This window comes from Aptenodytes patagonicus, chromosome 2 (assembly GCF_965638725.1).
Source record: "Aptenodytes patagonicus chromosome 2, bAptPat1.pri.cur, whole genome shotgun sequence".
In the NCBI taxonomy this organism is placed as follows: Eukaryota; Metazoa; Chordata; class Aves; order Sphenisciformes; family Spheniscidae; genus Aptenodytes; species Aptenodytes patagonicus.
The window spans coordinates 62,583,095-62,704,990 of record NC_134950.1 but is presented as its reverse complement, the minus strand read 5'-3'; the positions used below and the strand labels follow the sequence as shown (position 1 = coordinate 62,704,990).

Genomic DNA, 121,896 nt, shown 5'->3' with positions numbered 1-121,896 from the left:
GTAAACTTTAAAAAAAAAAGAAAAAAAAAAAGAGACTGCATTAATTAGCCCTTAAAGACTGTCAAATGACATCATGGGCACAGGTCTGATAACTGCCAAATGAAAAAAAAACAAACAAAAACAACCCACAAAGATAATTTCCAATAAAAATAACTGCAATGCCAATTTTGTTTCACTAAGGTAAAAGCTGTAAAACCACATTCTAAATTTGTATAAGAATGTTCCTATTTTACTTGTATTCCTTGAAGTGAATAATGTCCATTTCAGCTGCAAAAACTCAGTTTGACTCCCACCCACCCCCACCCTGAGTAAAATATAGATACCTGGCATTTAAAACTTACTTTGCAGTACATGCCCATGTAGAAAGAGTGGGTAGGGACTTTTTTACCTAAAAGCCAAACCTAGCTGGTGGTTAAGAAGGCTGTGGCTGGATGACAGCGCCTGTCCATCTGCTTGCAGCTGCTAACGGCCGTGCTTATGGCCCAGCTGCCTTACGAGGAGGTCATGAATCCGCTGGAGCTGTGCCAACAGGTCTCTGCTGTGGGTGGGTGTCAAGAGCTGCTGCGGCAGGATGACTACAGGGATGGAAACTGGAGGAAGCTGCTGTAACACCAGAGGCGTTGCTCCAGGATCCGATTGACTCTGCCTGACAGTCTGGGCATGGTGTGAGAAGAGATCTAATGTTAGTATCCTGTGTAATTACCTATTATGCTGTGTGATTACCTGTAACTGCCTATTATTTATAAAATGCCATCTGCATTGAGTATTATTAAAACTTTTCTATGGTAGCATAGTCCTGTTCTTGTCAGTGTTTCTAGTGTAGAAAGCACTTCCTTTATGTACTAACACGTCAATCTGGACAGTAAACTGGTTCTGACATATCTTTTTGGTCATCATTTCAATCTCTTAAAACAGAGAACTCAGAAACAAAACACTTAAACTGAAAGCTGAAAACATGAAAACCAAATATGGATTATTCTAACATTAAATTTTGCAAGAAATATATTTTTACTTCACTTAGCCTAAAATATGCTCAAGTGTCTCCTCCATATAGCTCTCTGACTGATAGGGAAGATGCAAGAAAAATACCCATGATAACCATGAGAATCAATATCCAGTACATACTGGATAATAAGTAAATGTTCTCAATTTAATTTTCAAATGATGTAGTATCATAATGTAGGAGGTTCTAAATATAAATGATAAATTATAAATGATAAAGCAAACTTTAAAATAAACCCAGAAAAAAAAAAAGATATTTTTGTAAATACACCCAAAGACCACCAGGTGTCTCTGTAATAAAAGGAATGTAAAAACGTAATGTTTTTTAAAAAAAAAATTCAACCTCCAACCCACAAAAAAACCCCAAACAACCCTAACGGTCAGTTCAAGCTGTTCTAAAAACTAAAGTTATATGTAAAGGTGAAATGTTAATACAAGGTCTGCCAAATTCTGCCGCCAGTGTCAACAGTATTAATGCCATCACAATTATGTTTTTAATTCAATTCTACTTCATGTTGCGCCTTGCAAAAACCGCAAGTATTCTCATGCAAAGCATGTAAAAGTCCCCAAAGTGTACCAGAACATGTGCAATTACCTGTTCTTCTAATCAGACACGAAATTATTTCACTACAAGTTTATCACTACTTTGAATTTAACTATGATTAATGAGAACCGTATTACTGGTTTAGTTAATTTTATGAAACAGACTTAGGCTGTATCTATAGGAAGGTACTGACAGAGTTAAAGTGGTACAAACCCCCTATCGTAGACGCAGTCACTATGGGAAGGTACTACACATCAGTACAGCTTATTCCTGTAATGGAAGAGAAATAAACAGCACTAATATAAACTATTTATAGCAGCATAACTTTGCATATTGTCTATTACAAAATTCAATACTGAATGATACGGTTACTGATATTTTTGATGTAGTAGTACTTTGTATTACACATGAAGACAAACACTTCTGTAGCTGGCATGTAGTTATAAGAGTGCACGGATGTGTTTCGTAAAAATGTAACAACACAAGAAGTGTTTGTTCACAAATGTGCACTTATCACACCCAAAGTACATGTCCTCCCTTCCCCTTCATTGCTACAGTCTGTCTGGTTTATGTGAAAAGCTACTTGAATAGTATTTATTCAGATTTTTGTTTTGCTTAACGTGTCTTTGACAGCAATTCTTAATTGTGAGCACTGTAATCTTAACTGTTTAACAAAAGGTAAATACCAAGGAGGTGAATATTCTCAAAGTATGGAACACCTGTACCTTATTAAGTAATAAGAAACATATTTTTCTACACTTTCAAAAAGAAATCTTTTTAATTTTTAAATTACTAAGTTAATTCTGGGACTACTTCTAATAAAATTAAAATATATATTTTTCCACACATTCTCAGATTTCATGTAACAGCAAGGAAAACATGAATAGCTGGAACACGTTTTGTATAAAATCTTTGTGTAAATGTTCAGAAATAGCATTTTGTAAACTTCATTTTGATGTTTACACATTTCATGTTCTATAATAGCAAATATATTTAGTAAACAATATACAATGAAGTGAAAATATACAGAATTTATATAAAACAAATAGTAAAATATACCCCAAAATAGTATCATCATCGAGAGATACTACTGGTGGCAAAACTAGAAGGCATGTGAATTTCTTGGTTTGCCTTTTTCATTAGATAGAACCTGTTCTCTCTTCAGCATCTCGGCTTCTTGGCTTTTCGTAACTTGTAACTTCTTCCCTCCCTACCACAAGCTCTTGATATAGGTTGCATTATCATCTCACCACTAAATCTACCTCCAAAACCTTGTCCATCTCAGAATGCTCTTCCACCTTCTTCTGTGACTCTTCTTCTTGTTCAAGCTCTCATTTTGTCTTCTTTCCTCTTCCCCCCCCCCCATCTTTCTTCTTTTCTTTCTTTCCACTCTTCCATCCCCTCTCTACACTTTCAGTCTGATCCTTCCCTAGGACCTTTCACGCCTGGCTGGGCAGTGCTGGCAAGTCTCCTTCAGCATGGTGTCACAGATACACTGTTCACTGTATAATAATAACAATAAAGATGTGCACAAAGAGCTTTAATATTCTAACTATTTTATTTATGCCTATGTGTATTGAAACCGACCTTGGTATTCTGTTTACAATGTTAATGAATCTTAGACAGGAAATTATTTGAAAGAGATTATTTCTGTTAAGGCAAAAATTCCACACATTCCAGTGAAAATAAGTCCACATTGTATAATTTAGAGAGAGTTACAGATAAGTCCTTTTCCCTACCCTTCATACAGGGCAATAAGAGTGGACAACCTGCACAAACAAAATGAGAATCTTGCAACAGCAAAAAAGCTCTGAAAAGCAGCCTTCAGCAGGCCACGAGGAAAAGCTTGTATCTTGCCTTTGTTGAACCTCGCCTTCTATCAGATTCAAAAGAAGAACCATCTGGGACAGGAGGACCATTAAATCTTCCTACACAGTATGGATTGGAAGGGGCCTTTGAAACCTTGTGTGTGAACTCATCTGTTCAATTTCCAGTGTTTCACTGATCGCTGATGTCCCTATAATTCCCACTTTTTCCTGCAGTACCTCCCAGGATTCCAACAGTATTCTCTGTGCTTTTTGCTTCTTATCCTTCTCGTCTTTTTTTTCATACCTCTTGCTCAGTTCACGTACCAAAGTCATCCCTTTTCTTCTCTAATTATCTTTCTTACACTAAACTCCAGTGAGTTTAGTAATCTATTAATAGTAATCTATTAATGCCGTATTTTTTTCAAATGCAATGTTCATAGTAGAAAAAATACAAACACAAAAAACCCTTGAGATTTCTCTAGACCTCATCCATCATTATCCTATTTATTTCTTTTGCATGTCACGTGCTTTTCCCACGATACTTTGTTACTTGGCTTCAGTGCAAGAACTCTCTTTTATATGCATATCACATTTTAGGCAGTAAAGCCACACTATGAATTGTATAAATAAATATAGCATAGTGTTGTATATGTGGGTGTACATAAATTTAGTTACAAAGAAGTAAATATACAGTGACCCCTTCAATTTCAAAATAATATAGTTCAAGAACAGCGTACAGGCTTGTAGAAGACGACTTTGGCTCGCAAAATGCAAAAGTTAGAAAAATCATATTCCATTATTTGCAAAGAGAATAAACTTCAAAGCTGACAGAAAGGACTTAAAGGATGTGAAAATAGCTTTATTCAAATCTACAGAAAACTATATAAACTGTTCCTTTCACTTTAAAAGTTATTTAAAGCCAACAGTGAACTGTCTGAGTAAGACAACAGGATTATACTAATTTAACAGTTACTCGGCTATTCCCATTTTCTTCCATATGGATTTTCCACTAAAGGATTGATGGGGTAAATTGTTTTCATTGTCTCAGTCTAGACAGCAGCTAGATTAGGATCAAAACAGATGCCAGCTCTCATTTGGTCAGGCATACAGACATCGCTTAGCTAAATGTGGTATACAGAAAGTGAAATGCCGTGGAACAGAAATTCTATGTATTCAGTGAATAATTCTCGTAATTTATCCAATACAGCTGTTAGCAACTTACTAGTTCTCCTATTGATAGGGGGGGGGGGGGGGGAAGAGGAGAGGGGGGAAAAAAAGTGAGTCTTGATAATAATGCTGCATAATCTTTCAGTCAAATGCGGGTAAGGAAAAGATATGTCAACCATAGGCCAGAGTCAGATACTTCTGAATTCTAACGTGAGCTATGACATACACTCGCAGATCTTGACCTATTTCTCAGCCAATAAACCTATGATATGGTAGTTGGCTTTTCCAAAGGGCTGGACAACTCTGGGGATCGTTTGATGAATCCAACATGCTATGCCCACAAAGCATTAAGTGAAGGGGAGGTCCTCAACAGGCCAGGTATGGCCCAGTGAGGAAGGTAATGAACAGCCAGTTCATTTTTATTGCTAGAGAAGGAGAGCATGTATCTACATGTGTAGATACACGCATGCATGCACACACACACAGAGCAGCCCAAAAGTGAGGCAACTGCAATGTTTGCTGCTTGTAGACCCTATCATTAGAAGAAAAGACTTGAACACTGAAGTCAGAGGAACTGAATTGTCACTGGAAAGAATCTATCCTTCTCCAACAGACCTCAAACATTTGCATGTACAGCTGAGGCAAGTAACTCCAGTACAGGGGAGAAAGGCGTAGGTAAGAACTTATGCTGAAGGAGTCAAAACTGAAAAGGAACAGATCATGGAACCACAGAATGGCTGAGGTTGGAAGGGACCTCTGGAGGTCATCTGGTCCAATCCCCCTGCTCAAGCAGGGTCACCTGGTTGTTCAGGACCATGTCCAAGCAGCTTTTGAGTATCTCCAAGGTGGGAGACTGGTGGACAGTGCTCGGTCACCCTCACAGTGAAAAAGTGTTTCCTGATGTTCAGAGGGAACCTCCTATGTTTCACTATGGGCCCGTTGCCTCTTGTCCTGCCACTCGGCACCACTGGAAAGAGCCTGGCTCCATCCTTTTTGTACCCTCTCTTCAGATACTTACACACATTAGTAAGATCCCCCCGAGCCTTCTCTTCTCCAGGCTGAATAGTCCCAGAACTGCTTTAACTGAACTTTTTTAAAAAAGGTTTCTCAGTTGGATTACTTGCCCTTCCAGGACCTGCAGATCTGTACTGAAAGACAGACAAGCTAGTTGAAGATAGGAAAGACTGTAACAGGTTTGAAAGAATGAGGAAAGCTGAAGTGCATGATACGGACATTAAGCAGCAGCGACCAAGCAGTGTTTTTCATAAACCTGCTGAAGGAGGGCTGCTGACATAGCAGTATCAGTAAGCGGTACGGGATGAGCTCTACCCATGGAGGACAGCTGGCAACGTGACAGGTGGTACACGTTTTTCTGCTGAACTCACCTTCCAAAGAACCAGAGCACTGATTTTACCGAATGAGAGAGTCTGGCGGGCCCCAACCCTGGAAACCACTGGGGAGATGACAACGTCCACCCACGCCGCGTCCCGTCACCGCGTCAGGGTTTCACAATTGCCCCTCCAGCCCCCCCGCCTCCAAGAGGGCCTTTCGGCGGCGCGGAGACCCGGGAGTCGGCGGGGGGCACGCCGCCCCCGGGCCGGGCCGCAGCCGGCCTTACTCTCCTCAAGCAGAACCGCCCTCCGCCTGCCCACGCGCACTCCGCCTCAGCTCGTGCCGAAACCGGCCCGCAACTGCCGCTGACCGCCCCCCGCCCGCGGCCTCCGCGCCTGCGCAGTGGGGAAAGGTCGACGCCGCCGCTGGCCGCTTCCCCTTCCGGCCGTGCCGGGGCTCCTGTCAACATGGCAGCGGCGGGCGGGCGGCGGCTCCTCTGGGCGGCAGGTAACGGCCGGGAGGCTGCCAGCCGTTCCGGGCTGGGGGCTGTGGCCTGGCGGGCGGAGGGGGGAAAAGCGGTGGGCTTCGGAGGCGGGAGAAGGGCTGAGGGGAGCAGCGGGCAGCCCTGCGGCGGCCGGGAGGGAGGTGCGGGGAAGGCTGGGGCTGTGGGAAAGCGTTGGAGGCGTGAGGGGAGAAGGGGAAGGGCGCGCTGGCGGTGAGCCTGTCAGCTGGCGTGGGTGAGCACCCCCGGTTTGGTTGGGAGGTCACTCACGGTACGCTTTTCCTTACCTCGCAGTGGTTGCACATGTGGTGGCATCAGGTGCGGGTTTTGTGGAGGATCTAGATGAGTCGTAAGTACTGGGGTGTCTTGCCTTATTACTTAATTATTGTTTGTCTTTTTGTGGGGGGGGGTGACCCCAGACCGACAGCTTTGTGCAGAGTGTCGTTGTCAAGAAAGCAACACTGGAAAAGTTTGTCTTTTTCTTAGAAGGAATGGCAGAAAGATTATGGCCTGTGTTAAGTAGGTGCAATTAATGAAGCTGAGGAACACTTTAATTTTGCAATTTGTTTAAAGTTATTACGAGTGCTGTTGCCAAAAACATTCTCAGGCTTCCTTGCTCTTTCTTTCTTTTTGGTAGAGTAAATATATTGGTGGATTGATGCCTGCCCCAAATAAAAGCTGAATGTGATTAACCAAATTCTTCATTAGAATTTGCTGCGTAGCTGCCACAAGGAGTTGGGAGAATGAGTATAAATGCATTCATGCATGGCCAGAAACGGAAGAGAGAAGGAGGCCTTTAGGATTAGTTCATGGCTGCTTGAAGTGCCAGTTATATTCCAGTGTAAAAATGTGCTTGTACAAAAGATTTAACCGTGAGACTGTGGAGGTGTTGAAATGGGTAGTCCTGTCCTTGGTTGTGTGGTGTCATTGTTCGTGTACTGCCTTGCTTTAGCAGTTTCATGGCTACGTACTTGATGTTCCCAATAAAAACTAACTTCCCAAAAATGAATTTTTTTTTTTGTCAGATCAGCAGGTTCATCTAAAGTGCTACAAAGCAGTACGATTATTAGAATTGAAATAGAAGGTATAGAAAATACTAGCTGGTAGGGGAGGAGAAGGTGGCATTAGATGGCCGCTTTATCATAAATTTAAGCCAGTCAAAGGTGATGTTTTCATGAGGGTTCAATCCGTGATAAATTGCATCATATAGCTAAACAGTCAGAAAACCATTCACTTTTTTACTGTATTCCTTATTCAGCAAGAGCAGATAATCATAGGATCAAATGAGGTGCAGTAGAATTATGGGGCAGGGAATGGGTATGTATGGAAGGGGTACTGAAGAGAGATACATCAGCATCTCTGACGTGTTTAAAGTGTTGTGAAAAAGCAACTGAAGCACAGGAACTGCTTGGACTTGATTTTCAAAGCTTGTTTTTGAAACATGCCTCATATTTTCAAGGACTGAAGATAAAGAGTCTAAGTGAATAAAATATCGTGTATCTTTGCTCCCACATCGTGTTCCCATATCATGTTTCCACAGGTGTAAATTTAAAAGTAATTGCTGTTTTGGAGTGAAGAAGCATAATTCTGTAGTCACATATCTTTTTTGAAATAACTGATAAAAGAAAATCCTATTTTAGAACACTTGGATTTTTCAACTACAAAATTATACAGATGCCTGTATTTGTAATTGGGAATAAGAATTAAATGGTGAGTTGTTCAGGATAAGTTGTTTTTGTTTTTCTTTTTTTCTTTTTAGCTAATTGGCAAACGGTGAAAAAGGTCAGGAAAACAATTTAAAAAAAAAATAAATTGCGAGCAGTGACTGGTGAAAGTTTCAAGTTTTCCATTTTATAGATACCTAAACATTATGGAGTTTTTGCTGTTGCTGAAAACTTTGGGGTTTATTTGAATTTTGGTAGTTGCAAACAATGCCTACTAGCACAAGGTGCAGTTCCCTTTCCCAAGTTTACAAGGTATAGGAAAACAAGTAGCAGAGGAGAACTAACAGAGGTGCAAGTTACCCAGCATCACTCAACTGGGCTGTGGAAGGGATGGAAAATAAGAGCTATGGTTCCTATCAGCTTATGCTGATCGAACTGCTAGCTGCCTCAGATCAGTACTCATCTTGCGATATTTGCTGACTTGTTCTGGTGTGATAATGAAGCAAATAAGTAACCTGACTAAAAAAGGAAATATTTTTCTGTCTGTGAGGATGCATTGGTGGCTCAACCCAGGATCAGAAGCATCAGAAACGGTGCGAGGGGGGTGAGAAGGGAGACAGGGAGGAATAGAAAGAGCAGCTGGTTTGGTTTAAGGCCCTTGGAATTGTGACCTTGGTCTTCAGTTTTGCTTTATGCTGGTTTCTTTTAACCATTAATGATTAAGTGGAGTGCGTGGATTAAGTGGAGGTTGAGGCAACATTTGATAATGTAGTGCCAAGTGTTGGGAAGTTGTATGTATTTGAGGCAAATAATTTTGATTCCAGGATATGCAACACCTATGTCATCTTTCCACCAGTATGATTGTGCCTATGTCAGCTGACAGAGAGGGTTGCATAGGACAGTTAAATAGAGACACTGAAATTTTATGCTCCTAAATGTATTTACAGGGCCTAGAAACAGCACCTTCAGAAAATGCTTAAATACACATTTATATAGAGATTTCAGTTTTTCTTCAACAGTATGTTGAACTTTCTTATTATTGTCTAATAATTTAATCATTGACATTACCAAAACTAGAATGAGTTTAGATAGTTGGTTTTTGTCACACTACAGATTTTAGTTTCTGTGGAAGTTGATTAAATAGGTGCTTGTAAATGAGTGGTACAACTTGAAATTTATTATTGTAAAAACTACAGTATTCTTTATAATATCTTAGGCCAAAGTTATTAAATTCCATTGGAATGTTCTGCCTCCAGATGTTTCCTTTCTTTCCCTCTTTTCCTTGCTGTCTACTGGTTTTGTAAGATTTCAGTCTACTTTTCTCAGTGCTTTAATGCTCTTTGCAATCTCCCGTAACAGTCATACTGTGGCAGGGGGAGGAGAACATTTCATTGTAATTTCTTCTTTTATAAACCAAAGGTGATACTCTAAATTGAAGCACGGCCCAGGATCTGATGATTCAGTAGCTGCTTTCAGCCTCTTGCATCATTTGACATTGTAATTGGAAGTTAGCTGGAGCTTCATTAGAGTTCTCAAGAGATGCTAGATTCTACTTCTTTCATTAGCTCTGTGGCACTTAAGGTGGTGAAGTAAATTTTTAGTGAGGTGGTCGACTAAGCAATTTTGTGACTTAAAAATGTTGCTTTCCTGTAGCAGTTTTATGTTAGTCCCCTGCAAATACCTTTTCTGCTGTACAAGCATTGCAACATTGGTATGCCATCAATAAAACAAAAAAGGCTTGAATTTACCAGTGAAATGCTGCAATTCTAAGTTTCAAATACTCAGTGCTGTAATTAGATTATATTCATGATTTCTGAATTATTTCTTTCAAACAGTAGGCCGGCATCAGCATTAGTAGTTCTTCAAGACCATTATGGACCATTACAAATGTATTCAATTTTAAATAAAATATAATAAGTGTTCTCTGATTCTGCTTACTGCCTATGAGCCATTTATAGGCATGCTGCATATTGGGAATGGATGAGTTGGGCTATAACTTCTATTAATTGGATGTTAATTTAGAGTGTAGATCACACACTTACTGTGTAATTTTATATATATATTCATCTCCTTTCATGATAAGAGTGTTTGTCCTGGTTTCGGCTGGGATAAAGTTAATTTTTTTCCTAGTAGCTGGTACAGTGCTGTGTTTTGGATTTAGGACAAGAACAATGTTGATAACACACTGATGTTTTAGTTGTCGCTAAGTAATGCTTACACTAGTCAAGGACTTTGCAGCTTGTCATGCCCTGCCAGCGAGAAGCTGGGAGGGGGCACAGCCAGGACAGCTGACCCAAACTGGCCAAAGGGATATTCCATACCATGTGATGTCATGCTCAGTATATAAACTGGGGGGAGTTAGCCGGGGGAGGGGTGACTGCTGCTTAGGACCTGTCGGGGCATCGGTTGGCAGATGGTGAGCAATTGCATTGTGCATCACTTACTTTGTATATTCTTTTATCATTATTATTATTATTCCTTCCTTTTCTGTCCTATTAAACTGTCTTTATCTCAACCCATGAATTTCTCTCTTTTTTTTTTCCCATTTCTCTCCCCCATCCGACTGGGGCGGGGCGGGGAGTGAGCGAATGGCTGTGTGGTGTTTAGCTGCCTGCTGGGTTAAACCACAACAGTGTTACAGTAAGACTGTTGTATAATGTATTTTATAGCATGTGACATTACTCCCAGTTCTAGTCACTTTGACAAAGCTCACCTTTGACAAAAATAAACCTTATGTTAAAATTCTGTCCTATTTAACTCTCAACATAGAAATAGTTAAGTAATGCGATAATTTCTATGATCTTGTAGTGACAACAGTTCAGTGAAGTGTGTAAGCAACACTTCAAGAGGTACCAAGGAACTTTGATTTATCATGTTCTATTTTTGGTTTAGAGGTTTTAGCATTTAGTGACAGATTCACAGTTAATAAAGCTAGTCAGTTCATTAAGATGTCATTTGTCTAGCATTAAGAGTATTCAGTAGTACCTGTGTATCTCTGGTTTTTATGAATAACTTGAACATTTTTATTCCAATAAGTTGGTTTCTTGTATGCACCTTTGATAAAAACATAAACTGACACACCTGTAGTAGAATGTTGAAGGAGGTTGAACTAAAATTGCTTTGCATGTTAACATTAAAGATAATTTAGTCTACATTCAGTAAAGCTAAGATTAACAGTGTAAACCAATGTTTGAAGATCTGTAAAAATGCAACAGTTTCTAAGCAGTCAACAATAGTATTTATTATAACTAGAACAGCTGCAAAATACTTCTTCCCCTTAGATAACATATCCTAATCAAATGTCTTTTGTGTGTTTTGGTGTGTTTTCTGATTTCTTACTGTTTTTCTGTGGGGTTTTTTGTCTTAGGAAATAGTTATAGAAACCTAATTTGTACAACTGTGTATGTAGTATCATGTGCAGGGGCAACCTTAATACTGAAAAATAACTATTTCTTCCTTCCCCCCACCCCCAAAGAAAGAAACAAAACAGAATTCTTGTATCTATAGTTTTATACCAACTTACTTGTAGACTTTGCCTGTTTCACACATGCACTTCACTGATTTATTTTCAGATATATCATATATTGATTTCATTTTTTTCCCCTCCTAGGTTTAAAGAAAACCGTAAAGATGATATTTGGCTTGTAGATGTGAGTATACGAGAAAAATGGGAAGACCTGCTAGTGGAAATCAAAACACAAAATGTACAATGCTACACACTGTAGTAAGGCGGCTTCATCGTTTGGAAAATCGTTTGTACATGGTGCAGAAAAATTACGTGACAGTAATTCTTCTGACAGGATGGATAGGCAATCTGTATTGTTCAGGATGAACCAGGAATTAGACTGAGTACTGGATGCAGACAGGCTTCATCCTATATTTTACAGTCCTTAAAGAAGGAAAGCAGATTACCTAACGCTTACAGTCAGGAAGTAATAACCTCTGTTCAGAATTTTTACAGTTCCATCCTCTAGTTATACCAGCTAATTTGTGTTCTAGACATTTAGCGCTACAACATCAAATATATGAGAGGCTTCTTTTACTTTTCTAACATATTTGGAAAGATTCAGTGCTCCTTATTTCAGAGGCAAGGAATTATTAAAAAGATTGAGCTTCTTTGGGAGTGAGATAAAATTTTTCTTAGCTCACCCAAATATGAACCGTAATTCCCAAATTGTAAAATTCAGATTTGTGATTTTTCAGTGGGGAAAACTATATATGCTGATTCAGAATTGATCAGTAATGTATAGGAAAACAAAATCCAACTTTGTCAATTTGTGACCTGATGTTGTTATACCAAAACATTGATATCTTCCCTATTAATTTCACTGAGGTGTTGCAGCAAGACATAGGCAGAAAGATGAAATGAAGTCTCTCAGCTCTGCTTGGCCCTGAGAAAACAGGATCAGTTTTACAGTGTGCTTGTGTAAAAGTAGTTGCTGAAGAACTGAAATCCAGAGGGCAGCTTGGGGAAGTATACATATATATCTCTTTCTATATATATCCCTTCCTTTCAAAGAGTAGTGTTCCCCTATTGGTGAATAAATTCATATTCCCGGACAGATTGATTACATGATCTTTTAACTTTCCAAAAAAGAGGAAAATATTCCAAAAGAGATTTAAAAAAAAATATTACCACACAGTCTATTTTTAAATAAGAAATCAATAGTACAGCAGTTGAATGTATTCTTTTCAAACTTGTGCTTTCATATTAAAAGTAGCACCAAATCATAAAAACTCTGTCTGTCATTCCAGCTTTGTAATTAACTTGCAGTATTATTAAGACTTGAAGAACACCACAACTGGAAAATAAGCCTTGCTAATGTATTTTAGGGTTAATCATAGAATCAACTTCTCTTAATTATTCCTCTTCATTAACTTTTTTTTTTTAAATCAAATGTATTTGCTTCTCAGTTTTATGCGCCTTGGTGTGGCCACTGCAAGAAACTGGAACCTGTGTGGAATGAAGTGGGTATAGAAATGAAAAACATGGGCTCTCCCGTAAAAGTTGGGAAGATGGATGCAACTTCCTTTTCTAGTAAGTATGGTTTGGTTAGGGGTAATTTCATGACAGCCTCTGTTTTGAAACGGTTCTTAATTTTTTTTCATTAAGGCATTCTTCTGTTCTGTGTCATAGCAAATGTACGCAAACAGTCATTGGAGAACAATTTCCTGAACTTTTTTTCTTTCTGAAAGTGACAACATGCTGTAGTATGTGTTTTTATCACACTTGTTTCTGCTTGTGTAGGGAATTCTTCCTGACAAATGGAAGGTAAAAGCTTTTCAAAGATCCGCTTTTGATACGCTTCTTAGAGTACCATTATACAAGCATCTTTATGTGGTGCGTCTCTTGACAGCACCAATTTTAGGTTCCTTGTATTACTGTTGGACAAGTGCTTGTGTTCTTGCTGTTATTCTTTTCGAGTAATCAGTCCTTAAGGTGTTACACCAAAAGCCTGTAGAAATCACTGAAGTCATTACATCAGTGTTGAGCCAATTTCTCCCCATGTTTCTCTGTAAATGCCTTCTTGCAGAACCAATTTCAGCTATTCTAACGCTTTCTTTTTTGATGATGCCTTTCATATGTACTGGCCTTTTCAGAGAAAACCCAAAACTTTAGGTATTCAGAGAAGTAGTTTGGGTCGAAATGAGAGGATTGTTGCATGCTTAACAGTATTTTCTTAATTTTAGTGTGCTTGTTTATTGTCATTTCACTTAAATCTATGTTGAACCATGAGGATATTTAAGAGGGAAGGCATAGGTAGCAGTGGAGCCCAAGTGAGATCTGAATGTAATAAAACTCTAATACATGTAATGTTTTTAGTTAATACCCTTTAAACCTGATTATTCAGGATTGTTATATTTACATGAAATATTGTGCAGAATACTTTTTGCAGTGATATTCCAGTTTTTCTGTGCTTACATATAGCCGAGTTTGGTCTTTTGAGATAAAAATGATCTTGTCTCAAACACCAATTTATTGTATGTAGCTCTTTCTGTAAAACCACATAAATTTGACCTCATGTTTCATCTTAAAGATACTTATTTGCTAAAGAAAAATAAGTCTGGAGAATTAAAAATTTCAAGATCATGCAACCAGATAGCTTCAAAATTGGGAATAAATTTGATGGATCTGTAACATTCCACTCGTATATAAAATTCTGAATCATATAAATTGTATAAACTCTTACCCTGAAATATTTGCATCTGTCATCCTGATACTAAATTTTTGTATTTGATACCTGGAACAGAATTGGCACTTTGTTTTTGTTCTAAATTCAGTTTTGCATATTTCAAAAGTACTAAAAACTGCAAGGGTTCCTTTGTGCCCTGGAAGTGTTTTTTTTTCTCAGATTTGTTACCAGTTTTATGAATAACAGAGTCCGATAAATCTTTTGAAATAGTTTCATGCTTTTATTTTGAAAGTGGAAATTTTACAACATCTGGATATGAAAAGCTCAGTCAACTCTGCTTAATGTATTCCCGATCTAAAGATTCTCCGAAATCAAAGTAATTCAATCTTGAGAATATCAGAAGGAAGTGCAGCTGGGCACACACGTGTAACTAGGAAGGAACATGAATGGTTGGCTCTGCATAGTTTGTGTTCCTAATAAGAATGTGAAGTAGTGTGAAAAACCTGAACTTTGGGTAGCTTGTCATCAGAGAGTTGAGATCACGGATGAACATATAAAGCATCCAATGTGTTGCCTCTGGTAGCTGTGTGGAATGAGGATACAGCAGTTATCAACAGAAGAGTGACCTGGTGTGGTAACAGTTGAATTTTCATGGGGATTAGCCTCAGAAGTCCACTGAATGTGATCAAAGTAGAAATACGTCACACCTGGGCTGGCACAATTGCTGCTGTTTGCCTATACTGCATTCTTCATATGACAAGTGGAGATGATGGTGTAAATAAGTCAGTCACTTCCATGATGTTGAGAGGATTTTAGTGATCTCCACGGCTGGGATGTTTTAAAAAATATAGTAAAAAAAAGTCTATTTTGTAGTTCTCCTGACTGTGCTCAAGAGCTGTACAAGGAGAAACTAACTGCCTGTCGACAGCTGTTGTGATTGAGTGTTGTAATACACGTTTTAATTCATTTTAGTTCTATGTAGTACAGCTATGAGAGAAAAGGATCAGAATCAAATTGATCTTAGTACGCATAGTTTTTAGATCAGTCTCCTTTGACTAAGATGCTGGTAGGTGAGCTGCTAGTTTTAGTTGTAGTTCTGTGCGATTAGGATTTTATGCAGGCAAACAACCTTAGGGTCACAATTTCTACACTGTTATTCAGAGCCCTGCACACAAATCCTCCCACATCTGCTGCTCTGGCATGTGGTTGGTAGCTTTAGAATGTTTATGTTAAAAGTATTGAATCTTGGTGCATTGTGAGCGCAGGGGTTGTTTTTCAGTAGGGAATTGCACAAGCATTGTCAGAATTTTAGCCTTTTTTGAAGACAACTTAGTTTAACTTTTGGAAAACACTGAATTGACTGGAAAGTGTAGTTTAAGGTGGCAGTTACTATGTTCGCAACTGGAAGGGGGGTTGCAAATTTTACTCCTCTGACTGATGGGAGCAAGATACAAGGTTTTAAGCAAATATGAGGTGTGGGAAAAAGTTCTGCAATTGTCTTACTTTTTACCACTTTAGTAAGCAGCAGCTAAGTAACTGCATAGGAAGTGTCTATTTCTGGTGAAGTTGATGACTGTAGACATTTACCTCTGCAGAATATGCTTTAAAAACTGACTTTTTTGTAACTGCTACAGTATGATACTGCACTTTTGTTGTTACCCAGTACTGTAGCACATGAGTAGTTAATTGTCTTTTATATCTCTCTTAAGCATTAGTATTTACAACCCTACATCCATGATGCTTAATTCTTGTCTCTGGTATTTTCAGCCAATTATATGTGCATATTAAATGCATACTACCTTTTGGTGAAAACTGACGAAGCATGTCTATTTAGAGGATTCTCATGCCATTTGACTTGTGGCATATGAATTGAGAGCCTATGCTGGGACCCTGCAGTACCTCTGAAAGAGGTCCAAAATTTAATGATGCAGCTTCATAACAGCAGCTTCTTGAAAGCAAGTAAAATAATTCATACTGAACTAGGTGGTAGGTTTTTCATTTATTTATGTGGCTTGAATAGTAAACTATGTTTAAAGATTAAGGTAGGAGAGCAAGAAAGCCTTGGTTCACTTTGGCATTAACACATTTCTTTCAGGTATTGCATCTGAATTTGGAGTGCGAGGCTATCCAACAATTAAGCTGTAAGTTGATGCTTCTCATTGAATTTCTAACAGTTACCTATCCTGCCACTGATTTCATGACAACAAAAAAAATAGTCCTCTCTGCTTAAAAATACCAAACGAACAAACCACAAAAAAGTCCCAAAACCCAAACGAAAAACAAACAAACAAAAATACTCCACCATCTCATTTTGACATTATCTTTGATTTCTGTTGGACTGTTTTGCTTTGAAATTCAGTAATATCAAGCATCTTATTTAGAAACAGAATTCTTAAAGGCAGGTTAGTAAATTTGGAATTCATTTAACTGCTGTTTTCTATGCAACTTCATAAAAGTGTGTGCGTATAAATATTTCAAATACATATATATTAAATTGTTATTATTAAAAGGAATTTCATGCACCAATTGATTTGACACCTTTAGAGTGATTCAGGCAGTAAGTGCATACCTGAGTCTTACTGTTAATTTTTTGTGAGTTGCTGATTGCATTTTCTTATTTTTAATTACCTCTCTCTTCTCTTCAGTGTACCCGAAAATCTTACGTAAATGACAGTAGTGGTTACTATATAGGGTGAAGTGTGAGAGCAGTTGTTTGACAAGAGAAGTATATGTAGATTTTTTTTCTTCACGTAATTTAAAAAAAAAAAAAAAAATCAACAGAGGACAAATTTTATAGGAAAATACCAGTCCATAAGGATATTATATGTACTTGCTTGTAACACATATAGTGTATAGTCCAGTACAAGGTCATGTTAAATAAAGACTTAACAATTTAAAGTAGTTTTTACTATGAACATACTGGGTTTATTAGCAGGTTATTGTTTAAGCAAATAGTATTCATTATATATTATAAATCTTGTCAAGTTAGTTTCTCAAAAAGGCGGCAGAGATGTTTAGCTTATTAATCTTTAAGGATGAAAAACTTTATTGGCATATAGAGGCATAGAAAATTTGGTTTATGATTACTTTTTTCCTGTGAGTTTCCTAAACCTATATGGATTCAAAGAAAGCCTGTTAGAATTAGTAAAACTCACTTGAATATTCTTACAATGCAAGCGTGCTACATCCCCTGTCAGCAGAGTACAGTAAACTGACCAACACTTCATGGAATCTTAATTTAATACATAAATTCAGAAGGTTTTGCAGGTCATTTGATACTTTTCAATTACAAAAAAGCATTAGAGAAGTTTATATGTTTGTCTTATACTGCTTCGGGATTAGTCCTTGTAAAAATGCTGAATGTTTGGGATTTGGTTTGGGTGGGTGGGGTTTTTTGTGTGGTCATAAGCAAATGTTCCAAATGATCTGTGTGTTTACAAGGTAAATGACTGCTGTGCACTAGAAAAAAATAATTGTAAAAGAATGTTAATTATTTTTAAAAGTCAGTAAATCAGATATTGTGTAAATAAGTTTTTACTCCATAATTGTGTTGTATTGCATTATTGAGTTTTAGATTTTGTTCACCACTTCTTTTATCTGACTATTTGAAAAATTACCTTGCTTATTGCTTGCTAAAAGGTGACTGTAATAAACATGTGAAGATTGAGTAATTTTACACGTGCAGATAGAGTTTATTGATTTCAATTCTGTTCTTCTTTTGTCTTTCCTATTTATCTAGCTTAAAAGGTGACTTGGCATACAACTATAGAGGACCTAGAACCAAAGATGATATAATTGAATTTGCTAATAGAGTGGCAGGGTAAGTATACTCTTCTGTGAGACTGGTTCTGGTGACTTAAAACTTCTGTAGGATTTTGAGGTGGGCCAAAAATTATCTCTCTTTAAAAAAGAACAAGACACTGACATGAAGTTAAAAACTATATGTACTATACATGTGGTTACATGTGAGACTGGTGGCGAGTGGCATGGAGGAAGTAGGTAGAGACTGGCTAGTCACAATCCCTTCTTTACAGTGCAAGAACTAAGGGCTTTTCAAAATAGTGGAAACTATGAACAAATGAAACTCATGGAAGCCAGAAACAAGAATACTGACTTAAATGTTGTCTGATAGATAGACATCATTACTAAGGCAGAAGCTGTTTAATACTCAAAAGTTATCTTAGAAATACCAGTTTAATATATGCTTATGCATCTGAAATGTTGCGGCAATTGGCAACATAAGGAAATTGCTTTTACAGAATTGTTCATAACAATTTCTGTTGGCTTTTTCCTCCTTCCTTGCAGTAGCCTGTGGCCTCAAAATGTTATAGACAGTAATCTTTGGGGAGCAAAAAGAATCACATTTCTTTACTTCATTCTTAGATATAATTAAGAAGCATTCATATAGGTACATAATTATTGTTCAGAATTCTGTAGTTTAGGAATATCAGTGATCTCTAATAATTTACCAAAATTTTGTAAGATTATTTATTTCGAAGACCACGTTTTCTAACTGCTGTGCTTACATTCAGAATTTTATCTCTCAAATGACTGAGAACTTATTAGAATCATAGAATCATTGAGGTTGGAAAAGACCTCTAAGATCATCGAGTCCAATCATTGAGGTTGGAAAAGACCTCTAAGATCATCGAGTCCAATCATCGACCCAACACCACCACCCACTAAACCATGTCCCTAAGCGCCTCATCTACTCGTCTTTTAAATACCTCCAGGGATGGTGACTCAGCCACTTCCCTGGACAGCCTGTTCCAATGTTTCACCACTCTTTCGGTGAAGAAATTTTTCCTTACGTCCAATCTAAACCTCCCCTGGCGCAACTTGAGGCCATTTCCTCTCGTCCTATCGCTAGTTACTTGGGAGAAGAGACCGACACCCACCTCGCTACAACCTCCTTTCAGGTAGTTGTAGAGAGCGATGAGGTCTCCCCTCAGCCTCCTCTTCTCCAGGCTAAACAGTCCCAGTTCCCTCAGCCGCTCCTCATCAGACTTGTTCTCCAGACCCCTCACCAGCCTCGTTGCCCTTCTCTGGACACGCTCCAGCACCTCAACGTCCTTCTTGTAGTGAGGGGCCCAAAACTGAACACAGTAGTCGAGGTGCGGCCTCACCAGTGCCGAGTACAGGGGCACGATCACTTCCTTACTCCTGCTGGCCACACTATTTCTGATACAGGCCAGGATGCCATTGGCCTTCTTGGCCGCCTGGGCACACTGCCGGCTCATGTTCAGCCGGCTGTCAACCAACACCCCCAGGTCCTTCTCTGCTGGGCAGCTTTCCAGCCACTCTTCCCCAAGCCTGTAGCGCTGCATGGGGTTGTTGTGGCCGAAATGCAGGACCCGGCACTTGGCCTTGTTGAACCTCATACAGTTGGCCTGGGCCCATCGATCCAGCCTGTCCAGGTCCCTCTGCAGAGCCTTCCTACCCTCCAGCAGATCAACACTCCTGCCCAACTTGGTGTCATCTGCAAACTTACTGAGGGTGCCCTCGATCCCCTCATCCAGATCATTGATAAAGATACTGAAGAAGACCGGCCCCAAAACTGAGCCCTGGGGAACACCGCTCGTGACTGGCCGCCAACTGGTTGTAACTCCATTCACTACAGCTCTCTGGGCCCGGCTGTCCAGCCAGTTTTTTTACGCAGCACAGAGTACACCTGTCTAAGCCACGTTATTGTGGCTGGGAAGACCTTATTGTGGTATTTCACTGTGTAAAGAGGGCTTAGAAGAAAGATTGGAGAGAGACTTTTTATCAGGGCCTGCACTGACAGGGTAAGGGGCAACGGTTTTAAACTGAAAGAGGGTAGATTCAGATTGGACGTAAGGAGGACATTTTTTGCTATAAGGGTGGTAAGACACTGAAACAGGTTGCCCAGAGAATCTGTGGGCACCCCATCCCTGGAAGTGTTCAAGGTCAGGTTGGATGGGGCTTTGAGCAACCTGGTCTAGTGAAAGATGTCCCTGCTCATGGCAGGTGGGTTGGACTAGATGATCTTTAAGGCCCCTTCCAACCCAATCCAGTCTATGATTCTGTGGCCAGTAAATGGCATGCTTGTTTACATCATAGCAGCATTTTGTACTAAGATATTAATTTCAAATTTAAGTGTGCTATTTGAGGAACATGAGTTTATTTTGGGGGGATTTTTAGGTTTTTTGCTTTTAGTTGAAACTGAAATAGTAAATTGAAAAATTAAATTAATTTGCATTGGGGAATTCAGTTTTTTAAAAAAACAACACAAAAAACTTTATGGCATTTTCTTGGGTTTTTTTATTTATTTGGGTTTTGCAGCTTGCAGAAACTGAGATTTTTTTCTTTCTCTTTTTTCCCTCCTCCCAGACCTCTTATCAGGGCACTTCCTAGCCACCATATGTTCGAGCACGTGCAAAAAAGACATCGTGTACTTTTTGTGTATGTTGGTGGGGAATCTCCTTTAAAGGTTTGAAGCTTGATTAAATAAAGTTACTTCTTTTGGCTATTCACAGATGTATTTTAAAATATCTTCTAAAAGACTGAAGTGCATGATTGTAATATTCTCATCCTTTTTTACTTTTATTGAAGTGTTTTTACAATCTTGTCATAACCATATTTTCTAATTACTCTTTGAAGATAAGTTATGTCACAAACCTTTCATTTGAAGCATACTAACAGTTCAGAAATAAAAAACATTGTTTGTATTTTTGCAGGAAAAATACATTGAAGTTGCTTCAGAACTAATAGTTTATACATACTTTTTTTCTGCCTCAGAAGATGTGCTGCCTGAGGTAAACTGTTTTGGTTCCTACTACTTCCACAGAAATGGTATAGTTCATCTCATATATGTAATTTTGCTGTTTTGATGACACAGAGATGACTTCTTATAATGTATTTGGCTTTGGTAAATTTCAAACTAATTACACTGAAACATTTAAATTTTGAGTCTATATGGGGAAAGAATACAAACCAAGTTTCAGTCTGTCATTGCTTTGTATTGGCCAAATTACTTGTTCACTCATATTAATAAAATTAAACAGTAGATATGCAGAACTCAATGTGGACTATACAACCTCCTCAAGAAGGTAGATACTTTGATTTTTAGCCAATGCAAAGCTCTTGTTGCTCCTGACAGCCCTTTCACCAACCACTTTTATAGCTAGTTTGGGGGTCTACGGCATGGAGTACGACTGGTACCCTAATAATCAGAGAAGTAAGTGAAAAGGTGAGTTATTTTTCACCTTGTGCAGTACGGCTGATCAAAACATTAGTCTGCCCAGGGATCAACTGATCCAGTCTACTGGCTGCAGAATTCTCATGTGGCTCTGGAGGATTCCGTAACAAGGAAATTATTTACAGTTAGTCACAAGGGTGGAAAAAATTGTTACTACTGTTGTTAGTCTAACCATTGTTGCTTATGTGTTGAAGCAAAATCGAGAGACTTTTTCATTTATTGTTATCTCCAAGTGGGAACTAAGTCTACTCCATGCCTGATAACGCATGACTTTGAAATTAGTTTGGGATTAGCAGGGTGAGAACTAGTGTAAGTTATATTTTTTTTTTAGGCGCCTGCATTTTCCAACATCATAAATAGAACAGGCCTCATTATAAATAGTGCATTGTTAGATTTCCAGAAGCCTTGTATCAAAATCTACCTCAATTTGAATATTGCTATTTGCAGTTCAGTCCCAGCTGAGCAAGAAAAGTACTGTTCGCTCATGCAGTGGAAAGAGTGTAAAAGGCTGGAACTCTTTGAGATTCTGTGATCACAGTGATATAAGCAGCGAGCTGTTTTTCCCACCGAATGTAATTTCCCACAAATGTCATTTAAACTGAAGTAGTGATGGTATGCAATATTGTATGGAGAGAAGCAAAAATGTTATGAAATCAGTGGTCGCTAGTTGTAACAAGGCTTTGCATGACAATATTCACTGTTAGGCTTTGTTTTGTCACCTTATGTAATCTTGTTCCAAGCTTCAGGCATCTTTTGCAAGCCATAAGCTGTACATAGACTGATTTGCCCTTTAAAGATGCTAAACTATGTTTTGGGCAAATAAGAGAATAAAGCATCGTCTAGAATTACCACCTTCTTGCTCATTCATGTGAGCTGTTACATTATAAACCTACTGCTTTAACATTTATTTCCAAGAAAGATAATGCAGAATGATTGTAGAAGGCATGTCATCTGGAAAAGCACTCATGATACTGTTCTTACGTTTCCCAAACATACCGGTAAATTAGACAATTCAGCCAACATCATCATCAAAACTAAGCTCATGATACAGTCCTTTCTTAACCACAAATGCTATTAGAATTCTAACTTAGAGTGGTAGCAAGCAGTACGGAGTAGATGCAGTATTTCTTCTGTGGCAGTTTACTGAAAACATGAGCTGAATAAGATTCTTTTAAGTTCCACGGAAAAGGTTTCTACACCGTGTATTTTTTTGAGTATGTTGCTGACCATCCTAAATATCATGTTTAGAATGATAATGCAGGCATTCATTGTTTTGTTTGCCTAAATAGGGCTATTTGTAGCTTTGTCTGCTGGAGCTATGTCTTTGTATTCCTATCAGCCTGAACCACAGGAAGTAGCCCAGATTTAGTGAGACGTGTTATCAATGTTATTATTTTGCTCTATGATATTGACTGTCCATTTAGTAGAAGTAATGGTATGACAGGTATGCTGACAACAGCACGAACTGGGAACAGAGAGCATGACTGATAAAACCCTCAAGTTATGATCGCTTATCTAAAGTTCAGGTCCAACCAATATTCTTCATGCTACTGCAGATACTAGTAAAAATCCTGCTTCATTTACACTTTGTGAGACCTACCTCTCAAAAATGTGTTTATGTTGTGTTACTTTTTAATATGCAGAAGCTGATAAATTTATTTTAGTAAATGTAGACAGAAAACATTTAAATGTACTTGATATTTTCCCCATGGACTACATTTCCTCATTTTAAGATTGTTTGTTTGTTTGTTTGTTTGTTTAAAAATCTTTTAATCTTCCATGGATTAATTGAAAACAACCTCTTTCAGTATGTGACATTGCCTGAATTGCCTGCTGTTGTGGTCTTCAAAGATGGAACTTACTTTGTTTATGATGGTAAGTAAAAGTGGACATTACCTTAAGACAAGATATTTAAAGTATATATGGAGAAACTGGAACAGTTGGATTTTTTTGAAGGTTGTGTTGGTGTTGGGAAATTCCCCAATTTTATGATAAATAACAGCTCCTTCATGAAGGAAAAGAGAAAAGACTAATTAGTTCTTATGGAACAAAATGCATTTGAGAAGGAATTGGTTTTAGCAATACTGAAGTAGAAGTCATTTGCTTTGCGTTATCAGTAAGATGCAGCTTCTAATGTTATTGCTTTGCTGGCATTAATGCACTTATGAAAGTTATCCCTTCACTCACTGTCCAAATTCTTCGTATACAAAATAGAAGAAAACTCTTGCTGAAGAGGAGTCACGCATAAGATGAATTTACAGTTCCAAACAGTTAATCAGATTTTCTCTAAGTGCTCTTCCTGACAGTCAGATCTCTCTCTCGAAGTTAACTTGATTTTTTTCAAATGTGTACTCTGCTGAGAGATCGCACAAAAGAGTCCAGTTTGAGCTTTTTGTGTCTTGGCAATACAATACTTTCTTAGTACAGCAAGTCTTCCTTCAACAACTGTGAAGGAAGAGGAAACTGATTCTGCCTTTATTCCCAATATTAAAATTTGGAGGGCCTTAACTGATAGCTTTGAGCATATGTAACTTTCACATTTGTGTTACTTGGATATTGGTAGTAGGAAAGGATCAGACAGCATAACCTCTCCCTGTATAACTGACGGAGTGTACTATGCATACATAGAATGGTTGACCATTCAGTCTGTTTTTCCCTTCCTGAAAGTGTCCCTCACAAAAAGAGGTTACGGAGATGTGGACTGTTGTCACTGGAGCAGTTGATATGCAGTTTTCAGCTGGATAAACTGCTTTAACTGGGTTGTTCAGCGTGTAGATTGTAGAATGGCCACCTGAGACTAGTAGTGTTTCATAACACCACTGACAGCAGTACACCTGCCATTTATATAAAAAGTGTATATCCATATGTATGGATATCCATTTATAAGTGCTAGATTATACTCAGACTATACTGTAAAGCCTGTGCTTTATAGTCTGTTAGGTGCACGTACACATGCGTACTTATATTGTATATCATGGGTTGGCTTATAGTACACCACTTATTTACAAAAACATCTACTCTTGATTTAGATTGTTTTAAATGCAAGTTTTTATTTTAAATTGAAAACATATGACTCAGAAGATTATTCTGCTGTTTTAATTTCTGAGGATCAGTAGTACCACAGCAAAATACTCCAGATGGGCTGTCAAGGATATTCTTTGTGATTTCATAGAATGGCTGTACTTGTCTTCCTCTTCAGTCTGTTGCCTTACCAATCGTCCTCCAGATAAAAATTGACTCTATAGCCTCCTTGATTTGCAGTTGATTATTTTTTTTTTAACGGGTCTGGAGAAGGAAAGCTTTTCAAAGAGCAACACTTCTGAATTGCTTTTTGCTGTGTGGCCCGCTTGCTTTTTCCACACCTTTCAAAACAAACACAAAACTTGTAATAATCCAGGCTTCTAATTTACTTTGTAAAAATTTTACTCTTTTATAATGTACTAGAAACATTATTGTAAATCAAACAAGTTATGAAGACATGGTATAAGAGACTGGATAAGGTTATATGTGCAACTGTTATGATTGGGCAGAAATTTGAAGAGCTCGCTATAAGAAAAAGGTTTAGCAAAATCCCTGTCTGGTGTTTTGTTTTTCTTCCTCGTAGTAGGGGAATGGGATGCAGATCTATGGGAAGCTTCATGCTTGGAATTGCTTGCTACAAACTTAGGGCAATTAATTGGTAACCTGAAGTTATTGATAATTCACTCTATACAATAGCATTTAACACAAATTAATTTATTTAATGTGCATTTATATGTGTGAGTATATATATATGCATCATATATATGTTTATATACATTTTTCTTTCTTACTTGTGATTAAGCTCTAATTATAATGGTGTTGGTGGTATGTGTTAGAATTTGATTTTTTACGGGTTTAAAATGTCTAGCATCTGAAACCGTAGCCTTCAGTATAACTGATTCTGAATCATATGTAAATATTTGTTCATTTACATTCACAATGCTGTTAATGCATCTACTTTTTCTTGATTTCTTTCTATTTCATTTAAAGACTCTCACAAATACTGCTTTCTGTATTTTTGTATCTCTTTACTTTGTTTGAAACTTCACACACACACCCCCTTTAAAAACAGGGACTGAAACTGTTCCTTTCTGCATTGGGTCACAGTTATCTTCTAGAATAGTATTGTTTATCCTTGATTTGGGAAAAAATAATCAAATCCGCTTTTCATGCTTTGCTATGTTCAACAATTGAAAACAGCTTTACAAGTTTTAAAACTGAAGAGAAGTGTCCAGAAATGTGAGAGATCTTGTCTAACAACAATAAAAGGAAAAAATAGGAAAAAATAGTGTTTGCCTCTATAGTACTGAAAAATAAATCTGATTGCCCACCTTAAAAAAAAAAAAAAATTCTTTTTAATACATTCCTTTTTTTTTTTTCTTTTTTTCCTCTTAGAGTATGAAGATGGTGATTTGTCATCCTGGATAAATAGAGAAAGATTTCAAGGTTATCTTAACGTAGATGGCTTTACACTGTATGAACTTGGAGATACAGGTGAGATGCTGCTACCGCTAAACTCTTTGGCATCTCTTGTACTTAACACTAAGAAAAATTAAAGAGCACTAAGAATGTGTTTTTTGAACTTCGAAAATTAATTAATCTCAAAGTTAGAGTTGATAGCGCCAATCTTTTTTTGGTGTTGGTGAGACCTGTTCTATTGACTAGAGGCTTCATCCAAAGCCTACACTACTCCTTTCCTCAACATAAAAATTAGTATGTCTAATCCTGTAGCATTCACAAAAAATTAGTAGTACTTTTAATTTAAGAGTGGCTTAGGTTTTGCATGAATTACATATTAACTCTTGGGATACCTACAGGGAATTTTATGACTGGATTTATATGTATCAAATATGGATGGATTTAGATATGTCCTAAATCTAATGGATTCAGATATCTTTAAAGTAGGTATGGTAAGGAAGGGAGGAGAGCATGTACCAAAGTGGACCTGTCCTGGAATACTTTAGCTTTTCTCTACTAAAATTTTTTGCAAGCCAAATAAAAACTTTGCAACCAAGTGACTTCTGGAATAGGCAAATGACTTGTACTGCTCTTAAGGTATAAATACTCTGAAGTAGCAGAAGAAATGCTGTAAGTGTTGATTTTTCCATGCCAGGATACCTTATAATCTACATTCCATTTCAAAAGAAAGGAGTTTATATTCAATGCAACATTGAGTTCTTTCAGGCTTTAAAGATTATGAAATGTCTAGGTTCTTACATGTTTGTGAAACTAATATTGTTACATCTACATTTTAAAAGGTTATTTACAGAAATGCTGTTACAAATTGTTTAAATGTAGCATATTTCTTCCTTGTTACATTTTGGTCTAACAATTCCTCAAATTATCAAAAAAAAAATTGCGACTTTATTAATACAATGGAGAAGCCATCATTTATTTTTAAGAGCTTTATGTATAAATACACAGTACCTGGAATTTATCTACATCTTCTTTTCCAGTCTAAAAAGTAGTTGTCTTTTAGTGTATTCACTAGGTAGTGTCTTAAGGTGTGGGAAGAAATGGGAAAAAGTGAGAACTGAGGTATGGAAGAAGTGGGGTGGGGGAAAGCTATTGCTATTTCACAAGAAAGCCTGGGAATGAATCATTGTTCTTGTCCTCAAAACTCTTCAGTATTACATGAACAAGAGTGAGTTTCTTTTTTTGAGGGGAATGCTTCCTGTGGCATAGAGATAGGTGAGCGTTGAGCAATAGATTGGTTTGGGGGGGAGGGTTTTGAATGAGTCATGGCCTCTAGAGAGACTTAACAAACTGTTCTTCTGCACTCTGAGGCTTTGGTTAATCCAGCTGATGACTACACTGTTAACAGATCTGCTTTCCGAACAGGAAGTCCTTGATCTGGAGTACCTTTGGCCAGCTTTCTAAACATATTTTGATCTGGTTCACCTTAGGAGGCGCTTTTTTTTTTCTTTTAATCAGAAAAACTTCACAAAGTGAATCCTGAAAAGATCAGTATATTCTGGTGTTTGGTCTTCAAACTCCTCTGACAGAGGTCTGTGTTTTTCTGATGTAATGAATTCTGGGCTCTGCCAGTAAATTTTTCCATGTGTTTTTCTGTAAGGATAATACTCCAAATTTTCAATAGTGTGAAAAATAGTCGTTACTGAATCCATACAATTGTGATTCAATCAGTTAGAATCAGCTTGTAATTGCCATTATATAATAAAGGTTTCCATAGCCTCATATTTAGGTATATGCAACTATGCAGCTTGAGTAGGAAATTAATTTTTATCTGCGTTTTTCCCCTTTTAACTTCTTTCTATAGGTGTAGGCATTTCATAGAATGCTAGTGGTGTGGCATTAAGCCACATCTTAATTTATTTTCAGTAGCTTTAAGAAAACCACAATTTGATCAGCTAGAAGAGGCTATTTGGCATTGACGTTAGTTTATACTTAAAACTAATTCCTGTCTCTGGAAAGTATCTGATCTTCTAGGTTGGAGTATTTTCCATCTGAGAACGTGTGTTTCTTTTTAAATGGTTTCAAGTATTTTATTCCTTATTTTAGGAAAACTTGTGGCTATTGCAGTCATTGATGATAAAAACTCTTCAGTGGAACATACCAGGTACAGAATTGAGTACTGGTGACACTATGGGAGAAATGTGCTGGTATGACATAGAGAACTTTTGAAAAGTTTCTTAAATATTAAGAAATGCTAACTTGTGGATGTTCTCTAATTTATGACTTCAGCCTACTGAATTTACTTAATTTATGGCTTTGTTGAAGCACATGTGAGTTCAATGAGATTATGGGAGTTCCTGCATCACTCTTCTGCCATTTGTTAATGAGATCACAGGAGCAAACAGTGATCGCATAGCTTTTTAAAGCTATTGTGTCACATTTTAAACATAGACGAGAGTACTTGAGTTCAGATGACTTTGTTTAAACTTACTAAGTTCATCTCAAATGACTGTTCTTCAGCTCAGTTGCATTAAAAATGAATTTAGTGATGCTTATATATTAGTTGTCTGTGGAACTTATATTAAGAAGGGGTGTTTTCAGTTGGGTTGGAGTTTGCTGAAGAGAGGAACAAGACCTTCTGCTGTCCTTTTCTGATTGCATACATAATTAGACTAAGAAAATATTGTTCAAGTACTGTGTATGCTATTTTCTTTGGATTTTCTTCAGAGTCACAGTGCTGCATCTTCAGAAGGCAGTAGATGGAGTGAAGCAGCCTGACTGTGTTTTTCTCGTGTTGAGACTATGTGGTAGATAACCTTTCAAACCTTAGAAACCAAGCAAGATGAACGAGGTGTTTTTTGTTAATGGAATAGGGAATCCTTATTGCTGATGAGGTACTATTTGCTGCTTACTGGGGAAATCTCAATGGTTATTGTTTGTATTTTGACAGAGTATATCCTGAATTATCAATGTCACTTTTTTTCCCCTCCAGACTAAAATCTATTATTCAGGAAGTTGCTAGAGATTATCGGGATCACTTTCACAGGTAGGGACACGTTGTACAATGATATCTTAAATGAACTTCTGCATTAACCTTTCTAAGACAGCAGTCATTTCTACATGAAAAATGTTATAGTGCCTGCTTTTATATTCATATACTGATTTTTAATAAGACCATTCCATTAACTAAGTGTGTTTTGGGATGCTGACCGTCTTTTAGGTCGTCAATTTTCAAATTATATTGCTGAGTGTGTGATCTCATCTTCAGTTATAGGAAAAATATTTAAGGAGGAACTTTTTGCTGAAACTCACTATTCTGTTTTCTTTTTCATCATTCTGTTGTTCACTGCTTCTTTTACAGGGATTTCCAGTTTGGCCATATGGATGGAAATGATTACATTAACAGTTTACTAATGGAGTAAGTAAATTTTTATTTGAATATTCTTTCTTCTCTTGTATTTGTTGCTAAGTGTATTTAATTGAAAACAATCTTATGAAGAGCTCCTGCCTTTCATGGGTTAAAAAAAAAAATTGCTGTCCTCAGAATTCAGCATGTAGCATAGTATCAGTTGTTCGTTAAATGAAACTGCATAATTTAATGTTAGAAGTTTGGTTTACTGATAATGCTGATTGACAAAGCTTATCTTTTATGTGTACTTTGTTAAATTAATTACTCTATTAGAACTGTGGTGGTTTTTTTTTTTTCCTTTGTTAAATTTACAGGGCACTAGACAAATTAAAAGTTATGTCAATTTGTAACAGGAAATGTAAATAATGGTTATGCATTATCTATTTTTTTTATTTCTGGAGAGGCACATTTCATTCTTGAAGCATTTTTAAGACATGCATAGAAATATGCTTCTGCAGAGAAGAAGCATAAAATGCATGGAAGATGCTGTCTGCACTTGATATGTACATGGTACATTTTGAAATATATAAGTAGCTTAACAAGATGCATGACATTTGCCTTATTATGATCCTTGTCTAAAAATGCAGTAATTAGAGAGTTAAGTTGCTTGGCATTTACAGTTGACTACTTGTTCTCCTCTGGCATTTTGAGTGAAAGAAGGGAAAAACAGGGGTCAATACAACAGCTCTGTAAGTTTTCCAAACCCTTTTCTTGGGGATCAAAGCATGTGTTTCTGCCCCTAAAGGTTCTAGGAGCTTCATGGGGATTCATGAGGCACAAAGCCTGTATTTCTGTGGAATGTCTGTAGATTAACACCTGAATACAATTAATTTAAAAACAGCTGTGTCTCAATTGAAGTTAAGTAATGTGATTGATCTAGTGCTTTATAGTTGCCAAAAGTGAGACCTTCCTCACTTCATTAATTGCTTCTCCTGTGCAGGCTTTTATGTCTGACTGTCTGCTGAGCTGTTTTGTCCTGTTTATCTGGCAGAAAAGTATTTGCTTTTTTGGCTAGGCGAATAGGGGAGTTACTTTGCTGATCGAACAAAACCCTTAAACGTCTTCCTGTGTATTCTGCTCAGTACCAGAACTGATGTGCAAAGAAGCAGGGGAGGGAGATGAGGTCTGTGGGAGGAAGAAAATGAAGGGGAAGAAGACAGAACTGCCACTTACAGCAGTAGTGGTGTAGTGGCAAGATCTGTTCAGCTGGATTGTTTAACTTAATCTGCAAAATGCCTGATTTTATAATTTGTAGTGTATGGGACATTGCTGTTAAAGTACTCACAGGCTTTTAGTTATTTTCTAAACAGAGTGTATACATTTCCAGCATAAGTGGAAAGCAGCAAAAGAATGCAGCAAAATATATTCAGTGTTATAAGTACCTGCTCTTCATGTGGCTACTTGAGTAATTCGAGTAAAACTGTATTGCAAGTGCTTCAGTTTTCCACTAGATGGCAGTAAGTGGAAATAGAGAAATTCTCCCTAATTGTGAGAAATCTATTGCAGAATACTTTTTTTTAGTGTGCTAGATGCACATAGGAACAAATTCTGTTTCTTCACAAAGGACAAAATATTGTATGATTCGTGGGGATAGAAGTAGTAGTCCCTGATAGAAGTACACTTATGAACTTGGCTTAACTCCATTAGTAGACATTATAATTTATCTGTCTCTTCTGCAGTGGATGAATATGCTTTTGTTGGATTAAAAACGGTGTAGTTAAAACTGTGCACAAAAGAAGAAAACTGAAAGCAAAGATACGTCTTTGTGTAAGCTAAGGTATATAGCATTATTGGAATGTCAACTGTAGGTGTATGTAGAGTATTAATTCCTCAGCTCTTGGAAGAAACATATTAAACTTTTTTTATAAATCTCTGTATAGCATATAAAATTTGTATATGAAGTTTATCTTTCAGCTGCTCTACAACCAACTCCAAGAAACTCAGTTGCCAGACTGTTAAATGCAATAGAAGCACCTTTTTTTTTTTTGGGGGGGGGCGGATCTTTTCTTCATCCAAGTAATAAAACGTGTTCTGTTTTGGCTGGGGTGAGGTGTTTTGGCAGAGTTTGATAACTTGTTACCAGGCACTTGCAAAAACACCTGACTTGGTTTGATTGCCTCCTACTTATATTTCTTGTTTGTTCCTAATAAATAGAGAATAAAAATGTCAAGGGAAAAATTGTATTTAGAGAATCTTATGTTGCAGGTTGTCACTGTTGGCAAAGCTTTGTTGTTTGGTTGGTTGTTTTTTTTTAAAGTTCCTTTGAAAGGATGAAATTATTTTGTTATCTCTGTAGTTGGCCTTACATTTTCTGAGGTGCCACCATGCTTTCAACTTGAGTACTGGGAATGTGGTCTGCACCTTAAATCTTGAAGTATTTGGCTTTCTAGGAGTTTAGAAAATTTTCATGTATAAGTATTAAACTTGTTCACTTCTAGGTTTGGAATTGAATTTAAATTCAAAGAAACAAAACACCTAAAATGTGTGAGGAAAATTTAGAATAATTTCTATGACTTCAAAGAAAAATGGGAATCTTGAGTAAATGCTAAACAGTAGTTTCATGAAATAATTGATAGCCACAGTTAAGGCTGAAATCATCATCAATATTACGTGGATTGCAAATGTACATGAGTGGGGCAGTATTAGACAAGAGTGAAAATGTAGAAAAACAAGGTTTGCATTGCTTCTGCTGTGAAGGAAAGCCACCTAGTATTAAAATTCATTATTGACAGAACTGTAGAAAACTGGCAGTACAGGAGATTTTTCACCTTACTTAATGTATTTTAAATCTTTCTTGTTGAACAATCTGGGGTTGTTTAGCCTGGAGAAAAGGAGGCTGAGGGGAGACCTTACCGCACTCTACAACTACCTGAAAGGAGGTTGTAGCGAGGTGGGTGTTGGTCTCTTCTCCCAAGTAACAAGCGATAGGACGAGAGGAAATGGCCTCAAGTTGCGCCAGGGGAGGTTTAGATTGGACGTGAGGAAAAATGTCTTTACTGAAAGAGTGGTGAAACATTGGAAGAGGCTGCCCAGGGAAGTGGTGGAGTCCCCATCCCTGGAAGTATTTAAAAGACGTGTAGATGAGGCGCTTAGGGACATGGTTTAGTGGACATGGTGGTGTTGGGTTGATGGTTGGACTCGATGATCTTAGAGGAATTTTCCAACCTTAATGAGTCTATGATTCTGTGTACGTGTGCAGTATTAAATTTTCCTAAACCTGATCTAATTTTGAATTTAGGGCTACTTTGAACAGTAGATTATACTGGTTTATTTCCGGAGTTAATTTCTAACCTTTTTTCTTTTTTTTTTTCCTTTCTTTCTGATTCTGTTATACTAAACAATGCTTATGCACGTGAAGGTCAACTGCTGAGCAATGACTGTTTAAAAACTCAGTAACTCATCTGCCATATCTAAAAGAGATGTAGAAAAACTCTGGTTGGTAGAAAAACTTTGGTTGGTATGGTTTATTCTTTTGACTTGACAGGTAGAGGTTGACGGATAGAGCTGATCAGTTGGACCATGGCTGTATGGGATTGAACTTTTGGATTATACTTTTGCCTTTGTGCACTAAAACACTTAATGAGTTGTGCTAATAGCACATTTCATATACAAGGCTACTATCTGTGATCTCTTACTAACTGGCAAGTCATAAGGTACCTGATTTGCAGTCACTATGGGTATGTAAAATGCAATCAGCTTCAATAGTGTCGCTGACACAGATGTGAAGGAAAAAATGTTAATGAGAAACATGCTCGTACCATTCAGGTGATTCTCTTCCCCCTTCCCTCTTGCCTTTAAGGAACTGCTATAAGGAACACACGCAAAGTGAAGATTAATGGATACCCTTTTAAATTATGTAGGAATTATTTGAATTGCAGTGTTTTACACAGTAGTTCTTTAAATGTATAAACTATCTGTTTTATATTTCCAGTGACTTGACAATCCCTACTATTGTTGTATTGAATACCTCCAATCAGCAGTATTTTCTACCAGATAGGCACATTGAGAACACAGAAGACATGGTTCAGTTTATTAACAATATCTTGGATGGTACAGCTGAAGTAAGTCTTCATTGTGACTTGGAATATGTTGTTTGGTGTTTATTTCCTTAAATGCTAAAGCAGGGAAAAAATTTGTTTAATCTGATTGCTATGCCACGTGTTTTATCTTCCTGTCCTGTCTGTCTTCCTGTCTTGGGTGCTGTCAGTGAATATGTGATTGTGTATTCTTGAGGTGTGCCATTGCTTGCTGTTCTGACTGCAGAACCTCTTGTGGAAAGCAAGCTTTTTTTTGCTTATAGCATAATGTTAGCTGACTTCTCTTGATATTCCTTTTACTGGTGTCACTGGTAAATGGAGAGCTTTTTATTAATCTCCTGGTTTGCTTTAAATGCATTTGTTTAAAATTATAGTGCGTAATTCAACTCTGCCCTTTCTTTTGGGTGGTAAATTAAATAAATCCAATAGCTTGATGAATGATAGGTTCAGATTCAAAAACCAGTTTTATACTTGCTTTGCGTATTACAAACGGACACAAGCTTACTGTTCTCTCTCTTCTCTAAGACTAAAAATGAGCTGTCTGTTGTTAAAACAACAAAATTAATAAATCTGGAATTGATGGCTTGGACATTTTTTTAATGTTGGCAAAACAAACTCAGGTTTGCTTATTCCCTCAGTGTAAGTTGAACAGAAGGCTATGTTGTGTGGATGAGGAAAGAGATCATGGATCAGAGCTTTCATTTGTGCTTATGGGGCAGGAGGGCTTTGCCACAAAGGGGGGCAGTGCTAACAAATCGTTTGGCTGCCTCCTGGGAGAAGCCGATGTTGGTTTAAGCCCCATTTCACTGTATATTGAATGCTTACTGTGTTAGCTCAATCCCACTTTACGTTATGGCAGCAGTTTTAGGTCATCGGGTGGTAATGACAAGTAATGCTGTAGATCCTTTCAGTCATATGGGGTACTTTGGTTTATTTAATCTGACAAATTGGTGTAGCAGCATAATATAGGTGGATTTGCTTGCTGTTCATGACTTTACTGGCCATGCTTCCAGTTGCAAGGTGAGGGGTATTCCTGCAATTTATCTGGCGGTTCTTTGTTCTTCAATTCTCATTTTTTTTAATGCTTTGTTAATTGCATTGAATTACGTTAATCTACATCTGTTTGGCTCTATTTAAGTATATCCTTCTGGTTGAAACAACAAATGAAACTGGTTTCTCTCTGTTTTTTAACTTTGAGGAAATTCGTTTGTGATGCCTTGTGTTTTTTGCCATAGTGTCACTTAAGTCTTTCTACCTTTTGTTTGCAGTATTTCAGCTAGAATGATTAAAGATCTATCTAAATTCACATCTTTTTATGTATGTGAGAGTGCTAATAAAAGACACAATACAGAATGTGACTTCATTTAAGCTAAATGGTGTCTATGGACATAAAATGGCACTACTTTGGCTACATTCAGGCCCAAGAAATTGTGCAGCTGTTGAGGAATGACAGTCTTCAAAGTATGCTGGTAAACAAGTAACAGGATGCAGACTTTCTGAACCACAGTGAAATTTCTGAGAAGTATAACATTCCCCCCCTTCCTTCCTTGGGAAATGTTGGATTATTCACCTTGAGTTTCTTGTTATTTTCTGTAAGGCCCTATAGGTAGCCTTCTGTGAGTCTGTTTCACCTTTGTGGACTTTTTTTGTAATTTGAGAGGTTTTGGTCAGGGCCAAGTGCTGATCAGTTGACTTCCAAAATGTAGGTTGTCTTCCCATTTGTTTCTCTGCCAACTCAAGACAGGTGAAAACTGGTCCTGTTCAACAGACAAATTGCCTTTGGATTCATGTGGTTATTTTGAAGACTGCTAAATTAGGTGGCAATGTAGGTATAGTCTGTCATTGCTTGACACAAGTTTTCTTTATTATACTTTCATATTTTCTTGTTATTTAGTTCTTAGATTTTTCTAACTGCTTCTGTCATAATCAATAAATAGATATCCATCAGCTGCAGGAAAGTTCAGAAGATCTCTGCACTTTTATAATTGTTACATCGGGACAGTTGGTAGCTTCTGTTAGTGTTCCTCTATGGTAGGAGAGTGGAGTGCCAATCCACTATTAAAGCTTGCACTGATTGTTTAAAACAATTGTGAGAGAATTTTTCATGAGACTTGAAATGTTTATCCATTCTTGAGAAGTTGGAGTGTCTGGGCATCATGAGATGCACAAATAATTACTTTTCATTTCCTTCTAAAGGGACTTAAGATTGCAAGGTCTGAAGAATGAACTTTTGGAATCATAACTGAAAAGTGTCAGCAGTTTTGACATGGTTCCATTTGAAATTTCAGGCACAGGGTGGTGATGGACTTCTGCAACGAATCAAGAGAATAATCTATGATGCCAAGTCTACTGTAGTGGTAAGTCTTTTATTTTTCGTTAAATTAGATGGTGCCCTCGTCAATCAAGATGCAAATGTTTTCAGAGGGTTTAGAAATATTTTTATATATGTTTGTTTATATTATATATCTTGTGTATATATTATAGGTATATATACATTAGGTTTAAGCCAAATGAACTTCTTGATTAAAGTTTTTAATAATATTTTCCCATGTGCTAAATATTCAACATAGATTAGTTTCTTCATTTTTCACTCCTTTTCTGTATTAGTCTGACGTATTTTAAGGGATAGAACAGGGAGAATTCAAAATCTTTTCCTTGACCCTTTTGACATCCTTTGACTGAAATTGATAACACTTTCATGTTCTGAGAAATGTTATGGTTTCAGTCTAATTGGTTAGAGCATAAGGGGATTAAATACTACACTTGGTGTAGTTTTAGAGCAAATATTTTTATCATCTTTCTTATAGGTTAATTATGCTTAACAGAATTTTGTTGGGAAGATGTACACAAATCCATTTCTTCACTTCTCCTACACAAGCAAAAAAACCTGTGCTGTGAATTTAAATTGAAACTCACATGTTTCTGAATGAGTGGCTTCCAAACTTCTGTGAATGTGCAACATTTAGCCATCAGTTTCTGAAACCAAAAGTCCTGCCATTAAACTACTCTTCAATAGGAAGCTGTCTAATAACAGAATGTTTCTGCAGATCCCTTATTACTCAAACTAATTTTCGAGAATGAGGCATAAATAAGAGATGAAACTGGTTGCTTCAAAGTGTTATTTTAACGCTGTTAGAACAATTGTTTCTCAAGCTTCAAACAGTGAATAGGATATACGGTTGGCATGTTAATATTAACTGTCCCAATGCAACATTGTAATATTTGAACTTTGAAGTCTTAACAATTCCTACTATAAGCTCATTAAAAAAAAAATGAGGACTCCTCCTTTATGGAGGAAAAGAAAAAAAAAAAACAAACAAAACCAAAAAAAACCCAACTGACTCTGTAAATACAGAGAAGTAACGCAGTAATTTTGTATATTCACTGAAGGTGTTTTTTACTTCAAATTTGTGTTTCAACAGTCTGTGTTCAAGAGTTCACCACTTCTGGGATGCTTTCTCTTTGGGTTGCCCCTTGGGGTCATCAGCATTATGTGTTACGGAATCTGCACAGCTGATACAGATGGAGGGGTAGATGAACATGAGGCAGCTAAAAAGGAAAACAGTGATCGGGAGCTCACGGACGAAGGCAGTGAGGAAGAACAAGAGGAGGAAAAGAACGGAAAATATACAGAACTTTCAGATGGAGAGCTTAAACAGAAAGATGCAATGGAAAAGAAAAAAGACTAACTTGTTTAGCAAAAGAATTCTCTAGAATTTCCAAATAGACTTATTTATTGAAGGTAGTCATTTACTGATGATCTTCATGAAAGAGGACCTTTTTGTCTGCATTACGGTAGTTTTGACTTGCATGTATTCAAATTTTCTCAGAAATCGACAGGAAAAAAAAAAAAGGATGTTCTCTTAATTTTCTTTACTAGATTCGCAAAGAGCAATTTAAACAGAAGAAATTTGCAGGTACAATTCTACACCTTTTTTAAGAGTTTTGAATTGTTCATTTCCAGAACAGTGAGATAAAGATAACATTATTTGACCTTAGTGTATGTGATGAACTACTACTAATATAGCCCAGCTAAACACTCTTTCATATAAAATTAAGGCTGAAAACTAAGAAAGATTGAGATCTGTAAAGTCTTTCAGAGCCTGATAGCTAAAGACAACTTAGAGTTTTCCAAGAAGTCACGTGTTCTACCTGTTGCACATTATTTTGGAAAAAAAAAACCCAAACTTTTCTATTTTCTCAAGTTAAATGTAAATCGTTAGGAATTGGAGGAGTGTTTTACCATGTAATAATATAATTATTGGCAGTCAAGAATGTTTACTTGCTATAGGATGTGGGAGTTATATGCTAAATTAAGTCTTTGTTAGTGTTTTAGCAGCTAAAAATATTGGAAAACTACATTATAAACCTTTTAGAACATGATTGCCTGTTAAATTGTTTTGTATGAGTGCTTACACAAACTTATAGTTCAAATGATCTTTAAGTTTTCTGAATCCACAGTACAACTTGATAAAGAAAGACATAAATATAAACACCCTCTGACTGCTTTGGATACCTCTCTAATGACAAGCTTTTTGAATGGTGTGAATGTGTTTTAGTGTTTAATTCAGATTGTTATGTATCTTTGAGGTAGTTGGTGTTGATACTTTTGTTTGAGACTGTTACCTACTCTGAAGGAGGGAATTAATAGAGCATAATAATAACATTCGTAGAGATTGGTCAATGTAATGCATTTTTGTTACCTGTTTAATCATAAAAGTCACTTTTAATACAACCCCGTGACTGTGAAAAGGACTAATTTGTGTCCAGGGTTAAAATTTCCAAGGATAAGCTATAAAGCAGCCTTTGGCGTTGATGTCATGGAAAGTACCACAGAAAAAAAACTTACATTGTTCTTCCTCTTAGTATTCATGCTGGCTTTTTTTCTTCTTGTTTTTTTTTTTTGTTTGCTTGTTTCTTGGGTTTTTTCAGGCTATATTACTGTATGATACAGATTATAATGTCCTCCTTATAAGGCAGCTTGATCACATAAGAAATTACTATGCTATAGCACTAAATTAATGAATTTTAAATAAAAAACATGGGTAAGCTTAAATAGACAAGTTCTGTGTTTGAGTAAACCTGATGATGATATAAATCATAACCAGGGAAAATGTATTGCATCCTTTTTCCTTGTAGGAAAGAAACTTGTTTGTTCTGTTTAAGTAGCTTGGTAACAGCTGGCTTCGTGTTGCAGTGCAGAGTACAGTAAGTAGATGCCTGACTTCAAAGATTTTTGTTATCAAACAGTATAAACAATATCTAAGGAGATTAGGAATTTTTTTCCAGAAAAATTCCATGTCTGATTTTGAGTCCAACCTTTTCCTTTTGGGAGGAGAGGAAAAAAAAAAAGTTCATAGAATACAGAGTAGCAGGTGTCTGGGTTTTTTTTCCCTTTTTGTTTTCCCCTCTTTTTCATTTTTTGTCATTATAGCTAGTTGTACATAGTGACTTGAGTTTTCTTGCTTTTTGATTTGATTTTTTTGACAGAATCTTTGAGGTGTAGTTTTACCGTATATTTGAGTGAGATGCTTAAAAATGTGTTTAGAAAGTGTTTTTTTTAACATGGTGTAGAGCTCTTGAGTTGTTTTTTAAAAAAAAAAAAAAAATCACTTAATGACAAGCCTGTAAATTTCTTTGGACTTTAACACAACTCAGTGCTGATAGTAAAAGATGTAGGACTATTAAGGCAGTAATATGTTTTCTTGATTTGTCTCTTAAGACTTCAAATACAGATCAGTTACATATTTAATTTTGGTTCAGGCTGGAAACCTGCAGCTTTTTAGTTAATAAAAAAATAAAGTGGTCACTGGAACACTGCTGTTCCTTCTATGGTGTATAATAAAAACATAATTCTGAATTCTGCTGCACTGCTAAGAACTGTTTCAAGTATGAGCCTTCATTTTTGTGGTTATTTTTGTTTGTGTGTATAATCAGTAGTAGCCAAATATCTTGCTGAGAAATCTTCTGAGATACGGACCTGAATGTGATAAATACTGTGTAAGAAACAGATCACACTGGGATCTGTTTCTTAAAACTGTAACACTTAACTGCTAGAGTTAGGAGGAAAGCGCATGTCTCGGTCACTTCTGAACTGTAATACCACTCAGATGTGTACTAAACTGTTGAAAATTAAACTTGAAATGTACTGCCATTTTCAACAAATCCTTCTCCCAGCTATATTCAACAAGACACGGGGAGAAGAAAAGCATACAAGTCATATACTGGGTGTCAGAAGTGATGTTGAAATTAAGGGTTTTGCTGTGGTCGTGCAAGTAATCTAGAATGCTGTCTGAGGGGGGGAGATCTGGCATTTTATTTTTTTTCTTCAGTCTAAAAGCAACTTCACTGTAATAACTTCGAATTCACAAAATAATGCTGCTTTTTTAAGTCAAGTGTAAGCCTTCTGTTTTTCTGTAATAAAAATATTTAAAAGAGCTTGTTTCCTTTGCTTAATTTACTCTGTGTTAAGCTTAGATATTACACATTGTGTAGGAAGCCATGTTTCCTGGGACACTTCTTGTAAGCATACTTTAGGCCCCGAGTGACGCAGCACAGAAGTGCAGCTGGTAGCTTTTAAAAAGAAAAATGAGTTTGTCCTGTCTGATACCTTCTCGTCAATATTTTGAAAATACTCTTTAGATGTAGGAGTTAGTCTTTACTTGTCTTTTGTTTAGTGAGCATCCCAGCGGTATAAAACGAATGCATTTCTGAAAAAGAAGTTTTAAAATACCAGTTCATTCCATTAGCATGCTCTCAAATTCTTACAAGAGTTTCAGTAGCAAAGGGAACCTGAGGCAGACTGTTCTAGTATACATCTCCTTCTGGAAGAACTTGAGTAGCCTTGACACTTGGACATGCACAACCTCTTACTGCTTCATTATTTACCTAGGCTGTTTTAATAGATACTGTCCACACTGTGGTGCGCGCTGCTTAAAGGATGGAAATGATTACATTCTGGTAGATCTGATGTGTTGAAGGCACAGAAGTGCTTAATTTTCATGAAATATTTAAGTAAAAGGTTTAGCTTGCTCTGTTTTGGCCCAGAACTAATTTACCCTGTTCCTTTTTTGTCAGCATGTTTGAAGAAGTGGTTGTACTTGGAGGAGTGGGAGGGTGGAGAGTTGTTCTGATGACAGCCAAAACCTCACGTCTGTGCGAAGGGTGCAAAACCAGAATGTACTTCCCTTAAGCTGTTAAAATCTCATGAGACTACAGATGTTTCAGGTATTATACTGTGACAGAATGGTACTGGCTCTCAAATCTTCTCAGGGAGCAAAGCAGCTTTCTGCTGTTTTGTTCTCATCACTGAGTACATTGCTAACAGATTGAATCATATGAAGCTGTTGCATGTTATATTGCTGTAACCGTCGAAGACAATTTTGAAAATATTGTGTTGAATGCTTTGTTGAACTCTTTAACTTGCAAGGTTTTCGTAGTCTGCCTAGGCAGTGAACGCATTCCCGGAACAATTCTTTCTCTGATTTCTGAAATTTTAACCATTTTAAAGGATTACTGCTACTATCCTATATATCAATTTACTGACATAAAGCACCATTTAGCAGCTGATGTGAACTCTCCTGTTGCTAGCAAACTTCCTTCTGCTTATACACCAAGGAGCATAGAAATGTTTGTGGTTGTTTAGCAAGGATAAATAGACTACAAGTATTTTACATAAAGATTTTTGAATGGAGTACTGTGGCTTTTAACAATAAAACCTGAAAGATTAGAAGGTCCTTTGAAAAGGAGCAAGGAAACCTTTAAGATGATTACTAATGACAGGAGTAGTATTGCTTTGTAGCTCAGTTTCTCCATAAGCTTAGATTGGAGAAGAGAGAAAACATCACTAAATGAGTGTATAACTTGACAAGTTATTTGCACTGAAAATGGTTTTGCTTTTCTGGTGTGTGCTTCTGTCACTTCAATTGCATCGCTTCTACTACTCAGCAGCCCCTGTTGCAACATTGGCGTAGTCTTCAGCTGGGTTAATGACTGTCCTGACCAGAATGGTGGGTGGTTTTAGGCTGTCTTGAATTAAGAGATTGAAATTTTGGTAAGCACTAAGGCTGACACATGAAGGGGATGAAAATGCATAGACAGGAGAAATGGGAATGGGAGAAAGGAATGGAGAAGGGCCATGTATTCTCATATCTGTCTTATGTTTTGATATGGATGAGCTACATTTAACATACATGCATAGCTAGTGGGAGTTTAAGTCCTTCCAAAAGAAATCTTGTATCTCCATTTAGTTTACAGAGAGCCTTTGGCTGGATAAGTTTGCCTGACAGAGCGAGTAGCGTTACTACCCAACCAAGATTACTTAGGGATGTTTTTGCAGTTTCTCAGCAAAAGAGAGAACTTGGCAACTTGTAGTCTTAATGCTTTCAGGAATTAGAGATCTAATCAATAATGTAGGATTTGTATTTTCATCTTAAAGTAGTGTTTTTTGGTTTTGTTTTTTTAAATAATAAAAAAAAATATTGCAGCAGTCGCTGCAATTTCATTCTTTTTACCTGAATAGTAAATGTTGACTTAATCCAAAGCAGACAACGTACTGTTCATAGACTGTAAAAAATTTTAAGTGACTTAAAAGAAAAAAAAAAGACTTTGGGACTTAGGTACCTAAGTTTTTAATCCCCTTCCAAAGTATTTTTTTTCCTTTTATCATTGAGTCATTTTGACTTAGAACTGACTGTCACTTTTTAGTTAATATTTTTTTTTCTTAGTATGCTTCTCTAAAAGAATTTGTCTGAATATCCTGACAGTACATTGTACATTAAAAATTGAAATGCAGACTGGTGTTTTGGATGGCCACTAGCTAATTTTGTTTATTTCCTCTTTGCTTTTGTAAAATATGTCTTTTTTTTTGATCTTACCTTTGTACATTGAGCCAGTTGAGCTGCTTCTACTTAGCACTTCGTGCAGGATCACACAACTCACTAAATACATGCTGTTGTCCTCAGGTCTATGTTAAAATTTATTAGGTAACATTTTCTAAAAGCAGACTCTGAAGAAGAACAAAAAAAAAAAAATACCACTTAGAAGCTATCAAAATATCAGTGTTTTTGTAAGACATTTTTGGAGAGTCTTTTTGTCAACAAACATTTAAATCTTCAACTATGAGAAAAACTTTCCTGTCCTTAAACAGAACATTTGTTAGAACAGGAGGAATTATAGAAAAAAAGGTGGTTCTATGGTAGACTGCATCTCAAGTAGGGGAAGGCGTGTAGATGGTCTGTATAGAAACATAAAGTTTCTTGGAACAGAATTCCCCTTTGAAGAAAGAGATCTCCTTTTACATCAAGTGGAAGAAAGCTAAGGCTTCCTTCTTTTCAGTCACTACGAAAATTTGAGGGTATTTCCTGCAGAAGATGGGAGAAATAGTTGTTGGCCCAGACAAGTCCTTGACAATGCACTAGTTGCTCCTGAGGTGGAGAAAGAGATTAATTGCCTTCAGCAGATTTATCATCTAATAGCTGTGTCTGACTCTCAGTGGAGAAAATAATTCTAAATTATGCCGTGCCTTCATGCAAAACTATGTTTTATGCAAATAAAAAACACTTGAGAATTGAGTTAAACCTTGAGATGGCAATACTATGGTGTATATGCTCCCCCTCTTTTCCCCATCTTTTAAAAATATATACCTTTTTAAATAACAAATGCAGAAGGAATGTATATTTTTATTCTTCACGGCTCATTTATGAAATCCCAAAATGCTTCAGTCCCATCCCAAATGCCACAGGTTGCAAGAGATGATGCAATATATTGTGGTGTTAACTTTTTAAGATTTATCCTACTGTTAAGTAAGAAGTATCAAAAGGCTTTCAGAGTGGGTTGAAGGAGAGGAGGAAATATTTTCTAAAAGGTAAACAGAAGTGTTGCTCTGTGTTGAGTGCTTCTGACAGACAGGTGTACCAGAATACGAAAAATACTCTTTGGAATGGATCTTAAAGTAGCTGGGAGCTTCTTGTATCACATTGTCATGATTTAAAATAGAAGGATTTCTAGCAGAGTGAGAGTAAGTAATACTTGATTTTTAGAACAGGATTTAAATGCAGATATGAATCTTGACCTGAGCATAGTATACTTCTATTTTTACACTTTGCATCATGTGTTGTTATAATTTAAGTGGTCTGTCTTCAAGAGGAAAGCTGTCAGTGCATTCATGTGAATCTGTGGTGGGTTTTAGTTTCCAGAGAGCACCTGGAATTCAAGCATAATGCAGAAGCATGGAGTTCTTTCAGTGGGCCGTAACTTTGCGTCAGCTCCAGTTGTCAAAAGTCTAAATGCTAAGACATACTAGAAATAAGACCTCGAGTTGCTCACTTCACTTTGCAAAGGCTCAAGCCATGTATGGAGAATTAATCAAACGTAGGCGTTGTGTGTTAGCTAACGGAGAACGGTTATCTATGGCTTAAACAGTCCCAAGAAGTTACAAGCCTTCTTTTAGTTTTGTAAATAACGGTTATGAGGTGGGAGGAATTTTCATACTGGCATCCTTAACTGTTGCATCCAAAAGGTGTGATCTTGGCTAGAAACATGCAGCAAGGCTCATAGGGGAATGGACTTCGCAATGAGGGGTAAAGGCACGATGATCTTAAAGTAAGACTATTCCTCGTGTTAAGGTGCAATGGAGGCTGAGAAAGAGTTATAAAGGAAGTGCATAATAAAATAATGAGGCTTGTAAGATTCACATTCAAATAATACGCTACTCTATCATGCCAGTCTTCTGAAAAGAGTGTTGATAAGCCTGAGGTTATATCAGGATACGATGCACCGTATCGGTAAGAAAAAGTGAAAAGTTTCCATAGCACTGGCAGTTCTTTTTACTTCTTCCCTTTAGAAGAAAAAAAGGCTCAGTGCAGACCCTTGGTGTGAACCAGCACGGCTGAGCTCCAACACCAGTTTCATTTCCTGCATCACTTCCCAGAAGCAGGAGCTCGACTGTACAGAGCAGTGTCTCTGGTGAGCAGTGGCTCTTGTAGCCTCTGTCGCACTAGCCCCAGTGGTTTTCAGAAAGAGTTGGCAGTTGGCCACAATGAGCATGAGCCGTAGCAGACTTCAGGAGCCTCAGCTTTGACATGCAGGATGTGTGCTGCTGTGGATAGTTTTAATGACCATCAGAAGACACAGGGGAAGGGACTCTTTCTAAACACTTTAAAAAATCATCATTGCATCACTGTGATGGTGTATCATAAGGTGAGGAAGAATACATGAGGTATAGAGGTAAGCAGACACAAAAGCCTGTGGGGTATTTCCTCTGCTCAGGCCCATGCACGCTCGTTTGAAGCTAGGACAAGGCCACTCCGTTTTGGGGACAGCGAGTTCATGATCATAGATGTAGGTTGGTCTGTGCCTGTTGGTCCTTGGGCAGTGAACTTGCCCTGTCATGTTTAAATTAGAGTGTAGACATGCCATGGGGCATTAAGTTCAATTTCTGGCCATCTTCCTTTGACGTGGAGTTCAGTTTTGGGCAAGTTACTTAGGCCATAGTTTCATTATACTGCAACATTAATGACAGTGCTGGCTTAAGGAGTTTCTATCCTCATGCCTTTGTATGCTGCCCTTCAAATTATGGCCACCACAAGCTGTTGGAAAAGCAGTGCTGTAAGTGGATAAATTAACTGATCCAGGTGAATACAACTCTTTGGACAGAGCAGCATGCCAGGGTATGAGAGAGCAACGGGTTTGGAGGCAGCAGCAGAGTGGGAAACTCTTTAAGGGTATTTCCTGACAAGCTGGCTATACTGACTTAAGTGTTTATTTCATCCCTTGCTTGCTTCCTCCAGAAAACAAAGGGGATTTGGCCAAGTCCTTACAGCGAAGAAACTGTGGGTTGCTATCCCATGATCCCTCTTTCAGTAGTGCAGTAATATTGTTTGTAATGTATCTTAACCTCTCCTTGCTAGGAGACAGTTAAAATGGAAGAGGAAAAAATCTTAAGTCTTGTCATGTTAGGCAAAATGCGTCTTGCACAGGATATAACTAGGTAAGAGTGGGAAGGATGCACTTCTCAGAGTGTAACTGTGGGCTATCACTGTCAGTGACAGGATGACTCACTAGGTTATATATTTGTAGATAAATTCTGCTTTACAGTTCTGCGTGCACTTTTAAAACCACAGAATGCTTGAAGTCCGAGTCCAGACTCGGCAATCCTTTTCATTTGTGCATGACAACCTATGCAAATAACTAAGAGAAACAGGAGCTACGTTATAGAAAAGGACAGGGGTTTCAGACTTGCATTTTAGGAGAGAAATTTGTTTCATGTACAGAGAAAGATAACTACATGAATTTTAGACTAATCTGTCTGGCATGTAGCAATTGCAATTTTTTTGGTAGAGTTTTCCATATGAGAATCTAAGAGCTTTATGAGGTGGACAGATCTAAGAACTGTTGCAAGAGAAGGTCAAATGAAAATCTAAAATGTCTGCAATGCTTTATTTTGGAAGCACTTTTCCCAAGTTAGATGAGAATATTGTTGTTGTAACCTTGGAGAAACAGAGGATACAGTACCAAATGCTGTATCTGTTATGTTCCTAATAACTTGACAGAAAAGCAAAAGGCACCTTTAACCAGCAGTGGCCAGAGATGTATGCTGATGACTAGCGACAGCCTTGACCATTCCTCTTGGCTGAAAAGACTGCTTTCTTCAAGCAATTGGTCACTTGCCTATTATATCCATTAACTTACTCTATTTTGTTTCCCTTCTTTTTCCCTTTCCTCTAAGTTTCATTGTTCTTTTCCTTTTGTATTGTATCCTCTAATTCTTTTACCATCTCACTTTCCCTGCCCTTTTCCAATATTTTTTTGATTCTCCTTTCTTTCCCTCACTATACATTAGCAGTCAGAAATATACAGAAAATATCAGATAATGATGAAACAATCTGCAGTTAAAAATCTTCATTCAGGCTACTGCATGACCTCTCGGGCTGTTTCATAATCATGTTGTTTCCTTAATAGCTGAACATGCTCAATTTTCTGGTGTCTTACGTAGGTTTGTTCGTTAATTTTGACTGACTGAGTTGAAATTAATAGGATATTTTATTAAAATAAGGGGAAAGCTTGTTATAGGTAGCTTACAGATTTGAGATTTAACAGATTTATATGCAGTACATAAAATGTCTTGTCTTTGAGCCTTCCTCTTGGGAGTTGTCACATTTCACTCCTATATTTAGAAAACAGGAGAATTTTAGATTTGCCTCTTTTGAATTTTTACTACAGTTAATGAAAAATTTGAGGCTTCCTTTCAATGAAGACCATACAGATAAGCATTTGCTGATTAATTTTGTCTTGACCTCAGATGATAAACAGTCTTGCAAATTTCTTCTTTCCCTCTAGCCAATTATTAATTTCTGTGTTTAAAATACTGCAGATACAAACTTATCTGCTACTCCTGTTGTTCATATAGTTAATCTTTGGATCAGCAATTGATGTCTGGTTAATTAGAATATGGATGCAGAGCACCTATATATTTCAGATTGAAAAAAAAAAAAAGATTTTTTCAAAGGGCTTTTCTTTCATCCCTGTCTCCTGTTTTTATAGTTTTGAGTGAAATCTAGAGAAATCAGATAATAACGTGATCTAGAAGCGAGTAATTTTAATGCAATGGCACAACATCTGTGGAAAGCACAATGGTTGCTGTCGAAAAGCAGTTGATATGTTTGTTCTCTTGGCAAAACTATTTTAACTGAGCATAACTAATGCTCTTTGCTTTTCCAGAATGCCATAACGGTGCTCTGATTCTCATCTAGCCAAGGCATGTTCAGAGACATCTTTCACCTTACCCTTCTTCGTTAATGTAAATATCAGCATAGAAACAAACTACTGGGCCCCGTGCAACTGATAAGCTGTGTAGGTAGTTCTCATAATGAACATATCTCATTTTGCTTGTTTTAGACATGACCAGTGCTTCTGTAATATTCACAAGAATAATTCCCAATTAGTCCAAATAGTTTATGCTTGAGCAGAACTATAAGATCTCTATGGATTCTTCAAAGCTTTCTACTATTGCAGTTTATTACCTTTTTGCAAGTTAATTTTTTTTGTGAATTGCTTGTTTGTCAATGACATTATTTTAGCAAAGTTCTGGTTGTGCAAGTTCTAAATTTCTGTGCAGATTACAGAATTGGAACAGGAAAAATGATGATTTGGCAAACTCTCTCTTGTACAATGCAACACCCAAATATCACAAATTAAAAGTTAATTTGCTTGTGATTCTTAAAGCTTAGGCATTAAGACTGCTAGTTAGCGTAATTTCTAGTATTTGTGTCTGCTGCAATGAGCTGAAATGTTTGATTTTTATATGGTGCTGTTTAGGCTATGCCACAGCTCAGGTCCCCCAGAAAAAAATTGTATTAGTCTGGTCCTGCAGCACCATAGTTGAGGTCAGTTTGAACCATGGTCTCTGGAGATGAAGAACTAAGGTAATACTTAACTTTAACAGAAGTTGATCTACAGATTGTTCAAAGCAAAATAACCTCTCCCTGTCAACTCTGAGACACAGCTGTAAGAAACAGCTGTAGAATTCTAAGGTAATTTACTTCTGTCTCAATGCTTTTGCATTCCATTGACTATCAGGTTGTTCACCACCATTATGCTGTTCTAGAGTAACTTGCTGCGTAATGGTAAATAATCTAAATTTATAATTTTATGGTCTCCATGTATCTACACAGTTACTGTGAAACTTCTTTAAATGTGGACAGTGTAAGTATAGAAACAATTGAACTGTCTCTAAAACTGAGAATCCCAATGAGAGACAAAATATAAAACTTCAAAATAAATTTATCATTAATAAAATAAAATTTCATACCTAGATCACATAGGTGTTACTAGATCACCCAGGTGACAATGATAATATACTTATTTAAATTAATATCTATGTCTTTTCAGTTTCATATATTCACACAGGGGCAATATTTAAGGATTGTTTAATTATCCATTCTTTAAGTCTTCTAAGATTCAGGAAAAAATCACACTGGTGAATAAAAAGAGAAAAATAATTTGTCAATCATTTGTATACTTCAATTTTTTAACAGTATTTGACTCAATTACTGGGGAGGTTAATAAAGAAAATGTAGATTGTCTTCCCTGAAAAATAGATTTAGAATACCATGGGTGGTCTGTTCCACAGAAAATTAAAAGAACATCTATGTAGTTAACGCTATGCATTTTTCAACAAAAATTAAGACAGTTCTGGACAGTTGCTTGTGAAAACAGACCATGGAATTTAATTGGGATTTCAAGTCTTAATCTTCCAGCAATGCCTCTCTGTTAATATGGTAATATTAGTAAATGCCAAGTCTCTGAATCTAACTCTGTGTATTAATCTGGGATCTTAATAATTAACAGCCTAATCCAGTCCTCCTAGTGCAAGGTCACTGGAAGCCTCTGAAATATAATTACATATTTAGAAATAATTCAATGGAAAAAAGCATAGTGTTTTTCCAAAGAATTTTCAAAAAATAATGTTTTCAAGTCTCTTCCTTTGATGTTTTCTCTTTGCAAATGTTCTAACGTTCCTCTCATGATCCCCACCACTTAGAAAGCGCTTTGTGACTCATTAGTTACAACCGACTAACAAAACCCAGAAGTGGATTTTAATGCTTTATATTTGAAAATAATTGGCCAACACAGTTTAAAATTCTAACATATACATTTGAGAGAAAGATGATTGTCAACTAAAACCCCTACTAATCAAAAGAGACTACATTGCTACAATGAATCGTGGGTTTGATTCAGCTCTAAAATAGTTCCGTGCATTCTGTGTTTAACTGTTAGAGGTTTAACTTAAAGTTGTAATATTAGCTGTAGAGCTAAGTTATCTGCTGCAAACCATTTGTTTGATTTTTACGAACAAGTTTTTTAAAATGCTTTGATTACCATCTTGAGCTGTCTTTTGAGAAATCCAAAATAATACCTTAATGGAGACAGGTAATGAATGCATGCACGCACCTAAAATGGTGAATTTGCTTGAAAATTACTCTGCTGTGCTGTTCCAAGTGGCCTTACAGAATGTTGAGGATGATGCCATTTCCAAACAAACAAAAAAAACCCCAAACCAACCCTAATTTTTTTACTGGAGCATTCGACTACTGTAACTCAATGCATTTGTTTTTACTGTTGTGGCCCATCCATGAATATGCTATTTTTCTCCATGCTGGGATACTCTTCAATTGTATGTCTTTAAGATAGAGGCAGCAAAACAAAGTGGATTGTATTTAGATGTCTATTAATGTCAGTATTTTTCTCCTCATACTCTACTCAACCGTAGTTTGTGAATGTATGCATTTCTAGTATGAAGATAGTCTGTCCTGTTCTAGAAACGTTTCTGATGCTCTATGAAATTGTCGCAAACTGAATTTCTGGGACTCTTACATCATATTTTCTACTAAAATGCAACTTTTAGAGCTGCCTGCTAACTTCTTTTTTTACATACTTCAAGACAATGAGTTGTGAGCTACTTTTTACCCATTTTTCCAATAGTACTTTTAGATTCCTTTTCTGAGAACTCAGTAGAGCAGTATGTAAGATCTTTAAGCCAACTTTCTTCACCAAAAAAAGGGAATGCCAATGTAAAGGAAGCCAACAGTCTCAGCTGCTTATGTGCTTGAATGCTGTTCATACAACACGTTTTATGTCTGTATCATGCTTATAATACATAAATGTTAGATACTTTGGCAGTCTGACCATGAGCTGTATATGACTTTTTCCTGTAGGAAAAAGTTCCTGTAGGAACTGCTGGGTAGACAATAAAAACTTTTACAGTAGGTCTGTTTTTCAATGTGGAAAATCTGTTGCAACTTTTTTACACAAAAGGGAAAAAAAGGCCAATGGGGGACTTAGGCTTACATTCAGTATTAGAAGACTGGTAAAGTGTATGTCTATCCTAGTATAACATATAATATGTAATTTATGATACATATTTGTCCATAAAAATAAAAAAGGTTCAAGAAAAATACTGTCATAATGACAAACCAGTTCTGAGATCCAGATCAGCCCTGATGTTTTCCTAGATTGGAAGCTCTTTGATGTCATAATGAAGGCAGTGGAATTTCAGTATAATGTGTAACCTGTTCTGCAAGAGTGATTTGTTGACCATGGTAAATGACAAAAGTTAGATAGACATGCTCTTTGAGGTGCTGCTAGGCCTGTTCTTTCTGTGCATGAGGCTTTTATAAAGTGTTCGCTGTTACTTACACACAGCTAAATGGGAATATCCCTATAATTACAGTTTTGTATGTCAAACATCAAACACTTAAAAAATATATATCTCTGGTTATTGTGTTGGGGTTAAACCATGAGCTGTGTGTTATTAGCTTGCTTGTAGTGCTTAATGCAGGTTGTAACTATGGTGTTTGTAAATCTTGCATAATGCCCTATCACATTATTGCTCTAATCTTGTGTCCTAACTTTTATAATATTTTACTGGGTTTTTGTTTAAATTATATTGCTGTGGAGCATTATCAGTTTTAAAACTTTTTATATCTCAAGCATGAGTAGCAGCCATCACACTTTTGGAATTTCTTCAAAGTGGGCAATAACATGCTTCAGGAATATGTACGAACCTGCTTCGTCACGGTGAGGTTGATGAAATATAATGTGTTGCTTTGTGTCTTAACATGCCTGTGGTTTGTATGCAGTATACTGGTTAACAAATGCAAAACCTGAAATGTATTATTGCTTGGAGGAAGAAAAATAAATACTTGGAAGGGGAATAATTTTGAATAGAATTAATGACATTTACTTGTTCTTAAAAAAAAAAAAAAAAAAAAAAAAATGGATCAAAGTATTTGGAAGAGGGGAACATTTTTTAATTAAACAGTAGTGTCGAAGTCCTTTGCTGTCTCCTTCTTTACAGTTTTTATCAAGCTTTCTTTCAGTGCTGACATGTCCTTTGTTCTAAAAAATATTTTTCTGAACAAGTTCAAAATTAGCAGTAGATGAAAAAAGTGGTTTTCATTGGAATGTGCTCACTCACTGAGGAGGAAATTCACAGAAATTTGCTGTACTTCAGATAAAAAAAAGGGGGGGGGAGGGAGGGAGAAAAAAAGAGGTGCTTATTTAATTAACGCTGATTTTTCATCTAAATGGTGGAGAGGAGAAAACTTTGCTGTAAGGGCTTTAGGATTCAATCACATACGATTTGGGAGATAAGAGTTAAAGTCACACCTATGCTGTTTGGTTTGAAGTAGCTTCTCCTAGAACTCTGGAAGCTGGTTCTCCTAAGTCCCAAGAAAACATTATTGTTATTGGTGCATTGGTCATATAACAGATTGGCATGTATCACTTGAAAAACTGCAAAGAAGGTACCCGTTACCCTTGTAGCATTAATTGAAAAATAATAAAAATCATACCAATAGTTGGTAGTAATTACTTTGTTTAAATGTTTATTTGACATTGGGATATTAAAAAGAAAAGAGCTTCAGATTCTTGTTCATTAGGTACTTGTTACCCATGTACGTAACAGGAATGATTCCTGTTTCCAGCGCAATGGAGCGGTGATACAGCCCAGGAGGTCTTTTTCATTCCTCTTGGCAATCAGTTCACACTAGTATATGAGTATTAATTAAAAATTGGTCTGATCAGAAAAAGGAAAGCTGGTGATGTTTCTAAGGTTTCAGACAGAGAGGTACTTACATGCCTGTGCTCTTAGGTGTTGATTTAAATTATTATAATCGTATAATCATAGATACACAGCTACTTTTTGTATGAGACAGTCTTTGACTCTCTTTGCCACACATAATAAGGATAGTCTAATATAAAGATGTTTTCCCAGATCAATAAAGGAAGACAATCATGGGAGATTTGTCTTTAAGTATTATCAATAATAAATAAAAAGATGAATTACCTGTACTTGTTTTCTTCTCCAAAGAAGCATGAAGAATTTTAACTTTTGCATCATCATGCTTTCTCTTCCAAGGGAAGGTGACAGAGTTTGGAGCTGGTGCACAAGGCTGATGACAGCCACTGTCCACACCCTTTGCCATTTTCCTTTTAATGTTTTACTATTTGGATGATCATTAGCTGGAAAGAAAAAATGATTCCATAAGCATACAAGACATCCAGACTCATATCCCTAATTACTATTCTTTGGAAAGATGACAGCACATTTCACTGTAATTATTGCTCAGCTGGATGTGTGCTTCTGAAAAAAGAACTCATTTCAGATTATTGTATAGGATTTTAGGATGGCACTCTCTAATGTGTGATGTTTGAAACCAGCAAATAGACTTGATATTCTTACTGATTTGTAAGTGTAGCAAAATTATTTGCAATAGATCTTGTGAATATTCAGTTTCTTTGCACAGAAACTGAGAAACTTGATGTTAAAAAAAAGTTTTAAAACATAATTGAAAGCAGGATTAGACAAAGACGTTACTGAAGACAGCTGGATTAGTTTAAATGGCAGCAAACCAAAATTATGGCTACTGTAACTTCAGCATGCAGAGAATCCATGCTTGTATGTAGTAAACTAGCCCAAAGCGGTTTAGCATGTCCTTAAAATATAGTCCTATTTAAAAGCTGACAAGAAAAACTGGAAGGTGCTGCTTGAAATATGTGATACCTGGGTGTGTAGATGTCTCCCTGCTTATTTTCATGATGCAATTAAGTTGTTGTTCCACTTTTTTTTTTTTTTTTTACTGGGTTAATGAAGTATTTTTCACTGTTCTGATAGTGAAGTGCCAAGAAGAAAGGTGTGAGCTGGATTTTCTTTCTGTGTATCAGCTGAAATTTGGAAGGTTTGTGCACTTAGGAATGTATTAAAACAACTATAAAAGTAACTGAAAGCAGAATCTTACTCTGGATTTTCTAACGAAAATAATTCGATAAGTGAAAAATTCAGCATCATGAATTTTTGCTCAGATGTGTTAGGTGAAGAAGTGGCCTGCATATAATGGGGAACAGCACTTAGCAAATCATACCTGAATTACTGGTCAACTTGGTATAAAAGGATGCATATTCAGTCCTATGCTATTTTTTTCTATAATGTGTGAAGGAATTTCATTATGAATTGTGAAAACAAGTTGTCCATGCCAATTTTCAGGACAAAACAAAGGATGGCTAGATCAAACTAGCATCTTACAGTTGTCTTAACTTAGATCATTAACTAACTTAAAATTCAGTCCAGTGAGCATAATGACATTATATAGCATCCTGCTAAAAAAACCCAACCAACCAACCAACCAAACCAGCTATCTTCTTTTGAACTCTCTAATATCTTTTGATAGTATAAATTGATGCTGACTCAATAATAACTACACAATGTTTTGCCACAATGTTTTGCCAAAACATTTGCACAGCTTTTCTATGTCTAATGCTTGCTGAATAAAAGCTGTATATTTAATCTAAGTTAAGCTAAGGTAGTTCCTTTTGTTATGATATCTTTTCATTTTGAAGATGGTAGCACCTACATAGCTTTTATAGAACATGTTAATGGGTATTTTGTTTAGTAAAGCTTAATAGATCTAAACTGAAGTGTGTATCAGAAACTATTGTAGAAAAGATTAGATACTATGAAATGGTCTTGTCAAAAATCTGATCGTGGTCACTATATATTAAGATGCTAAATGACACATCAAGGATCATCTTGCCAAAAGGCAGAGATCTCAAAGCAAGAATGTTTATTGAAGTAGAGAAGGCCTACTGACTCAGGAACTTCTAGTAAAGGGAGACAAGGGCCTTCAAAGAAAGGTGTTGGCATTTATACCTGTGTTTGTACAGCTGTGTTTGTAAAAGAGTTGGAAGTATTTGCTGCGTCATTCTAAGATTATGATTGTACACCGTGCTTGTACAGGGGCTGGAAGTATTTACTGCTTCATATTGAGAGACATCAGCTGTCTTCATGCTAGTCCTGGCTTATGTTTTGACCTCCTTTCATATATTGCCATTAGCGTTTGAGTTGAGCTGCCTGTCCCTTATGACACAGTGATGAACTAGAGCTAAAAATCTGTTGGAGGAGCAGAGTTTGAGTTGGATGAGCAATCAGAAGTGGAATAGAGCCTATTACGCATCTAAAACCAATCCATACTTCCAACATGGGAGAACAGTAGCTATTGTTTTGACTTGCACTGCTGCCTGCCTCCATCTAAACCAGCGCTTCCAGCTCCCTATCCCTCTTTGATGCTTTTCTTTCTAGATCTTGTGTTGTATTTATACTGCTGAAAACAGAGCTCCATGTTTCACTAAAATCAATTGCTAATCCCCTACTATTGGGAAGGCTCTGAAAGCTGAGGCAAATACCATTAGAGCAATGTCATTGCCTGGTGTTGCAGCAAATGTGTTAGTTTGTCTGCCCAAACCTGCTGTCTAATCATTCCTGAATGAGCAGAGAAATCACCAGCTGTCAGGCCTGATGATCTAAAAAAAAAAAAAAAAAAAATTTAAAAGGTTTGCAAATGAATTGAAATGTATTTGTTTCTTTCCCCAAAAAAATATGCCACATTGGAGCCTACAAGTGAGTTACTATGCTATTTCTCATTGAAGAAAGCGTGTGTCTGTATATGTATTTCAAAAAAGAATAAAAATTGGGGTTTGCATTTCTGGTACATGGGATCTTCCTTACTCTTCGTCCACAACAGTATCTTCTTTATATACCATGTTGTGTATATGTGTAAGATATCCACTACAGAGATCTGAAACAGTCAAGAATTTTAAGAGTCTGTCCCTGTTAATTTTAACTTACGAGTCTTCTACTCCCAATTGCTTAAAATAAAAACAGAACATAACTACATATTTTTTAACTTCTAATTAAGCAATGCATGTGAAATTTTAGAAATCTTGAAAAAGTTATATCCGGCAGGTATTGAACTCAGTTTGTCAGAACAAAAATATTTCCTCATCTCTATTTTTAATATTAGATAGTTCCCAGGTAAAAGCAAGAGCTCTTTATGTTGTAAATATCAGTACTCGAGACTCTTACTTTTTTGCTGGGATGGAGATCTATATTTTTAGACCTGTGCCTCAAGATGTTGAGCTCTACTCTTATATAAAGAACTTTTAAATGAACATCTACAAAAAAGCACTAGAGGATAAAATGGATTTTTTTTAAACAACAAGCAGGCTTCATTAAAAGTTGAAGCTTTAAATTAAGGAACAGAATAGGAGCCAACTTGCATTCTTCCAGAGAGCCTCAAACCTCCTGTGATCCAACCCAGTAAATGTCCCTCTTTGTTTTATTCTTTCAACTCACGCTGCTCAGACTGAATCTTTTCCAATTAGCATTGCCTGTCCAGGTAAAAGATCCGTGGTATCTACTCCATTGCTTGGGCAGTTAGACTGGTGGGTTATAATCACAGGCCTGGTGATTTACAGATTTCTCTGTGTGTGGGAAAGTTACTGCTCAGTGAGCTGAGGTTTGAATTTACAGTACTGCTAGCTTATTTCACTTCCATTTTTAAATACAGTTGCGAACAAGCTCATTTGAAAGTGAACTTACAGTACTCAGAATAGGTTACCTGGCAAATTACTCAGCTATAAAGTCTAGCTTCAGTTTGTGAAAAGGGGTTGTTTTCGGTTTTTTTCAGTAGAAAAATATTTTTTTTCTTTTTGTTGAAACTTATTAATTGCAATTTATGCAATGTTTATAGTTTTATTCTATTAAGTTAACCCAGTCACCTTTGCTACTGTTATTAAGGTACATGAAAAAAGAGCCAATTAAAAAAAAAAAAAAAACAAAACTTTGGAAGTGCTATAGAGCAAAGGTGATGTACAGAAGCGAGGCCTACAGTATGATTCAGGTTAGCATTTTACCTGGGTTCTGTTCTAAATATGATGACAATTTGCCTTAAGCACAAATGATGTTGTTGCTTGCTCTTATGAGGTACACATCCTATAATTGTTTGACCTTTTTGCATTCTGCATATACTGCAACATTTTAGGTGTGTGTCTTTCTCATCAGCACTGTGGATATTGAGAAAAAACATCCTATTAAATGGAGCAAAAAAGTGGCTTACACAGTTAATGGAAACCCAGTAAAAGGCTAAGAGACGAGAGAGCAAGTAGCTCCATCAGAACGCAAAGCGAGTCCTATGGACCAGCTTGGATGGGAGCTGCCTTGAAGGAGTTTTTGGTTTCTTTGTGTGAAGACTGGTGGTTTTGTTGTGTCAGAAACCACCTATAATTATTTAATGCTACTAATTTCCTCCATGTTCTAGAAAGACAAAGCTGCCATGTACTTCTTAAAACACACAGACTTCTCGTTTAAGATTTCATTTGAAGCATTTCTTTGTCCTAATTCATCTGTAAATAGGGTGTTGTAATACTTGCTTACAGTCAACAGTAAGCTGCCAGTGCTTTCAGGTTCTTTAATGAAAGGCACCCTTGCTGCAAACTGATTTATGAATTTTAAGAAACTTCTGGGTGTGTTCTGTGACAGAGTTCGTGTTAGTTTGGCAGCCTATTGCCCTTGTAATATGAAGCTTCTAAATGTCGGATGTGGATTTCTAACAGACGTGCTTATTTTAGAGTTAACCTATGGCATCCAATTTTTTTCTTCTCTATCCCCTTTCCTTGTTAGACATGAATATTCCTGAACTCTTGGGAGCAGATAGCAATGCCAGTTAATGACTTCAAATATCCCAACTTGACAGGTAACTTTTTACTCCATCACTCATTGCTATTTCTACAAAATTGTAAGTTCGTTAATAAGGTGAACTCCAGGTCCAGTGATCAAAGGAATACAATTATACAACCAAGTGCAAAAAGTGGACTTTAGGGCTGCCTATTGACACATGCTTAAGTTGAGTAGCTAAAATGTTTTAAGCACTGTAGTTACCCCATCTTCCCACTAGATGACACTTTCACCAAAACACTTTAATCTCAATTCACATATTTTCTGATTCTTTCCTTTATCCCCTGTTGAGCTGTCATTTTGTGTTCCTTTTTCTTTGAAAGGATTCCTTGGATGCTGGATTATTGCGACTTCTCTGTTGTTCCCGAATATATTAGTGATGCTGTGGGACAGTGCCGTTCACAAGTGTTCTTTCCGTGATTGCGATGCCCTGTTCTTCAATCCTTGCCCTTTCCTAGTGGCATGATGGGCAATTGAAAGCTATGAAGATTTCAGAGCCTTAACAGGCGCACCACTTGACTTTGTCAATGTTCATCATATGTCAGTCTATTGTAATGCAAGTAATATTTAAAAAAAAAAACCTGTTGTAAAAGGTAAATGTAGTCTGTAACATCGTAAGTACCAATTACTCCAGAAATTAAAAAATCCACGCTAAACTATTATCGTGTAGATGCTTGTGCAGTAAGGGCCAAAGTCAGGGTCTTTAAAGAAACTTAGTAACCTGAATGGCTTAAATTCTGGAAGTGCCTAAATCCTCATAAATGTGCTATCCTGCAGAATTTTCAGGCCTGCACCTGGCATATCTGCTTCTTTGTACATTTCAGGGAATGTTGGATGTGTAAGTAAGATACTGTAGTAATGTGGAGAGGACAGCTTGAGTGAAGATGAGTGAAGCGTTAGGGAAAAAGATGGAGGCAGAGGGGAAAAGCACCCCCAGCTGGGACCAAGGGACTATCAACCTTAGCTTGGCGTACCTCGCTGTCAGGCAGGGAGGGGAACCGTTTCTATACAGGAGGAGACTCCTTGGATAGAGGGCAACAACCTGCTTTGGAGGTCAGCAATCAGGACGCATCAGTTGTTTAGACAGGCCATAAGCTGAGAGGCAAAACCTTTCTTTGAACCATACCTCTATTTCCTGTTTGTGCTCAGTCTCCCACGCCTCTTTCTTTAGGGTGGTGGCCCTGTTGCATGGACTACCTGAGTCCATGATGCAGAGCTTGGAAGGCAAGAGGGGTAAGAGTAGACTGAGTGCACCTAGAGAGCTAGTATGCTATGATTTTCTACCTTGTTCAAGATTCTTACTTTAGGCACTTGGGACTTGGGCTTGAGTGAGAGGACCAACCAGTCTGATAGCTGTGAGCTGGCAACAGCAATTGGATGGCTTTGCAAACACCGATAGGCAGGAACTTGGGTATTTGGGAGGCTTTGCTTTGGCGCTGGGTATCTATATAGTGATCCTGCAGAGACAGATAGGCACCAAAGCAGCTTCAGGGATCTAAGCCACCATACTTACTAAAGTCAGTGACTCACATCCATACAGAAAGTGTTCCTCTCCTGATTCAGGCCTTTATTACTATAAACTCTTAATTAAGTCTCTTTGAACCCACAGGTGCAGCCACTTACTGATGCTTATTTGTTTTCTTTTATTTGTCACAGGCTTTCATTTACCAAAATATTTTAGGCGGATGATTGAACTAGAGGTATTTGAGGGGATTTTAATCTATTCTTGGAAACTGTGATTGACTTTGGTACTTTTCTGTTCTGTTCTCTGGATGCTGGTATGGGCATACGTTTGTAGGCAGGTCTCCGATGGATGACTAGACCACTACCATTCCCATTTTACAGGTTGATTTAAAGTCGATTATGTGTTTATGGCTGCTAAATTATTTCTTATGGAATAGTATTGGTTTTAATTTTTCATTTTTCAATGAGTTGAAGTTTAATAGTCAAATGACAAATACTAAGAAAAAGAAAGTTTCAGATATGAGAAATGAATGAAATACTTAGGATTCACATATTTTTTCATGTCTGCCTACTGACTAGCTAAATATTTACAAATTTCAAATATGAACACGTTGAATATTATGTTATTGAATATTATTGTTATTGAATGTTTTTGTATATTATTGAATATTATGCATACTTTCATATGCATCAGTCATACAACTATTTTCACCACTCTCTTCCAAACCCATTGTTGATGTGCTGATTTTTTTCTTTGCTTTAATTTCTGTGAAGTTATTTTGTAATACCTGAGCTGTTAAGTTATGCTTACTAAGTTATTTCACTGTTAGTTAAGCTGTTTCTTTTTATGATTTCTTAAAGCACTGTCTAGAATCCAGGCTGTTATGCAAATCACTGAACTTCAGTCGTGTTATTTCTATATCAATGAATGATTTTTTCGTTTGGGGGTTTTTTGTTTGTTTGTTTAGTTTTAGTTGTCTGGGTTTTTTTTAATCCAAAGTAGAATAACTTGGAGGGATTCAAAGGATATCTTATGGACTAAAGCTTGGCATAGAGGCATAAGAGGGGTAGGAGGCAACTGTAGCAAATGTTCATTCTGGTTTTGGCAGAGGAAATTTCAATCCACCTCTCCCATTTGCAGGCCGATGTCCTCATCACTGAGAGTGCAGAGAGAACACTGTTGTAGTTGTTTTGTGTTTTGTTTTTTTTTTTTTAAATATGCCTGGAACCTAAATAAAATAATACATTTTTGTGTCAAAATATTTACGTGTTTTCTGTTCCCAGAAATTATTGGAAAAATCTCAAATGATTTTCATAATTTTGGGGGGAAGGGAGGTGGAGTAAGCTAAGAAGCCGCAAAACTGTGTGCTAGAACATAAATACACACAAAGTATAAATAAATTTTCTAATTTTTAGATTAAATTTTACTGCGAACTTCAAAAACATTTAATGCATGTCCTCCGTTTATTTTACGATTTTGCTGGGAAAGTTTGTAACTGTTCATTTTACTCTGACCTCCACTTGGAGGGAGTGCTATGCAGACTTTCTGAAAGCTGGGATTTCTGATTATATTATAATAAAAATGTCCACTGCTGATCATATTCAGAGAGTCTAAATTCAGGTTAAGTCTAGTGTTCTTGTTGTTTTCCTATAGGTGATTGAAGATGTCTAGCCAGAAGGGAACAGTAGGTGCTGGGATTTATGGGAACTTTAAATGGCTAAAAATAATGGCTTACACTGAAATGTGTTTAGATTCATCCTGGTCTTAAAAAAATTTTGAGACATGGCAAGATGTGGGACGTTGAGAGTACTATGCTATAGTGAGGTACCAAGATCTCTCCCTCCCTTCAGCTGCAGGACTCTCCCTAATAATGCTGGAAGTTAAAATGAATCATTTATGAGCATCAGTAGACACATGGGTGGGGCTTCTTTGTAAACTGGTATTTTGTTGATGCAATATGTGTGACAGCCTTTTAGTTCCGAATATAAATGTTACTGAGAGGAAATTAGGTTGGTTCACAGAGGAGATCAGCCAGACCTTGCAGTGCATCTTGCTGAGGAGCAGGTACCTCCACCAGTACTGTGCTTCAGATACTAGTACATGTAGAAGAAAAATGGAAGGTGAGTGTCTTGAAAGTTTACTATCATTTGACTCAGTACTGAAAGCAGAAATAATTAAACGGTCAGGTGTAAAGACAAAAAAAAATTGTACATATTGCTGTGTGGAATCAAGTCTAGGGATTATTTCTATGGTTTAGATTTTATTTGTGGACTTAGTGAGAAAGAAAAAAAAAAACAACTTTTGAAAAAAACTTTCCTTTTATAAAGGAAAAAGAGAGCTATGGAGAAGAATTGGTGAAACAACAGCCAATTCTGAGAATAAGAAAGAGCACTGAAAAGAATGCATTTTATTTCCAGTATAAACTGCAAAGTACTAGTTTTCAGTATTCTCATGCTAGAAGCAATTATTTCACAATGGATACCTGAAGCATTCTCTCTGGAATGAAGGAAAAATGTGAATTGATAGAGAAAACCCAGTGACTGGTATTGAAGGTCGGGTTTCTACCAGGGAGAGAAAACCCGTAAGAGGTGTGAAATTGATTAGCCTTTAGTATTTTCTCTGAGCTGCCTTTGTTTAAGAAGGCAATTGTTAGCTCCTTTGTGATCCAGTTGTGATAATTAACTCTGATAAGCAAACTGTGGGCTGACTTTAGAGAACTTCCTTGGGAAACATGTAATATCTCAACTCGCTGATGATCCGGTTCAGCTGGATTAATGAGTGGATGAAGTGTCATTGTCTTGGTTTATAAACGCCTCCAGAGGATGGGCAAGGATCTGTCAGGTTCTTACAGTGTTCTTGACCACAGGAATTCATCATGTGCGCTATAAGCACTTCTAATCCTTCCTGTTCAACCAGAACACTTTGTGTTATGGTTGACAACTCTCATTAAGATATGAGGTTTTCAGTTCAATTCTGTTACTCTTTCTTGTCAGCAGGTATGATGTGTTCATGAGCAATAATGATGTAATGCATTGCCATATATTTTGGTTGTTGTTGATAGTGTGTATGTTTTTAACATGGGTAATGCCCAGGTCTGCATTTATCTGCTGATCTTTGCTGAAGAGCTGAATGACCAATTCATTACCAAATTTAAATGGTTAGATGAAAAATGAAATTATTTTGGTTCAAGGAAACAAATCAGAAAAAGCTGCATGCTTTTTTTTTTTTTCCTTTCCTACCCACTGTCCCCTCCCAATTCATTTCAATTATGATTTACTTCAGGATGTGATCCTGGGAAGCTCCACTGGTTTGTGTTGAAAGTGTCCCGGTCCCATGGGCTTAGCTATGTGTCTTCTTTTATGTGGATACACCCTTGGTTCTGGATGGGAAAAATTAGTTTCCCCTAAATACCAACTCTGTATTCAACTTAGTGTGAACATAGTTAGAGAAGTTGCATTGTTTGGTTTGTCTGCAGGCTTAGCAGGACCAAACTTAACCCTTTAGAATTAAAATAATATACAAGACGTTGCAGTTCAGTAAGCCCCATTTCCAAAACTGCTGAGAATCTGTGGCTCCCATTGTCTTCAATTAGAGTGAAGCACTTTTGAAAATAAAAAGTTGTATGCAAATAAGTAAAAATGAGTGTTGCCACCCATCCTTCTGGCACCAGGATCATAATTACCCCTATGCAATGACTGATATCCAGGCAGGATGTCTAAGGGGGGATCAGCTAAGATTTTTGTCAAGCTAATCATAGCACTTGGGATAGGTTGTCAGCATTTTTTAAATGTCACAATTTGTGAATATTTCCTTCTCCATTAGGTTTCTCAAAGATGTCTGCAAACCTTTTGACTTTGGGAAATGCAGACTGAGACATTTGCATGAGTATTTAACAGTATTTACAATTTGAGGGGGACATTTATTCGTATCTATTTTTTTCATAACTCATTTGAGTGTCACTTAAGCTTTCAAACACCTACATTTGTTATCAAATCTTTTATTTATTCAATTTACTTTATTATTTTATTACTTGTATAAAAAACAACTCTCAACTGATAGCATGTGCAAAACGTTTGCTGTCTAGCTGTGGTTGAAAAGTAACTGTCTGTAGACAGCGTGTTTAATGTGAAGAGAATATTACAACGCAAAATCAATTTTTCAAGTAGAGATACTAATATCGTCCCTCAGCATCAGGTATTTATAAAGCCAGAAGGCACTATATGAAAGATGTGAAACTTGTAGCACAGCTTTATAAATCAAAGCATTATATAAGTTTCCACCTGCAAGCTAGGGAAGTGGTGAACTTGTAAGGATACTTTTATGGATGTATGTCTCAATCTCAGTGTTGCTGAATTTTGAACAAACTCTTGAATGAATTTTTCAAAACAGTTATCTCTGTCTTTCATCATTATCTCCTCTTTCATGTAATCTTGACCTCAGCCAATGATGGGAACTCGATTATCTGTTTTTTCCTTTGTGTTCCTTTCTCCCTCCTGCAGTCATTGAGCTGGGAGAAGTTGACCTAAATTGTCCTTCCAACTGCCAAATTCATAATACCCATTTCTTCGGAACTGACAGACAAATAATAAGGAGAGGGCAAGCCTTCAGCTTTTATGCTCGCTTCCAAAATCGGGAATGGGATGACTCCGTGGACCAGGCCGTTTTCACCGTGGAGACAGGTAGCCACTCCCAAACTCTGTGTAGTCTTTCCCAGTCCTTTGCTGGTAAGTAGTATTTCCCATAGTCTTCAGTGACAATTAGTATCTACTCATTCATCTTCTGTGTGAAGAGACTACCTTCACACATGTAAAGTTTTCTCACTCTGCTACAGAAGTGACAAGTGAAAAAAGAAATCCACCCTTGGGAGCTTTGCATTGCAAATAATGGCTAAGCAAATTACTTGCCTTTTACATGTGCTTTGTTTAATCTGACTGAAGTTGTATTTATTTTCCTGAAAAGGCCTCAGACCCTGCGAATCAAATGAGACGAAATGTACCTTCCCAATGGGCAGATGTCTAGATCAAACCTGCTGGAGTGCTTCCCACAAAATTCATCAGCCAAAATGCATCAATATCAGCGTGTTTCCTCCCTCCAACGCCTGCATTGGCCGTTATATTCTCAATATGCAAATCACTTCTTGTGGTCACACATATCAGCGATGTCTTGGAGATTTTTATGTCCTTTTTAACCCTTGGTGTGCAGGTAAGAATTCTAGTGATGATTAGATAGTTTTAAGAAAAACGCTGGTGATGAGTAAAAACGTAGAACATATTTATTACTTAGCTGGTAAGTAACAGATGGAATCACAGACATAATGAGAAACAGGGAGGGATTTTTTTTTTGTCATTTTTTATCTTTTCCTCCAAGTTCAAGACTGTCTCAAGCCAGTGTTTTGATTTGATTTCTTAATGGTAGTAGGGATGGAGTGTAATTTTTTCCCCCCACTTTTACAATGGCTTGACAAGACAAGAAGCAATGGGCACAAACTGAAATACAGGAGGTTTCCTCTGATCAGGAAACACTTTTTTACTGTGAGGGTGACTGAGCACTGGCACAGGTTGCCCAGAGAGGTTGTGGATTCTCCATCTTTGAAGACATTCAAAAGCCATCTGGACATGGTCTTGAGCAATTGGCTCCAGGTGTCCCTACTTGAGCAGGGGGGTTTAGACCAGATGACCTCCAGAAGTCCCTTCCAACCCCAACAATTCTGTGATTCTGTGAATTCTGTGGTATCACCATGGAATAATATAGTACAAATACAAATTAAATTCTGTAGATCTGGTTCTGGTAGCAAGCGATTCTGGAGCCTGTAGGACCTTGCCAAAATCATTACATGGCAAATATTCACATTGTCTGTGCTTTTGATTTGATCAAAGTCAGATACCCAACAAGTGCACAGTGTTTGACACCTAGAACAGCTTAGTGTGAAGATAAATTGCAAGCTCTGTAATTCAGGTGTACTACAGCAGGGAGAGGCTTGATAAAGATAATATCTAGCTGTAAGTCGAAATTAATGGTTTGTGAATATTTAAAGAGCCCACACCCTTGAACATGTTTAAAAGTATAAATCAAAAATAGGTAGGAAAAGAAAGAGGGATCCAGTGAAGCAGAAGATACAGAAGTGTTAGAGATGTACATATTGTCTGACTGATATCTCTGCACCTTTTCCAGATGACCCTGTATATATGGACAATCAGGCCCATAGAGAAGAATATGTTCTGAATGAACATGGGATACTGTATGAAGGAGTTCACAAGCATATTACCTCTCGACCATGGCACTTTGGACAGGTACTTTTTGAAGACTTGTTTAGAAGTAGATGTCATCCATATACGGATAAATGAAGCATTATCCATATTTTTTCAGAAATGCGTTCTATGTTAGGGAGTGCGAAAGGTTTTTAGGTCCAGTCCAGACTATGCATGCACAAAATAAAATGTTTGAGAATCTCACTGTAGCCCAAACAATTGGAAGGAAGTTTTCTGTAATAAAATTAAGGAAACTGCAGAATTTTCTTAGAAAAGGTGAAACAGAATATTGTGCTTCTGAAGGAAAATTATTCCGTTGGTCAAACATAAGCAAAAATGACATGTTTTTCCCTTTGGTTTTCCTTCAGGCAGATAGACAAAACCATGCAGACCACTAGAAGCTGTGCTTGATAGGGAAGGAAAAAAAAAAAAAAAGGGCAGGGGAAGAGAGAGGGTAGCTCGTATACATGAAAAAGACTGGATTATTGACAAGAAAGGAACTTTATCAATGTCAGAATACCATGATGCCTGTGTTAACTTCTCTTTCCTCAGTTTGAAGATGGGATTCTGGATATCTGCTTGAAGATACTAGACATGGGTGCGAGTTACCATCACGGCTCTGATCGCGACCATTGTTGGCGCAATGATCCTGTACATGTCAGCATGGTGGTAAATCACATGGTAAGACCTCTAGTGGTGTGTCACCTCTGAATAGATTGGGTCACGCTTCATTATATAGCAGAAGGACAAATTGCTCTGTAATCTAACACAGTACGAGTAGCAGGGGAAATCCTTTCTGTGCTCAGATTCACAGGAAAAACTAACTTGTAACACTAATCTCTGATGATTTTGTGATATGCTTACGATGTGAAGACATGGTCAGCTATTTGAAAAGGTTATTTTTCTTTTCTCTTTCTAGATAAGCAGCCATACCACTAACAGTATCATGAAGATTCCAGAAAACAATGATTACCTGAAAGGAACAAAACCATTTTCCTGGAATGGAAGTGTCCCTATTCTTCAGCAGTGGTACAACGGCAGATGCAGGCCTGTCAGATATGGGTACTGTGGGTCTCTTGCTTCAGTAATGTGCACAGGTATGATATTTCAGTCTGCCCTTACCTAGTTATCCAAAAAGGAAGAGAGAAAACCAGGATCAAAAACCTCTGACCCTAAAACCCACTGGAAGAATATTACATAAGCATTTTACTAGAAAAGAAATGGAATATTTTCCTCTTGTTATGATATGGCATGGCTCCTAACATAGTGTTTATTATCAACCTGTTGCTTTCCTATACAGCATGAAGAGCAAGAAGAAAAGCAATACTGTCTTTTCTGTGACCTTTTTACCACGCAGCTATCAATACTTCAGCTTTTATTAAAACACAGAGCAAGTGCAGCATCGTGGAGCCAAAATTTATCCTTTGGGTGAAGTTTGAAGGATGAGAAAAAACACTAAGTTATGAACAGGAAGAAGACCTCTAGCAATGTCTCCTCCAAAACATAAAAGCAGCAGGCTACTATGTTCTTTTACTGCAGAGGATGAGATAATAGTGAACTAAACTCTACAGACAAAAGATTTGAGTTCCAACTTCATACCATTTATTTACTGAACCTGCTTCTACATTGAAGAAAAATAAATTGATATTCCCTAGATGAATCTATGAAAGTCTACGCTGTTTACAAAAAAAAATTAAGGTGTTTTATTAATCCAGGATCAGGTGCATTGTTTCTGAACTTATAACAGATTGGGGTTTTTTTGTTTGTTTTGTTTTGTTTTTAAACTGGAAGAATAACAAGCCATTCCTTTCTGCTAGGCTCTTTTCAGACTACTTTTCAACCACTAAAAAGTTTTGAAGACAGAATCACTGCATCCCAAATATTGCCTCCTATCCATTGTGTTTATGTAATTGCAAAGTAGACTATAGGAGACTTATTTATATAATAAGTGAAGGATTTGCTTGATTAATTACAATTTATAATGACTCATGAATATTTTTTTTCCTTATAGTAATGAGATGTTTGGGAATCCCAAGCCGTGTTGTCACGAACTTCTGTTTTCCATGCTCAATTGAGAATCCCCTTGGTATCAATGAGATCTTTGACTGTACTGGAAAAAACCTGTGTGGTAAAGACAAGCTATGGTAAATAAGAAATAAACAAGCTCTTTTGGTTTTGTCAAAAATTAAATGATAGAAAGACTAGTATAAATCTAGCAGATCAGTGAATATCTATCTTTGGTGTGGCAAGACTGTTCAGTTTCCTAATAATGCATTTCAAAAACATGAAGTTACTGAAGAGGCAGTCTGCTCAATCTACATTTTCAAAAAAAAAAGAAAAAAAAAAACAACACTTGTGAGAATCGATGCTACCTGCTTATACTTCTCAGTTGAAAGAATAAGGCCATCAATCTTAGTAGCTGTAAAAACATTAAGTAGTTCATGAAATGGAAGGGAAAATTTATCACAAATTAGGAGTATATCTTCAGTCATAATCACTTGGTTGATAATTATGTTGTCTTCCTGAGGTTCCTTATCATGGATGGCTTCATTCTTGTAAACCTTTCAATTCATGTTCATATAACTGTGACATTATCACTCATCATAGCAGAATTTTGCGTTTTCACCCTTGGCCTGTACATTCATAGTTTCACTGCACCAGAATTTTGTTTGTGTGCAAGTCTTACCTGTGAGAGCTTTTAATGAATTTTCTGCCCTTTCACATGTCAAAAAGATGAGGTCAAACTGAAATAGTAAGGGAATGAGGATCTTTGATTTTAGCACAAAAGACTTAAGGGTTTATTCTTTGTTAAACCATTAAAAAGAAGACTAAGACAGTGTGTGATTTTCCTCTAAAGAACCAGGAGGAAAATGTTAAGAAAATAAACTAGTTAAACAAAAGAACTGTGTTGACATGTTATCAACTAAAAAAAAGGGCTATAGGAAGAATGTTTTGCAATCAGGTCTTCAGGGTCCTGGAACAAATTTCCAGTCTGAGTGATATAAAGCAAAACAAACAACTCCTGTCCCCAAACATCATTAACAGTATTAAGACAGAGAGTCTTCAGTTGATTAAAAGGTTCTCTCTGGCATGGTTTTCCTCCATCGTAAGGCATTGAACTTGATGATCTGAGAGGTGTCTTTAATCCTATATTCCTGCACCCTACAGGCGATATCACTGCTGGAATGAATCTTGGATGGCTCGCAGAGACATAAATCAATGCTGTGGTGATTGGCAGTGTTTAGATCCGACACCTTTGGAAACGGGCAGAGGTAACAAGTTTACTAAAACCGTAATTGTTTTCCTCAGCTTATGTTGCTGAGTTTCTCTACTACTCAGGTTATAACCTATTATAACATTTTTGTTGTCTGGCTTAGGTTCAGCTTGCAGCGGTCCTACATGGGTTCGAAGCATCAGAGAAGGGGAACTGGACTTGGACTATGATGGTCATCATATGTTTTCTCGAGTAAATTCAAACTATGTTGGCTGGCTTTCCCAAAATAATACCAAAAAAACAAAATTTTTCTGTGACGCTTGGCCATGTGGACAACATCTAATCACCAAGAGTGTGGGTAGTGAGCAATTCGAAGATATCACTGGGGCTTACAAGTATGAACTAGGTATGATGAAAAGTCATTAAATGGGTTAGAGGAAATTTTAAATGCTAATCATATAAGATTATCAGTGTAATCTGTCCTGTGTTAAAATGAGTAGAACAACCTGAAGTTGTCTTTTTTTGAGAAAGAGGAAGATGCCTTTCTGTTCAAAGATCTTGATTCTTGAACTTCTAAACATATTTAGATGATTCAAAGAAAACACACCGTAATTACATCCATTTAGGACAGGATAGGATATTTCAGTTGGAAAGGACCTACAATGATCATCTAGTCCAACTGCCTGACCACTTCAGGGCTGACAAAAAGTTAAAGCATGTTATTAAGGGCATTGTCCAAATGTCTCTTAAACACTGACAGGCTTGGGGCATCGACCACCTCTCTAGGAAGCCTGTTCCAGTGTTTGACCACCCTCTCGGTAAAGAAATGTCCAGTCTAAACCTCCCCTGGTGCAGCTTTGAACCATTCCCACGCGTCCTATCACTGGATCCCAGGGAAAAGAGATCAGCACCTCCCTCTCCACTTCCCCTCCTCAGGAAGCTGTAGAGAGCAGTGAGGTCGCCCTTCAGCCTCCTCTTCTCCAAACTAGACAAACCCAAAGTCCTTAGCCACTCCTCACAGGACATGCCTTCCAGCCCTTTTAATACCACTATTAGTATGTACATGTTTTGGTCTCCCCTGTACAGTCGTTTAAAATATTAGCAGACTTCAGTTAATCTAAAAAACCCTATATTCTTTTAAACCCAGGATTAACTTCTTACTTCTTGTTTCTTGTACCAGGTCTGTCAGAAAATATGCTTACTTACTAAATTCATGTATTATTAGGATATTTTGTTGTTCTTACTTTGAGCTACTGATTACTGATTTTCATCTTCCAGTAGTAGGGAGGAGTTCAACCAGCAAAATTGCCCAAAGGAATGAAGAGTGGATCACAGTTGATTGTAAAACCGCAAGCTCTGGGGTTTTTTGTTTTTTTTTTTTGAGCAGGAACAAAAAAGAAAACAACTGATAGTTTCTTTGTTTGAATGGTGTATTTTGCCTTTTGAGAGACATGGTAGCATTTCATATTCACCCTAACCCTTATAAAGAGTTATATTTTGAGTTTTGCACTAACTATACATTTTGAGATTTACATGAACATTTTTAAATTTAACTAATAAAAGTCAAATAAATTTTTTGAATGTTTTTCTGAGATATTTATTTTCTTATATGCATTCAGACTACCGTATCTTGTGTTTCATTATCTGGTGGATTTGTTCTACACCCAGTCACTACATGAGGTTTCAGGAAGGATGAGGAAGAAATTTAATTATCTTTATTATTTGGGTAAATATGACTTTTTGTGCTTCCAGCAAATTCATTTTCATGTATCTTCTTCAACAGGTTCTGTGAAAAACAAAGAAGCCTATTACCGGGCTTACAGAAGAATTCACCCAGGGTACTGCAATGCTTCCAACTGTCATATTGAGAGAGAGTTATCATCTCTGAAAAACCCATTTTTGAGTGACTCTGGTATTAACATGAGGTTAAAGATGGCTAACTGCCCAATGTATGGTGAAGATGTCCAACTGCACTGGCTGCTTGAAAATTTGCATAGTGAAAACAAAAACCTGAGGTTTAATTTGTGCGCACAAATAATAACCTACAGTGGTTGCCCAATGGATCAATTTTGGAAAGACACTGTGAATGTCACATTGGGTCCAAGGGAAGGTAAGAAGGTGAATTTGTCTAATACCCTTTTGTCCACTGTTCTTTTCAGGAGATAGTTTGTTTTTTAGGATTAGTGGAGACTTCCTAATAGTGGTGGGAAGTGAAATGAATACAATGTTAAATATTGATAGCTGAATTCACTTTAGGGTGATTACTCAAAAATCAACACAATGTCAATACTGCATGTATAGTGACAGGTAAATCGTAGTCTTTCTTTAATTTCTCAAGCCTTAGAGATTCTTATGATCATTTAAAAACTTGTTTCCGCTAAAAGTTCAATTCTGGATTCTATATTCAATACAAAGATAAAGTTGCAGCTGTCTATCAGAAAAGCAATTTGTTTCCTTTGGCCAGAAGGAATGTAATGTTTTACATTAGCCAGTGTAAAACACTTGTTTTGAGCACTAAAGTAATTATTTCTAGATACACCATATGCTGGGAAGTGCAAAGATGTATCAGAACATAAACACTTGTTTTCATGGTTAATCCCTTTAATTAAAACTTCATTATCAGACAAAATTTCATACCTGATATTAACATTCTGTTTTACAAAGCTTTAATTTGCCTATATTTGAATTATTGCTTTACGAATTACACTGGAATGAAAGTTTCCAAATTTTTTAATAATAATAATAATAATAATAATAATAATAATAATACACCAACCTCCTTGTAAATGCACTGATATAGTTATATTAACTGGAAACTATGAAGCTGTTTGTTGAAAGTAGCAATGTATCACCCTAAGCCAGGAAAAATCATGTCTGTTTTCAAAGATGCTGTGATAACTTAATATTTAATTAAGCGATTGTAAATGCCAGTTAAACTTTAGGAGGAAGGAAAGTGGAAATATTAGCCAAAAAATCAGAAAAAAATAATTAAAATACATTTGTTTTACAGTGAAAAAAATTCCACTGTGTATATCATATAGTCAATATGGACCTTATCTCTGTGATCACAACATTATGAAAGTAGTTGCTGTCTCAGACCCAGAGTGTGGAGAAGTTCTGATGGTGAGCAGGGATATTGTGATCAACAGGCCACCTGTTATTGTAAAGGTAAAGAACTTTAATTATGGGATTTGTGATCTAAGGAACAGACTTAGGGACTCCTGTTGGCCACTTCCTAGGTACAATGCCGATAAACTTGAAATTCTTTTTTTCTTTTCTTTTTATTGTGTGGTGGGTTTTTTTTTGTTTTTTTTTTTTTAGTTTAGCAAGATCAGTGTGATTTTAAATGTATAACATTTGACATAACTCTTAACTAGAGTGATGTATAAAGATCACAGAAGTAAATCAGAAAGAAACGTGTATGAATAATCCTTTTTTAATTTTTTTTTCTTATGTTTATTTACTTCATTGTTAATTTTGTAAGGGTTACAAAACATAAAATGTGTTTGTTTATTTTCTGACTAGCTACTGAGCCAGCCGAGGCTGAAAGTACCATGTACTGCAGAGATCTCCTTCTGCAATCCTCTCCAGGAAGATATGAAGAACTGCGTAATGACGTTAGAAGGCTGTGGTTTATTCAAAGAGCCGATGACCATTGAGTAAGATCATCAATTATTTAAATGGGGATAATATTGGGGGCTGACTAAGGTGTGCTAGATCAGAGCAGGTTTTGAGGAAGACAATAGTTCTGATATTTTTGGTGTTTAGGACCTGAACAGGACTTTTTGCCCCTTATTACTTTGAGACTTCATTAAAAGCCTCACTCCTCTTGAAACTGATGGATCATTTAAAGCTGGCAAGATATGCTGCTGCTTAATTTTTCTCAAGATTTAATTTAAGTGTGTGTTTCAAATTTCTGTCTGAAAGGGAATGCACTCTTTTCTTTACAAGAAATTCTAGCTGGGTCCCCTATACCTTATAATCCTATTGAGTTTATAATAGAATTCCTCTAAATATTCATGAACTGGCACCACATACATGAACAATTAGAAAACGACAGTAAGAAATAGCAATATGCATTCTAAGCTCATAACACGTTAATCACAGGAAGCTGGAAACTTCCAGGATGCTATAATATCCTAGGAAAAGTGGCTGTTCATTAATATGCATTGCTGTTCTTCATGACAAGGAGAACTGACAGAAATATGACTAGTTTTGAGGGGAAGCTATTAGGAATTGTTCTCGCTGAATAATAATGAACTTGATTCCACAAAGCTGCCCAATCCAACTTAGACTACTGGAAATGGGAAGCAGTAAATACATCTTTGAGGCAGAAGGGTGTTACATTTTTTGAAGAATTCAAGAGAGGATCATGAATGAGTTTCCAGTTCCAATTACAGAACTGACTATGGGAGTTTTCCAGATCTTTTGGGACAGAAGTTGTTACCATGCTTTTCACAACACAGAATGTGTTTTTTTGGAGGAAGGCAAGAATAACAAAGTTGCCATAGCAGTTTTTCTCTGAAAACATGTCATAGCAAATCAAACTTAATCGTGTGCGCTCATCTTGTGCCGCTTCAAGTCTCTGAGCTACCCATGGTCCTAATTCTTTTCCTTCTCTTGGTCCAGTTTGGGAACGCTGGCATCCAACCAACAGGCACGGACCATTGTGGAGTTCACACCTTACAGGCTTGGCAGCCACCGGCTCCTGGCCAACTTCGGATGCCACAAGTTTGCCTACTGCAAGGGATGCACCAAGGCCGAAGTGTGTTGCCCTGCAGGGCAGAACGGCACCCTGCCCGTCAGCCAGAACGGGTCACTCCCAGTGTGTGAGAATGGCTCCCTCCCCGTGAACAGCTCTGGGCCTGTACCCGTGGCAGACCCTGCGTTCAACTCCATGTGTGAATATATATGTATACCGGTGTGCAACCCAAACTGCAGTGCAGGGGGCCAGCCTGTGTACGACTTCGTGTACCTCCCTGCGGGCCATCCCTTATGCAACTCCATCTGCAACCAAGGCTTCAATCCAAGCGTCAATACTGGTTTTGACCTGGGATGTGATCCTGGCTTCCGTGTCATATGTGAGACCGTGCCTCCTGCTACGTGCGCCCCGATGCCTCCGTCCATGTACGGCTCCATGCCTGCCCCAACATCCAACCCCATGTGCCCCCCTATGCCTCACGTGATGTTTGAGACGGGTCCTGCTCCTGTGCACCAGCCTGGAGGTGGGGGGGGGCCAATGTCCTACTCTGTCTCTGTCCCTGCGAATAATGCGGTGAGTGCCCTGCTGACCCACTTCATGGCTGGCTCCAGTCCCACTACGGCAACCCAGGCAGTCCCTACCCACACGTCTGCTCCACCATCCCACCCTGTGTGCTCTCCGGTAGCCCACGCTGTTGGCAGTCCAATGCCACCACCAGCTCCCCTTTCAGTGCCTGCTGCCTCCATCTCGCATGTTGTCTGCGGCTCTGCGCCTTCTACCACCACCCAGCCTCCATGTGGCCCAATGGCCACCCTGCCCTCCCAACCCCTGAGCACCACGGTAGCCCACGGTGTGTGTTCCCCAAGCCCCTGCCCAGCGGCTTCCCCGGTGCCCCACTCTGCCACCCGTAGCGCCACCCCAGCAGGGCTGCAGATAGGGAGTGCCCCGGCTCCGGCCCCCCGCCCCGTGGGACCCCCGGCAGCCCACTCGCTGTGCTCCCCGGCCCCCCGCCCCGTGGGACCCCCTGCGGCCCACTCGCTCTGCTCCCCCACCTCTGTCTCGCTGGGGACCGCGGGGGCCCGCCCCTCCAGCTCGCCCACCGCTCGCGCCGAGGACTCGTCGGCAGCCTGCCTCCCGTGCCCCCCAGCCCCACACCCCCTGGCAGCTGCCACAGCCCGCTCCCTCTGTGCCCCCACCTCTCGCTCGGTCTCCCGTGTCACGGGCACCCCAGGGTCTCGCTCGGTGTGTGGGCCTCAGTGGGGCCCCTCCTGCGACACCACCACTCGCTCCGGCTCCCACTCCACATGGGCTACTGCCTCCCGCTCAGCGTGGAGCCCTGCAGGGCGCTCAGGCTACTCCCCCTTGTCCCGCACTGCCTATGGCATGCTCACGCGCCCTCCGTACAGCTCCTTGTCCCGCTCCTCCTACAACACCTTGTCCCGCTCTGCCTACACCACCCTACCCCGTTCCACCTCTCCCTCTGCCTATGCCACCCTGTCCCGCTCTGGGTCACGCCCCTCCGGCAGCACCCTGCCCCGTGCAGGGTCCCTCACACCCTGGAGCCCCGGGAGGAGCACTCTCACCTACTTCAAACGCAAATACCTGTAATGGAGAGTAACCTGGTGAAAAGCCAAAGCCAGTGAATTAAAGCCCATGTGCAGACACTGAAAGGGGTTAGAAATAGAGTGATGGAGAGCAGCGTGCGTAGTCCTGAGTATTTATCCACACATTTGAGATGTGCCAGAAAGCAGGCTGCTAGCCGACTGCTGAGGGATGCATTTGATGTAACACTCGCATGTCTTGAGATACGGTACGGTGGAAGTGACAAATGAACGTGCTCCCCATGGAGCCATCATGACAATAGTTGCACAGTGCAGGTAATTGGACTTACTTGCTCAGTCAAACTGTTTTATAAATTATGTGCTTTCATTCTCTCTTCTCTTGATTTCTTGCAACGCCTATTTCTCAGATCTCCCTGGGCCACAATACTCGTAGCAAATCTCTCCCCCTGCATGAAATGTGCTGTCCTTGGGACGCTGCAAAGAGGTGGCAGCAGACCTGCCTTACATCTTGCCTAACAGACATTGGGCCCCTGAGTCCCGGTATTGTTGTGGCTCAAGTCAGTCCTGCATGCACTCATATTTCCTTAGTTATGAGGCAATGAAAACTGTGGGGGTCATGGAGTAACTAAATCGTTACAAATCAACTGAAGAGTTTAAAAAAAAAAAAAAAAGGCGATTACAATAAATTTAATATTACTACTCTTGACGTATTACAGTTCCAGTATCAGAAATCCAAAGGTCAGATTAGAAAGACTGCAAAACTCAATGAACGATTAATATCAATTTACTGGCTTTCACAACTGCATGTTTTTCATGTAGCATATTCAAAAAATTTACTCATCTATATTGCATGCATTTAGGTTCATGGGAAAAGCTCTAATTCCAAGGCTGTGCTTTTTTGATTCAATATAGCTAGGAAACTTCTGTCACCAGACCTGCAGTAGAGAAGGAAGTATGACGTTATCCTTTCTTTCCACCGCTCAGCCCTCCCAACTGAAAGGTTAAGAAAGTGAATGAAAATGTATTATGTCTTCTTCAGATAATTGGTACTGTTTCAATGCTAACATTCTCCCAGTGTTTTAGGAATCAAAATCATATGTTGTCATAATGGAACTGTCCCCAAATTTTGGATTTGTTCACAAGAATTTGGGATTTACTGACAACACCTCCCATCCCTCCATTATTTTCCTCTAGTGTTCCATTATTTTTAGTAGCAAATGTTAGTGGGGTTTTGTGGTAAGAGAATTTTGCTGGTGCTGCAGAATCTTCAGTCATGTAGCAATAGTATTTCAGTAGTATCACTGTAGTTCACACCCCTATGCTCTGTGATGAGATTAAGTAACCTTCCGGGGATTTTGAAAAGGTGTGGTGTCAGATGGTAGCTATGAACATGCTAACACTATCAACTGCGTAGTAATTCTAAGTATGGTAGAAAAAATATTTGCCTGCATATTGTAGTAGAGTGGTCATAACTCAGTGACTTGTTTTTTACGCAGTTTCTATAGTCTCTGTTACGTATTTGCTGAGAATTTCTTTGCCAGACTGACAATAAAAATAGAAATTTAAAAAACACCTGTAATTCTGTTGTTTTGGGTTTGTGGTTTGGGTGTTTTGTGTTTTTTTTTTTCTTTTTGTAATACCTCTTCAAAAGTGGGGAATAAGTCTCTCCAGATGCACTGGAATGTGAAATCTTCCTTCCACTCCATATCTGTTTCTGTTATATTCTCTTCCCTTCCCTAAAGTCTGAAACCAAGGTTTCAAAACAAGATCTGAAGTTAAGGGAAATCTATAGATTTCCTACTATACCTGAAATACTCAGTTTGGTATTAGAGGAAAAATTCAGCCATCCTCTTTGCTCACAATAAAGCTTTCCACTTGCAGATGCTGCATGAGTTTTTCCTTTGCTTTCATGGCCTGCAAAACTCGCAATCCACAGAAATGCCAAAATGAACAAATCTTTGGGTGGCAGAGGAAGAGATACAAAAGATACCAACACTATCTACTTAAGAAAAAATGTGGGTTTTTTTGAGAAAGTGTTAATAGTATGTGGCACCTACATCATTACCAAGTAACATTTCAGATTTCTTTTCCCAGTAGTGGTTTGACTTCTCTGATTTTCCTCATTTCTGAGAAGGAGCCTGATTCCATATTTCAGAAACTCCAAAGATTTGGTCCCAACCTATTAATGTCACTGGAGTTGTCAAGAGCGTGTGCAAACTTTACTCCCCACTCTTCTTGCCGTATATGCTGAATACACATTGCTTTTTAAAACTGTAACAAGTACATTATAATTAGAGCCATAGAGGATAACAGAAATCCTTTAAAGTTCAAAATTATTCTAATACTAAAGAAATTATCTTGAGTGAGTTGTTGTCGCGTACATCCTAGTAATAACAGACAGTAGGTTGTAGTCTCCTAGCAAAGTCCATTTTACAGCCTCATATTCATTTGGGAGGGGGGAACCCTAAATTAAAAAAAAACAAAACAAAATGAATAACAACAAAAAACCACACCAAACAACAGGATTTAAATTATCTCTTCCTTAAATGTTCATGAGTGAAAGGCTCCAACCGATGTTTTATAAGGTATCTCCTATCACGGGAGGCATGGTTTAAATTTCCACAAAATTTCTGTTCTGTTTTGTTTTGTTGTGGGTTGGTTTGTTCGTGTTTCGTTTTGTTTTGTTTTTTTTTCCCAAAACTGACATGTTTGGCTGTCTCAAATGCAATTTCTTGAAGTAGAACCCCCAAGAAATTAAATGTTTCTTTTTGCCTAGTGTATTTAACACATTGAAGATTAACAGTATTCTGTAATGAGGTGTGATACATAAAGAAGTCTATTTTAGAGAATGGGAGGCCAACTCAAACATGACAGTTGTTATCATCAGGTGTTGAATACAGTACTATCATATTTATGTGTTCAGGAATACATTTCTAATTTTAATCTACGTTTAGACATGTATTTTATTTAAGTGAGGGAAATATATTAACTTGTTTCTAGGCCAGTGAAGGTGAAAAAAGGCAATTTCTCATGCATTATTATAGTTACCCTTTCTATGATTTAACATAATAAATGGGAGTACTGGCATTTATTTTTGTGTGCAACTAAAATAAGGTTGTATTTCTTTTAAAGATGAAGAAGAACCTAGTATGTGATAATTTTCAGTTCTCATCCCTAACAGTTCATTAGACCGTTACAAATCTTTTTTTAGATGAGAAGTTATGAAGATTTAGCTGCAAGTTAACTGTTTTAAACTTTAAATGCTTGAGGTTTGTGCTTCTTTGGACATTTGCTGGTGACGTACCATAAAATGCCTGAGTGAAATGTGATTTATTTTTATATATTCCATTACCTGCAAGAAAAATATTGAAATGTGTAACTCAATGAACCAATTTCCTACCAAGCATTAGTTATAAAGCTACATTAAATTTGATATATTGTATCAGACAAGAAGATTAAATTAGGGAAACTATGTTCATTTTACTTAGTGTTAAAACCAAACAAAATCTTTTGGAACGTGCTATGAAGTGTATAAAAATAAAGAAATGAAATAGGCTGACCAGGAAAACATATGAAAATATTCAAAATGCAAAAGACAACAAGGATTTCTTTTTTTGTTATGCAGCAATTTTATGTCATCTGTTGTACATTTCCATTATATCTGAATTTTCAAAACTCCATTTCTTCATACTGCATTTGCAGAAGTGTTTTTATAAGGGAAAGTCTATATTTGTAGAAGGAAATCCTATTCAAGTATTTTACAGGCATCCCAGCTCTTTCTTCCTTTTGATGTCTTAGATGGGAGGAATTTCTTCCACGCCTTTGTATATTCTTCCTGGATGATCTTGTTCCAGCTTTTACATTCTTTCTCTTTGAACTGCGAGGTATGTTATGTGCACATCTGCTCATCTGTACTGGGTAATTTTCTGACTCTCTGACTAACACCAGAATAAAAGTTTTGTGCAGGAGACTGAAAACAGAAAGTGTTCCCGGCCCAAGGATCAAATACAGTGTACGTGCACAGCTGAGCCCTCATTACTATTCTGTTGCTTGTTTATAGTAATAATTAAGTCTGCTACCACATTAATTTGGATTTTAAATCTATTTGTTTCAGATATACTAACTGGCCACACCTGTTTAACTTTTCAACTAACCATATTTTTTTTCCTGTTCTTCTCTCCTGAGAAAAGTTGCCATTGATGCTGCATTAGCTATTTGAGCAACCTCTACTTTTTTGTATGTTCACTTCCAGCCATCATACATCTGAACTGCATGTGTGTTTTCTCCACGAGGCATGTTTAGTGCAGGCTATCTATCAGTGCTACAGGGTTTGGATAAAGACCATTCATTGATATGCATGAATTGGTTGCAAAAATTAATAAAATGAAATAATATCTAGAAAACCGGGAGTTATATGTAAAGTAGGGAAAATCTTTACCGTGTAAAGAAATGTCACCACTATACACCATTTACTTTTAGAAAATCTCTTCTGTGATTCTGGTGTTCTCTGATCCCTCTTTCTGAATATCAAACCTCAAATTTTATTAAAGCTATGACAGTATGTCAAGTTAGCTTTAGATTAATTAGAAATAGAGAAATGTTGATGTTTGAGATAAATATTACCAGGAATCCTTGCTGCTCCAATATATTAAAATATACCAGCAAACCTAATCCATCATCTACAGCAGTTTCTGGGTATAGAGCTCAGACAGTGGATATTAACCCTGACCTAAAAATACTCTATAATTCTGGCTAAGCTAAATGTAGCATCTTCATCTTCTAATTTTTGCTTACCCTTAATTTCATTTTGACCTTTTCTGGCCTTCATCCCTTTTCCACGCAGGTGGAACAATTAGAATAGCTGAAGACTGCTCAAATGCAAATATCATCAAAATTGCTACAACAGCCTTCAATAGACATTTCAGAGTCTCTAATAAGGAATACTGTCCTTGCAGCACAAACATTATAAGACAGAGAGAATACTGAGGTTTTTGTAATGATCTTGTTTCTTTCCTTTAGGTGATCTCAGTCAATTATGTAATATCATGAGTCGTTAGGAGTCCCAACTGCACATTAGCCAAATACTAACGTGCACTTTTCTGTATGACTGACTGAGGCCATTTGCCAAGGACAATATCAATGCAGAAAGAATGATAAACAGGATTCACTGAGATCTGGTCTATAGTAACTTCACAGTGAAACTTCATATGCTCCTATAAAACTAGGTATGAAGTTTATTCAAAGACTATGGATCAAATAGAAATAAGATGTAGAAGGGTTATCTGATACATAAGGCAAAAATTAGGCACTGAATGCCCAAAATTAAAATTCTGAAAATTTTGTGATGGATACTGCTTAATCCTGGTAACATCCAAGCCCTGCAGGAGCCTTACTTTTCTCTTCAAAATCTTGAGGTTTAAAATCTTGAGATTTGTGCCCCAATATGTATAGAATTTTGTCCCAGTCAAAGCTGGATTGATCCTGGTGCTCCTTATTACTCTTAAGCCAAATCAAGGTCCAGAAGCTAGGTACTTCCAGCCTAAATTCCCTTAGTGGTCTAATCCTTGAGGTAGTCAGAATGCATATAACGTAAGCATATCCACAAAGTTTGGAAATAGTTTTCATCATTTGTATTTTATCTACTCTTTATTGTTCATCTATAGTTTAATGCAAAATGCAAGCACAGTTCTAAGCTAGACTCAAAATCCAGGACTTACATACACAGCTAAGTGCCTTATCAACATGCCAAAGGACTTAACTTTCCTTCTGTTTTTTCCCGTTACATGTTTTTTTCCCAGCTGTAGCAGAAGGGTGCTGTCTTTCTCTTCCCCGTTACAAAAGAGACAGTAAATTTCTCTTGGGAGGGCATTTCTGGAGACAAAAGACCCATTCAGTTCCGGTAAGCAAAGAATCAAATAGGAAACTACTTCTCGATATAAATGTTCCAGGCACTTGGTGCTGGTTGTACTTTAAGGGAAAGGTTTAGCCTTGTTCTGCTGATTCCCAGAGGGATGGATGTGACTATTGCTCCAAGTGAGCTGCGTAATCCCCATAACATAAAGTTTTTCCACATGCTTGTTTGCTAAATGTTTTCTTCTTGGCTGTCTCTAAAGAGGTGAAGGCAAACTGTTATGGCTACTTGTCAGCATTCGCTGGCTCCTTGTCTGGGCCACTAACACTCTCGCCATCCACATAGCATCATATTCTTGATTTATTTTAGAGGGAAAGGGGTGAATGAGGGGGAAAACTCCTAAACATTAGTCGCTACAGTGATTATGTAGAAAAGGCATCTCCTGCTCAATAGAAGTTTCTTGTTCAATTCTTCCCATACTTACTTGAATTGAAACCTGTTTCCTTAATCGCAAGAAAATGCATTCTCCAGAAGGGCAAAAATTAAGTTTGTATGAATTTTTGTGGTGGGAAAAAAGAAGACAGTTGTTTGTTGATCCAAGCCTTGTAGTATGAGATAACACAGCTATTCACACTCTACCAAATGAAGTTCACAGAGGAAGGTTGTCCAAATCTGTCATTGCGGATTGGTTTCACTACTGAACTTTTTCCTTACAAGCCATGGCTACCCTGAAAGGATGAAGCTATACCTATCCTTTTATGAGTATGGCAACCACTCTGATGTCTGAAGGGGATTTTATGTCAATGAAGTATGAAAGGAGCGAGGACTTTCAAGGAACTGGAAGTCTTCATGCAAATACAAATAATAAATATAAATAAGTGCAAATGCTTTTCTGTCCTAAATACATTCATCTCTCAGTTGCTTTATTTCAAAGCTTGGCCTGTATGCTGCTTTTTAGCAAGAGTTGCTTTTAGATCTAATATTCAGTTTCTCTATCCCGGCTGATAGAGCTCTAGAAATCTGACAGAGGAAAATCATTGTGAAAAACTTCTTCCAGGTACTGTCTTTCAAGATGAAATAATTTTTATAGTAAATATATATATATTACCATCTGCATAAGATGTAAAATTCAGTAGAAAAATGTTAATTGCATATAAAATTTCCTCACAGCAGCAGTCTGCAGTCATTCAGTCAGTGCAGCAGAGAGTCTCAATCATGTACAGAAGGTTAACAGATGCCTTCAGCTCCGTGGGTCTTGCTACTGCCATGTCTAAAGGATGAACACACACAGGTATTCTGGACAGAGAGGTGACATATCTGGAGAACAGGCAAATTTGGGGTGGTAATTGCTTAAAATTATTTGGGAATCTGTATTTAAGGTCAAGTGGTGGAGGTATTAAATAGTTTACATTCATTTTGGTTATATAGAAGAGCTAAGTACCTTTAACTTATTTCTCCTGGTTTTTTTTGTTTCAGTAGAACAACTAGTAGTACTAAGAGTAGTAGTAAATAATACTAATAGTGTTAATAAAAGTAAGGCAAAACAAGTGCTGAATGTGTGGATGATAATTTTCTGTTAATTTCAAAGCTTGTGATTTATTGACCAAGTTTTTGTTAAAAAGTTTAGTTCTACTCGATTTGGTCTTGAGTTTGAAAATAAATTATAATAGGGCTAAGACACTGATGATCTTCCTTTCATAAGTATAGACACACACATATATTGGTATGTTGGAGCTAAAAATATCTTGCATATAAATTTTTAAAAGTTAAAAGGTTATAATCTCTGTTGTAATGTAAGGAATTATTTGACATCTCTACAGTGGAGTATTGCCTCAACAGTTAATCTCTTAAAATTGTAAACAGTATTTTAAATTGCCAAATTATCTGATTTTTTTTTTTTTTTTAATCGGCAAACATCTGAAAATAAAAATGAAAAAAATCTAATATGTTTATTATAAAAGCAGATAATGGAAAGGAGATAGTACTTTTTTTTGTTATTATCAGTTCATTTTAAAGCACGTCAGAGGTGAGAACATGGAAATCTCCAGCAATACAGATTGGATATAGTGCAAATTGTTTGTCATCTTAGAACTCAGGTAGGAATAAGACAAAATTTGACAACCTATACTTAAGACAGCTAGACTTTTCTGCATTAACAAAAAAATTGAGGGGGCAAACTTAATTTGGATTGCAAATTTTAAGATGTTTTTGCTAAACTTTTATGTGAGCACAATAGTTTTGTCAAATTATTAAAGTGTAAATTGTAACTGATAAACCCCTAATATTATTATTCTGAAAAAAAAGAAACTCTGCATTAATGAGAGGTCTGAGCACTGCCTCATTATTTGGCACAATGTTATGTTTGACTAAAACATAATGACATTAGGCAAATAACTACTTGGATTTGAGTTGCTATTACAAATCAGGATACCTGTCTTATAAATCTGTGTTAAGTGCACTTAAGTAAGATAGTGTTTAAGTAAGAGAGTAAGCATTATCTTCATCTGTCTCACTGGGACTGAAATGTACATTTAAAATACAGCGACTGCTTAATTATTTGACTGAGTCCTATGTGATGTAATGCTACTATTCCCTTTATAAATAAATCCCTAGTAAATAAAGTGTGAATGCTATATCTGAGAGAGAGTGAAGTAAGAGCATTTTAATTCTAAACCATATGCCTCAGATATTAAAAGAAAGAAAATTGTAAGTGGTTCATGATATTGGATTGGAAGAAAATAATTATTTGGTTTTGTTTAAAACCAATATAGTATGTTACAAAAAATGCCCTGTATTGAGAATTTTTATGGCACAAAGTCTGACTGAAATAATTACTAAAGAGAAAAAAGGTAACATAAGCACTTGAGTATTTTTATTGTGCTGTAACTAGAAAACATCCTTCGTGATGATTCAGAAGTCCAAGGGACTTGGGAGGCAGGACCAAGATGTGTATTTTTGTCTAAAAAAACATTGTGAGGGATAACACTACAGCATTAAAGTATTTAGAGCTTGAATGTGAAGGACCTGAAAATTAAGCTTCATCAAAACGTTGAAGTAAGCTATTAGGGAGGAAATAATTGACATCCTCTCGTGGACATTCCTAGTTTCCAAGATCAGAATGTAAAGATGCTTAAATAGCCTCTTTTAATGAAGAAATTTTGACATCTACTTTTCAATGGCTGGTAGATTGTACATACTCTCAAAAGAGGAAAGATTTGGGTTGAAAATACTTGATTTAACATTAAGAAAATCTGCTTGAGATTTTTGCGAATGCAGAACTCGTACTCCAATTTTTGACCTTGGCTAACATCTGTTGATGTTAAAATCCACGGGTTTAAGTTTGCTGGATTAAGGATTTTGCATTAAAGTGAGTCTTACTTCATTTTATGTTATTTATTTCCAAGGCTATTGAACTAGGCATCAAACAATTCGTTTGACAGATATTCACTGGGAATATTTTTCCTTTTTAAGATTCTAAGAAATTTTAATTTGTGTAATATATAAGTGATGATGTTAGTTGTCTGGCCTTTTGTAATTGCTTTGGTATCTGGTCTTTCACTCTGGAAATGTTATCTTATAGTTTATGACCATATGACTAAAACCCCAAGAAGTAATAGCATAACACTTGAAAGCCTTCCTGCGTGCAGATCTCCCCTCACCCACACACATGTAGGGGCTTGGCCTGGGTTGGGGTCCAGCCTGATGCAGCTGCGTAGCCATGAAGCAGAGCTGTGTGCAAGCTGCTGAGAGAGGTGAGGTCCTCCCTGGTTTCGCTCGGGACCTGCTTTGAAGCTGCAGCTCTCGCCCTTGGTCTTGCCTAAGCTAGGTGGCAGGTACCCCTGAGCCTCCTACCTCCCCATTCCTGACCCTGACCACCACCCATGGGCTGACACCCCAGCCTTGCTTCAGCCCATCCCTGTCCCCATGTCCCTGCCCAGCCATCCTGGGGCTGTGACCCCTGCTCTGGCCCTGCTCTGCCCCCCTTGCTTGGGAACTGTGGGACCAGCTCCCACGCTGGTGAGGTCCCTGCCCTGCTGGCAGTGCTGTCGCACTTGGCTCTTGGCTCACCTCCCTCGCAGCTCCCTGACAAGCACGCTGACCTCCATACAGAATTTTAATTCCTCCCATTTTTTCCTAAGACTGGTTTTGCCAAATATTACTTGGACAATCTGCTTTTATTTCCGACCCAGCATCATGTGGAACAACCTGCTGACATGCAAAATCATGTTACATGTCTTTCTTCCTCGACTAATTCACAGCTTGATGTGTCTCCTACAGATGCCAATGTCCCAAGAACCGCCGTGTTCAGTGGAGCAGGAAAAAACCTGTGGAATTGTAGGGGATGAGCTCGGTATGTATGAAGGGGGTATGAAATAGAATAATGATGTTTGAGCACCTGAAAAATTGTATTCTAAGTGTAATATTCATTACGTATATTTCAGCAAGGTTTTCAAAATACATCTTTTTTTTTTTTTCTCATTAGCAATATATCATTTTCTTCATTAGCAATACATCATGTGCATAATAAGTATTTATTACAGTCTCTCTCTGGGCTGAAATGATCTTTCAGAATGAAAATACAAATGTTTTATTGACACAGAAATAGACTAATTACTGACAAAATCCCTGGAAAATTGGGATAACGTAGAGCTTTGGCAATGAGATGTTAGCATCCATACCTCCAATAAATTTTCAACCTTTGTGCGTGCCTGTGAGGAATAAATATCAGTCACAGCTTTATTCATAATAAATATTGAGAGAGAAAATGTGCCTCAAACTAAAAACGTATATAGTAGAACTTTAGAAAGAATAAACCTGAGATAAAATAATAAGCCGATTTTATACTTGAAGTGATCTATACTTGCATAACAAATGTTTTTTGTTGAAAAATATAGTTATCTGCTTGAAAGGCAGAAGTTCTTAAAGAAATCTTTTTTTCCTCTCCCTCCATAACTTTATTCTATAATAATGATCAGGCTTTTAACTTGTGCATCAGTTACTACTTTTATTATTATGACTATAATAGTAATTATTATTATTATTATTATTATTATTATTATTATTATTATTATTATTTATTTAGTAACAATTATTATTAATTACTATGATCTAGCAGTTTAGGCCCCTTGATATATAGTATAGATAATTTACAGAAACTGGCAAGAATAAGGACAGACCCTTCCCAGATAGACAGACTGCCTCAGTGCTGACTTTTTAGTGATCTAATTCCCCAAACACCCAAAACGATAACATAAGTTCCCACACAATGAACAATGGAAATTGCTTGTCTCAAAATTATCCCATCAAACTCAAGTGTACCAAATGACTCTGGAACTATCTACTAGGAAATACTGAGTAGAAGAACAAACTATGGGGAACTATAGGTGACTCAGACTGAGATACACTATGATTTTACAGTGTAGAGGTTAAAGTGGAGGGGGTATTTGGTCCTCAGCACCACCTCTATATTTTACCCAGTAGCTGCTAAAGTATATAAGAAAAGCCAAAACAGAAGAGGATTTTGGAGTGGGGACAGGAAAACAGGGCTTCTTTGTTCCCAGGTTAATATCCTAAATATTTGGTTACAGAGACATGCTCATTGCCACTTTATAGCTCAGAAATTTCGTAGCTCTTGCATTTCTTTCAGTTCAGTAGCTGAATTTCAAATTGAGAAGTGAAAGGTATGTTGTACAAAATAGCCTATGATGAAGTGCTATATCATTCTGCTGGTTAAGGATATTTCCATCTCCTGTGAGGATGAGCTAACCAATAGTCTACGGAATAAAAGAGCTAACATCATCTCCTCCCCCTTAAAGGAAAACAGTAGCTGCACTTTATAGGAAGATCAACCCTATCAGCGTCAAGTGTGTCTAAGAATGCTTAGCTTGCGGATCTTGACCTGGTTTTGGCACGAGACAGCTGCTTACACTGCTCAGCTAGCATGAGTGGGATGTACAAACTGCAAGGTTTGGCAAATGTAGAGGAACAAACTAGGCACATAAAGAATTACATTGCCTCCAAGATGAAGTCCTCAGAACTCTGCATGTAGGTGCCTGCATTTGTCAGTATCTCACTTTAAAAGCTTAAACCCATTGTGAAATTCACCTTTATTTCAGGAAAAAAATAACCAATGCTAAAAAATAACCAATACCTGACTCTATTTCCTTACTTATGCAGGAAACAGAAGCTGGACTGCAAAATCACACAGCTAATTTGCTTTTTCGTATATGAAATATTTACAGATTTCCTGCTGCTTTTTTAAACCACAGATATATATGCTGGCATTGCATTTTTCCATTTTATATGGCAAGCAGTCTATGTGATACATTTTTTTTTTACTTCAGATTTTATTGGTTTACTTTAAGCCAGCTTATTTTCTCTTTGTTTTGAGTAGCATTGTATTCATTTTAGTTAATAGCTCTTTGAAGTGCGCAGAATCGACAGAATGATGATGTCATCATTTTATGTTAGTTTAAATCTGCATAAAGTGGCACTACTACCTGAAATTCTTAGCAGTTTTTTCTTGCTCAAAACATTTTGCCTTGTGCTGTCAAAAATAAAAAAATAAATAAAAAAAAACAAAACAAAAACCAGACAGCCAAAGAGGGTTCTTTGAAAAAACACCCGGTTGGGAGAGGAAGGTTTAAATGTCTTTTTTTGTTGTTGTTTTTTTTTTCTGTAGGTTAATTATCTCAGGTGACTTCCCTCAGGTAATTCAATGCAAAGTTGTATGACTGCATGTGCCTGCAGTTATGGGTGGAGAAATAAGCACCCAGGAATGAGGGGGTGGTGGGATGACTCTTTGACGGTTGAGCTGGCTCATGTCATATTAAACTGGTTATGAAACTGCAGTGTCAACTACTCCATTTAAACATGATAGTCAGGGTCTATTTCTATAATTCATAGAATACTATAAGTTCTACAATTTACACAACAGCAATGAGCAAAAACAGGAATAGTAGAGGAATGAAGTTAGATAAACATAGTTGCCACTAAAATGATCCTACTATTATTTATTTCTGAATGGATTTTGACAAGTAGACACGTATACATGAGAAGATGTACGAAATGAAGTTCAGCAGGCAAGTAATTGTACTCTTCTGTTTTCTCAGAATATCTGTGACTTTAATAGAACTTCTCATTCAAACTTAGAGCTTTATTTTTTTTCCAGCAGGATACCTATGGAGTTAGTAACTGTCCTTCTTCATGAAGATCATTTAGCTGGTAGCGCCTGCTCTGTGCTTTGGAGAGTTTGACGAGTGTGTTTACTACCATAACATCTATTTGAACATTCCTCTGAGTCTGACTCATTTTCTTGGCTTTTACCTGAATAGTATAGGAGATTTCTTTACAAAAACTAAGAAAGACAAAGCCATACTCTCCCTCAAGGAGTTACGAGCAAGAGTTTTCACTGCAAATATAAGTACGTAATTATAAACTTATATGCCTGTTTTACTGTGTAGAATATATAAAAACATCAAAGAATGTTCCTCAGAAATGCTTAGTTTTTCTGTGTGCAGGCAAGTAGTCAGAATAATCTGAATGCTTTCTCTAATAAAATGTGTAGGGCAAGTGAGAGCAGGAAGTATTTGCAAATGTTTATTTGAATAAGTGAGTCTGAGTCACTTGGATAACATTTGCAGCCATTTTTCTTAAACAAATACAGAAAAAAACCCAACACAAGCAATTTTTAATCCTGAGAATATTTAAGAAAGGATATGTTTGTGAATGCTCATGCCATTAAGAACTTAGTCCAGATGTCTATGTGTCCATCTTTGAACCTTTCCAGGGTCCTTCCTCTGCTTATAAAAATTGCAGTCATCCAGTACAGGAAAAATGTTATTTAATGAAGAGAAATGAAGAGAACACATAACAGTAAGTTAAAAATGACTCAGAATTAATTATTCTACTGAAACATGTTCATGCAATTCCAAATTAAAAAAAAAAAAAAAAGAGACAACTGATGCGTTGCATTATTCCTATTCCAGGTAGACCTGTACTAGGGTATCAGGAAATAGGAGCTGCATCCTAAGAAGTACACTAACCTCCCTGGGTACTGAAGAAGCTTCACTGAGTACAGTCTATACAGATCATTGTGCCTACTAGCATTCCCCTTGGCTCTAAAAAGTATGTCTACGTAGCAATGCAAGTGAATAGAAGTGAATTTGTAAAGCAGAACAGTTGATGCTGAGGATCCAATATCCCAAGAATATGTGCTTCAAGAGTGCATATAAGTGGGCGAAGCTGATCTTCCAGGTCAGCTCACCCAAAAGAAATATTGTTCATGTGTTCTAAGATGACTTTGAAATATAAACCAAAGCTCATAATTGAGATTTGAGAGATTAGCTTTAAAAGCACATCTCTGTCCCATAATTCTAGTGTAAATGCACCTCAAATACTGTAAACATATGTGTATGTATCACACAGTGATCTTGCACTACTGGGCATTGTATTCACTCCCCTGCAATGCATTCCCTAAGGCCTCCGCCTGTAGTCAGCTGGGCAGTTCTTTGTCCGTACTTGGTTTCACTGTCACCTTCACGTCATGTTAAAATATTAGGTGAATGAAATATATCTTTCCATGAATGCTTTCTAGGTTTTTCCTCTGACTGCAATTGCAGAAGCAATTGTTTGTGGCTGCTTGAATAGGCATGATTTTTCCTTATCAATTCTTCACACAGCAGACTATGTCACGCTGCGTCCTGTCAGCATACCGTTGAGAAATGCTACAAACATATTCATTCACCAGCTGGAAACATTGCATATGCCGTGCATTGAACTCACGCTTCAGTAAGAGAAGATGATTTCAGTCAAGTTAAGGGCCTATCAGTCACAATAATTCCTGACTCACACAAACCTGTATGACTTTTGTCAGGATTAATTCCTTACTCTAACTGCTTTTTAAGAGAAAGAACCTGAAAGAACCTAAGTATTTCATGTATACACCATTTTGCTGCAAACCTGAAAAAAAACATATGGCTTACATTTTTTAACTATTTAAATCTATACAATTAGTTCAAGAAACTATTAAGTGTCAAGATTGCATATCTAAGCCACTGGGAACTCCCTGCCAAGACATAAAAAAGCCATGCCAAAATTCCCTCTCTGCTCCACCAGCAAGGCACAGCTGAAGTTAACATTACTTTCCCAGGCAAGTTTATAAGCATCAGGAAGTACAGGGTGTAGCATCACCTTAAATATTTCCATTGTACGGACACGACATACATTGAGTCTTCTATTTTGGAATGTAAATACGACTGGGAAGAGACTAGTAGCTGAGCTGAGTCACCAAACAGGAGATCAGCAACAGCTGCAGAGAAACTGAACCTGCTGCATGTCCTGTTTTGAGTGTGATGTACTGCCAAGAGAAGGTGAAGATAGAAGCATGGTGGAAAGAAAAGTGGCAAACAAGCTATTGCCTCATTTTTTGCCTCTCCATGTTTATAGGCAAAATTTATGTCCTATCCTTTCAAAATGGTCTCCACATTTGTCGTGTTCATCCCTGATTTTCTATATATTTCAACCTAAGACCGATGTAGATTTTAAGGCACATTTACACAGAGCATTTTGCACAGATGTAAAATTGTATGAAAATATATTTTGCAGTTAATGGAGTAAAATGGATTTGATATAGCTAAAAAATGATGTAATTTACTGTAGTTTTTATCTTCCAGTAAAAATAGTTTTTCTCCATGAAATCAGTGATAGAGTAAAAAGGTGTGGAGACAACAAATGGTTATTAATCCCAATGCACCCAGTGAAACTGAACAGGGATTGGCATAACGGTTATTAAGCTACAAAAGAGGGGAGAGCATCTCCTTAAGCTAGTTGCAGCCAAGGCGCTTAGCAGAGCATGGAAAGAGAGTGAAAGGAGAGCAATGAAACATAAAGCACCAGGGAAGAATGGAGACAGGATGACATGACAGCAGGTAATGACTGGGAAGGAGAAGGAAAACAACGAAACAAACGATGTGTTTAAAGCATAAAATGAAGACAAGCAATGTTTCACATTCCCTGCTGACAGACAATCAGTGTTTTGTTAGGATACCTGGTATTTATCAGAGAGAGAGGGACTGAGGGGTGCGGGGTGAGGGACTGAGCCGGCAGGGAGGCTGCTAACAAGGTCGCCTGAGGGACCGGGGACCCAGCTGGGAGCTCTGGAATTGGCTTCTCTCTTGCGATGCATGAGAAATGGGGTTTACATACTACACAGTGCAGAGCCAGATGCAATCTGTGCGTGTCCATTTTGTGGTGCTATAAATTGGTTTCTTTTTAAGCATATATGCTAATATTGAAAAGCAACTCCACCTAGTAAACACACAGAACTTAATCTTTCAGTTTACCTAGTAATGAAAAAGAGTGAATCTGATTTTAACATAAGGTTAGCCAAGTCTGTTAGCTGAGATCAAAAAGACTTACTGAGTTCTGTAACTGACAGATCCCTCCAAACGTCAGTGTATAAACATACAGCTTTTAACTATGGAAACTTGTAGCACTCCCTCCTATAATTTTGCTCCTTAAAATTTCCTTTTTCTCTGAGGAAAGAACAGATCAAACTTGCTTCTTCAGCCCTTCTGTACACTTTATCTTGGCATGCTGACAAATGCTGCTATGTGCACAGAAAGGAAAAGAGTGGTTGAGCTGGGACAAGGAGTAGGTAAGGCATCAGGACAGATGTTTGCCTACCATCTGTACCATCTTTATATGTCTAACTGTTCAACAGCGTGGCAGGACACACTCCTCTTGACACTAGGCAGGAACTTTTTGCTGCATATTGGCTTACATTAACTTAGACACCTAACTTGGGTTACGTGATGTGACATCACCCTTTCCTCTATAATGTCCATATACTTTCTATCCTGCAGGGCTAGTAGTGGAGTTTTTTTCATTTTTTTTTTAGCCACAGCTGCCATGCCATTCTCGGCCAAAAATTGCACAATTGGCCAAATGTAGGACAAATGTACAAACAAATTGTTGCAGATGGGGAAAATAAAAAAGAATCTGAGAAATACTGAAAGTTTTGGGTTTGTATTCTGAAAACATTTAATTCAGACCAAAAAAAAATCCTGCAGAAGGTCTTCAGGGAGCCTGTTATGGTTCCCCAATTCTGACAGCAGATCTGCAGTGCTGTTTAGGACAGTTCACGTTCTGATTCCTATAGCTCATGCCAGCTGGCACCTTCTGCAAGGGATCATTCACCAGCTAGAGACAGCCTGAATTTGGTGCTTGCATTCTCTGATACACTTGCAGTATCACCCATGCATCCCTTGTAACGAGGAGGTCAGATAGGTTATTCTGCATCTGTTAAGATTCCCCCTCTTGCTGAGGGCACTCACAGCTGCCTTAATCAACTGATTTCTAGCCCCGTGCAGCTTTAGACCAGTAAAATACTGTGTAATAAACAAGAACATCTGCTCAGTTGTTTATTCAATGTTTAGTTAAGTTTTCCAAAGAAAGATAGCCCCGGTGTTCACTGTATTGTGATTTTTGCACATTTGATGTGAGTGGGATGTTTTGGTGGAACATTATAGCTACGACTGGAATTGAAATGTCTGGTTTAACATATATGACATATGATGGTTTTATGATACTGTGGTTTGTGGAAGTCCCAATAGATCCTGCAAGTTAGAATTTCTGACTCTGTTGACTATATAACGTAGTGTAGTAAGCAAGAGTTTTTGTTTTGTACTGAATAATAATATTGTTTAAGCTACTGTTGTATTTGATATAGAATTCTGAAGTTGGAATATTTGATCCTTTATTATTCTGTCTTTTCTGTGTACTTTAGTAATCAGCTTAAGTGGGGTGGGGAAGCTAAGTCACAGCTAAGAGAATAACTGAAAGTCAAAGCTAACTGGATTTTCAAACCTTGTAAGATGCTCAGATTTTTCTTTTTAGAGACACACAACATTCGAGAGTATGTTCTTTTAATAGTTGTGTATTGAAGGTGGAGATGGACATCACCCTAAACACATTTTAAGCTGGTCTAAAAATCTTACATTCTGTCATATAACATTTAGTTTCTGAGTTTTAAAAGAAAGATATACATCTTACTGCATATGACTTGTGGGATGCTGTTATTTGGGCTACTCGACTTTTTCCCTTAGAGATGAATTATAATATTCAGTTATAACAGATGGCCACATTTGTAGTGTCCCTGCTGGTGCCAGTGTGTCCCCATGAGGTAAAGGAGTTAGAACAGAGGTAAACCTTTTCCTCAGTATGTCTTGGATGCTGCTTTTGGAGGCTGGGATTGCCACACAGTGTAGCCACAAATAGGGAACCACAAATTTGGTGTCTGACTTTTGCAGTCGACAATGCTCGGCCACCCAGGATTGCAGAACGTGAACTTGTTTGTCTTTTATTTCAGTGACAGCTTTTGAACACCAGATTGCTGAAAAACTACAGAAATACCCTTGAGGAATAGACGTATTCCAATTAAACTTTTATGAATTCATATGCTGTATTTCAAATTCCAAATAAGAGCTTTTAAACATCAGGGAGGCATAGTTGTGTGTGGTTTTTTTATGTTTTGGTTTGTTTTTTTTTTTTTTCCAGGAAGAAGAGAATAAGATAACTGGTTTACCTTATACTTCTGGGTAATTAACTGCTCTGGTTTGCCACTGTGTGTTTCCCAAATGGTTCTGTCAGTAGCAGCTCATTCCGGAAAATGCTTTTGTGTCCAAACTGCAACATTCTAAATATCCTAACAGTGTCCACCCTAGAGAGGGTGTCACCTGGCACCTGACTGTATAGAGACCTACTTGTGTCACCAAAGCTCTCACAGCAATCGGTTCATCCCACCTTGTCTGTGCTGCACACATCTTGTGACTTCCACCTCCCTCCCAACAGTTTCTTGTAAATATATAAGGTACTACCCAAACTGTCAGGGTTCTGGAGGCAAGACAGGCTCTGATTGCCCTCATTGGTCTGTAATGTCCTTTTCTTGCAATCCCCTCCCTCTGCAACCTCCTCCCCACCCCCCAGGAGATTTGCAGCCTGTGCGCAAGCTCTGCTCAGAGATACTGCAGCTGTAATCTCGGAGCATCAGATTGCCGTGAAAACACCCGATTTGGGAGAAAGAGCTGTGGGAAGCCTCATCTGGTGCCTCTGCGAGTGAGATCCCTGCCCTGCCAGTCCTGCTGTCACCCTTGGCTCCCTTTTCACCTTCCCTTGCAGAGCCACCCACCCTTGCTGTTCCCTGGCACTCTACCACTCAGCAAAGTGACCTTTCTTCTCCAGATTCATGTTTGTCAGGTTGGGGAGCTGGAAACCTACAGTACCTCTAGGAGGGACAAATGGTATTTAGGCCTCAGGAGCATTCCCATGCCCTTTTTGTTTTTGTGAAGTTAATGTCCCAGAGAGTTGTCCTGGAGCCCAGCCTGCAATACATCAGCCAAACCCTGTCTACACCGAGATGAGGTGACAGCTATCGTGCACTTGCACTGTTTTCCCACTCATCAAATACTTTCCATGGAGATGGGTCAGCTCTGGCCTTGCTCTGGGAACACATTTCGTGGAAAGGCAGCACTTATTTCTCTTCATCCAGATTAGCTGAGCTGCTGACTGCCTACAGCCCATGGGGATAGCATCTGGCAGCCGCTCAGCTCTGCACAGGGACCAGCCACCCTTTTTCTGGCAGTGGGTTTCTCCTGTGAGCAAAAGGGCTCCATTTCAGGTCCATGTTGGCTGGTTTGCCCTTGGAGGAGACCTCTTACAGTGCCTGACTGGTGGTCCTTGACAAGCAGTGGTGCTCTCCTGGCTAATGGAGGTCGTTTGTGTCTTGGTCATTAACTTGTGGCAATAAAAGCTCACAGCTATGACTGTGTCACTGGTATTCACTGTCAACATGTTCCAGGTATGAAACCAAGAAGCTTTCTTCCCCTTCCTCATCAGGGTCTTCTCAGACAAAATTTGGCCAGTAACTTTAGCTCACACATACAAATACTCTGTGTGAAAACATGGTATTATCTGAAAATCTGTCAAACAGCAGTTGTTAGGAGTCCAGCCTTTCACGCCAGCATTACAAGTGCATTGGGAAGTAAATTACAGCCAACATTAGAATAATATGTTGAGTATGTCATAACTAATGACATAAAGACTGTAGGATCTTATAGGCACATAGAAATGTCTGCGGCCAGTCACAATGTTCATAGAATCATAGGATCATAGAATAGTTTGGGTTGGGAGGGACCTCTAAAGGTCGTCTAGTCCAACCCTCTGCCGTGGGCAGGGACATCTTTAACTAGATCAGCTTGCTCAGAGCCCCATGCAACCTGACCTTGAATGTTTCCAGGGATGGGGCATCCACCACCTCTCTGGGCAACCTGTGCCAGTGTTTCACCACCCTCAGCGTAAAAAATTTCTTCCTTATATCTAGTCTAAATCTACCCTCCTTTAGTTCTCAGGACCTATTATGGTTTCTCTCTTATGTTTTCTTTCTTCTTTAGTACAGTCATTGAATTCACTCCCCACTGAAATGGGAAAACACTGAAAAAAAGCTTTGTGCAGAAAGAACCTTTTTATTTACTGCAGTTGGTGTTCTTGCTGTGTTTTGAAATTACATATTTTCTGTCAGCTATTTACAAGAAAGGTATTAGCAGAAGCCTCAGTATAGTAGTCATCACCTTTGTACAGTGATGGCAAAACTCTCAAAGATATTCAACTTTTCAGGACCCAGAGCTTATCTATGTACAGAAAAGTTAAAATTCTGAAGGCAATCAAAAGTCTATGCTGCAAACATATTGAACAAACATAACGTGCTGGTACTGGCCTTAGCAAATGACCACATTGTATTTGTGTATCTGACCACGTAATTCAGACTGCACTTCTCAAGTGCTTGGGCTCATGCCAATGACTTCGTGAGTCAAAGTGAATGAGCGTATATTTGACAACTCTTGTAGTAAATCCAAGTCATATCATTCTCATGGCAATAACTCCTCTCAATTCTGGAGGGCTTCCTCACTTGTTTTCCCCACTTGTGTGCCAAATTCAGATAATTTTACCTTTGTGCAACAATATGTTTAGATGCAGGTCCTTTCTGCCTGGCAGAAAGTAGAAAAACATTGCCTTTTTGTACAGTTTTGGAAGATCTCTGGCATATTTTTTATTGCTGCCTGCATTGGTTCTATAGGTTTTGTTAAGATTTTTTTTTTTTAATAGAGAATAGAGATGAAACTTAAATAGAAAGTTTAGAAAAGCCATCTGTAATTCATGATATTTTCTTTACAGCTTTTCAAAGGTGGAAAGAAAAGCTTTCGTAGTGCTAGCACAAGTAGGTGGCAGTAGAGACACATACATATAAAGACATAGATCGTAGAGCACATAACAATACTATTTAAGTAGTAAGGTTGCATATTTAGGCACCATGAAATGACTTTTGATGAATCAGTGTGGATCAGCAAATGCCACACCACTTTGCAGATGCAAACTACTGTTAGTTAGTTAGTTTTGGTTAATATTAGAGATGCTTGCAAAACTCAGTGTTCAGCTATTTAGTTTGGATGTTGAGGTAGACCTGGAATCATTTAAACTATATATAGACTTGTTCCATCACTGGGGTCTGTCTTAGTCGTTCCTTCCTTGGAAGAGGTAGAACTTGATTATGAAGCTTCAGATTTGAAATCCAGACCCGCTATTTTCCTCTTTTCATAGTGAGTGGCAAGGCCTGAGCTTTTTGCTCAGGAATGTAAATAACAGGAGTATCAGATACATAGTACTTTCACTCTAAAATGCTGGGCAAAAGCAAACTCATTGGTTTAGAGTTGTTCATCGTAGCTATAAATTAGCTTATTCTTAAAAATGAAGATAGAAGTGGTTTTTTTAATTTATTACAAGTGTATGAAAACTTAGAAGTTTATAAACTTTCCCGATTTTAGAACTTGACTTGTGCTTCTCAGATATAAACTTATTATGAGGTGGAGTGTCAACTGTGTGTAAGAAGACACATGAATCACTTCTGCTTAAAAAAATCAACAGGATGTCTGAATTCAGATTTCAATGTCTACACATAAGTAAATGCATACTACATGGAGGAATTCACTGTAATTGCAATATAGTTGCAGAAACAATATTTTTTTATTTTATTCTAGTCTTTTATTTTTAGTATTTTTTTAAAAGTAATGAAATATTTGGATAGAACAGAGCAGCTACATGAACAGTGGCTAGTTTTCTAGAATGAAGTTGTATCAAGAAAAAAACCTGAGAATATGGCAGTAAAAGGAATAGCAGGAGAAGCAAATGTAAAACCGTCTGCCAGCTGAGTTTGCCAAAGTGCCAGATGCTGCCTCTAGTAGACTATGTTCCATTGCTTTGGCATGTGGATGGTCCTTTGTAATGAGGCAAAACTTTGACAGTTACTGAATTTTGTGAATGTATGTATGTATGCTTGGTTTAACTCTGATGTTTTCTGCAGAAATCAAGCTTCAGCAGAAGCCACCACATGCAAAGTAGGTAGGTACAAGCCTTCGAAAAAATAAAATACCAACAGATAACAAAAGTATTTCACATACATTATTTGTAATTCACTTGAGGTTTATGTAATTTTTGTCTCTTTATTGTAAGTCACTATGGAAGATATATGTAAACTGCTGTTGTTCTTTAATAGAACTGTGGTAAGATAAATAAAATACAGCATACTTTGAAGCAGGCATGCAGAGAACAAAATTAAAGAAAAATTGTTATTCTATTTATGTGATTTATAAAACAAATCAGAAGAACAGAGTTTGGGAAACAATTAAAATATACTGCTGGGGCTGAGTAGGAAAAGCCTTAGAAAAATAAGCCATATAAAAATACATAAAGAGTTTCACCCTTAGAGCATTTCAAAAAGCTAATCAACAAACAGTATGTTAAGCAGATTTTTTTTACTTAAAAAAAGGGAGAACGTTCCATGAGTTCCTCTCAGAACTGTATTATTTCTGTCAAAAAATGGGCTTAGAGGATATTCATACCATGATAACAGATAGCATTTCACCATTTTGAAATATAAAGGTATATTATAGCAGACAAAATAGTGCTGAAGTGTAATATCGTGTGTAATACCATGGAAATTTTGGAGCTTAAATTTTCACAAGCCCATCTGGAGCTCCAAATAGTTGACTACTTATCTTTAAACAACTTTAAGGAATTGTTTTTAAGTCAGAAATATAAAAATATGTTTCCTGATTCTCAAGTTGATAATTTTAAATCAGAGGCATTAGCTGCTTGAAAAAACTAGATTTCAGTGTTTATCACAAGTGTGAATGCACTAAGTCTTCCTCCCATTAAATGTGCTTGTGCCGAAAACCTGAGAGGAAAAAAAATATATCTAAAAAGTCCTCCAGTACGCTTTGATAGTAATACAATAACTTTAAACTTTGTCAGAATTAGGCATAGTGGACTGAAGGCATCTCAGTGGGCAGACACAGAATGCAATATTCCTTTGTGTGGTGTTACTTTTTTTTTAACTGTAGAAATTTCAAAAATATACCATGCTTTGTGAAAGCCAGGCATGCAGGTGCTCAGGAAGCCTGAGAAGAGAGTTATGAATTTCCCTACTGCCATAAGGACGAGGAATCAGAGCCTAGATTGTTGTTGTTGTCTCTGAAAACACTTACAAAGGCTCTCTGAAAATAGCACTACAGACTCCGAAAGCCTTTCAAACACTCTTTCCACTTTCATTTTGCAAGACCTTCTATGCCAAATAAAAAGAAGCTCTATTATTTCTTCCTCAGAATGACTTAAGATGGACAGTCAATGTTGTGCATTAAAAAAAGCCAGGGGCAATGGGTGGGGACAGGAGGCAGCTGTTATTAAAACTGGGTGTGATTCTGTCTCTGTGTGTGCGCTGCTTTGTATCTGTTTTCAGTTTTGTTGTTCTTCAGTTTTTGGGTAATAAACAGCTGGCACAGAACGTATCTCCCCACCAAAAAAAAAAAAAAAAAAAAAAAAAGAGGAAAAAAAAAGAATTTCTGTTCAAGAGAAACTCCTCCAATTTCTCTCCTTTTTGTCCTGCTTATAAACACTGAAGAGTATGTGTTTAGCTTTGTTAATCACGCTCTAAGTAGAAAGGGAAGGCTTTAACTCATGCAGAAGGGGACATGTTATTATATATAAGCTGTTACATACGAATATGCAGAACTTGGACTCATTTTAAGGTAGTTAAAGTGACTGTTAATGGAGAATTGGAGGATTGGAGCAAACTGTAAGAATGAGGAAATCAATGAGGGCTGTGAGGAATTTCACTACTGGGTGGCTGCAGATGTTCAAGCAAGGTAATATTAACTTGCATATGTCTCAGGAGATGGAGTATATATACATTTGTGAAATGAATCTGTAGTGTAGGGCAGCCAAGGGGAAAGACAGCTGTTAAGAAATTTGTAATTAAAACCTCTGCAATTTGTGTCAAGAAAATTAAAAGGCAACAGTGGCATGTCAGGTTTTAAAGCAAAATTTTACCTAATTCCATCACCTGGTCATTCAGCAAATAACCTGGTCATTTAGCAAGTAAGGATGACTTGTACTGTTTGTCAGCAGGACATCATGAACCTTTTAAAGCAATTTTTTTCTTTCTAAACTCTATGTTCTGTCTGTGGATAAATGTGCCTTTTCAAAACAGTGCATCCAAGAATAACTCTGGTACTGAAAAGAGTACTATTATTAGAAGCTATGTACCAGAAGACAATACTAGTATGGTTCTATAACAAAGGCAATGTTTTATGTTGGTTACATCCGGAGAATGGCTGTGCTCTTGACAGCGTATGTACTTCAGTCAGTTCTTTCACGTACAGTGTGTGATGTTGTGAACAAACTGGTTAAACAGCAATAGTTTGGCAAACAGGAGTTTAAGTGCATCTAGACTGTGTTTTAACTTAGAAGCACACCTTGTCCCTTTAAGGCTCAAATGTTAGTACAATAATGTTTCTAAGTAGCTCAGTAAGGGGTAACTTGCTTCAGACAACCAAAGGATAAGACACAGCTCTGAAGTTACGCTCAGTTCTGATATTTCTTCTCCTTCACTTCATTTGCTCTGGTTTCTGTATAATTCCTTCCCTCTTGGATCAGATGTCCATTTCCAAGAACCCTGGTTTCAGCTGGGATAGAGTTAATTTTCTTCCTAGTAGCTGGTACAGTGCTGTGTTTTGGATTTAGGATGAGAATAATGTTGATAACACACCGATGTTTTACTTGTTGCTAGGTAGTGCTTACACTAGTCAAGGACTTTGCGGCTTCCCATGCCCTGCCAGTGAGAAACTGGGGGGCACAGCCAGGACAGCTGACCCAAACTGGCCAAAGGGATATTCCATACCATATGATGTCGTGCATCACTTGCTTTGTATATTCTTTTATCATTATTATTACTATTTTCCCTTCCTTCTCTGTCCTATTAAACTGTCTTTATCTCAACCCACGATTTTTACTTTTTCTTTCCTGATTCTCTCCCCCATCCCACTGCGGGGGGGGGGGGGGCAGTGAGCGAACAGCTGTGCGGTGTTTAGCTGCCTGCCAGGTTAAACCACAACAGCAAGATGATGCTCACCAACATTTTTTGCAAAGAAATCTCTTTCTTCCAAACCTTAGCAATGCCCCATGACAGCAGGGTGTAGGTTTGTTTCTTGTTTGTTTGTCTGATTTTCTACTTTTGTGTTACTATTCAGATGTCTTTTATCTTCCTGGTTAAGAAAACAAGCATGTAAATTACACCAAACTGCACTGCACAGCATAAACAATTAGATTTTAAAATGTTTGCTCAGAACTGACTTTTGCAGAGCACACTCTTCCCTTTCACCCCTGCCCCCTCATGTTGTACATGAACACCTATGGAAATAAATTCAGAAAGTAAAGAGAGAGAAGTTAAACTAATTCAGTGAAATGCAACATTTCATGTGAAATTTGGAGAGCACAGCACCTGAAACTCTACTTACATTAGCTGTCCTGTGGTCCTGTGGTTGAGGCTGGTTTGAAGGCAGTGTGTCACCTGCTTAGGTGACATTTTGTTCTTTTAAAGGCTTTCATGCTCCTGTATACTATCAAAATCTTCTCTTTATTTCTTCTCCAGGGAAATGCTCTCATGGGCACTGTAGTAGCTTCTCCTCTTCAATTATTTAGTAAGTGTATAAATTAAAGTCAGTAGTTTGAACATTTGTTTCTTAAGTACATCTTAGAGAAATCCCTAGTTTCTCATTACTTCAGTAACTGGTGCTAAAACTGAGAATTAAATGCTGAGGTGAGAGATCTGAACTATCTTCAAGGCTGTTTATGCCAAGTGGAGTTTAATGATAGTGTCTTAATCCTCCAGAGCAACACGTGTGATATTGACCTATATGGGCAAAAGTATAGCATTACATTTAAAAAAATGGTACAGGGAATTCCCTTCTTCACTGTCAAGACAGATACATATAAGCAAACGAGAAATCTTTCCAAGCATACTGGTTATTCACTAAGGAGCATAGAGTGGAAGGATTAATTCTAGTTGTAGAGGAAAGGTAGGTGCCGAAATCAATCATAATTACTGTAGTTAATTGACAGGTTAAACATAGGACAGAGGTAAGTTGAGACTGCAACAATATGTATTTACTGTTTATGCAGCAAAACCTGCAATTTAGTCTTTATTTGTTGTTGAAATGAATGAGTCTTATCATTGATAACAATTTTAGGCCTGTAATTAACAGCAGACTGTGTATAGGAATACAAAAGACTTCTCGATTTCAAACTTGACTGTGAAAAGTGGGTATTTTTTGTAATGACTACTGGTTTTGGGGGGCTCAGTTAATCATTCTCCTTTGATTTTATTCCTCATGAATATGGGCTCTTGTTTATAAATGTCTTTGGAAATCAGTTGAGTTATATGTGAATGCCTCTTACTTAATGCTAGGAAAGGTCTGTCCTTGACTCAGTATCCTTGTTATTCTGTGCTCTGCTCTGTGTCAGTCGTGCGCTGGACACACCTGGCAGGGTTTGGGCAGGGGGCTGCAGGTGTCCTGCGTGGGAGGCCATGATCCGCATGTGCCACTCATGAATGGTCCCAACTGGCTCCAATGCCAATGGGAACAGGCCTGCAGCCCATCGGGGATCCCTGGTGCCCTGACCCTGACATATTTAAGAAAGAGCTGCAGCCACTGTGGGGAGAGGACATATGAGGAAATAGGTGAGGAGAAATGGATGGGCCATTGCTGGGGTCATGGTTGGGGACGTGGCTGGAGACACACTCTGGCAAGGATGTGCTCCCTGCCAGAGGAGGGACTGTTGAGGGACCACGGCTGTGGGTGACCCACACCAGGGAGGGGACACTCCCATGGGACTGCAGCCATGGTCGACCCACACTGGGGGAGAGGGAAACAAGGAAGAAGCCATGAGCAGTGAAGGAAAATGAAGCAAAGAGTGGCAGAAAGAAACCATGTCACACACAGCCCCAACCTCCTGCTCTGGCCCTTGCCTCAGCAAAGGGACTGAGGGGACCTAAGTGTAAACAAGCAGCAAAAACCAAGGGGAGGTGAGAACAGGGAACGGGGAGGAGAAGTGTTGGATTGAAGTTAGCCTGGGGAAGGTGGACGGAGAGTGTTTCCCTAAGTGTTTGTTTAATTGTTTATGTTTTGGTGTTGTTTTTTTTTTTCTCAATACCCAAAACAGTCATCAAAAGTTTGTTTTAACTGTCAGTAAATTAAATTAAGTAAAATTCCCTGAGTTGGTACTGTTTTGGCCATGACACCAACCTCTCAAAAAAAAAAAAAAAAGAAGGTAGGGCCCAAAGAAAGGAGGCCACAAAAGATGCCAATGGTCTCTCCATAAAACCAGCATCGTTAATTTCTCTACTCAGTTTTATCTGTCCCCATGCAATGAAGCAGGATCTAGTGTGCTTTCTGGAAGTACTGCACTTTGACCTTCACCAGCCTCTTTTGTGTCACCACAGACCCCATGGACCCAGCACAACACCTCTGACAGTACAGAGTATCTGCGGCCAACGACTGCTCTGAATAACTCAACAAATGTTTCCCTCTCCACCAAAGGCATGTTGTGCCATAATCCTCCCATTTTGCTACTCCTTTCTCATCTTCATCACTTAGCTTATTTCCTCTGGCACTTCCTACTTTCCATGTTTTTTATCCTCAGTTCTCTTCTCTACCTGCAGATTTCTTCACCTTGAACTGTACCAGCTATGCCCTTCCATTCCCTACTTTCTCAGCTCTACCAGCAGTCCCTCTCTCTTATCTGCAGAAATGATGCTATTTTTGTTGTTGTTGTTAAATCACCTTCATTTTCAATCCTTTCATCTTCTCAGACACCTCAAATACTCCTTAGCTGAAAATGGGACAGGTATACATCATCATGAGCCATTCAAAAGGTATACAGCGACTGCTGAACCTGCTTTTAATAATTTGTCTTGCTTCTTACTCCCTCTTCTTTCTCCTTCTTTTTCTTTGTCCAGAGGATCCTCTGGGATTTCTAAAGAAATAAAGGCAGAAATCACACTCTTTCACCTTTATTACCTAGAATAAGGTATTATTAAGACCTAAGACCCTAGAAGGGTCTTAAAATGTAAAATACCAGTTGACCAGTATATCAGATGGAAAAAGGACATGCAATACAGATCTAGAGAAGGTTCCACTGTCTGCCTGGAGAAAATAAACGTTTTGCCCTTGATTAGTTGCTTGGCATGAATGCATGTCTTCTTGGCTGAACTTTTGTTGCTGTGGCCAGTTCCTGGGACTCAATGAGTTGCCTCAGGCAGGGGCAGTGCATGAAGCCTAACACTCTCCAACCAGCAGGACCTGGTTCCTGTCTGCCTGCTAATTATCTAGCTGCATCTAGAGAGTTTCATTTTGTATCTCCTCAATGGTCAGATTTCCACTTCCTGGTCTTCCCTTCTTCTGAGCAGGAATAATAGCCCTGTAAGTACTTTTTTTAATGGAATGACATGATTTTCATCTGTCCTTATTGTATTTTATGTTTGTTTTTTTTTTTCTGATTGGACATATTCAACAATAAGATCTTGGATTTTCCCAACCTAAATTATCCACACATCCTAGGGAGAAAAAAAACCCACAGAAATATGGCACTGCTGTCATTGCAAGTAATTGTTTCACAAGGCAGTAACAACTGTAAAAGCCCCAGTGCACTGTGTGTTAGTAAAGCAAATTAAGCCAGAGGAACATGCTTCCACACAGAAAACAATGGCGTCAGGGTGAGGGAAACAGGTGAAAACAGGAGCCTTCTGTGAGGCTGCTCTCATAAAGCAGCTGCTAAAAAAACTGATTAAGCATTGGGATATAAGTCTTACTTTCCACCGAGTCAGTAAGAGGTTTTTGCTGTGAAGGTCCTGAGCTGTCACCTGATGTTGATTTAAAGAGACACATGATTACCCACAAAGTGAATAATAATGTGGCATTATTCCCTGAGGTATAAACTCCCATAGCAATCAGAAAAGAGAGAGAGAGAATAGGAGGCTACTGTATAACTGAGGGAGTGCAGTGCTGACAGTGGTGTATATGAAGTGAAGCTGACAGCAGTTTCATTTTGGAGTTGGCTGCACTGATGTGTCTTGGGTAGTTCCCAGTCCCCATCTCAGTTGTCAGTACCACCAGTCGGTCCTGAGCCTGTCTCTCTCCTCCATCTTCTTCCCTGTTTCAAGCCCCAATTTACAATTAATACTTTAAATTAGCCCGCTAATGCTTACTATGCCTTATTTAAAAATGTCAGCAAATGGACTACAAGAACGATCATTGTTTCATGGCCATGTTTTTTCCATTAGCTTAAGAAGAATGACTGCTTTATTGCAGGTTACCGTTCACTTTTCTGTGTTTCTCTTCTCTCTCTCTCTCTCTCTCTCCTCTTCCTCTTCTCTTTCTCCCCATATCTTTCAGTGTCAATACTTTATAAATTATAAACAACATTCCTGTTGCAAGAAAGCTAGTTACTGCTTATCTTCTGGGCTGGCACTGAGAAAACTTATATAAGGAAATGGATGCGAAGGAAAGAAAAGCTAAGGATGAAATACTGTTAGAAAAAGAGGAAGATGAAAAAAATAAGCACCTTAAAAATATTTCTGTCTCTGCTCTCCTTACCTCCACTCTTCAAAACATATACTCTCGGGTACTTCACTAATGAGTAAATTTCTCTGTGACATACTCTGGACACAACAGGAATTTTTTGAATGGATATTTATTATGGTTATATTTAACTAAAGACCTTTGTGTCCATATTTTAATTAAAAAATTACTCAAGAATTCCATGAGATTCTGTCAGCTGTAGTAACCTCATATCTTGTCATTACCACAGTCATTAACATACATACCTATCAGTCTTTCCTTTTACCAGCAAAAAAATGGCCATTCTTTTACACATCAAAGGAAATTTAAGTAGAGGAAGATTATTATTCTTACCTTTAATTCAGGATCTTTGTATATCACCATGATTACAGCTTTTTGCACAAATCCATATAAGGTGGAGATCTCTTGTAGATTAATTCTGTAGATTAGTTCTCTCCAGTATATGCGAAAGAAGGAATAATATTTCACTTATTTCATATATCATTCCTATAGACATGGTCTATACCAGGTCAAGAGAGGTATAAAGTAAACTCTGGCTTAAAAAGGGGGGCCATAAGCACATAGGATTCTGATGAGGCTGGAGCTACTACTTGCCTCAAAATTTCATGTAGACAATTTATACATTTTCTGTTTTTATTTTGGAGTTGTTTAGCCTGCAAGTTTCATCCAGTTATACAGCTTAGTTAATGGTTTTGCATATTCTCTGCTGTCAGTCATAAAGGAGTGTTACACAAAGGCTAATAATAATAATTTTGGCTTTCTGTAGTTCTTCTACACCCTTGAAAGAGTTCAGATTTTCCCCTGGCATTCTTAGTGCTTGAGTTATGTTGAGACAGTGTGCAATGAAGGGTTATTGTTATTAGCAGCTATAACTTTTGTTGCCTTGGTTTTGTGTATTGCTAGGAAAACTTTTTTAACCAGTGTTGCCAAGGAATGAATTTGACCTGTTTCATAGTCTTTTCACCCATTATAGACAGAATTCTCATTAAATGCCTGATATTTTTATTCCTGAAGCATCTTGGTGTTGCTGGAAGCATATCAATTGATAACAGAACACCTTTAAAATAAATTCAGTATTAAATAAACACCTGCTTATTAAATCTGTAGCTCGCTCTATGCAGTTTGGTAGCAGATGCTGCTGATGATAATGATACAGACTGACAGGTAAGTTAGATACTAATGGGCTGTACTACCAATGAATCTGGATGCTCTAGAAGATTACATGTCAAAATAAACTCTGTATTTCTCTCTGAAATAAAACAAACCCTATCTGCATGGAGGACTGAAAATTTTTTGGTTTAAAACAATGCTAAGATCCAAACCATTATCTGATATTTAAACCAGACTGAATTCTCCAAGGATTCTCGCTTTTCTTGAGCCTTTTATTTTCAGATGTGTACTCTTGCATAAAAGGATTTCTGGTCAAGGGAAATGAAATTTCAGAAGCACAGGTAGGAAATGGAGTTTGTTGTGATAATACTGAGCTGTCTAGATAAACCGAGAGATGCTGTTAGTCTTTTGCAAAAGGCTGACATGAGATGTCTAGACCAGACAAGTTTATACAAATGCCTAAAGTGAAACCGGAGTCAATATTTCTTTTTTTTTCTATGGACACAGGAATAGCTTGAAAGTCATAGGAAAGGTGAGTAAAATTAAATTTTTCTACCTAAGAATTAGGCCTCCGTGCTTTGCCACATTGCCAAAAAAATGTGTGGTGTGATCACTAAGGGTGAATAGAATAGAATAGAATAGAATAGAATAGAATAGAATAGAATAGAATAGAATAGAATAGAATAATTTCAGTTGGAAGAGACCTACAACGATCATCTAGTCCATCTGCTAGTGTGACCTCTAAGAGGAGATTGTGAATCAGGAGAAAGCTCAGAGCAGAGTCAGGTTTTCATTTGTATCCCTGGCATAAAGGACACTGCCACTGGAAGAGAACTCCACTTGCTTCTACCCCGATACAGCTTCTGCTCTGCATCTCTTACTCCCTCAGTAGCCTGTAATGGCAGCAGCCACCCACTTCGCTTCGAGGTTTTTGCCATTAATGAGAATGAGTTGAGTCTGTTGACAAACACAGTTCCTTACTTCAACTACATCTACAGGCAGCCCTGAAAGTATTTTCGATGCCCAAAATTCTGCTTCTGTGCATAAAGCTAAAGACTGGATTCGTCTAAAGAAAGAAGATAAAGCAATTAAATATTGTCTCACAAGGAGCCACTAACAGCTAAGAACCTAAGTGTCTTGGAATAAAAGGGAAGGTCCTTACATGGATAAGTAATAGCATAAAAGCCTGTAAAATAAGCATAGGAATAAATGTTCATGTTTTCTGTCGTGGTTTAATCTCAGTCGGCAACTGAGCACCACGCAGCCGCTCGCTCACTCCTCCCGACCCGGTGGGATCGGGGAGAGAATTGGAAGAGCACAAGTGAGAAAAACTCGTGGGTTGAGATAAAAACAGTTTAATAATTGAAATAAAATGATAATAATAATAACAATAATATGATAATAATAATAATACACAAAGCAAGTGATGCACAGTGCAATCGCTCACCACCCGCTGACCGATGCCCAGCCAGTCCCCGAGCAGCGGCCCCCCCGGCCAGCTTTCCCCAGTTTATGTACTGAGCATGACGTCACATGGTATGGAATGTCCCTTGGGCCAGTTTGGCTGTGCCCCCTCCCAGCTTCTTGTGCACCTCCAGCCTTCTCAGTGGGTAGAGCATGGGAAGCTGAAAAGTCCTTGGCTAGTGTAAACATTACCTAGCAACAACTAAAACATGGGTGCGTTATCAACTTTGTTCTCATCCTAAATCCAAAAGACAGCACTGTACCAGCTACTAGGAAGGAAATTAACTCTATCCCTGCCAAAACCAGGACATTTTCCAACAGAGATTTGCAGTGAACCTGTGTTTTTCAGAATATTCAGTTATGATTTGGAAAATGATATGGGAAGTAAGGTGAAAAAGTGTCCTAATAATGTAAAGTGTTAAAGTAAGAAAAAGGCTGTGAGAAACTGCGAAAGGGCTGCCTGAGTCAGCTGGGGACAAAATGGCAGAAGAATGTCAATGTAGATGAATGTGAAATGATGTGCAGAGAACTCCTACCCTGAAACCTATCTTTACCTATGCAGTGATGTAGCTTAACTACATCAGGAATGACATCTTGGAGTTGTAATAAATAGCGTGTGAAAAAATTATATGAACTCCATGCCCAGTAGCAGTCGGAAGCAGACAGGATATTAGAAATTATTAGGAAGAGAAACATGATAGAAATACCACTATGTCTTTATTTAAAATCATGGTGCACTAACATCTGTTATACTCTGCACCATTCTTGTTTTTTTCTCCTCAAAAATATTACACCTTCAAAGTGTCCAGGGAAGGGCAGTAAGAATGATCAAAGGTATGAAATAGCTTCAAGTGAGTGAAGAACTGGTATTCTTCTGTCCTATAATTATACTCTTCCCAAGGCATTTCCTATGGGCTTCTGTTGGGGACAGGATGTTGGGCTGTGTGGACCTTTGATGTGGCCTAGTGTGGCAGTGCTTTGGTTCTGCTGCGTGTTGTGGAGGGAGGAGTATGGCACCAGGGCAAACTGACAGAATTAAATTCCCCTGAAACACAGTATCCACCACTGCTTTCCTCTGAAGAAGTGCAGCTCTCCTTCTATAAAGGAGTGAGAGTGCATAAGGCTGTAAAGGAATTCAGATCAAGCACTGCCTCATCCTGAGGTGTTCAAACACACACCTTCCATCTCTTAGGGAATTTCCTCCCTAACAGGCTGGAATTAAACCTATTCTCCAAATAAATATTTAATCTGACTTTTGAGTTGCATTTGGATATATCTTCATTAGCAAGCAGCACAGCAGAATAGGAACAGATCTGCACAGTGAGGCAAAAGGAACCCAGTTTATGTGCCAGAGACGGCTCCAGGATGTGAACCACAGTGTGGTAAGGGAGACAGTGGAAGGTTTCATTTCACAGCCATAACCCTGATACAACACTACATGCTCATATGGACATACTCTACCAGAATCTAGTTCTCAGCCCTGTGAGTGAGCAGACTAGACGTTAACAGGAGATTGACAATCCTTATGCTCCTTTTCTCCCATACAGTAACTCTTCAGGTGGGTTTTTTTTGCAGTACAGCAAAATTTGAACAGAAGGAGGGGTGCAGAATCGTCTGTAACCAAGTGTCTAGGACAGTCACCACAGGATGACGATATGGGTTTGAATGCCTTTGGACTGAGAATAGCGCTGATCAGTGGAGTGCTTGTGAGGTATTGCACTACTACCATCAACCTCTCCTCTCAACCTCTTTTAGAATAAAGGTGTAATCCCATCTCTACTGCCAAAAAGGCATTTTAGGCAACAATGACTAGGTGTTTATGAATCCTAAAGGGGTGCAGGAAGCCCTCTTACCTTCTTCCTAAGAGGGTAGAACTGCAAGACACTTCAGTTTTTTCAGTGTTTTTTAACATCTAGTTCTAATGCCTGTTAAATCCTTCTCTGAGGTGCATAACTTTTCCTAAAATTACATATGGAGTTAATACTTACACTCAGCATAAGAAACTAGATTGTGAATTTCACCTTACAGTGGTAGAATAGAGCCTTTCTTTGTCTTAATAAACAGGAAATAATAATAAAAAAATGAAAATAAAGTTCTGCCACGGTCTTTCTCTCATATTTGAAATAGAATCATAGAATCACAGAATAGCTTGGGTTGGAAGGGACCTCTAAAGGTCATCTAGTCCAACTCCCCTGCCGTGGGCAGGGACATCTTCAACTACATCAGGTTGCTCAGAGCCCCATCCAACCTGACCTTCAATGCTTCCAGGGATGGGGCATCCACCACCTCTCTGGACAACCTGTTCCAGTGTTTCACCACCCTCAGCATAAAAAATTCCTTCCTTGTATCTAGTCTAAATCTACCCCCCTTTAGTTGAAAGCCATTCCCCCTTGTCCTGTAGCAACAGGCCCTACTAAAAAGTTTGCCCCCATCTTTCTTATAAGCCCCCTTTAAGTACTGATAGGCTGCAATAAGGTCTCCCCGAAGCCTTCTCTTCTCGAGGCTGAACAACCCCAACTCTCTCAGCCTTTCTTCATAGGAGAGGTCTTCCATCCCCCTGATCATTTTTGTGGCCCTCTTCTGGACCCCCTCCAACAGGTCCTTGTCTGTCTTATGCTGAGGGCTCCAGAGCTGGACACAGTTCTCCAGGGGGGGTCTCCCCAGAGCAGAGTAGAGGGGCAGAATCACCTCCCTCGACCTGCTGGCCATGCTTCTTTTGATGCAGCCCAGGAGACGATTGGCCTTCTGGGCTGCGAGCACACATTGCTGGCTCCTGTCCAGCTTTTCATCCACCAGTACCCCCAAGTCCTTCTCGGCAGGGCTGCTCTCAATCCCTTCATCCCCCAGCCTGTAGTGATACTTGGGGGTTGCCCCGACTCAGGTGCAGGACCTTGCACTTGGCCTTGGTAAACCTCATGAGGTTCACACAGGCCCACTTCTCCAGCTTGTCCAGGTCCCTCTGGATGGCATCCCGTCCCTCTGGTGTGTCGACCACACCACTCAGCTTAGTGTCATCTGCAAAGTTGCTGAGGGTGCACCCGATCCCACTGTCTATGTCATTGATGAAGATATTAAACAGGACCGGTCCTAATACAGACCCCTGTGGGACGCCACTTGTCACCAACCTCCATCTGGATATTGAGCTGTTGACCACTACCCTCTGGATGCGACCATCTAACCAGTTCCTCACCCACCAGACAGTCCACCCATCAAATCCATGTCTCCAGTTTAGAGAGAAGGATGTTGTGGGGCACCATGTCAAAGGCCTTGCAGAGGTCCAGATAGATGACATCTGTAGCCCTTCCTGTGTCCACTGATGTAGTCACTCCATCATAGAAGGCCACTAGGTTAGTCAGGCAGGACATGTGCTTGGTGAAGCCATGCTGGCTGTCTCAAATCACCTCCCTGTCCTCCATGTGCCTTAGCATAGCTTCCAGGAGGATCTGTTCCATGATCTTCCCAGGCACAGAGGTGAGACTGACCGGCCTGTAGTTCCCCGGGTCTTCCTTTTTTCCCTTTTTAAAAATGGGGATTATGTTTCCCCTTTTCCAGTCAGTGGGAACTTCATTGGACTGCCATGACTTCTCAAATAGGATGGATAGTGGCTTAGCAACTTCCTCCGCCAGTTCCTTCAGGACCCATGGATGGATCTCATCGGGTCCCATGGACTTGTGCACCTTCAGGTGCCTTAGATGGTCTCAAACCTGATGTTGTCCCACAGCGGGCGGCTCTTCATTCTCCCAGTCCCCGCCTTTGCCTTCTGTGGCTTGGGCGGTGAGGCTCAAGCACTTGCCGGTGAAGACCGAGGCAAAAAAGTCATTGAGTACCTCTGCCTTCTCTGTGTCCTGGGTAACCAGGTCTCCCATTTCGTTCTGGAGAGAGCCCACATTTTCCCTTTTCTTCCTTTTATCCCCGACGTACCTATAGAATCTTTTCTTGTTGCCCTTGACGTCCTTGGCCAGATTGAATTCTATCAGGGCTTTAGCTTTCCTAACCTGATCCCTGGCTGCTCGGACAATTTCTCTGTATTCCTCCCAGGCTACCTGTCCTTGCTTCCACCCTCTGTAGGCTTCCTTTTTGTGTTTGAGTTTGTCCGGGAGCTCCTTGTTCATCCATGCAGGCCTCCTGGCGTTTTTGCCTGACTTCCTCTTTGTTGGGATGCATTGCTCCTGAGCTTGGAGGAGATGATCCTTGAATATTACCCAGCTTTCCTGGGCCCCTCTTCCCTCCAGGGCTTTGTCCCATGGCATTCTACCAAGCAGATCCCTGAGGAGGCCAAAGTCCACTCCTTTGAAGTCCAGGGTAGTGAGCTTGCTGTGCGCCCTCCTCAGTGCCTTAAGGATCTTGAACTCCACCGTTTCGTGGTCACTGCAGCCCAGGCTGCCCTTGAGCTTCACATTCCCCACCAGCCCCTCCTTGTTGGTGAGAACAAGGTCCAGCATAGCACCTCTCCTCCTTGGTTCCTCTACCACTTGGAGAAGGAAGCCATCATCGACGCATTCCAGGAACCTCTCGGATTGCTTCTGCCCTGCCGTGTTGTCCCTCCAACAGATGTCAGGGTGGTTGAAGTCCCCCATGAGGACCAGGGTTTTTGAGCATGAGGCTGCTCCTATCTGTCTATAGAGGGCCTCACCCGCTCGGTCTTCCTGGTCAGGTGGCCTATAGCAGACCCCCCCTGTAATGTCACCTGTCCCTGCCCTCCCTTTAATCCTGACCCATAAGCTCTCGGTCGGCTCCTCATCCATCCCCAGGCACAGCTCCATGCACAAGGTCATCTTATGCACAAGGTCTCATGCAAAAGGACATCTTAAGGTCTTCCAAACCCTTGCATTATGCTTTACATTTCTTTTTCAGTTTTATTAAACACTTAAATGGATTGCTAGAAAGAGCTCTTCCTAAAGTATGTGTAAGCAGTAAGTTGCTGTCTTCACCTGTAGCTGGCCTAGCTCATCTTGGAGCTCAGTGCTGACAAGACACATCCGTGGGACCAAGAGCCATTTCAGCTTGCAGCATCTGGAAGGTTATTGTTTTATACTTTCTTCACTGACTTGAATTTTGTAGCAAGATGTTAACCCTGAAACCCATTTTCACCCCAATGAAAATGTAATTCCTTCTTCTGTTATTTTTGCAATGCGTATACTGTAGCTTAAAGACTCATTTGGGGTTAAACCCCTATAGACCCTATTGCCTTTAGATACTGGACAAATACCTCTGAACAGAAACCCCTGCCACATTTACAGACATTTACAGACAGGTGTTGTCTAAATTGGTAGCCATTTCCTGACAAGGATGGTGAAAGTAAAAGTTTTAGCTAAGAATAAAAGGAATTTCTCAGCTCCTTATGTTTTTTGTGGGGTTTTTGGGGTTTTTTTTTTTTTTTGGTTGGTTGGGTTTGTTTTTTTTTTAACTCACAGCAATTTTCAGCCTATTTTTAATGACACAGTTCGTTAACTAGCTCCTTTAAAAATATCACTTGAGAGTAGTATAAAATATCTTTTGGATTAGTTGCTTTGCTGCCAGGAAGTAGGATGGTTAAGTACAGCCAAAGCATGCCCCAAGTTCCTAACCAATCCACAAGAGTAATGAGGGCTTGGTGCACAACGCAATACTTATTGCATTACATGAGGAAGGTCTCTAAACTTTTCTGAAGTCTTCCCATGGTAAGCAGCCATCTATCCTGTGTTATTAGCTACTTTTTACCTGCTACTAATTTTTCCTTTGGGAGAGGAAGCTGTCTGGCTGACAAAATAATGCAGTCCTCTCAGTTTTGATTTCAGCGGAGAAATGAACTGGCTAAAATATTTTCTCATTAATATGTACTTGAAATAACTCAAAGAATTTGCTTTTAATTGCTCCCTAATAATAGTTTTGTATGATGTGTAGTTGAAAACACTTTTCTCTCAGGTTTCTCCTTAATTGCAGTATTAGCTTTTTCCTCACAGTATAACCACATGAAAAAAGAACAAATGCTGGATTCTGCGCCTGCGGCAGTGTAATCCTGGATGCCTGGATGTAGGTATAGATTAGGGGACAAGAAACTGGAGTGCAGCCCTGCAGAAAGGGATCTGGGGGTTTTGGTTGATGGAAAGTTCAATATGAGCCAACAATGTGCCCTGGCGGCCAAAAGGGCCAACCCTTTCCTGGGGTGCATTAAGCAAAGTATAGCTACCAGTTGAAGGAAGTGCTTGTCCTTACCTCTTGTCCTATACCTCAGCAGACCTATACCTACTTGTCCTATACCTCAGCATTGGTGCGACCTCAACTGGAGTACTCTGTGCAGTTTTGAGGTCCATAACATAAGCAGGATATAAAAACAGAATGTGTCCAAAAGCGGGCAACAAAGATGGTGAAAGGAGTAGAGGGCATGACTTACGAGGAGTGGGTGAGGATACTGGGTTTGTTCAGCTTAGAGGAGACTGAAGGATGACCTCATTGCTGTCTACAACTTCCTCATGACGGGGAGAAGAGGTGGAGGTGCTGGTCTCTGGTGTCTGGTGATAGGACATGAAGGAATGGCTTAAAGCTGCATTGGGGAAGTTCAGACTGAATATTAGAAAAAAGGTTTTACTGAGGATGGTCAAGCACTGGAACAAGATCCCCAGGGAAGTGGTCATGACCCCAAGCCTGTCAGTGTTCAAGAAGTGTTTGGACAACGCTCTTAGATACATGGTTTAATTTTTAGTTTGCCCTGTGTGGAGTCAGGAGTTGGACTTGGTGATCCTTGTGGGTTCCTTCTAGCTCAGGATATTCTGTGGTTCTGTGATTCTAATACAATGGTAAACCTATCCTTTAAACCCTTCAGAAGGGACTTCACCCTATTCTGAGTATTTTTCTTACACTTTTGCTTCATTATATAGTTAAAACAGAAATTGTAATTTAATTAAACCTTATTTAGCTACAATTTTTTAGTCTCTCTAAAAATGACAACAGTGCGCAGGAAAATGTTTAATCCTAAATACATTTTAGCTGCTTTTAAATCCAAGATGTATTTCACCTTTCAAGAGACATAAATTCACAGCAAAATACAACAATAGTCTGAAGATAGCTTAACTAATATTTACAGCCTTTTGTGTATATATGTATTTCTTTGTCTTTAAGTAGTACAGTCACTGTTTTCTGCAAACTATTGTGTACAGTCCCAGGGAATATAAAAGTCTTTTTTCTAGAGTATGATATCCTGTGAAAAGTTACAGCAACCTCATGGACAAGTAGAAACAAGTCATTTATACTAATTACTGAGTTACCCCCTGATTTACATAATTTTGGAAATTGGTAAGTAAAAGCATACAGCAAAACCTCTGAAAATGAAAATGAGAATAAAGCAATACAAAATGTACTTTTTCAACTTTAATTTATATTTACTTATAAGAAATACTTTTGTGTTTATTACTGCTTATAGTATTTCCACATAAACTTAATTTACAGTGAAGTTTGTTCTAGTAATTAACAAAAACCTTGTCACTGAAGAACAAACTAATGCAATTCAAGTTTGGAATACAAAAACCTATATAAATGTTAAGATAAATATTTTCTAATTTATAACATATTTTGCAAATTAAATCTTCTCTACCCATTTTAGTAAGAACCTTTAACTCTGTCCTATTTTGAAAACATTTGTAAAATATCTAACTCTACTTTAGAAACAGAGTTTTCTGAAATATAGATTTTATTATACATATAGCTATAGCCACAGGTCTTTTAAAATTTGCATAGTTCCACTGAAATCTCTGTAACATTAAGCAGCGAGAAACTGGGCCCTTGAAGTCCCTTAAAATTAGTCTATAATTAATGAAAATGTCACCAATTAGATTAATCCAAAGCAGCTCCTGTTCCGTTTCAAAAACAGCTGTTTGTATAACAAAAGATAAGGAAGTGTAAATCCTGAAAGTTCAGTGGAAGGCAAATGCTGGGATATATTAACAGTTTATGGATAAAACTAGCATTTACATTACAAGTCAGCATGTGAAGTCCTTTGAAGTCAACAAATTAAATCCTTGTAGCATCAAAGTCAAACTACGTTCACAAAGAAAAGATAATTATGTGAAAGATTTTTAATTAGATATGAAACGACAGAGAAAGAGAGGGAAGAGTGACAAGTCAATTCTTTTTCAAACTTGCTTTAATTTAGGCAGTTGGTCATGTACCTTCAGCTGTGTCCAGGTTCTCTTTCAAGTGAGTCTCCAAAGGCAAGAGGAAAAATGGCTTTATTGTATGTAATTCATGCTTGCTTGGATAAAGCTGAATATAGTTTGTCTGCTATAGATATTCTTTTTTAATTCTAGGGAGCCTATTTTCTTTATTGTCAGTTTTTCCCTCCACACTTGCATGACTGGGCTTGGCTTGGGGAAGACAAAAATCCTGCTACCTTTGTGTGTCATCTCTTTCTTCTTTCTCACTGTTGTTAATACTTTATCATGCTTCTGAAGATGAGATATCATTGCAGTCATTGTGATTTTACCATTCTAGACAGTTTGTTTACTCCCACTGGGTATTTTTTAACTTATCTCTTTAAAGAAAGGTCTTTCTTTTCACTAACATCAGGCAGAAGAGAGAGCTAAGAACGGTCCATAACACTGAATGCTCAAGTCCCTGGTTTCAGCTAAGCGTCTCAGTAAAGGCAGAAATTTATCTGTTAATTTTAACTTGATTTAGCTTCATTGCTTTTCTAGTTACTATAACTATATATAACTATATTACTATATATTACTATAGCTACTATATTCACATTTAATGTAATTATGTTTTTCTAAAGGATGGTAATCTTGCCACAGCAGCATTTTGGTATTTCAGCGCTTCCCCACTACAAAAGATATACCATTTACTTTCAAGAGCAGAATTTGCTTGACTAGTCAGATAAACTTGCATACAACAGAGAATTCTGAGCATAACAAATAGCTTAAAACATCTTTATTACCACTCAGCCTCAGTGACATTACTATGAAAGCAAGGTCTGTATTTTATCTCTCTTCTCATAGTTTTCTTTCCTTATTATTTGGATTTTTATTAAGCATACCTTTTATAGTAAAATTGTGACCTATAACCTACCAATTTCTAGCAATGCCTTTTTTGAAAATCACTTCCATATATGTCATTCTAATTCATAAGAAGATGGTCGCTAGAAAGCCTAAAAATACACTTCACTTTTGCCTTTCTTGTGTATATTAGATGAATATGATGGTATGAACATACTAAAACTGAGTATGGAATAAATGTTATTGAACTCATGGGAGACTTGTAACTTTACTTCATCAGTATGAAGGACTTCTTTATTGATATAAAAGTACTGTGTTAGACGCTTGAGAACTGAACTGTAATTTGGGCGAAAACTGTATTCTACTACTTCTTGTACAAAGTTATCGGAGTAATTTAACAGTGAATTTCTCCCCTGTTGCTTGCAGTTGCTGTAATCTTTCAGGATATAAAAGCATTTATTAATTAATGGAATAAATTATATTTAAAATATTGGATCATTTGAGTTATCCCTCTCATGTAAAGATCATGGACTCCTGTAGTTAAACTCTTGGAGCTACTAACACAAAATGAAAGTTTCAATCAAGTTCTGTTTTCCTGCAGAAGAAGAGAAGAGTGAAGATAGTTTTTAACCTGCATAATCTGGAGATTATGCCATTGTCATGGTTTAATCTCAGTCGGCAACTAAGCACCACGCAGCCGCTCGCTCACTCCCCCCCCTCCCCTGGTGGGATGGGGGAGAGAATTGGAAGAGCACAAGTGAGAAAAACTCGTGGGTTGAGATAAAAACAGTTTAATAATTGAAATAAAATGTTAATAATAATAATATGATAATAATAATAATAATACACAAAGCAAGTGATGCACAGTACAATTGCTCACCACCCGCCGACCGATGCCCAGCCAGTCCCCCAGCAGCGGCCCCCCCGGCCAGCTTTCCCCAGTTTATGTACTGAGCATGACGTCACATGGTATGGAATGTCCCTTTGGCCAGTTTGGCTGTGCCCCCTCCCAGCTTCTTGTGCACCTCCAGCCTTCTCAGTCGGCAGAGCATGGGAAGCTGAAAAGTCCTTGGCTAGTGCAAGCACTACCTAGCAACAACTAAAACATCGGTGCGTTATCAACTTTGTTCTGGTCCTAAATCCAAAAGACAGCACTGTACCAGCTGCTAGGAAGGAAATTAACTCTATCCCTGCCGAAACCAGGACAGCCATCTTAAAACTTTTTAGTTCTTTTTGACTCTCAATTCCTGGGCAAATTCTAAAGATTAAAAAAAAAAGAAGGAATTTGAAGTATCTGTTGATAAAGATGCTCTAATTAACTGTGGTTTCAGAGAAAGTGTCCAATGAAATTAAGATTACTTCATACTGTTTTTTAGAAAAGGCTAACTGTGTTTTACAGACTCTGCTAGAGAGAGCCAAATGATTTCTCTTCTTCAGTGACACTATTCTCCAGTTCTGGTTTTTCAGGGAAAACACACAGAATCCACACAGTTGACCCTATTCAGCTTCACATCAGTGGTTACAATCACATATAATTGCTTTATGTAGAAGAGCTCCTCAGAGGATGCTATTCAAGTGCTGCCTCTATCTGCATTATATTTAAGTGCAGATATTACTGTTATATAGAAAGGAGGGTACTGCACAAGGTTTTGGTATTTCTCTAGAGGGTTTCAGAGTTTTACCTGAGTAACGTATAAAATAGAAAAAAAAATCAGTGTTCTTGGCCTACTATGAAATCCCTGTTATAGTGTCTTAACTATTTAGTTTGGAATTCTGTAGGTACAATGAATTTCTCAGGGAATCAGTTTTCAAAGACCATTTTAGTTATTGATAGCTAGATAACTATACATTTAGATCAATTGAATATATTAAACATGAACTTTAATTTTATTCTTTTTTATATCTGTCTGTGTGGGAAAAACAAAATAAAAAGCTTTCATCTGAATGATGTTCTGTGTCATAACATTTCAGTGTCTCCCATACACTTCTTGGAATGTTATCATGAAACCTGGATGCTCTATATGAATATCAACTGTTGTTTTAGAATAATTGTGTCTGATATAAAATTAAGAAATTACATTTTTTATCTACATATTGGTTTAATATTGCATGTATGACTCAGATATTTAGAAAGACTAGTAAATAAAATCAAATTCTCTCCCTTTCAATGGTTCATTGCCCATCAGACTGACTTCAAATTATTTGCTTCTGATTATGAGTCTAACATATATATATTAATGCTTATTACTTACAGCTTTGGAAGATTCTGTTTTATTCCTCATTCAAAAATCTGTGAGACTGAACAACTGTTGTGATCCTGTTAGAAATTAGATTTCTACTTTTTTCTTGGTTTGTTTTGGTTTTTCTTTTACATTGATGCTAGTGTTATTAGCTACATCAGTAAGTTATTTACAGAACTGCAGTACAACAGGGCTGATAAGATTTTTTTTTGTCTCTTCTTCTTTGGCTCGACATCTGGTGGCCATTAACAACCAAACACTATGATGGATTATTCATCTGTGCTGATATTGCACAAAGGATTTTGCCACCTGTTTGATTTTTATTCACTGCTTTAAATATGTATCTAGAAGGGGAGTTTTTAATACTTTTGAGTTAAATGTGAAGGACATCATATCAGAATGTGTAGTTCAGCAGGCAGACCTCGTAAAACATATTAAATCCCACAATTTTGAATCTCATGAAGTTTCTTTCTTCAATTAAGGTTTGCTTGCAGTTATTTGGAACTGAATATTTGTTTACAGACATTGAATAGTGTGCTGAGCAAGTCTCTGTCTCAGAAAGTATAGCTGAAATTTTCCCCTCTGATATCTGAAGGCTTGCATTTTTAGAATAGGAGGGATCCCCCACTCTGGCCCTACTGTTGCTGATCTACAAGGTGGCACTGATTATTCCTCATTAATCTGAGATCATTATTACAGACACTCTGACGATAATGAACGGATAAACCCACTACCAAACTTTAAGGAAATGTGGTTAGAGTGCCAATCTCTCTATGTCACCTGTACACCAAATGGAACAAGAGGAAGTCTTCTAAAACATGATTCAGGAATTTATAATGGAAATCTAGTCTACGTAGCTCAAGTAACGTCATAAATTTCAAGGATGCAGTGAAATTTGGTATTGCATCTAAAATAATGCTGAAATTTCTTAAGTAGTTAATAGACATGAATGCCTTTGAAAACTTCCAGAAGGAGAACATGCCCAACTCTCTTTAGATTTCTAAATTAAGGGGCTAATCATACAGAAGATAATGTTCCTTCCTGATCAATGTTAATCAAGAAAAGCTAGAAATGGTTTAAAATGTACAAAGTCTAAAAGTTTAAAATCTACAAAGTCTAAAGGAGATGAGACACTTGATATCTTGTGCACAAAAATAAGGTGGTGTTGGTCTGTTTAAAGTTGTGGTCATTTTGATGTGCTCAGCATCAGAAAGACTAATGGCTTGGGAGAGGGTAGGTCATGACATCTTTTGGTAAAAGGGAACAATATTTTGCATGTTGTGAATAACAATAGAGCATGTGATACTTTTTATCAATTAAACAAACATTACCTGTCAGTGATTATCCCACAGCTGTAAATATGTTTGTTTATGTGTGGAATCCTGAGATAGATGAAGGCATTTCCTAGATATTTAAAAACTAACAAACATCCCTGCCCTCTCCAAACTCTGGAATAACTGTAATTTCAGAAGCCTACAAATTTTACACTAAGCTCTCATTTCAATTAAATATACATCTTAATAAATTCACTCTTAGCTTGTCTTTTTGCTATAACATAAGGGGTAAGGACAATAAAGATCTCAGATACATAATTTCACTTGGGTTTTGGGGTATGTTTTCCCTGCATGCTTACAGAAATTCCTTACAGTGAAACACTCTTTCCTGTAGAGAAATGACCAAAAACCTTAGAGCTTATGGCAGTTAGGATGCCTATTAACCATTTTAGAAACTCTAATTTGCATTTAAATATATATATGTATATAAAAAATAATACTAAACATTTTATGCCATCTGAAAAAAGTAATCTTACTCTATTAAGTCACCTATACAATGTAAGTGACATTTGAAGATTAGAATGGTTTCAGATGTTGTAAATTTGAATGTTTTCTTCCCTCCTTGGTTATATTCTCCACTACTTATATTCATAGGAAAAAATAGGTCAAAAAGGGAAAAGAGGTATTGTAGATCACCTAGTCCAAACTTGTCTAATTTCAAAGTTAAATTAGGATGCTCAAGGCCATAGCTACACAATAAGTGATTCCAAGGTTACATATCTCTGATGTTTCTATGTACTAAATAAAAAACTTAAAATTTATTATGAACTTTGCAAAAACCTCTTTGCTGTTTTAAAAGTATGAAGACGACTTGTTGGCTTCCTAAGATTTCTTTTATTTATTTTTTTTTTCTCTAGTTGATTTCACAATCCCACTAAATAAACAAAAGAATTATTGATTTATGAAGACAGAACCATACTGTTATGACAAAAAACAGAGCAATCTCTTGATATCAACATTCTAAAATAAAAGATAGATCACATAACAAAGTCCCTAAGAAGTGTAGTTCACCAAGCTAGACCAAATTTGGTTAACTCAGTCTAAAGTACAATAGGAATGTACCTTATTTCTTCCATCACAGATAAAAAACATCATTTGAAGTTGGTTAAAATTGGAAGACAGCTGTGTCAGTGCAGATCTAAAAATAGTAGAATATTCTTTAACCAAAGAATGAGATAGAGAAGAGACTACAAGAAATATAGGTACAAAGTCTTCCTCTCCACCAACAGAGACATTTTATTTCTCTCAAGTGATTTTCACATAGTTGATTATGTGCAGAATTACCTGCAGAATGTTAATTTTTGCCTTAAATACAATCTCTTGACCAGCTTCTACCACAGAACAGACTTTCTATCTTTGTGTCTGGCATCCAAAAAAAAATTGTTTTCATGCTGTCACACTGTCCTTCAAACAGTTCTGTTAGCATACTAATAGGGCTCCTTAGGTGTTTTCTCCCACTTCCTGGAACCTATGCTAAATCAGATCTGGTATCCATTTCTGGGGAAAAAAAAGTTTCTCTGATCTTGTTTAACCTTTGAAATTTTAAATGCTACTTCAAAATCATATGATTACTGCTTGGTAAAAAAGATTAGTAGAACTTAAAGAGTTGCCTTGCAAATATTGCAGAATTCATCTGGATGGCTGTACCACTCCCTGTTTTCATTTTCTTCCACATAATTAACAGGAAATAGGGGGACAGCTCCGTTCACTCCACAACACTGCATGAAACAAAATATTTTAAATTTGTAGCCAGTCATCTACATTTCAAAGTATTCTGAAATCTAAATCTGGTTTTAGATTTAATTTTCTCTTCTCAGCAACCTACAGAGAGAGCTATCTATTTATTTAATCTGAGAACGCAGGGATCTCACAAGGTATTCAAAGTTGGATCATTGCATAAACAATACACAGTTTTGCTCTTTCTAGAACAAAAAAATAAAAGATATTTTTACTTGACATAATGCTTAATTAACTTGCAAGTGAAATGAAATATGAAGGAACAAACTAAGACATCAAACAAACATTTTTCTTTGAGGTGACTTAATACTAAGTTATAACAGTTTTAGATATCTGAAAAAAGATGGTATTCTTAAGGAAAGATAGCACAAGATTTTTCTTTTAAAAAGTCATCTTATGACTGTGGGAACAATAGATGTGATTTTTAATATTATGACTTAACTGGAAGGGGTAATTCAGTGCTGTCCTGGTTTCGGCAGGGATAAAGTTAATTTCCTTCCTAGTAGCTGGTACAGTGCTGTCTTTTGGATTTAGGATGAGAACAAAGTTGATAATGCACCGATGTTTTAGTTGTTGCTAGGTAGTGCTTACACTAGCCAAGGACTTTTCAGTTTCCCATGCCCTACCGACTGAGAAGGCTGGAGGTGCACAAGAAGCTGGGAGGGGGCACAGCCAAACTGGCCCAAGGGACATTCCATACCATGTGACGTCATGCTCAGTGCATAAACTGGGGAAAGCTGGCCGGGGGGGCCGCTGCTCGGGGACTGGCTGGGCATCGGTCGGCGGGTGGTGAGCAATTGTACTGTGCATCACTTGCTTTGTGTATTATTATTATTATCATATTATTATTATTATTATTATTATTATTTTATTTCAATTATTAAACTGTTTTTATCTCAACCCACGACTTTTTCTCACTTGTGCTCTTCCAATTCTCTCCCCCATCCCACCAGGGGAGGGGGGGGGAGTGAGCGAGCGGCTGCGTGGTGCTTAGTTGCCGACTGAGATTAAACCACGACAAGTGCGTAACACCTGAACTTGTTTTCCCAGAAGTTGGATTTATACCGCTGTACGTACAATAACATGAATGTGGTCATTCTGGAGATATGGTGTCCAGAATCTGCCCTCAGTAACAGCTACTTTAATG

General features: G+C 37.9%; 2 protein-coding genes and 1 long non-coding RNA gene across 5 annotated transcripts; 2 read left to right on the top strand and 1 right to left on the bottom strand.

Moving 5' to 3' along the window:
* Window positions 1-351: 351 nt before the first annotated feature.
* On the bottom strand, window positions 352-6,154 carry LOC143156485 (uncharacterized). Its single transcript, XR_012994633.1, has 3 exons — window positions 5,907-6,154; window positions 1,760-1,816; window positions 352-654 (listed from the first exon to the last, which is right to left on the bottom strand). It is a non-coding gene; the product is annotated as an uncharacterized LOC143156485 (long non-coding RNA).
* Window positions 6,155-6,292: 138 nt separating this feature from the next.
* Window positions 6,293-59,018, top strand: TMX3 (thioredoxin related transmembrane protein 3). 3 transcript variants are annotated; one of them, XR_012994632.1, is made up of 17 exons: window positions 6,293-6,360; window positions 6,650-6,704; window positions 11,630-11,669; window positions 12,934-13,057; window positions 16,249-16,294; window positions 17,893-17,973; window positions 20,505-20,604; window positions 20,852-20,929; window positions 23,181-23,247; window positions 25,789-25,887; window positions 27,916-27,973; window positions 28,802-28,855; window positions 29,171-29,227; window positions 33,150-33,279; window positions 35,544-35,612; window positions 56,771-56,843; window positions 57,148-59,018. XR_012994632.1 is itself a non-coding variant. In XM_076330057.1 (16 exons), exons 1-16 carry the CDS (start codon window positions 6,321-6,323, stop codon window positions 56,774-56,776), a joined length of 1,104 nt encoding a protein of 367 aa, XP_076186172.1. In that variant the 5' UTR covers window positions 6,293-6,320; the 3' UTR covers window positions 56,777-56,859. The 3 variants fall into 3 exon arrangements, 2 of the variants coding, with proteins under 2 accessions (XP_076186172.1, XP_076186170.1); XM_076330057.1 differs by lacking the exon at window positions 57,148-59,018 and having other exon boundaries at window positions 56,771-56,859; XM_076330055.1 differs by lacking the exons at window positions 56,771-56,843; window positions 57,148-59,018 and adding an exon at window positions 36,678-39,692.
* A 1,202-nt stretch (window positions 59,019-60,220) lies between these two features.
* LOC143156483 (protein-glutamine gamma-glutamyltransferase 5-like) lies at window positions 60,221-75,596 on the top strand. Its single transcript, XM_076330054.1, has 13 exons — window positions 60,221-60,409; window positions 62,789-62,968; window positions 63,249-63,491; window positions 64,461-64,579; window positions 65,090-65,218; window positions 65,457-65,634; window positions 66,549-66,681; window positions 67,706-67,809; window positions 67,915-68,157; window positions 69,535-69,861; window positions 70,762-70,919; window positions 71,277-71,410; window positions 72,381-75,596. The coding sequence occupies exons 1-13, from the start codon at window positions 60,247-60,249 to the stop codon at window positions 74,059-74,061; spliced, it is 3,792 nt and encodes a 1,263-aa protein (XP_076186169.1). The 5' UTR covers window positions 60,221-60,246; the 3' UTR covers window positions 74,062-75,596.
* Window positions 75,597-121,896: the final 46,300 nt, after the last annotated feature.

Coding starts and splice junctions, on each gene's coding strand:
- TMX3 (XM_076330055.1), top strand. CDS start 6,321: ATGGCAGCGGCGGGCGGGCGGCGGCTCCTCTGGGCGGCAG. Junction 16,295..17,892: donor GGCTATCCAACAATTAAGCT/GTAAGTTGATGC, acceptor CTATTTATCTAG/CTTAAAAGGTGACTTGGCAT. Junction 27,974..28,801: donor TCTTCAGTGGAACATACCAG/GTACAGAATTGA, acceptor TTTCCCCTCCAG/ACTAAAATCTATTATTCAGG.
- LOC143156483 (XM_076330054.1), top strand. CDS start 60,247: ATGTGTGACAGCCTTTTAGTTCCGAATATAAATGTTACTGAGAGGAAA. Junction 63,492..64,460: donor TTTTAACCCTTGGTGTGCAG/GTAAGAATTCTA, acceptor CACCTTTTCCAG/ATGACCCTGTATATATGGAC. Junction 69,862..70,761: donor CACATTGGGTCCAAGGGAAG/GTAAGAAGGTGA, acceptor TTTGTTTTACAG/TGAAAAAAATTCCACTGTGT.